At 37.4% G+C, this 127,138-nt stretch overlaps 12 protein-coding genes across 14 annotated transcripts; 6 read left to right on the top strand and 6 right to left on the bottom strand.

The window, feature by feature from the left end:
- The first annotated feature begins 11,020 nt into the window (after positions 1–11,020).
- LOC109007243 (oleosin 5-like) lies at positions 11,021–11,913 on the top strand. Its single transcript, XM_018986840.2, has one exon. It carries the CDS (start codon positions 11,132–11,134, stop codon positions 11,594–11,596), a length of 465 nt encoding a protein of 154 aa, XP_018842385.1. The 5' UTR covers positions 11,021–11,131; the 3' UTR covers positions 11,597–11,913.
- Positions 11,914–12,063: 150 nt separating this feature from the next.
- On the bottom strand, positions 12,064–21,626 carry LOC109007241 (protein ANTHESIS POMOTING FACTOR 1). The gene is made up of 10 exons (XM_018986839.2): positions 21,476–21,626; positions 21,194–21,294; positions 16,766–16,875; positions 16,609–16,675; positions 16,036–16,135; positions 15,672–15,788; positions 15,457–15,594; positions 15,132–15,213; positions 13,536–13,585; positions 12,064–12,531 (listed from the first exon to the last, which is right to left on the bottom strand). Exons 1-10 carry the CDS (start codon positions 21,542–21,544, stop codon positions 12,349–12,351), a joined length of 1,017 nt encoding a protein of 338 aa, XP_018842384.1. The 5' UTR covers positions 21,545–21,626; the 3' UTR covers positions 12,064–12,348.
- A 34-nt stretch (positions 21,627–21,660) lies between these two features.
- On the top strand, positions 21,661–54,488 carry LOC109007238 (protein RST1). 3 transcript variants are annotated; one of them, XM_018986834.2, is made up of 25 exons: positions 21,661–22,267; positions 22,686–22,970; positions 23,111–23,194; positions 23,366–23,642; positions 24,248–24,498; positions 24,852–25,035; positions 25,154–25,341; positions 25,474–25,574; positions 26,639–26,714; positions 27,193–27,324; positions 27,407–27,488; positions 30,599–30,671; positions 31,026–31,194; positions 31,382–31,512; positions 31,602–31,693; positions 32,478–32,569; positions 32,634–32,849; positions 32,971–33,048; positions 33,556–33,738; positions 50,388–51,287; positions 51,391–51,687; positions 51,964–52,593; positions 52,888–53,047; positions 53,259–53,377; positions 53,862–54,488. In XM_018986834.2, the coding sequence occupies exons 1-25, from the start codon at positions 21,683–21,685 to the stop codon at positions 54,237–54,239; spliced, it is 5,763 nt and encodes a 1,920-aa protein (XP_018842379.1). In that variant the 5' UTR covers positions 21,661–21,682; the 3' UTR covers positions 54,240–54,488. The 3 variants fall into 3 exon arrangements, with proteins under 3 accessions (XP_018842379.1, XP_018842378.1, XP_035549496.1); XM_018986833.2 differs by having other exon boundaries at positions 23,363–23,642; XM_035693603.1 differs by lacking the exons at positions 21,661–22,267; positions 22,686–22,970 and adding an exon at positions 22,980–23,031 and having other exon boundaries at positions 23,363–23,642.
- A 3,139-nt stretch (positions 54,489–57,627) lies between these two features.
- Positions 57,628–60,777, top strand: LOC109007240 (pentatricopeptide repeat-containing protein At5g40400). Its single transcript, XM_018986838.2, has one exon. It carries the CDS (start codon positions 57,744–57,746, stop codon positions 59,679–59,681), a length of 1,938 nt encoding a protein of 645 aa, XP_018842383.1. The 5' UTR covers positions 57,628–57,743; the 3' UTR covers positions 59,682–60,777.
- A 257-nt stretch (positions 60,778–61,034) lies between these two features.
- LOC109007239 (zinc finger CCCH domain-containing protein 41) lies at positions 61,035–70,646 on the bottom strand. The gene is made up of 5 exons (XM_018986835.2): positions 70,255–70,646; positions 65,583–66,442; positions 62,709–63,950; positions 62,099–62,452; positions 61,035–61,779 (listed from the first exon to the last, which is right to left on the bottom strand). Exons 2-5 carry the CDS (start codon positions 66,324–66,326, stop codon positions 61,333–61,335), a joined length of 2,787 nt encoding a protein of 928 aa, XP_018842380.2. The 5' UTR covers positions 66,327–66,442; positions 70,255–70,646; the 3' UTR covers positions 61,035–61,332.
- Positions 70,647–72,216: 1,570 nt separating this feature from the next.
- Positions 72,217–76,629, bottom strand: LOC109007244 (proline-rich protein 2). The gene is given in 4 exon segments (XM_035693578.1): positions 72,217–72,576; positions 72,578–73,443; positions 74,922–75,197; positions 76,264–76,629. Coding segments are annotated over 4 exon segments (1,545 nt in total). The 5' UTR covers positions 76,459–76,629; the 3' UTR covers positions 72,217–72,368.
- Positions 76,630–78,410: 1,781 nt separating this feature from the next.
- LOC109007245 (probable galactinol--sucrose galactosyltransferase 5) lies at positions 78,411–82,910 on the bottom strand. Its single transcript, XM_018986843.2, has 4 exons — positions 81,100–82,910; positions 80,470–80,647; positions 79,243–79,610; positions 78,411–79,140 (listed from the first exon to the last, which is right to left on the bottom strand). The coding sequence occupies exons 1-4, from the start codon at positions 82,327–82,329 to the stop codon at positions 78,577–78,579; spliced, it is 2,340 nt and encodes a 779-aa protein (XP_018842388.1). The 5' UTR covers positions 82,330–82,910; the 3' UTR covers positions 78,411–78,576.
- Positions 82,911–95,155: 12,245 nt separating this feature from the next.
- Positions 95,156–99,497, top strand: LOC109007249 (sirohydrochlorin ferrochelatase, chloroplastic). The gene is made up of 6 exons (XM_018986847.2): positions 95,156–95,287; positions 95,401–95,627; positions 95,836–95,897; positions 98,187–98,297; positions 98,429–98,521; positions 98,841–99,497. The coding sequence occupies exons 1-6, from the start codon at positions 95,247–95,249 to the stop codon at positions 98,940–98,942; spliced, it is 636 nt and encodes a 211-aa protein (XP_018842392.1). The 5' UTR covers positions 95,156–95,246; the 3' UTR covers positions 98,943–99,497.
- On the bottom strand, positions 99,409–101,295 carry LOC109007247 (chaperone protein dnaJ C76, chloroplastic-like). The gene is made up of 6 exons (XM_018986845.2): positions 101,104–101,295; positions 100,735–100,915; positions 100,451–100,643; positions 100,249–100,355; positions 99,973–100,174; positions 99,409–99,852 (listed from the first exon to the last, which is right to left on the bottom strand). The coding sequence occupies exons 1-6, from the start codon at positions 101,193–101,195 to the stop codon at positions 99,731–99,733; spliced, it is 897 nt and encodes a 298-aa protein (XP_018842390.1). The 5' UTR covers positions 101,196–101,295; the 3' UTR covers positions 99,409–99,730.
- Positions 101,296–101,710: 415 nt separating this feature from the next.
- Positions 101,711–105,079, top strand: LOC109007248. Its single transcript, XM_018986846.2, has 6 exons — positions 101,711–101,904; positions 102,011–102,130; positions 102,857–102,946; positions 103,056–103,282; positions 103,903–103,950; positions 104,612–105,079. Exons 1-6 carry the CDS (start codon positions 101,811–101,813, stop codon positions 104,801–104,803), a joined length of 771 nt encoding a protein of 256 aa, XP_018842391.1. The 5' UTR covers positions 101,711–101,810; the 3' UTR covers positions 104,804–105,079.
- A 3,256-nt stretch (positions 105,080–108,335) lies between these two features.
- On the top strand, positions 108,336–118,373 carry LOC109007250 (DExH-box ATP-dependent RNA helicase DExH17). Its single transcript, XM_035693544.1, has 27 exons — positions 108,336–108,373; positions 109,639–109,729; positions 110,124–110,307; positions 110,565–110,726; positions 110,983–111,220; positions 111,329–111,365; positions 111,442–111,488; positions 111,756–111,793; positions 111,946–111,967; positions 112,097–112,309; positions 112,420–112,576; positions 112,664–112,715; positions 113,397–113,468; positions 113,622–113,671; positions 113,774–113,891; positions 113,981–114,044; positions 114,118–114,201; positions 114,319–114,444; positions 114,535–114,731; positions 114,817–115,005; positions 115,112–115,363; positions 115,455–115,504; positions 115,771–115,788; positions 116,459–116,538; positions 116,615–116,813; positions 116,903–116,940; positions 117,044–118,373. Exons 2-27 carry the CDS (start codon positions 109,662–109,664, stop codon positions 118,033–118,035), a joined length of 3,747 nt encoding a protein of 1,248 aa, XP_035549437.1. The 5' UTR covers positions 108,336–108,373; positions 109,639–109,661; the 3' UTR covers positions 118,036–118,373.
- Positions 118,374–119,587: 1,214 nt separating this feature from the next.
- On the bottom strand, positions 119,588–123,910 carry LOC109007246 (cysteine-rich receptor-like protein kinase 42). Its single transcript, XM_018986844.2, has 6 exons — positions 122,906–123,910; positions 122,099–122,212; positions 121,629–121,979; positions 121,148–121,382; positions 120,530–120,674; positions 119,588–120,409 (listed from the first exon to the last, which is right to left on the bottom strand). Exons 1-6 carry the CDS (start codon positions 123,699–123,701, stop codon positions 120,026–120,028), a joined length of 2,025 nt encoding a protein of 674 aa, XP_018842389.1. The 5' UTR covers positions 123,702–123,910; the 3' UTR covers positions 119,588–120,025.
- Between the last annotated feature and the right edge of the window lie 3,228 nt (positions 123,911–127,138).

The following is a 127,138-nucleotide window of genomic DNA, read 5'->3' as shown; positions in this document are numbered from 1 at the left end:
CCATTCAGCAGAGATTATGATACTCAAGACAAAGAAAAAGTGAAACTGCAAATTTATTGACTTTTCTTTGAAGTAGTCCATTTAGAGCATTCTCATTAGATTAGCTAAAAGCTAAATCTAATGAGAATTTAGCTATTAGGTGGATAAATTGCTCACATTGAATTAGCTATATTCTAAATATTTGGAATATAGCTACAGTAATATCCAAACTAATTTCTAAATTTGGAAGACACTATTCATTCATCAAATCCTTTTTATATTATTTCTTTCTCTTTCTTTTTAATATTAATTATTTCTCTCTCCATTTTAAATGACAATTGAAAAAATATAATTAGAATACAATTACAAATTAATATATAATATTATAAATAGTAAAATATGAAAAAATAAAATAAATTCATAATTAAAAAAATTAAAAAATTTTCAAAATTATTAATTACTCATTACTATATAATGAATAAATAGATAATTCAATTTGGAGATTTGATGTGAATAGTCAAAATTAAATTTATCTTATATTATTTTATTGTCATATAATGAAAAAATAGCTATTCCAATGCAGAGATTTATATAAATGGAATAGTTAAAAGTTAAATTCATCTTACATTCATAAAAAATATACTTTAATTTAGCTATTCCAATGAGAGTGCTCTTACAGGAACTGCATTATCATACACACATATATATATATATATACACTATAAGAAAAACGGCTTTTTGTGATCAATTTATTACAACTAAAAGATTTTTTACAATTAATTTTAATTGTAAATAGTCATTTCGTTAGAATTAATTAGTCGCAAATAAATAATTTTCTTGTAATGATATATATATATATATATATATATGTATGGGCGCGTGTGTGCTTGTGTGTTGTCATGTGCAGCTTTTATTTGTGAAATTCAATTGCCGCCATATGGTAACATATATATATTGTCTTTATCTGAAGCAGTGAGTTCCAGAGATGCCTATCCTTGTAGACCCATCCAAGGGATTGTTCTCCCATGTGCTGAAAAAAACATTTAACCAGCCCCCACTAAAAAAAAAAAAAAAAAAAAAGGAGAAAAATTACAAAAATCCCTTCTACCCTTCACTTGTTATTTATCATCGAAAAAAATTATATTCATTATCCTTGCACAATTCACAATCTCCGTGCTTTTATTTTTTTATTATTTTCAAATATATATGTAATGTAAGGATGATGATCAGTAAAAAACTCATTTATCAATATCTGATCTGATATTTGATCTCTAACCTATAGGAAAAATGCAGTAACCGGCTAGTGGCCGATCTATCCCCCATCAGGGTCAATATGATCTAGCTAGCCGCGTTCTTTACAACCAAGTAAAATGATTATAATATATATGATCCCAAATCCAATTAGCTAGCTGGTCGATCAATTACATCTCTAGAGTTTCATGTAATTAACAGAGATCAGTCATCCGGGCGGGGATGATAAAGATTTCATGCCTATCCAATCTGAACTTTTTCTCTAACCCAGTCATGAGAAGAAGAATGCCTTTTCCGTTCCATCAAATTACTTTTTTTTATTCAAAAGTAACCACAAAACTGAGGGGGAAATGCATGCTATCTAGTATCTAGCACGCACCGTCCTCCCCTCATTCTTCTCTTTATAGATGCACTTAATTAGCTAGGATTGGTACTTGAAATAAATTTTAAATTCATAAAGAAGTTCACAAAGTTAAATAAACTTTAATTTGATTTGATTGAGGTTCACCTCTTATTGGCTGTAAAGTTGCTGTATATATAATCCCAAATTAACTATATACATATTGTCCTAATTAATTCTGTTACATATAAGTTTAATTGAAGCATGTACGTCTTAATACACATGAAAGATATAGATTTAATTAATTGTATTATATTCTGTCTCATGTGTGAGTCGAACTCACCTTAAATGTGGTAGAGTACTGTAGATAGTTAGGTTTCGAATTTAAAATCTCTGCTATATATAATATAATGTAAAATTGTTGCTTGTCTTAAAAATTTAAATTGATGAAAATATATAAATTTAATTAATTATATTATATTCTTAATAAATATATACTTGAGTTTTTTTGTTTTTTTCTTTTTATCATCATACATGATCATCGCATGAATTAATTAGTACGTAGCCGATCGAGAGAATATGAAGCTGTATATAAGTGGAGAAGAAATGGATCACGAAATATATGAAATAATGATAAGGAAAGATATTCGATGTCTCTCTTTGTCATGCAAAAATGAGCACGCGTACTGCAGGGGAAACAGGATGGGTGCATTCAGAATGTCTTAATCTAGGACATGCATGGGTCCTAGGTCACGTCTATATACATCACGTACACTCCAAAGGCATGGGCCACCCACAACCGCCCAAAGGATCAAACTCATGACCCTAAAGGTCCAAGACCAAGACATGCTTCCTCTTCATTGCAAAACGTTGCAATCTGTGGCCGATTGATTGATTCGACGTGCCCCAAGCCGTGTGTGAGGCTGTGAGCTTTAATTTTGTGTTTGCGTTTGTGTTTGTGTGTGCACATGCCGACGTGATGGGGCCGGGGGTCTTAATCAGGAGCCATTCTCTCTCATTCATCCAAACATGTACATGAACTTCTTCGAGGAAAGCCAGAGTGAAGCATGACTATTCACCTGCATGGAAAAGGATCACGGTCCTCCTTTGTGGTCGACAACGGCCGGATTTAAAGGGGCTCACATGAGCTTTGTCTCGCTCATAGAATAAAACTTCAAACGTGAAAAAAAAAAAAAAAAAACATGTAAATATGAAAATGGTCTGACAAAAAAATTAAGATCAAGTTTTAAACGAGAAAAAGAGGTTAATCATGAATGACATGAGAATGTATTATAGTAAAGGTCACCAAATTAGGAACGAGAAATTGGTCATAGCTAGGTGGGAGAACTTCTTGCTATTCATATAATGATTTAAAAAAATTCCATTTATAATATATAAAAAAAAAAGATAATTGCAGTAGTGACTATATAAATACCGCGCAATCATTTTAAAAAAAATAAATAAATACAGAATTTATATGAAAAAAAAAATTAAATTTTTAATAGTAGACTATACTTTTTTTCAAAACGATTGCACGATATTTACACATTTCACGACTGTATGAAACATTACTCAAATAGTCCTATGCATATATCATGGTTTAAGAGGGAGAATTTGTTGTGATTTACAATAATTTTAAAGGTCTCCAATTATAATATCAAATAATCATTTTGAATTTCAAGTTCAAATGTAATATAAATTTTATTTAGAAGTCATTTATCATATATAATTTTTTTAAAAGATTTAGCAATTTATTAATTAATTAAATTACTCGACTCAAATGTAATTAAGCTGATCAAAAGATTTTCCAATATACATGTTGACTTTAATTTAGTACTTTAATTTACTTCCAATAGACCGTTGGATAACTAATTAGCCTTAATAATTATATAGTTGAGATGAGACACACGTAAGAGGCTACAAGAACTAAGCCTTGATGTAGTATGTATTCTACATTTCAAGTATATCTCTCGCCTTCTCCTTTTCTTTTTTGGTCGGAATTGTCCAATCAAACGATCATTTTCATATCTTTTTGAATCTAACTAATTTGGTTTTAGTTCAAACGTACGTACAAGCAAATAATCCCAAGTGATTGCTAGAAATATGGAGTACTGTACAAAGGAAGGTCTGATCATGATCATCATGGTGTGTGTACTGAACTACTGGTGATCATCAACGGTCAAAAATTAACATGACTATGTAGAGATCGATTGTTTTCTGGCTTGGCGTATTAGATTGTCCCAAATGATCATCAACCAAGTCTCCAGATGGATCAAGATTTTCGAGATTAAAAATTTTATCAGATATATATAATATATATCGTTGGAACTGTTGATATTTTGTTTCGCGGTCTGAACAACTCCACGCAGTTGAGCTCGAACTTGGTTCCTGTTGAGCTGGAGAATTGGGGGCTTGGAGGCTGTGGTACCTCCTATGCTTAAGTTAGTTTCAGTATAGGAGAGAGAGAGAGAGAGAGAGAGAATGATCAATCAAATAAAATGAGAGTTAAAGTATTGAAGAGTGTGAACCCCTTCCTTGGCCGTGGGAGGGGGGTATTTGTACTTGGTTGGGTTAGTCCCCGAGGTGGAGGTAGTGGGTGTGCCTTTCCATATGGGGTCGGATGTCCTTGCCACTTACTTGATGTGCTGCAGACTAGTCAGACCAGATTGCAACTGTTTCTGACACGCTAGGAGGCATGTCGTAGCGTGCCGAGCCCCGTGATGCATTAAATGCGGTATGACTCCCCTTCCTGGCATGCCCGCCTTCGTCCCATTAATGTGGTGTGATCCTGGTCAGGCACATCCACCTCTCTTACCCTTCCAAAAGCCAGGATTCGGGGTTAGGGGATGTCCCGGGTTGTCGGCTAGTAATGATGTCAAATTGTCTTGCCTCTCATCCTTTTGTCAGTGTACCTTGCCCGATTACTTCTCTTTTTGGGTCGACTCGGCCCAGCCCGGGCCTTATCATTGGACCTAGGCATGGCCCAAGGTGCCGAGCCACGCATTGGCGCGTGTTCGTCATGCGCCCAAGATGACCCCCATGTCTGCACAGCCTTGCGCCCTTTGGGCTTCCCGAGGCCACCTGCCCACATCAGTCAATGTTGGTGTCATCTCGATTTCCGCAGCCCCTACATCTCCCGACGATTGAACTAGGCAGAGTGCATCTGCCCACATGTGTGTGTTCCCCCCAGTTTGACTTCCCGAGGATGCAATGGTTCGAAATGCTCAGAACGACCCTGCGACAACTCGGCTTACCCATGAGTCGTGCTGACCACGCGCCCATTTGGCAACTGTTGGCGTCATCCTGTCAACCCGTTGTCTTCCCCAAGACTGTCATGTCCCTTCGGTTTTTGAGCCATGGTTGCTTCGCTGTCCGTTGAACACCAACTGTCATCTACCCTCCTATTTAAACCTTTCTTCCCCCTTCGATCCTCCCATTTTTGCTTCCAAGCTCTCGAAACTTTTCGTTCTCTCTTTTTCGAGCTTTCCCTTGAGTTCCCAAAATCTTTGATTCTTCCACATTTCATTGGCAAGTCTTGTCATGGTTACTCCTAGTGAAAACGAAGGTTGGCTCCTTTATTTCGCCAGGAGGAACTGGGAGTCGATCGTCACTGCCGACGATTTGAGTGCAAGGTGAAGGTTCGACAACATTCCTTCAAGGTGGTTATAGAGATTTCGGCCGCCGTATTTCTGTTGTGGATGCAGACAGGGTGGAAATGCGAGTGTCCCTATTCCCGTTGATGTTCTCCAACGGGTTACGACTGCCGTTTTGCCGTCCCATCCGGGACATCCTCGAGTTTTTGAAGTTGGCTCCCGCGCAACTCCACCCCAACGCTTGGCGAATCATTGTGGCGAGCTGTATAGTTTTCCGACAAGCGCTGAGTGAGGGCTCCGAAGACTATCCTAACTTGATTGTTCAAGAATTCTTGTTGGTCTACAGAATCCTCCGGCTTGATGGGAGCTTGTGCAGTTTCCAAGCTTGGGCTGCTGAGAAGTGCTTCGTCACGCTGGAGAGGCTTTTCTCTTCCATCAAGGAATGACAACGACGCTTCTTCTTCGTCTCTGGCTATGGTTGGGAGTAACCCCAGGGAGAGGAAGTTCATCAAGAATTTCTTGTTTAGGCCGTCTGGGCCAATGTGCCGAGGAGTCAAGCTCTCTCAATCAAGTTGTCCGAGAGAGAAGAGTCCCGAGTGGCCACTGTTTTTTCTTGGGTGGCCACCCATACCTCTACGTTTGAGACAGATGCAATTTGACGGAGGTAAACATCAGGCGACATCTGCTCCCGCAAGACCGATCTTTCATACTTGGTTGGAAGTTTTTGTTTGTTCCCCCTTCTTCTCCCATAAGGAAGCGCTGGTCTTCTCCTCCCATAAGAGTTGATCGGGGCAAACGACGTCCATCTGATGATAGCGATGCTAGGGTCGCCTCTAGGCCAGGGGCTCGAGGCCTTCATTCCCATCCCAGTTCTTCCCCTTTTGTTCCACCGTCCTCCTTTCAAGGGGCCCCTGCGAGTTCATCACTTCGGCCTCCGCCGCGGTCTCCCTTCAGTGAGTTCAGTACTACTTCTTGACCGGCTTCATTGGGCCCTCCTTGAGGTGCATCTCGCAACCTGTTTCGTCGAGGGCTGTTTGGGCCTGCCCAGGGTACCTTTGGCAGCACCTCTTCCCCAACTTTGGCGAGCTCCCCCCACCAAGACCGGCCCAGCTCTTCTCGTCAGGTCCCGGCCACTGGCGCTGCTCGCCCTTCGCCCCTGCTGCCTGTGGTCCCGCCGTCGGTAGTTGCTTTTGGTGTCAGTGAGGATGAGGAGTATGACATCGCCCTAAATGTCGTGTTCCTTAATGGCTTTTTCAATCTTGCCCCTGCGGGGCCAGCCCACCGGTCGAGCCTCAGCTTTCCTTCGAAGGCGCTCTCGCCAAGGAGGAAGTTGCTCGGCCCGTGCCGTGCCTCTGGCCTAGGAGATGGATTCCTCTCTCCCTCGATGCTTCCGACTCCCCCTCACCACGGGGTGCCTGAGCCAAGCTCCCCCTAAGTACAAGAGCTTGTCGACGACCGGGTTTCCAGTCCCTTGCCCATGTTGGGGCATTTTCTCGAGATCGACGTCGAGTCTTTCTTGGTCTTGGACGACCAAATGCAACAACCCTCCTCCCCAGGTCCGATGTCCCCTAGGTTGGAGCGGTCGCTTCTGCAGTTGAGGAAACACCCGTGGTGGTGGAGTTGTCATTTTCCTCGACCTTTGTCGTTCGCGAGGAGGCTGCGACGCTGGACGATGTCTTGGCAGGGATGTCCGCCCGAGCCGAGCAAGAGTCTCGGGAGTCAGGTCACCAACCAGGGGAGCATTCTTCTTCTCGTGGGGCCTTAAATTCGAAGGGACCCGCTCTCGCTAGTGGGGCTCAACCAAGCCCGAGCTTGGCTTCTCCCGAGGTCATTCCTCGGGTGCTTGCATCTCTCTCGATGCTGGCTAGTGCCGGGCCGTCCTCTCATTTGGCGGGTGGGAGTACTCAAGAGACTGGCCCGGGCTTTGAGAGGGCCGAGGCAGTCGAGCACGAGGCTCAGAAGCTCAGGCCCCACTTTGCTCAGGTATCTACGATTCCCGCATTTTAGCTTTTCCTCTTTGCAGTTTTTCCTCTAACTCATTTTTGTTCCAGGCTGCTGATTGGCTCGCGGATATGTTCATGGAAGAATGGGAGCCCTCGATGAGGAGAACTAGAAACTCCGCTTCTTGTGCCTTCTGGCTCGTATGGAGGTCCGCAAGGCGAACCAGGAGGTAACTAAACTGTCCTTGGAGCACGACGACTTGGTCGAAGATCTGGACATGTTGGCGAAGTCTAATCAAATCTTGTGCTCATAGAACAAGCCACTGGCCTTTCGCGATGCTCCTCCTCCGTCTTGATATTTAGGGCTGTAAATGAACCAGTATGTTCGATAGCTTGCTCAGCACTTGCTCGGTTAAACTCAAATCGAACTTGACGCATAAAAAAATGCTCGTTCGTGAAAGCAGATACTCACTCGATTTGTAAATGACACATACCTGACAAAATTCGACTCAACTCGACTAAGGCTAGTTAAGGCCCGCTTGTTTATGCTCGAGACGACTCATTAGCTCGACTCGATTAAAACTTTTTCATATATTGATAAATATATACATACACTTATTTATATATATGTATATATGTATTAGCTAATAATATAAGCACGTCACTTTTATAATTAAGTATATAATATGTAATCTAATTACTTATGTCTATATAGTGAATATACTTCATATGTATATTTTATAATTTGTATAATAATTAGTCGATAAAATTTAATAATTTCATATATTAGTATGTGGGAACCATATATGAAATAGATATATCCTATCATATTAAGTATATGTATTAATAATATATATAGCCATATAATATATTGTTATTTTGGATAAATATCAACTAGTTAGATATTAATTATTTATAAAATTTATAAAATTTTATAATTCAATAAATGTTTTACTTGTTAGTTGTATAAATTCAATATTAGATCTTTTATTTTTATTTTTTATTTTATTTGTTAATTATTTAATCTTATTCAAAAAATAAACAATCCGAGCTTGAGCTCGGCTCGACTCAAACTCGTTTGTGAGACGAGCTCGAGCTCGAGTTAAAAGTTTAGCTTATCGAGTCGAGCTCGAATAAAGAATATAAAAAAATCTCGAGTTCAGACTCGAGCTCGAGTATTTTGAGTCGAGTCGTGCTCGATAAGCCAAAGACCGGCTCGGCTCGGCTCAATTACAACCCTATTCATATTGTTGCTTTACTTTGTTTTGCACTCTTTATGCCCGCCTAGGCTATCAATGTAAAAGGACAATGACATATATATACATTTCAAGTTTTTGCCGCGATCGTGTTTTCTTTATTCTTGTTGCCTTATTCTTTATTCTCCTTGCCTTACTCTTTTACTCTTGTGCAGCCAATGCATCATGGCGAGTTAAGGAATTCGGCTTGCAGCATGAAGGTCGGAAAGTCAAGAGACTTGTGTCCGACTGGCTGTGGACGGGGCAGAGCTTAGTAGGCTTTGGCCCTTAGCTAATGCATCACGGCCAGTCTTGAGACTGGGCTTGTATCATGAAGGTTGGCAAAACAATGAACTTGTACCCGACTAGTTATTGATTTGGCAGAGCTCAGTTTCTCGCCTGAGCGAGAAAAGATTTACTCGCCCGTTTTTCGCAACAACATTTTTTGTAAATGTAAAAGTAAAAAAACTAAGAATACTTATCTGGGAGGATGTTATCTGCTCGTCTGGTAATTATTTGCCAAAAAATCGTCATTCTCCCACCTCTGGTGAAGAGAGGAAATCAGATCTCACAGAAAGTGCCACTATTGATGTCGTGTTTCACAGCCTGGGCAACTCCACGTAGTTGAGCTCGAACTTGGTTCCTGTTGAGATGGAGAATGGGGGGCTCGGGGGCCGTGGTACCTCCGATACTTAAGATAGTTTCAGTGTAGGAGAGAAAAAAGAAAAAATGACCAATCAAGGAAGATGAGAGTTGAAGAATTGAAGAGTGTGAACCCCTTCCCCGGTCGTGGGAGGGGGTATTTATACCTGGCTAGATTGGTCTTCGAGGTGGAGGTAGTGGGTGGGCCGTTCCGTACAGGGTTGGATGTCCCTGCCACTTACATGCTGTGCTGCAGACTAGTCAAACCTGTTCGCGAATGTCCTTGACAAGCTAGGAGGCACGTCGTGGCGTGCCGAGCCCAGGGATGCAGTAAATGCGGCATAACTTTCATTCCTTGCGTGCCTGCCTTTATCCCATTAATGCAGCGTGGTCTTAGTCAGGCACATCCACCTCTCTGACCTGTCCGAAAGCCAGGATTTGGGGTAAAGGGATGTCCTGGGTTGTCGGCCAGTAATGGTGTCAGACTATCTTGCCTCTCGTCCTTTTGTCAGTGTACCTTGTCCCGATTACTTCTCTTCTTGGGCTTCTTGGGCCGACTCGACCCAGCCCAGATCTTATGCTTGGACCCGACCCTGGGGATTACTCCCCTCACATGAACAATTCATGTAGTCTACAATAAATATATTAAAATTTACTTTTGTTTATATTTTTCACTTAAGAAGTTGTACGTTTTCATTCATTCAAGTTATATTTGATCATGAAAGATTGGTCGTTTAAAACGAGATAGACAAGGCATGCACTGGGATCAATTTGATAAAAGTGGCAGACCCGTAACCACGCAAGAGGTCGTGTGTATAGGCAATAACTCAGTCGAGTAATTCTACGTTTATAAAAGAATTATATAATTTTTTTTTTATAAATTGACGTAATTTTATTTAATTTATTAGATTTATTTTATAATAAAAATAATTTTATAATTTAACGAATCACATCAAACTATATTAGTATAAAATTATTTTTTATGTAATCTCTTTTTAGGGAGAGTATTTTCCACTCATCTATATTCGGGTTGAGTTCCCACACCCAACAACTGGATTAATGTCGGGAAAATGTTAGTTTGTCATCTCACTTTGTCTACTTATTTTGATCGTTTGTGTATTTAATTTTTGTTTACTTAATGATTAAGAATATAATTATTAATGTATTGATGTATTTTTCTTATTTTTTAAAAATATTTAAAAATATTTAAAAAAAAAAAAATATCAAAATGGCCTAGCAGTCAAATGGAGCGGTGCTACTCAGGCGTTAGAGTAGCACCGCTCTTAATGTCGACTTGATCTCAGTGTCCTCGCCAGTCCAATAGTCCAAAGAGTAGTGCTATTCTGCTACATGAGTAGCACTGCTCATTCATACCGCTAGTTACTTTTGTAACTCTTTATTTTTTTTATTATTTACATTTTATAATATATTTAAAATATATATATATACCAATCCACTTAATTTTTTTTTTTAATTATTAGATAAAAAAAATTTAACTTAATTTTTTTTTACCAAACGATCAAGTAGAGCAGTTAAGTTTGGTGGGCATAGCCGCTTTTTCCATAGTCCAAAATACAACCACTTCTCGATGAATCAAATAAGTACAGATGCAAACCACGAAACCATGCATTGTAAGCAACAAGAAAGAGCTCGAAAGCCCATGAAAGGAAGATTGCCATTTCGGCTTTTGTCGCAAGCACACAGCGGCCTTTAACCCGAACATGCAAAAATCTTGAACCCAGCAACACATCCAGCGGTGTGCGCACGAGTCCCGCCCCAGGAACCAAAACCCACTTGTTGAGTTTGCATGTACTACATTAGGCACAGCACATCGATCTTGCCGAACAGAAACAAAAATGTGGCAACATACTCCTGCCAAAGAGCCAACTCCTTTTAACATCCTTTTTAATTTTTGGGTAATGCTCCTAAAAAGTCACCCCTGAAACTTGTTCCTCATGCAAAGCCCCAACTCACCATCTAACATGTACGTGTCAACGCCTTGCACCCTCCACCCCTCTATATAATACCATCAAGCCCACCTTTCTCACATGTCTCTCTCTTGTATATTTTGTCTCTGATCACTCTGAACAAAATCGTATATATTTTATTTAATTTCCTTGCTCGCTCACAGAGCTCAACTACATATCAGCCATGACTGACCGTCCACACCAGCTCCTAGTTCACCCGCAACGCCATTATAACGGTGGTCCAAAGTCCCAGAGAGGCCCATCGGCGACCAAAATCCTAGCAGTCCTCGGCGGCCTCCCTGTAGGCGGCACTTTGCTTGCACTTGCTGGTTTGACGCTCGTTGGAAGCCTGATTGGGCTTGCTATCACCACCCCACTCTTTATCATCTGCAGCCCTGTTCTTGTCCCGGCCGCCATTGCTATCGGCCTCGCTATCATTGGATTTTTGTGCTCGGGAGCTTTAGGGTTGACGGGGCTGGTATCGCTGTCTTGGGTACTTAATTACCTCCGACAGGCCAGCCGGTCCCTGCCGCAGGAGATGGATCAGGCAAAGAGGCGCATGCAGGACATGGCGGCTTACGTGGGCCAGAAGACCAAGGAGGTGGGCCAAGAGATCCAGAGTAAGGCCCAAGAGGGAAGGAGGACATGAAAAACAGGCTAGAGGCTGGTTTCTGCTTTTAACAACCATCCCTCTGGGTGGATAAAATAAAATAAGAGAGAGAGAGAGAGAGAGAGAGAGAGAGAGAGAGGAGGAGCATATGAGGAATGGAAGTAATGTACCTTTGAAGGGTTTCTTATAAATGCTAATGTCGGTTTGTAAGTGCACGTGTTTTTGTTCGTGTAATTGTAAGCGTGTTTAGAAGTAGATTAAGTTTGGCATTGGGTTCTGGGGAACTCTTGGAAATTTAGCGTTTTGTGTTCTTTCTATGGTTGCATGGTTGAATTAAAACGTGTTTATTTATGTCCTTGATTTGCTTCACTTGTTTTTAGTGTCATACCCTTTGCAGGACTTGGAAAGACCACGCGAGGGCAATTCACGAATCTAGTGTCCTTTCGAGGTACTCAATTCGTTGTCACCATTCAAATCAGTCATGTAGTTCAGAAATTAACTAGAACTTGAATAATCAACGCTAAAAGGGCATCTATCAGTATAAGCAGAAGCATGGGCACCAGGAAGTATAAACAGAGCTTATACAGCAGTTTCGATCGCAACCAAATTTTTGGCCCTTGGCCAAGCATATAATCGCTTACAAAAACTAATTTCGATCCTTGCCTGATCGAAAATTCCAGCAAACATGATACAAATATTTTTACTCGTAACCATTTTCTTCGACGTAAAGAGTTTTGGAAATTGAAATGGTTGAGAACGAAAAGTTTCCTGAATATAGAACAGAGGCTGGCTCATTGGGAAATATGTTGGGATTGAGTCGCAGGCTCGGTGTCCATAGAACCGGGCTCAGCATTGAGCTTTGAATTGTCGGGTATCCAAAACGTGAGCACAGTTGATGCAGCAACAAACATGGCCCTACGGGGTGCCCACTTCAAGCACGATGCCACCCCAATGTTACTGTTCCAGGATGCCACCTACACAAATCATATTGTTCACCAAATCAAATCATAAATCATAACCTCGACTGAGGATACCAGTGTACAGAATTTTTCACGACCAAGTGATATAATGAACTACGATCAATAGAAAGGTGATCGATAATATAACGTCCCAATAGAAGGTCTAAAACACATGACGTATACTCTAAAAAGACTAGTCAATGATATAATTAGAACTCCATTGAAACCTAATAAAGAACAATAACTTTTCCTTCCCAAGCAATGTGAGAATTCATTCACCACCTACTCTTATCTTTATCATATGGGGGTATCACATATATGTTTAGATTTTTCATATAGATTTCCTCGAGAGTACTCTCAGAAAAACCGTTTATATCCAATGGCAATGAACTCCCACTTCGCTCCAAAAGTAGAGGTTCAGTAATTAGTATCAACTATCAATAGTAGTGAAGCGTCCTTCTTTAGGAACTAAAAAGGTCATCAAGGTTAAGTTCCTACTGATAAAATGTCCAACTAAATTAAGTTTTAGGCTGCGTTTGATTGTAAGATTCAGTTGAACTTAGTCTAATTTTAAACTGAGTTTAACATCCAAACACCCAACTCTCAAATTATTAAACTCATCTCAACTCAAAACATCCTTACACATAAGACCCATAACCTTTTTGAACTTAACACATCTTTATACGTGGGATCCACAACCTTTTTTAACTTTTCATAAAAAGTACTAAACTCATCTTAATATCCAAACACACTTTAAACTCAGTTTAGATGGACCTCACATAACTCTCTCCACTACTCAACTCACTACTATTTATAAAAAATTGAGCTCAACTCAACATCCAAACACAGCCTTAATAGTTACAGTTTTCTGCCATTGTAGCCTATTTTTGACATAAGGGAGAAGAGGATGGAGAGAAAGGGAGAGAGACAACAAAATAATATTTAGCCATGTCCATGCCTTGCCACGAACAGGTTTCTTCAAAAACCTTGTCAGGCAGGAAATTACAATAGATTGATACCTCATTTCGCATGTTGATGCTCCAGGCATGTATGGTTCCATCTCCTGAGCCTTGACCAAAAAGAAAAAGAAAAAGAAAAAAATAGTTCCGATGTCCCAAACAAAGGGCGGAGGAAGAACAAAATTAAATGTGCATTTGATTAGCATTGATAAATCACAAAAAGATCTTAGATGTCAAACTTTAATCTGACATATAGTAGTCTGTGCAAAAGTTATAAAGGATTGGGAGAAGCTTTAAGTTTGTGCAGTTATTGGAAATGTACAGAGAACTTTTGAAGGCACGACATTAACGTGTTTCCGTACGAAGGAGTCGTGAGGGATCGGGAAAGTATAATGCGGGACGCAGAGAATAATAACTTTAACCAAATTAATCAAAATACAAAACACAAAATACAAAACGAAACTATGCTGGTTGTTGAAGAGACATGGTTCTTGAAGTATAACTTATAGAAAAGTGAACAAAACATAAAAAAAATAAGGGCTTGTTTGGACACTTAAAATATATCAGAATATGTGTTAATAATAGTGAAATGATTTGCGAATAGTAATGAAACTATTTGAGTTAAGATATTTTATTCATTTTAAGAAATGAGAGAAAAAGTTGAATAAAAATATTATAAAGTTAAAATATTGTTTGAATAAATTTTTTTAATATAAATTTTGTTTTAAAATTTGAAAAAGTTGTATTATTTTTTGTGTTTTGTTTGAAAGTTTAGAAAAATTATAATGATCAGTTAATGATTAGATGAAAAAGTTGAAAATTTAAAATTGAACTAAGTTTTATGTTTAAGTGATGTTTGGGAAAGAAATATCTGAGAATACTTGAGAATACCTGTGTACAAAAATAAAGTCTTATAATATTTTAGAATATCTGTAAATAGTAGCGAAATAGTCTGTGAATAGTAGTGAAATGATTTGAGTTCAGATGTTTTATTGAATTTTGAAAAATATGAGAGAAAAAGTTAAACAAAAATATTATAAAGTTAAAAAATTGTTTGAATATTATTTTTGTTTTAAAATTTGAAAAAATTGTATTGTTTTTTGTGTTTTGTTTGGAAATGAAGAAAGTTGTATTGGGTCTTGTGTTTGGATAATGATTAAATGAAAAAGTTGAATATTTAAAATTGAAAAGTGTTTTGAATTTGAGTGATGTTTGAGAAATAAATATATAAGAATATCTGAGAATACCTTAGTGCCCAAACTAGCCTTGTAGGCTAGTGAAAACTCCAACATTAACAATTGACATTGGATATCTCTCTAATATTTGTGGAAGATAAGTGAATTTATAGCTTGAAAAGAAAAATAAATGAAAGGTATTCTCTGGTGTCTAAATTATGTATAATTCATTTACAAGTTTTACTAGACTGAAAACTTATGTTAAATATTCAATACCACACTCAGGAAAGGTTTATGATCCATATATACGGTATACTGGATTTGTAGTTTGAGTAAGGTACATGAATTTATGAAAGATATTTCAAATTCTATATCTGCATTGGATATGTAGTGTGACTAAGATACATAAATTTTTAATTTGAATGAAAGCTAATTCAAACTCAAATTCTATATCTACATCGAAAACAGAACAACTAAATACCTGAGACCACGTACTGGCCATCTGGGGTAAAAGTTGCCTCTATATTTGTTGTTTGAGATGGTTCCAAACTGAACCCACAGCGCTGCGGAAAGGAAAGATTGATAAGTTACTGTAGACATTTCATATTTATATCAAGAACCTAGCTAGACCAAGGAGCCAACAGAGTCTATAGGCCCGCTTCCAAAATTTCAATCACCCCATTGGACAGCAGACAAGATTTAGAAGTTCATACACACAGAAACCCACTCACCACCCACAGGCACATGCACACAAAACTCCAAGAATTCATGAGAAATATAAAAAAAAGTCACGAATAGGAGCCAACCTTTTCTCCTCCATAAGCATCAAGAACGTAAATATTATTATCTGTGGTTGTCAATAGCATTGATTTTCCATCATTGCTAAATTTGATATCGCAAACCTCTGCTGTATCTCCGCCAACTAAAAAGGTGTCGAAGGGACCCTACAAGTGGAAGATAAATGAAGAATGTGACATATGGATTGGGAGGTTTTTAAGTTAAGAGCATTATGTGTAAGAACCTTGTCATAGGAACGTGAATCAAACAATTTAATTGCACCCCCTTCCATCGCTACAGCAAAGACAAGGCCTTGTTGGTCATACGCAACTGTAGGTCTACCACGCAAGCGTAGAATTCCCTGAAAACTATGAAAGTAAGAATAAATCATAATCACATATTTCTTTAAGACTTGAAAATGCAGATGAATTCTCCACTGCCCATGTCAAATTAATTTGGTCCGATATTGATTTTATTTTTTAGGGGGGTGGGGGGGGTGTTCAGTCTCTATTTTGCAAGGTATGTTATTTATAAGTATACTTCAGCTTCGCTTGATTACTCATTCACCCAACAATATTCATACCAATCATAAGACAACAGAAACAAACCTGGCAGGCATTTACACGAAGATCCCATATTCTGACACTATGATCGAGAGAACCGGACATGAAGCTGTCATTAATTGGAGACATGCAGAGCGAAACAACTCTACAGCAACATATTTACAGTGTAATCAGCATCACAGCCTCGTAGAAGATATGTAAGGAAAATAAATAAACAGTATTGATGGATCCATTTTATGTACCATGCACATAAATATACGTTCTATCAGCAATTAAAAGATGCAAAAAATTACGAACTCTTTCATTATCTTTTGGTTAAACCAAAACAAAAAATGGGCAATTCTATAAGGTTGGTAGAGAGCCAAAATTACTTTAGCCGAAGAGTGGCATGATTTTCATGAGAAGGTAAAGATTTTTTTTTTTTAATAGGTAATCATTGAAATATTATTAATAGAAATAGGCCAAGCCCAAGTACACAGGAATGAGAAGGTAAAGATTCTACTACTATGTACATACCATATAAGGTAAGGAACATATTCTAATTACAAAGAGATGACAGATTACAAAATTACTTTCCTGCTTTTTTAGCAGAAGTGACAATCGTCATGAGATCCAAACCTTTCTTTATGGCCTTTGAAGTAACGAAGGCACCGATTATCATACATTGATAAATACCGCAGGGATTCTGGCAAGATAAACCCAAGAAGAAATTATTTCTCAAATACAAACACTGGAGCTGATTCTCAAACCAATTAGTTTATGCCAAGAAGCTCACCTCCTGTGGACTCCAAATTGTGCCTTGAAGAGCATATAACAGAGCTAGGGTGGTGGGTAAAGCATATACGATCAGCACCATGCTTCTTATGATATGTGGTCTTGAGCAACCTGAAGCTCATAACAAATTGCAATAGAAAAAAAAGGACAAAAACAAAAGAAAAATGAAAATGAAATGAAAGAAAGAAAGGAAGGAAGGAAATAAAACCATTTCATTGGGCCTGGTTACGTATTGTATAATTCGTTTTCACAATTTATTCTACTATGTATGATGTGCCTTCCTATCTGCCTGTCTTTAAAGGGAGGGGATCTTTGTCATCAAACGAAGCCTAAAATCCTCTCTTGGAATGTAAGGGGGATTAATGATGTCAACAAGTGTCTCCGTATTAGATCCCTCATCCGTAGCTGAAAAATTGATATTGTATGTCTTTAAGAAACTAAGTTGAGTTTTATTGATAAAAGCACCATTCGTAGTTTTTAGGGCTGTTCTTTTGTGGGTTGGAGTTATCTTGCTTCGTTGGGTGCTTCAGGAGGTGTGTTGTTGATGTGTGATAAGAGGGTAGTAGAGTTAGTAGAGGAATGCATTGGAAATTATTTTGTGGTTGGTTCTTTTAAAAATATTGAGGATGGGTGGTGATGGGCTTTTGTAGGGGTGTATGGGCCTAATGTGGATAGGGAGAGAAGGTTTTTGTGGGAGGAGTTGGCGGGTTTGTTTTACTTGTGGGATGTGCCTTGGTGTTTGTGCGGGGACTTTTAATATTGTTCGGTTTCCTAGTGAGAGGGCGGGTGCATCTACTTTATCTGTGGCTATGGAAGAGTTTTCGGAGCTGATTTTTTATCTGAATCTTGTGGATCTTCCATTGGCAGAGGGGTTTATACTTAGTCTAACAGTAGATGGGGATCAATGCTAGATAGATTTCTAATTTCTCCTTCTTGGGAGACTCACTATCCAGATTTATGTCAGAAGAGGTTGCTCCGTATTTGTTCTTATCATTAGAGCACTAGCATTGGTTTCTCTATATACATCTTCAAAATCACATCTTTTGAAAATTGATTTTGCATATCAAGAAAAACCCCCACATTGGATTATGCATATTTGAACCAAATAATAATAAAATATTATTATTTTTAATTTTTTTTCTTAAAATTATTATTTTTTATATTTTTTACAATTAGTATCATATGCTCAAAAATACAAATTTCATATATCAAAATAACTAATTTTATCAATAAATATTAATATGTACTAAAAAACACTTTGTATCATCAACTTAATATAAATTTCATATATCAAAATCATCTTAATATAAATTCCACAAAGTTGATTTTAATGGATAGGAGAGAGAAAAAACATTAAAAATAATGTCTGGAGAGTGAATAATGCTTCTTCAAACTTGAAGAAGCATTATTCATAGCTATGTAAAAATTTAGAGATGCACGAGTCATTGTAGATGAATTTAAAGACATTATGTAAATATGAAGATGAAGATAAAGATAAATAAGCCATTGCTAGTGCTCTTATCCCATTTTGCTTGATTGCGGTGGCTTACTTGGGGGTAGGCGTTATTTTAAATTCAAGAATATTTTGGCAGGTAAACTCAAAACTCTAAAGTTTGATCTAAATAAGTGGAATAATGAAGTCTTTAGGCATTTTGAAGTGCAGAAAAATCTGCTTTGGGATGAGTTGCATGCTTTGGAGGAGGGGGAGGTAAATGAGGAGTCATTGTCAAGGAAAAATGAGGTGGTGACTGAAATTGAGAAGGTTTTGTTGATGAAATAAATTTCTTAGAGGAAAAAATCAAGGGTGCTTAGGTTGAAAGAGGGGGATAGTTGCACTAAATTTTTTCACAAGATGACTAATTCACATAGGCACAATAATGCTATTGAGGTACTTCATTCCGGTACCAATGTGCTTCATTCCCCTGATGAGATTCAAGATCACATTGTGCAATATTATGAAGATCTTCTAACTGAGATAGAGGAATGGCGTCCTAAGTTGGATGGGTTAGACATTGTGTTTTGACAGCTTGGTTCTATGTATTAGTTAATGGCAACTCTTGTGGTTTTTTTCAAGAGTTCGAGGGATTTGAGACAAGGGGATCCGTTATCCCCTTTCCTTTTTGTCTTAGTGATGGAATCATTGAGTCGCATGGTGGAGGTTGCTGTAGGGGGGAGGGTTTTATCTCTGGTTTTTCGATGGGTAATATTAACAATGATATTATTTCAATCTCCTATTTATTATTTGCGGATGATAGTCTCTTTTTTGGTGATGCTGACAGTGGACATATTTTATTGTGCTTTGAAGCTGTCTCGGACTCTCGGGCCTCAGGGTGAATTTGGGCAAGTCAAAATTGGTACCGGTGGGAGATGCGAGGAATATTAACCTTTCAGCGGATTTGTTGGGTTGCAAAGTTGCTTCTCTTCCAATGAAATATCTTGGGCTTCCGTTGGGGGCGTCTTTCAAAGTAAAGAATATATGGGATGGTGTTGTAGAAAAGGTTGAGAAAAGACTGTCAGGTAGGAAGCGTCTATATTTATCAAAAGGGGGAAGACTAACCCTCATTAAAAGCACCCTTTCCATCCTTCCCACTTATTATCTTTCCTTATTTCCATTACCGGTTGGTGTGGCAAACCGGATTGAGAAGTTGTTTAGAGCATTCTTATGGGGTGGCATGGGAGAGGAAAATAAATTCCACCTTGTGAGTTGGCATAGGGTGTGCTACCTGATTGTGAATGGAGGCCAGGGGTGCGAAACTTGAGTAATTTTAATAAGGCATTGTTAGGGAAGTGGCTATGGAGGTATCAAATGGAAGGGAGACTCATTGTGGAGAGACGTTATTGATCGAAAGTATGGAGGTGATTGGGGGGGATAGTGCTCTAAGGAGGGTAGGGGATCTTATGGTGTGTGTTTATGGAAATATATTAGAAAGGGGTGGGATAGTTTTGTAAAACATACTAAGTTTGAGGTTGGAGAGGGTGCAGGAATTCGTTTTTGGTTCGATGAATGGTGTGGTGAGAGAGCCCTTCATTCTATTTTCCCGGTTGTTTTCAGCTTGGCTGGAAATCAGCAGGCTGCTGTTTCAGAGATGTTGCGTCGTGCTAATGGGATTGTGCATTGGAATTTTTTCATCAGAAATGTATAGGACTATGAACTTAATGAGATTGCAGATTTTTTCAGGTTCTTGCATTCTCTAAATATAGGGGGAAATGAGAGGGATCGAATGTTGTGGAAACACATGGGGAGCAAAACATTTTTTGTTAAATCTTATTATAAGGTGTTGTTTGGTCAGCAACAATTCTCTTTTCCGTGGAAGAATATTTGGAGGGCGTTTGTGCCATCTAAAGTTGTTTTTTTCACTCGGATAGCTGCACTTGGAAAGATTTTGATAATTGACAATTTGAGAAAACGTGACATGGTTGTTATAGAATGGTGCTTCATGTGTAAGAAAAATGGTGAATCGATTGATCATTTATTCTTACATTGTGAGGTGGCTAGGGAGTTATAGGTTGGGTTACTTAGTAGAGCTGGGTTATGCCAATAAGAGTGGTGGATCTACTAGCATGTTGGAATAGGCGGCATAGAAGCTCTCAGTTGGCAGCGGCGTGGAGGATGATTCCTTTGTGTATTATGTGGTGTTTATGGATAGAAAGGAATGAGCGGTGCTTCAACGACAAGGAGCGAACTGTTGAGGATATTTGGAAATTGTTTGTGTCTTCTTTGCAACAGTGGTTCTCGGCTATTGTCCTTAAGGGAGGAAATGCTCATGAGTTTGTGTTTTCTTTTCAATTTTCTAGAATGTAATTAGTTGCTTCTTTTGTATACTTCCTGTGTATATGGGTTTTGCCTAGTTTCATTAAATAAAGTTTTTCTTACTTATAAAAAAAAAAAAAGTATCCATCCATTTAACTTCCCATTTTTCCATTCAATTTGAAATAAGATTGGTAATTCGTGTTGTGATTTTTGGGAGATTGCCAAATAAGGCATTCTACCCCAAATTGACCCATTTAAATAAACAAATAAGATCCTCCAACCCTAACCTATTGATTTTGTGTTGAGTTCATGCTAGGTTTGTGGATTGTGATAAAATGGCAGCTCTGAATGTCATGTGTCGGTCCATTCATATAAAAAAAAGTTCAGGGCATATATATGAGTCAATCCTAACTTAATATGCTTAATCAAACGGGTGAGACCTCTCAACCCCCTCCCGCTAATTTGTGTTGAACTCGCAGATGGTGGCAAAAATTACTGGTGCTAATGTGAACCCATATTTTTTACTAGCCACATAAGCTTTGGTGCATTTTCAACTTGAAGAATAAGCACTAATGTGCCAAAAACTTTCTTAAGGTTTCACTGAAATAACACAAAAAACTATGTGCTACATGCTGTTATCACCATCTTGCTCAAACATGGTAAAAGAGAAGAACTCACTTAGCATTTGCAATGTCGTAGAATCGCACCGAATCATCCTCACTGGCTGTAACCAGTAAATCTTCCTTCCGATGGAAATCTATCGAATTTATCTTTCCGACCTGAAATTTTAACAGCAACTTAGATACCGTGGCTTATAAAACATTTAGACTTTACTTCATATATACTTCCAGTTTCAGTGTCGTATGGTGTTGGAGAATAAAAATACAATCCTTGTATACGATTTAACAAACAAATAAAGACTTAAGAAGTTGAAAGAGGAAGCGGAAGCGGAAGCTTTACGAAGTCAGAGAAAACTGCTCCAATTGACATGCTGCGAACCATATCATCGTCGAGCACCGTAAGCGACATCGTTCTCGTTGATTGATTCTCGGAGAGAGAGGGAGAGAGACAGACAGACAGAGCTGACAGACACACCGAGTACTCTTCTTTCTTCTCTGATGACCTGAGTCCTGACCTCTTGAAAAGGTGCGCAAGCGCAATACGTCAATGCGCACCGTTTTGCTAAAAGTTATGTTGTTGAGGCTGGACGGGCCCGTAAATGAACCCATTACGAATTGTACGGATGTTTGCCACACTACACGGCGTCGTTTGCTTGCCGCCGTCGTCGTCTTCAATTTTCGATCCCTGATACTGAACACTGTAAGTTCCCCCCCCCTCCCCCTCTCTCCCTCTCTCTCCATGGACTCTTACGCTCCATTACTCGAAAAGACCAGAGTGCCACAGCCTTCGCTCCAGAAGTTCGCAGTTATTTCGATCTTCTCGAAGCTGCGGTCCGCACCGAAGTACCTGGACTCCGAATCCGAACCCGGAAGAGAGGCCATCTCTCAGTGTCTCCACTCAACCTCCACGGCCGTTGTGGATCAATCCGTTCGAGAGCTATGCCGCCTCGTAACGGACTCGCAAATGGATATCCCTCGCGGGTTGCTGGAGCTCCAGTCCGCCCTCGAAGGATCTGATCCGAAATACATCGACCTTTTTGTTAAAGGGCTGGGGTTTCTGGTTCGGTTTGGGTTTGAGAAGAATAATGGATCGTGGAGATTTAGTTCGACGGAGACTCACCCTTTTGTCAAGGTGCGAGAAATGAATGACTTACTGAGTTGGGCTGTGTAGTATAGAGTTTTAAGTAGATTGGAAGGAATTCATAGGAATGTTTTAAATTTCAAATGGAGTTCGCTTGAGAAATAACTCCAGGGGGTCGGCGACCCATATCATCACTTGCTGTCCTAACTTTCATCGTGTGTCGTTGGGTCTCAGGACTGTAATTTTCAGCGTAGAACTTAAATTCGTATTTTATGATTTATATATGTGAATACAGTCCAAATTATTGTTGCTAAAGCAATCTACGATAGAATTTCAAGTAAGACTTCTGTTATAAATTCGATATAACTAAACAATCATCGTTATTGGAAAATTTGGATGCTGGTGACCCTATTTTTGCCAAGTCATTGTAGATTTTTAGCCTTGAAGCAGTGTTTGTAATGGGTGGCAGGTTCTCTCGTGCCGACCAGAGGTTCAGTCTGAGCTCGTGCAGCAAGTATTATTGTTTATGGCACAAAATAAGCGGCTGGGAATGGTGGAAGTTTGCGAATTTTTAAGACCCTTTTTGAATTATTCGATTTTAAGGATACCCTTTTCGGATTCTTCATCCTCTCTGTTTGCAAGGCATTTAGTATCATCAATGGCATCTCTTTCTTGCTCATTCCCTCTTGAGGCAATGCCAATTTTGAAGTTGCTAATGAAATGCACCAAGTATCTTCCTCGGAAAAACTCAGAAGTAAGTACTTCTTTGGCAAAGTGTTGTCTAAGAAGTATAGGCTTCATTTCCTCCTGTCAAGGTGATAATTTTAAGTATAGGATTGATTGTTTCAATGCAGCTTCATGCTAATTGGGTTCTCATGTCTTGATAATTGTCAGGGATGTACGAATTATACGTACTTTGTGGAATGTATGGTGGATACATATACAGTGGTATTGAGAAATTTGGCTGGAAGGGGATTGGTATGCTCTTATGACTTGACTTCAGCACGTGAAATAATTTTTCTTTATTGTTGTGTCTTCAATCGGCTGTCACGATGTACATTGACTGTACTACCTTGTTTCTCTTGCATTGGTTCATTTGTAGTGACTACTTTTTTGTTCCTTTCTTGTTGTCTTTCTCAATGTTAGCAGCTGATTACTGAAGCTCAACTATGCGGTGTGGAAATGTTGGAGATTGTTCTTTCTTTATGTACATGTCATCACGGGTTCTCAGGTGTAAATGAGCCCATAGTTGAACTGGGGAAGCGAATATTGTTTGTCCAAAGAGATCATGGTTTGCAATATGTACCTGAATTATCATCATCTGTGCTATCATTATTTGTTATCCTCATTCAGTCAGAGCTTGAACATGAACAACTTTCGATACTGAAAATTTTCCACTTCCTCCTAAAGTGGAAATGTGAAAATGGTAAGTTAAACCAGCAAGTTCATTTTTTTATAGGTTAAAAAAATGGCAAGTTCATAAACATTCTGTTAATTAATTACATTAGTTTTATGTTCAGAGGTTTCTGTCAATGTGAATCCATGTTATTACTGATAAAAAAAAAGTGAATCCATGTTATTGATCAAGAATCTCCATGCAGTTATGCAGGGAATTACATCCACTCAATCTTTTTATACGCCCCGGGAACTTAATTTTCATTTGATTCCCATTCTTGTTCTTACCACATGCTTGTGATAATAAACTGTTTCCTTATAGGGTCCCACAAATTATGTCCGCTATATGTCTTGATAGCCATACTCACCAATCGACTGTTTTGATTATATAATATATACGTAGCTTCTTTAATGAATGTGTAGTTACTGAAACGACACTTTGATCTTTATTTTCCAGCAACAGCTGATCTTTGTTCATCTGGCTTAGTTCGGTTCTGACTTGCTCTGTTTATTCAGAAGTGCTAATGATTATTTTATATAATATTTTTCTTCTTTCTCCTGCCACTTTGCTTATGTAATATATCTTTTTTCTTTGAGAAGTTAAATACTTTGCTTATATAACATTTGCTAGTGCAGGATATGATATCGGCAGAACTGTATCTGTTTTGAGCGAAGAGCTTTTATTTGTGTTTCCTGTCATCAGCCTCATGTCATCACCTTCTAAGTGTGTCAAAGGAGCAGCAACTGAGTTGCTTGTCACATTAGAAAAGCTCCTAGTAAAAACATTGGTGGCAACGAAGAATGAACTTGCAATGGAAAGGAGATTTCCATCTGTCAGCACACCTGGATTTATTGTTTTTCGGCTCCTGCAACATTTATGGTTTCAGGTTTCTTTTTGTTATCTCATATCTGGACCATTTATGTTTGAAATTATATTTTGTTGATCTTGGATCCTATGACTACTTATTAGAGTGCGCTAAGCACAATGTTGAGCGGAATACTGTATGTGCTTAAAGTGGACTAGTGTTATGTTTCAACTTCTTGACATTCATTCTATATTCAAGTTTTATATGACTCCTACTCTTAAAATAAGGTTGAATCTAATAATAATCACAATATTGTTCACCAGTCGCTAATTTAGGGTTCAAAGTGAGAGGATGGTCCAATTTTAGGAATATAGTCTTATAGCTATGGAACTCTTGCCAGCAATATAAAATTCCTTTTTGTTCTGTCTTTTCAGGATCAGTATTCATCATCCAGTTTCTTCTTTTTAAATTTTTCTTCTAGTTGTAAAGCTGATGGCAAAGAAATGCTTAATTTACCAAGATCTTGGGCTTCTCTGCTAAGACAATATTCTTTATGGATCGTTGACAGACGAAAATCCTCCCCACATCTCTATATGCCTCAAGAATTGTTTTTAAATGGTAATTGGTTGGTGTTACATAGCTTGCAATGTTAAAAAGTTGTTTGATTTGGCCTAATTGTTTTAGAAGATAAGTTTCATTTGTATCATGTCACATGTTCGCCTTATATGCGTTGTAGAAATGCCCCTGTTACTCAGTGCTGTTGCTGGTGTTTTGGTGATCCATCAGTCACTGGGAAGTGCTGCTCTAGATTCTTTGGCCTCTATTGGTGTTATGGACGCTAAACTGGGAGTTCCGTTGTTGCTAGCAATTTTATTTTACAATGACATATTCACCAGGAATGATATCTTAAACCAGAATATGTTGGTAGGCTTTCCTTTCCCATGCTGGTTTTGTTTCTTTTATCATTAATGCAGGGCATAGTATCCTTGTCTTTTGGCTCTGCCATTTACCATACCATCTGGGTATTTTTTTTTCTTCCTCCAACTGTTCTTGCAGCTAAAGAGTTTGGGAATGCTTCCATCACTTGGTTCACATTCTGTGATGATTCCACTCATAGTTCAAACTATCATGCCAATGCTTCACAAGGATGCAAAACCGTATGTACTCCGAAGAAAGCATCCTTTGTGTTTTTCATTTTATATTTTTGTGATCATTTTGGTGGCCTTAACTTTTGACTGCATGTTTTGTGGCAATTTTGCTCTGTCATGGAGTGTAGTCATCAAGCACATACTGGATGCTGATGCTTAAATTGTTCTATGCGGCATTTGTTTTGTTAGAGTGAAAATTCACTTTTAATTATCACATGTAGCTGGCGAAGGGCCATAACTTGAGAGTGAAATGTGATAAATCTTCATGTTTATTTGTATTTATTTTGTAGCTCAGTCCTTTCCTGGACATATATACTCTTTAGCTTTGTTGCATGAATGATTATTTAATTTGGCAAATAATAAGAGCTCATATGTATGCCCGGTGCTATTGCTCTACGCCACGCACACAGATCTAATTATCCTAAGATATGGCAGTCAAAGTAATGTGACATTATTCCTTCACAAATGCTTGTACCAGAAGGAACATCTCATAAATCCTATGTGATAGGACCACAAGTTTTATCTTCTGGGAGGATCGTGGCTTGCTTTGCCTTTCCCATTCTAAATAAATGCAGGTGCCATAATTGAACTCCATATACCATCATTTTGGATTTGTTTATATATATATATATATTCATCAATATCTCTTACCATATTATATAGGCCTTTGGGGCCTGACTTGTTGGTTTCTTAGGAGACAAGGGTTCTCTTAAAATTTATCGTTCCATTGGCTCGCTGTCCCTAGCAGTGTATCTCACACTATCCCCAAGCTAACAATATGTATCGAGTCTGTTTAATGTCCAAACATGGTCTTGAACCATCCCATGACTCTGAATCTATTAAAAACCTCCCACTTTTGCTTATCTGGTCTCAACTGATGACTTGTTGGCACTGCATAGTGGTGCTCTCCATCCTTAACTAGGTCTCATATGAAATTCACGTGGCTCTTACGATAGGATTTAGTTGCCTCTTATGTTTGTTGTCTTTGTGAATTTAACATGTACAATTAGGTGGTCTTCTTATGACTTATGTTGCTTTTGGCCTGCATTAATAGCTTTTTATTTTATATGCAGAACATTATATGCTACAGCGACTCGTTTGCTCTGTCAAACCTGGGAGACCAATGACCGTACCTTTGGGAGTTTGCAGGTAAGATTTTTCTTGTGCTTCTTTCTCTATTGTCTGATTGCATCTATCCTATTTTAATTGAATGTGGATAAGACAAGTTTTTGGCCTTTTTTGCTACAATTTACTCACCATGACTGTAGCAGTGCCTGAGCAGGCTGGACACACTCGGAGCATACTTGGGTGAGGCTTGGCCCTATATTTAGGGCTATATCAAAGGACAGTTCTTGTTAGTAATGTAGATATTAGTTTCTGTTCCTAATCAATGCGTCAAAGCTGCATGTTGGTTAAGGAAAAAAGATGAAATAAAAAGTTTATTTTCTTCTTGGTTTATAAGATGATACAGATGACCTTTCCCCCCTGAAATACTGACTTAAGAACCATCAGAATTCATAGCAGATACACCAAACCCCAGCAAAATATGTCATATGATGTGCACTTGCCATTTTTTCTGTTATTATTGCCAAGTTGTTCTTATAATTCTCTTATTCTCATCATTTAGGGTGCCCTACTCCCAAAACGGTTCAATGAATTCGTGTCTCAGAGAAATATATGTATCAGTATTGCTGCTTCCATTCGGGATGTTTGCAGAAAAAACCCTGATAGGGGTGTGGACCTCATCTTGTCTGTTTCGGTATGAGTTTTGAAAGCTGTTTCTTTTCTTCTTCCTATGTGTGCCATTCTAAGATCAACTTTTTTTGCCTTCAAATTAATAGGCTTGCATTGAGAATCGAGATCCTGTTGTTCAAGCTCTTGGCTTTCAAAGTCTTGCCCACCTCTGTGAAGCTGATGTAATCGGTAACTCTAGTTTGCTGTGAACTTAAAATCTTTTTCCATTTCCCATATACTCCTCAAGTAAAGCTTAAAATTGAAAATACTTATAAAAAAGCTTAAACATGGAGACTTGGCTTCTTGATTTTTCTGAACATATCTGATTTGTCTAAAAACCTCATGATATCTTTAGCAACCATTAGTAATGAGGATTCGGAATATCACTCATTGATCAACCAACGAGAGATTTCAACATCATTAATTATGCTGCTCCTTTCCCCGTTATAAAAGCTTGGTTGGTGGTTGAGGTTAAGGATTATCGCCCTATTAGCTTGGTGAGTGGGATGTATAAAATCATCTCAAAAGTCTTGGCAAACAAGTTAAGCATGGTGGTAGAGAAAGTAATATCAAGGCCCCAAGATGCCTTTTTGAAGGGGAGGCAAAAACTCGATGCAGTGTTTATTGCCAACGAATGTCTGGATAATAGACTCAAGTCGGGAGAGCCAGGGCTTCTTGGCAAACTACACATGAAAAAGGCCAATGATCGAGTCAATTGGAGCTTCTTACTCTATATGCTAGAAAGATGTGGTTTCGGGGTGAAGTGGTTCTCATGGATCAAACATTGCATCTCTAGGGTACATTTCTCTATCTTGATTAATGGTACAACAAACGCTTTCTTTCATAGCTCACAAGAATTGAGACAGAGGATCCCTCATCTCCATTACTATTTGTTTTCATAATAGAAGCATTTAGCAAAATGATCGATGGGGCTGTGGCGGGTGGTTTTATATATGGCTTTACGGTGGGGGAGGCAAATACTGGCTCACTCAATATTTCTCATCTCTTATTTGCCGATGATTCCATGTTATTTTGTGAGGCCAGCCAAGATCATATCCATTCATTGAGGTCTCTCCTTCTATGCTTCAAAGTCATTTCCGGTTTGAAGGTGAACTTGGGCAAATCAGAGGTAGTTCTGGTGGGCATGTGCATAATGCGGATAGTATGACTACTATTTTGGGATGTAAGATTTCTCATCTACCTATGAAATATCTTGGCCTCCTGTTGGGTGCTCATTACAAATCAATATCCATTTGGAATGATGTACTAGAAAAGATGGAGCGGAAACTTGCTAGTTGGAAGCGGATGTACTTATCCAAAGGTAGCAGAGTAACACTTATCAAAGTACCCTATCCAACCTACTGACTTATTGCCTCTCTTTATTTCCGCTTCCATCAAAGGTGGCTCACTGAATGGAGAAAATGCAGCGGGATTTTCTACAAGGAGGGATGAATGATGCGTTCAAATTTCATCTGGTAGAATGGGCCACCGTTTGTTCCCCAATTTTTGAAGGAGATTTGGGTATCCGCGATTTGCAGCTTTTTAATAAGGCGTTGTTGGGCAAATGGCTATGGAGGTATCTCATAGAACATGGAGCTTTGTGGAGAACAGTTTTAGACTTAAAGTATGGTAGAACATGTGGAGGTTGGTGCTCGACCGAGGTGAGTGGATCCTATGGGGTGGGACTCTGGAAGCACATTCAACGTGGATGGACTGAATTTTCTAGATTTACTTGTTTTGAGGCGGGTGACGGGTCCCGAATCAAATTCTGGCATGACATGTGGTGTGGTGACAGGGCACTTAAGGAAGCTTATTTCGACTTCTTTGGTATAGCAAGAATGAAGGAAGCCTCGATTGTGGACCTCCTTGACGAATCTAACGGTAATCCCCAATGGAATATCACATTTCTTAGAGCTGTCCATGATCGGGAAGTTGAAGCAATTTCTGAATTTTACAATTTAATATATTATGTACTTATGAGGGGGGGAGGTGAAGACAAGCTTTTTTGGCGACCCTCGGCGAAAGTGAAGTTCAAAGTATGCTCCTTCTACCAATCCATCTCTAAGCGTAATGTAAATCCATTCTTGTGGAAGAGCATTTGGAAGACAAAAGCTCTCTTAAAGGCATCTCTCTTTGTATGGACAGCTTTTTTGGGGAAGATTCTCACTACCGGCAACCTAAGGAAATGGCAAATCATGGAGAGGTCTCCAAGGCACTTCTTAGATTGCCGCAATTTGGAAGACGGTTCCAATCTGCCTATGGTGGTGTCTTTGTAGGGAGAGGAACGAGTAAAGCTTCGAAGATCAAGAACGGTCATTAGATGCACTTAGAACCTTCTTTTTTAACACATTGTTCCGATGGTTGATTGTTGTAGATTTTAATGGCATGAACATCTATGAGTTTCTTGTATCACTAGAACATCACTCCTAGGCGTTGCTCTTGTATATGACCCGTGTACTTGGGCTTTTGCCTATTTCTATGATCAATAAATTCTTATCCGATCAAAAAATGAAAGCTTGGTTGGACTTAAAATAACGGCTTGATTTTTATTTAGCCAAACTTAATGTGAAATATTAACTTTTCTTTCAATAAAAAAAAAAATAGCATCCTTGTGGCAACAAATACCTTAAAGTTGTCTTAAGGGTGCCCTCAAGGTCCTATGATACCTGATTGGCAGATTGACTTGGCATCAATCATCGCACTCTTCTGAGTTAACTAAGGAAACAAGTACATTATTCACCTACTAGTTGGTTGTGGTGCTGTTTTTACTGCACATAATGCTTGATTGGAATCCTGAAGAGCATACACAGTTTGAAGAAATAGTCATTGCAGTGCTTCCATAATCATGATTATTGGCTTATTATTTTCTTCAAAGTTTTAACAATTGGTTTGGAACCTTTGGCGATAACTCTTGCAGTATATGGATATGCTGTTAAGCCTTGTCCAACATTTTAGTGAATAATAAGCCCAGGCTGGGCTTACATAAGCATTTTTCTTTGGTTTCAGTTGAGAACCTTTTAATGAGGATGAGGGTGGATAACCGAAGTTATCTGAGGAAACTCTTTTTGTTCCAAGCAACCCAAATCGTTTCTCTATCTATTTCTTTTTTCTTTTTAAAAAAAAAAAAATATTTGGGAAAGACAGTATCAAAGTTCAGGATCCATTTGTACTTTGCAAATGCTTCAATATTGTTGTTTTTCCGAAGAAATTGTTAATTTCAAGTGTTATTTGTTATTGAATTATAGGTATTTCACTAAAATAAAGTATCCTGAAAGTATTCAATGTTTGCATATGTCCAGATTTTTATACAGCTTGGGATGTTATTGCGAAGCATTTGCTAGATTACTCCACTGACCCAGCTCTTGCACATAGGTAAGTATGCCTGGGTATGATATTTTTGGATTATGGGGAGGGAGGGAGCTCCTAGCAAGTTGGAAAGGGCAGTTTAGTAGCCTTCAATGCGCATTACTGTAGATAATTATTCCGTCTTGCTTGTTGTCAGGAAAGAAATGCACGTAGTGTGGTTACTGGTATTCAAGGCATCATTTCTTACCACCTTTTTGAGAGTAGTACAATTTTTTGTATCTCTTCTTTTTGAGAATTTTAGAGCTCTTTCATTTTGCTTGTTAGGTGGATCTCCCATATACTTCCTCTGTACAAGGCAGCACCCTTTTATCGTATTAATAAAATTTTATTCTTACCTACAAAAAATTGTTTTATTGGCAGCATTTGCCTTCTGCTGAGATGGGGTGCAATGGATGCTGAAGCATACCCAGAAGCTTCAAAGAATGTTTTGCATATTTTATGGGGCATTGGTACCTCTGCCCATCCTGGTCATGACTTAAAATGGGCAAAGGCAAGGACCTCTGCTTTTGTGGCCTTGATCCAATATGAGGTAATATTATGAATAGTTGCAGTAAATTTCCCCCAATCTTAATTACTTTATGCCTTCGATGTGTAGACTATATTAAATCCTGCATCCAATTTGGTGGTTATATTATCGCATTTTTCTGCTTTGAATTTACTTTTTTTTCAATGCAATCTTCTTAAATAATTTTTTTTTTCTATATAATGTTCTTCAGGTATCACATGCTGATAAAAGTATTCCAGAATTCAAGAATAGGAGCTTGGAGCTGCTTTTTTCTGAGACCAACTCCAATGTACTCAGGGCCATGGAAGAATTTCATGTCAAGATCATAACATATGAGCACGTGTAAGCTTTAAATTTCCTTCCAATTTTTTACTGCTCCATATGTTCGAGATATATTGGAGAAGGATGAACTTTTTGTTAACATGCTTCAGCACTCGCCGAAGATTGATCAAGGAGAAAAGAGTTGCAGGAAGTAAGATTGAGAAGCTGCTGGATGTATTTCCTCAGGTTATCCTCTCTTCAGGTATCGTGAGTTACTGGTCCATATAGCATCCACAAAAGAAATGCTAATTTGCTCGTGCCATCAAAATTAATGCTAGTTACTTTGACTTTGTTGACTGAAAAAAAAATGCATGGATGATAGTGCTTTGTAACTCTCTTATCCCACAATATGAATGATCCACAGCGTGGGGTAGGTCATAAAAGTAGTCATGGGTGCTAAGTCTCACATTTGATTATTGCTAAGTGAAATTGGGCTTTATAAGTGATTCTAAGGAAACTTCAAATCGACTAGTCTTGAATCATCGCTTCGGTGCTTCAAAACAAATTTTTCTTATTTCAAAAAGTTGTTTAACTACTTTTGCCTGCACAATGCACAAAGTTCATAGGTAAAATAAGAGAAAGATGAAAGTATAAAGCAATAGGTTTCAAAAGATAATTATTTTTGGACAATGATACACGTACAACTATCTTACAACTATTTTAAAATTCATTTAAAATCAACCAATATAATTGTGACACTTCATTAAAAAATCATTTCTATTTTACGTAGCTACCCTTCATCTTAAGTAGAGTGGTAAAATAGTTGTAGACTAATTGTAGGTTTATTATTTTCCATTATTTTTTCATTGACAAGACTAGGCATATTGCAAAGTGATGACGGTGGCTTTTGATGATTGCAATTAATCAAATAATTTATGGTGGTGAATTTTTCTGTGATGGTAATTAATCAAATCTTAACAGCATAGTCCCCTCCACCCTTCCCCATGGCTATTTCTGTTCTGATCTTTTAAGCATTGCATTTGCAGAGGAAAGAAGTAATGCCAAAAAATTACCTGGTGCAGCTCTGTTATCTCTTTCCTTCACTCCTAAAGATGTGAGCAATCAGGGGCCATCAAGGGTAAGATACATAATTGATGATTTGTGTTTCTTGAGGATTTACTCTAAGACTGTATTTTGTTCAGGGATTACGAGATCCTCATGCTGGATATGAGAATGCAATGGTGGAAATAGCAGCATCTCTTCAGCTCTCAAGAAATATTTTCTTTGCACTTCTTTCACTGCAGTCATGGGATCCCTTTGTGCGACGTTGGATGAGAGCTGATATATTGTATTTTGATGCTAAATCACCTCCCACTGTCTTGGATAAATCTTCCAAAGCGGCTAATGATATCCTTAAGGTTGACTATCGCCTTGAACTTTCAAAATCCTGCTTCTACAACCTTGAATTTATTGCATTAATATCAAAGAGATTCTGTGTAGTAGGTGGTCTAATTCTTTTTATATTTTTTTATCATGCAGAGTATGATACGAATAGCAGAAGAAGCCATCCCTAGATCTTCTGAAAATGTTGCATTAGCCATTGGTGCACTTTGTTCAGTATGAATTTTACAGGATTGTAAATTGTTTTTCTAGATTTATAATCTACTGCTGTGCGTATTATCAGTCAACTGCCTATTTCTCATCAATAAAATTCTTATTTACTGATATATAAAAAAAAAAAAATTGCATATTGTCAGTCAACTGTCAAAGGAAATGTATGAGATCAAAGGAATCATTGTGAAAAGACTCTAAAATTATTCCTGTGTACTCCAAGATGGAATATCTAGATTGTGGGAACAAACCCTATCTCATATGCCTCAGTTATGGATAATTTTGCATTATAAATGTGCCAGATGGCAAGTCGTCCATTTTTCAGAGTAACTTATTCTGTCTTCTTCATTAAAAATTGAAATTTTAGAATCAAATGGTAGGCTCAGAAAGGACCCTGGCCCCATGTGGTCCTCTCAAGTGTCTTCCATGCATTCTACATTTTTTAATAAATTGTAGCACTCAGTAATGTATTCTTTTAGGAATTTGACTTCACGATTGACATTCTTTTGTCAGGTCTTGCCTCCATCTGCCCATACTGTTAAATCAACTGCTTCAGAGTTCCTGTTTAATTGGTTGTTCCAGCATGAACATGAACACCGCCAATGGTCAGCTGCTATTTCTCTTGGATTGATCTCAAGTTGCCTTCATGTAACCGATCATGAGCAGAAATTTCAGATCATCACTGGACTTGTTGAGGTGTTCGCTGCTCTGGATTTTTTAGAAAACTCATTAAGTAGTGTACTGTATTTCAAAAAATAAAAATATCTGTTTTGACTTGGTGGGAACGATCTCTTTGCTCTGAAATTGTGATGTTTTAAGCTTTGATATCTTGGATTGTATTATAAAAAAGGGCCTTTGTTAGATTCAAAATCTCGGGTTGAAGTCTTGCTTATTGTAGGCATTGACTTTTTTGGATGGGTTGCTTGAAGGTAGTCCTCATCGAGACAAAGACTTTTGAGCTTTCATACGCAGGAAGTCATGCTGTTCGTATTATAGAGAGAGGAAGGAAGGTGACTAAAGAGTTAGTACTAAGTAGTTTAACAATGCTCTGGGTTGTTCAGTCCCTGGAAGATTGCGTTCAATCGGATGGCAAGAAAGAATTTATTAGAACATTCAGCTTTGGTGGCAGTGCCTATATTGCACAAAGGTCCTCGAATGCTTATGGTCGTTATCTGACCATAGTAGAGTACAAAGGTGGTGGAAGGAGAAGTTTACTCATCTTCCCTAAGGAAGTGGAAGGCAAAGGTTGGAGAAAGATGGCTTTGGAACTTAGTGAGCTGTGTGGCAATGTGGGTAAAGCTGGAGGGAAGAAATATGGGGGTGCTGAGATCATACAACAACCTTGCAAAATAGTCACATGCAGCGGTACAACCTCCAAGACCTACACCGAGGTAGTCTCATGCTCTACTCCAGCCATCAAAGGAAGCGTCGGAAGAATAGAGGAGTATCTGATAAGAGTAGGGTTGTCATACTGAGATGTGGAGGGCTGTAATGGTATTTTGAAGGAGATAGAAGTTACCGTTGTGGAGCAAGGCGAAGAGAAAAGGCCTAATGTACCACCAGCCAGAAGGCCTTACGCAAGAAGGGATGGGGGCTCTCTATTCAAGGGGCGTTGTGCAGAGAAGATGTTTATACAAAGCATAAAAGAGGAGCTGATTGACTTAAGGGAGTGGTAATGGGTTTAATCCTCAAGTTAAATCAGGACATGGGGTTCGGCTTAGAGGCCCGATACATGCCTAAGTTTATGGACTCATAGAGGGGCTCAGAAGCGAATAGAGAACCACGTAGAACAAGGGCGCGAGAAAGGAAAGCAGAAAGCCCATGATCCAACAGGGCACCCAGCTAGGCCATGGCGGGTCAAACACTCGGGCTTCTCCACATACGAAACTAGGTCATCTTCCAGAGCTACAACATTACCATCGACGTTGACGATACACCGAATGGTGACACCACATAACCGACCAATGGAGGCATTCGACTCAGTTGCCAGCATCTCGGCCGATGTGGGGGCGGCGCTGGCGCTAAGGATAATGGATGTTGGGCTGGTTTCTGATGCAAAAATCATCGCCCGAAGTGTCCAAATCGACGGGAATACGTACATATCAACCCAGAACGTGATGTTTGTGGAAAAAGAAGGCCTTTCATTCCTAGGAAATGCTCAAACAGATTTAGGGGTTTGTGAAGGTAGTATCACAAAGGAAATGAGATTTTTAGACAATACATTGGTTGTGTATGACGCAGTTGGGGTTGAGGGCATTGACAGGTGCTGGATCATGTCTCAGACAAGATGGATGCAGTACGAACAAACCCCTTGGTCAGTGAAGAGGATCATTGGGATGAACCAATCTCACTGTCTTCCCTACATCCAAGCCACGGTTTCCAGGTCTTATAATGGGTTATACACAAGGCAAAATAGATTCAAACTTGTGTGGGGATCGTGACGGTTTCGAGGACCAATTCATAGCTCTCCTTGTAGCTATAGAGGTCGGACAAACCCGCTCTAGCTCACTTGGGGAGCTCACTTACGCTAAGAAGAGAGCTAGAGAATTAAATAGGCTTGACTGGACAGTAACTGATGGAGCAAGAGAGAGGAGCTCTAATCGCAGGAGATCGAAGGGAAGGGCAATGGCGGTTGTTTTATGAAACCCAAGATTGTTTTATGGAATGTAAAGGGATTAATTGAGAAGGAAAAATGCCTTAAAGTTAGAAATCAATTTCGCAAAAGGAGAGTAGGCATTGTATGTTTGCAAGAAATGAAATTGGCATTTATCCCCCTTCACACTATAAAGAGTTTATGGGGTTGTAACCAAGTGGGGTGGCATTACTTACCTTCCAATGGAGCATTGGGAGGTATCTTAATGATGTGGGACAAAAGAGTGGTGGAAAAGATAGATGATTGTTTGGGAGACTTTATGGTGGCTTGCTTGTTTAAGAATGTCGTGGATGGATACCAGTAGGTTTTCGTAGGATTTTTGACAGCAAGACCTTCCTTATTTAGCTTTCCTAATCTGTATATATATACTTCCTTACTTAGACAGATCATGTTCCTTACTTAGACAGATTAGGTAAATAGTCGTAGTTTCCTTTTGTAGACAGATTTGATTGCTGTAAATTTGGCTTGATTCTAGCCTTGTATCATGCACACTTGTGCCTATATAATGAAAGAAAATCCTCACAAAGGAGGCATTCAATCCAATTTGACATGGTTTCAGAGCCAAACCTTAGAAATATTTCTAGTTCTTCCTCATGGGAATTTTTTTTTGTTGGTGGACACTAGTGCTACCATTGTCGGCACTGTCTGTGCGAATTGTGGCCTTCGATTTTGCTGGGTTGTGTTATTTCTTGGCTTTCAACAGGCTCTGTGAAGGATTTGAGGTTTATGGAAATTTCTGTGGTGGATTTGTGGCTTTCGGCAGTCTCTGTGAAGGATTTGGGCTTCTTGGCAGTTTCTGTGAATTGTTTTTGGTTCCCGAGGCTTTTTGTTCTTTTGGTTCGCGGCAGTTCTCTATTTTGGTTCTCGGCTTTTTCAATTTCTGATGCTTCGTAGATACGTGAGGTATTCTTCTTGGCTGTTTTTTTTATGAGCATCATGTCTTCAGACTCTTTTGCTGTGAAATTCACGAGTAAGAATTATTCTGCCTGGGAATTTCAATTTCGCTTATTTGTCTTGGGGAAAGAATTATGGGGTCATATAGATGGTAGTGATCCTGCTCCTACTGAGCTTTCTAAATTGGCTAAGTGGAAAATCAAAGATACTAGGGTGATGACATGGATTTTAGGCTCTGTTGATCCTCTTATTATTCTTAATCTGAGGCCATATAAGACTAATAAAACTATGTGGGAATACTTAAGGAAAATGTATAATCAGGACAATTCTACTCGGCGTTTTCAGTTGGAGTACGAGATTGCCAATTACACTCAGGGCGATCTCTCCATTCAAGATTATTTTTCTGGGTTTAATAATCTCTGGGGAGAATTTATTGACATGATTTATGCTAAGGTACCGGAAGAATCTCTCTTTGTTGTGCAGAAAGTTCATGAACAAAGCAAGCGAGATCAATTTTTAATGAAGTTACGACTTGAATTTGAGGCCACTTGCTCCAACTTGATGAACCGTGCTCCATTGCCTTCTTTGGACGTTGTTTTGGGGAGTTATTTTGTGAGGAGTAGCATCTTGCCACACAAGCCACTTGTCAGCAAGACAAAATGTTACCGAATGCAGTGACTTATGCGGCTCATGGGAAGGCAAGGGACGCGACATGAGGAAAGTTCAATGTTTCAGCTGCAAGGAATACGACCATATTGCTGCTCACTGTGCGAGGAAATCTTGCAATTACTGTAAGAAGCCAGGGCATATTATCAAAGAATGTCCTATACGTCCCCAGAATCGTCAGGCTAATGCTTATCAGGCCACTGTGAGTCCATCTACTTCCACTAACTCTACTATTGTTAGTGATTCATCTGCTCTTACTCCTAAGATGGTGCAACAGATGATTATTTCAGCATTTTCAGCCTTAGGGCTGCAAGGTAACGGATCACTTCCATCTTTATCATGGCTTGTTGATTCGGGTGAGTCTAATTACATGACTAGTTCTTCTGATACACTTAGCAATGTTCGGACTTATAATGGCTCATTGCACATTCAGATTGCTAACAGTAGTCAGTTACCTATTCATGCTATTGGGGATGTTAATCCCACAGTTAGAGATGTTTTTGTATCTCCTGAGCTTTCCACTAGTCTTATATTAGTAGGTCAGTTGGTTGATAACAACTGTGATGTTCGTTTTTCTCGTGATGGTTGTCTTGTGCAGGATCAGATGTCGCGTAAGATACTCGCGAAGGGGCCTAAAATTGGACGTTTATTTCCTCTACATTTTTCCATTCCTGTTGTTCTTTCATTTTCTTGTAATACTGTAAACAATAAGGGTGAAGTATGGCACAAACGGTTGGGTCATCCTAACTCTGTTGTTTTATCTCATTTAATAAACTCTGGTTAAAAAAGTTCAAACTATGGCATTTTAGTTTTTTTTTTTAGCTATGAATTTTAGTCTATCAGTGGTGCTATTGCTTATAGCTTAGACTTTTCTCTCCGTACGCTTTAGACTTTTCTTGTTGTCAATGGTGCTTGGAGGTTGTTGACGGGGTTTATCTGTTAGTAAAATGAACTCTTTTAGTTGTTTAGCTATAGAGTCTAAGGTTTTTGAGGTGAGAAGACTTGGGGGTAGGGTATCCATTACTGAGAAAGGATGGAAAGGAGTGAGCTGCATATGGTTGGGTTTAGAGACTATCAGTTGGGTGGCTAACTCACTGGAGGCTTGTTTAAAGGCTGAGAACAAAGGCTACTACTCAGCTCGGAGGGAAGGTGACAGAGGCCTTACAGCCCAGCGTTGCTCTAACTCTCGTGGCTCATATATGGCTTTGGCTGTGTATGGGGGGGGAGGGCGCAGGAGCTACATCCTTATACCTGAAGACAAGGCAGGAATGGGGTGGAGGAAGATGGTGGCAGTGTTGAAGGATATGGGCAGAGGAGCTGTCCAGGGGAGGAACCCATCGTCTGAGATGGTGGAAACTTGGCCATCCAAGTCGTACAAGGAGGCTCTGGAGGTGCCTCGAGCTGTGCAGCGCACTGTGATAGGAGGCTTGCAAAAGGGATTACCTCCTCTTTCGGCAGATACTCAGTGTGGAGTTGGTATTGGCAGAGGGATGATGGGACCGAAAGAAGAAATAATTCTGATGGAGTTACGTGAAGTGCAGGAATCGTTGGGGGAGCTAACTAATAGAGTAGGGGAGTTAATACGGTGCGTTGAGAGTTATAATAATCTGGAAGGAATGGGCTCGGGTTGCCAAGTGGGCCTTGGGGACACGGATGGTGGGCTTAAGGGCCAAGGGAAGGGCTTAAGGGCCTTGGGGATACGGGATGCCATCTGGAGGAAGAAGAAGCAGGCCGAAGGTGGCCCGTCGACGAGTGGGCCTGAGCCACCGTCGCCGGAAACGACACAATCGACTCCGACGAAGGTCGCAGAGGCAACGATGGACGTTGCATCGCCGGTGGGTACGGAACCAGAGCAAGTAGAAGAGAGTTACGACGGCCTCTGTACTCACGATGGACCGAAAGCTGCACAGACTGTCACGATGAAGGGTATCGGCGCACAGACTTCGTCGCCGATGTCAGAGGAGCCGTCGGCGAGCAGCGACAAGGTTATAGAAGGTTCGGGACTTATACGTGAAGTTGCTCTGGCTACTGTAGTCGAGCCTATGCCTTCGAATCAGACACAGACAGCCCCGAAGATGTGTTTGGAGCATGCTGAACCAGACACAGTGAGCCCCGATGATGTGGTTGCACCAGACTCAGTTATGGGTGGGTCAAGACCCACTATCTTGGTGGGAGCAGATTCTGTCGGTGGAAAGGAGATGGGTACCAGTCAGCTGAGCATTTATGGGGACTCTGGGGGCAGAGAAGAGGAGGAGATGAGTAGCCCGATACCCTTACAGATGCTTCCACCTCATATTGCACATCGAGCATCAGATTGGGTACTAAAAAAAGTAGAGGAGCTTCATGGTTGGGTGGGGATTTCCTGTGAAGGTTACGAAGACCAATTCATGGCTCTCCTAGTAGCCATGGAAGCTGGTCGCTCCTCGGTACTGAAGTCGGCAGCTAAAAAGGAGAGAGAATTGAAAAGATTACAATGCTCCATAAACTATGATAATAAGGAAGGAACCTCGGGGAGAGATAGAGCTAAAGGGAGGGAAGTCTCTCTTGTTAATGAAGCCTAAAATCTTATCTTGGAACGTGAGAGGGATCAATGACGTGAATAAACGACTACTTATTAGGTCCCTTCTCCGTAGTTGGAAAGTAGACATTGTTTGCCTACAAGAAACTAAACTGGCATTTATTTCTCTTCGTACTATTAGGAGTTTGTGGGGCGGTTTGCATGTGGGATGGCTGTATTTACCGTCAAATGGAGCTTCCGGGGGCATACTAGTTATGTGGGACAAAAGGGTGGTGGAAAAAATGGAAGATTGCATGGGGGATTATGTGGTGGCATGCTCTTTTAAGAACATAAGGGATGGTTATCAGTGGGCTTTTGCAGGCGTCTATGGGCCTAATTTTGACCGGTCTCGAAGGCTACTATGGGATGAGTTGGCCGGTATTTACAGTTTATGGGACTTACCTTGGTGTATTGGAGGTGATTTTAACGTCACCCGTTTCCCGAGCGAGAGATCAGGTGGATCGGGTTTCAACTCACCAATGGTAGATTTTTCTAACTTCATTTCCGAACAGAATTTACTAGATATTCCTCTTGCAGGTGGTTCATTCACTTGGTCTAACAACCGAGAACTCCCATCTTGGTCGAGGATAGATAGATTTTTAATCTCTCCGGAATGGGAGGCACAACATCCGAATCTCATTCAGAAGAGACTTCCCAGGTTGTATTCAGATCATTTCCCCATTCTTGTGAACTGTGGGGGCATCAGAAGAGGCCCAAGGTATTTCAAATTTGAGAACATGTGGTTGAAGTCAGAGGGTTTTCTGGACAGAATAAGACAATGGTGGTCCTCTTACCATTTTAATGGTAATGCTAGCCATAAGATGGCTTGCAAGTTAAAAGTCTTTGAAAAAGGACCTGAAGGAGTGGAATATACAAGAGTTTGGTAATGTGGACAGTCAGAAATCTGTTCTAATGGAGGAGCTTAAGAATATGGAGGGTGTGGAAGAGGAGAGGGTTTGCACTGAAACCGAACGGGCCCGCAAATCCCAAGTGGTTGCGGACATTGAACGGTTGTCTCTTTTGGAAGAAATATCGTGGCGTCAGAAATCTCGAGCTTTATGGTTAAAGGAAGGGGATAGATGTACCAAGTTTTTTCACCAAGTGGCCAACTCACATAGGCGGTACAATACTATAGATACTTTGTTGATAGATGGGGCGGTCTCTTCTAACCATACCGAGATCTCAGACCACATTGTCAACTACTATGATAAGTTGTTTTCGGAACAATTTGAGTGGAGACCGAGACTTGACGGGTTGGTGTTTGATGTTCTTGACCCGCAGGTTGCGGATCGGCTCGAGAGGCCATTTGATGAGGTAGAGGTCAGGGCGGTGATTAAGGGTATGGCGGGTGATAAAGCCCCAGGGCCCGATGGCTTCTCCATGGCTTTCTTCCAGACATGTTGGGATGTGCTTAAAGATGACATTATGGAGGTTTTTCATGAATTTCACAGAAGCGGGCGGTTTGAGAGAAGCCTTAATAGTACATTCTTAACACTCATTCCTAAAAAGCCCGGTGCTGTAGAAGTGAAAGATTTTCGTCCCATTAGTTTGGTGGGTGGGCTATACAAAATTTTATCCAAAGTATTGGCGAACAGACTGAGTAAGGTGATGGAAGGCTTGATTTCGAAGCCTCAAAATGCATTTGTTCAAGGTAGGCAAATCCTTGACTCGGTGCTTATAGCCAACGAATGTCTGGAGAGTCGTATTAAATCGGGTGAGCCGGGACTCCTTTGTAAGTTAGACATGGAGAAAGCTTACGATCACGTCAACTGGAGGTTCTTAATTTATATGCTGGAAAGATGCGGTTTTGGCTCTAAATGGTGTTCTTGGATCCTGCATTGTATTTCCACGCCTTGTTTCTCTGTTTTGGTGAATGGCACATCCAAAGGTTTTTTTAAGAGCTCCCGAGGTTTGCGACAAGGAGACCCTCTTTCTCCTCTTCTCTTTGTTTTTGTAATGGAAGCTTTCAGCAAGATGATTTCAGGGGCGGTAGAGGGAGGATTCACATCAGGATTCTCAGTGGGAGAGGCAAGGTCAGGGTTGCTTAACATCACTCACCTTTTGTTTGCTGATGATACACTAATCTTTTGTGAGGCCAGACGGGAGCAAATCCGAGCTTTGAGAGCTCTTTTATTATGCTTTGAAGCCGTGTCAGGTTTGAAGGTGAACTTGGCTAAATCAGAGGTAGTGCCAGTGGGACATGTACCCAATGTGGAGAGTCTGGCATCCGTCTTGGAAGGTAAGATAACTCAGCTGCCCATGATATATCTTGGCCTTCCATTAGGTGCGGCGTTCAAATCGAAATCTATTTGGGATGTTGTTATAGAAAAAATGGAGAGGAAACTAGCTGGTTGGAAGAGGATGTACTTATCTAAAGGGGGCCGGGTGACTCTCATAAAAAGTACTCTGTCTAACTTACCAACTTATTTCCTTTCCTTATTTCCACTCCATGTTAAGGTGGCTCATCGCCTGGAGAAAATTCAACGGGATTTCCTATGGGGAGGGATCAAAGATGAGTTTAAATTTCACTTGGTGAAATGGGCCACAATTTGTTCCCCTATCAAAGAAGGAGGTTTAGGTATACGGAATTTGAGAACTTTCAATCAAGCCTTGCTTGGCAAATGGTTATGGAGATATCACCAAGAACGGGAGGCTTTGTGGCGAACCGTTATTGCTTTGAAGCACGGGGAATCTTGGGGAGGGTGGTGTTCTAATGAGGTGAGTGGACCTCATGGAGTTGGGCTTTGGAAACACATTAGAAGAGGGTGAGACACATATGCAGCACTTACTTGCTTCAAAGTTGGCAACGGATCTAAGGTAAAGTTTTGGCATGACTTATGGTGTGGTGATCGGACGCTCAAGGATGTTTATCCACAAGTTTATAGCCTAGCAAGAAGGAAAGAAGCTTCTATCGCAGATCTGATTATCTCTTCCAATGGCTCTTCCCAATGGAACCTCACTTTTCATAGAGATGCACAAGATTGGGAGATGGACGACCTTTCGGCCTTTTTTGATTTTGTGTATGCCACTAGTGTGTTGGGGGAAGGAGAAGACAAGATATGTTGGCGTCCATCTAAGAAGGGAGTGTTCACAGCTCGCTCTTTCTACCACTCCTTAAACTTGCACAACTCAGTCCCATTCCCATGGAAAAGCATTTGGAAGACAAAGGCACCTCTAAAGGCAGCTTTTTTTGTATGGACAGCATCTTTGGGGAAGATTCTTACCATAGATAACCTAAGGAAACGTGGCATTATCGCTATAAATTGGTGTTACATGTGTAAGAAGAGTGGTGAGTCCGTTGACCATCTATTACTACATTGTGAGGTTGCCATGACTTTATGGACAGATGTCTTAGCACGGGTGGGATTAGCGTGGGTGATGCCGGAAAGGGTGTGTGATTTTTTAGCCTCTTGGAGAGGTATTAGGGGAAACACTCAAATTGCATCCATATGGAAGATGTTACCTATTTGTCTATGGTGGTGCATTTGGAGGGAGCGGAATGCAAGATGCTTTGAAGATCAAGAAAGATCAATGGAGGAGCTTAGAATTTTGTTTTTCAATACTTTACTCCATTGGTCGATTGTAATTGATTTTCATGGCAGGTCTTTTCATGAGTTTCTTGTATCTCTAAGCTAGACATTGTGATCGTGTTCATGTATATGTCCCGTGTACTTGGACACTCTTTGTCTCCCTTTTGATCAATAAAAATTTGTTTACCGATCAAAAAGAATAAACTCTGGTTTGTTGGGCAATAAAGATCAATTTTCTTCTCATTTCTCTTTTGATTGCTCCACATGCAAATTAGGGAAAAGAAAGGTAAAAGTAAGTCTCTTTCTTTTCCCTCTCATGGTAGTCATGCTGAAAGTTGTTTCGATTTGATTCATCGTGATGTGTGGGGAATTTCTCATGTTATCTCACATGCGAATTATAAATACTTTGTTACTTTCATTGATGATTTACCAAGTATACTTGGATTTTTTTTCTTCATTCTAAATCTGAGGTCTTTTATGTTTTCCAACAATCCATCGCCTATGTTGAGACTCAATTTTCTTCCAGAATCAAAATTCTAAGGTCTGATTCCTGTGGTGAATATATGTCTCATGAGTTTCACGATTTTCTCCAACAAAAAGACATTGTTTCTCAGCGGTCTTGTCCTTAAACACCTCAGCAAAATGGTGTTGCTAAACATAAAAGTAGACATTTGTTGGATGTTGTTTGTACTTTATTGCTCCACTCATCTGTTCCACCTAAATTTTGGGTTGAAGCATTATCTACAGCAGTTTATTTAATTAATAGATTGCCGTCAAGTGTCTTGAATTTTGAAACTTCTTACTTTTGTCTTTATCATCAACATCCTCGTTATCTTGATATGCATACTTTTGGTTGTGTTTGTTTTGTTCATTTGCCATCCCATGAACGTCATAAGTTATCTGCTCAATCTGTTAAGTGCGCTTTTATGGGTTATAGTGTTTCACACAAAGGCTATGTTTGCTATGATCCATGCACTAACAAATTTCACATTTCCCGTCATGTTGTCTTCTTTGAAAATCAGTCGTTCTTTTCTTCTCATGTTGAGTCTTTGCCTAAGATGCATGTTTTGCCGCATTTTGATGACTTGACTCTTTCTCCTGACCGATTCAAACCTGAACTTGTATATGAACGACAACGACCCACTTTGCCCCTTCCTGAGCCTGATCCGCCATCTGAGCCTACTTAGACTATATCTTCTACGGATGATCCAGACAACCCCACAGTTCCTCGACGTTCGACTAGAGTGTCTCGTCCACCGGATCAGTATGGTTTCTCGCATACCTCTCTTCCCCACAGTTCCTCGACGTTCGACTAGAGTGTCTCGTCCACCGGATCAGTATGGTTTCTCGCATACCTCTCTTCATGTTACTTTGTCTTCTATTCCCATTCCGTCAGGTTATTTCAAGGCCGCTAAACATGACTGTTGGCGTGAGGCGATGGCCGAAGAGCTTCGGGCTCTTCAGGATAATCATACACGGGATGTTATCCCTTGTCCTGCTAAGATTAAAGCCATTGGTTGCAAATGAGTTTATTCTATCAAGCTGCGTTCTGACAGGACTCTGGATTGGTATAAGGCACGGTTGGTTGCACTTGGCAATAGGCAAGAGTATGGGGTGGACTATGAGGAGACTTTTGCTCCGGTTGCCAAGATGACTATGGTGCGGATTGTCCTTTCTGTTGTTGCATCCCAAGGTTGGCCTCTTCATCAAATGGATGTCAAAAATGTCTTTCTTCATATTGATTGCAAAGAAGAGATATACATGACCATTCCACCTGGTTTTTCATCATCTTCTTCCTTGGATGTCTGTAAGTTGAGATGCTCGTTATATGAGCTGAAACAAGCTCCCCGAGCATAGTTTGATAAATTTTGATCCACCTTGCTTCAGTTTTCTTTTAAGCAGAGTCAATATGACTCTTCTCTATTTCTCTACAAGACATCGACTGGCATTGTTCTTCTTCTGGTTTATGTTAATGATATTGTTATTACTAGGACGAATTCCGCCTTAATCACCCGACTGCAGCTGCATCTTCAAGCCTCATTTCATATGAAGGATCTTGGTCCTCTTACGTACTTCTTGGGATTGGAAGTTCATACTGATCCATCCGGAATTTTTTTGAATTAGCATAAATACACTCAGGATTTGATTACTTTGGCTAGCCTTCAAGATACTTCTTCTGTGGATACTCCTCTGGAAGTAAACACAAAGTATCATCGGGAGGAGGGTGATCTCCTTTCTGACCATACCATGTATCGACAGTTAGTGGGTAGCCTGAGCTAGTTGACTATTACTCAACCTAATATTTCATTTGCTATCCAACAGGTTAGTCAGTTTATGCAGGCTCCATGTCATTTACATTTAGCTGTTGTTCATCGTATTATTCGATATCTTCAAGGATCTCCTAGTCGTGGCCTGTTCTTCCCTACTAGAACTTCTCTTCGCCTTGTGGCTTATAGTGATGTTGATTGGGCAGGATGTCCTGATACGAGACGATCTGTTACGGGTTGGTGCATGTTTCTTGGTGACTCTTTGATATCTTGGAAGAGTAAGAAACAAGATCGTGTTTCCAAATCTTCCACCAAATCCGAATATCATGCGATGTCCACTACTTGTTTTGAGATTCTATGGCTTCGTGGTCTTCTTGCTGAGCTTGGTTGTGTTCAGTCTGATCCTACTCCTCACCATGCTCACAACACTAGTGTCATTAAGATTGCCGCAAATCCTGTTTTTCATGAACGTACAAAACACATCGAGGTGGACTGTCATTTCATTCAGCAAGTTTTGGACACTCGTATCATTTCTCTTCCTCATGTTTCTACTAACCTCCAAATCACTGATGTGTTTACAAAGGCCATGACACGACAACGTCATCAGTTTCTTGTGGGCAAATTGATGCTTCTTGACCGACCAGCATCAATTTGAGGGGGGATGACAGCAAGACTTTCCTTATTTAGCTTTCCTAATATGTATATATATACTTCCTTACTTAGACAGATCATATTCCTTACTTAGACAGATTACGTAAATAGTCCTAGTTTCTTTTTGTTGACAGATTTGAATGCTGTAAATTTGGCTTGATTCTAGCCTTGTATCACGCACACTTGTGCCTATATAATGAAAGGAAATCCTCACAAAGGAGGCATTCAATCCAATTTGACAAGTTTATGGTCCTAACCTAGATTGCACGCGAAATTTATTATGGGATGAGCTGGCTGGACTATACAGCACATGGGACCTGCCTTGTTGTATTGGTGGTGATTTCAATGTCATTGGTTCCCGAGTGAAAGATTTGGTGGTTCTAGCTTCAACCCAACTATGGTAGATTTCTCTAACTTCACCTTTGAACAAGATTTACTGGATATTCCTCTTGCAGGTGGCTCCTTCACTTGGTCGAGCAACCAAGAACGCCCCTCTTGGTCAAGGATTGATAGATTTCTTATCTCACCAGAATGGGAAGCACAATATCCGAACCTTATTCAAAAGAGACTCCTCAGGTTGTGTTTTGATCACTTTCCTATCCTCCTTGATTGTGGTGGCCTTCATAGAGGTCCAAGGTATTTCAAGTTTGAGAACATGTGGTCGATCAAAGGGATTTCACAGATTCTGACAATGGTGGTCTTCTTACCAACTTCATGTCAACCCAAGCTATATCCTGGCATGCAAATTGAAGTCCCTGAAGAAAGATTTGAAGGTGTGGAATGATCAAGTATTTGGTGATGTGGAAAGCCACAAAAATATTCTCTTGGAAGAACTCAAGGGATTGGAGGGAATGGAAGAGGAGAAGGAACTATCTGAAGTAAAGAGGGCTCGTAAAACCTAAGTGACTGTCGACATTGAAAGGGTTTCTTTATTGGAAGAAATATCCAAGAGACAAAAATCGCGAGCATTATGGTGGAAGGAAGGGGATAGATGCAACAAGTTCTTCCATCGGGTGGTTAATTCGCATAAGAGAAATAACGCTATAGAGATGTTGATGATTGATGGGGTGGCTTCCTCCAACCAAACCGAGATCATAGATCACATTGTCAACTACTAGGAGAATGTGCTCACAGAACAATTTTCTTGGAGAGTGAGATTAGATGGGCTTGCTTTTGATGTCCTTGATCCATAGGAAATGGAACAACTCGAAAGGCCATTTGATGAGTTAGAGGTTAGACAAGTATTGAAACGCATGACGGGGTGACAAAGCTCCAGGTCCAGACGGTTTCTCTATGGCTTTTTTTCAAACATGTTGGGAAGTGCTTAAAGAAGACATCATGGGGTCTTCCATGAATTTCATGAAAATGGAAGGTTTGAAAAAAGCCTAAATGCAACTTTTATAGCTCTCATACCAAAAAGGTGTGGAGTGCTAGAGGTAAAAGATTACCGTCCCATTAGCTTGGTGGGTGGGTTGTACAAAATTATTTCCAAAGTACTGGCGGATAGGTTGTGCAAGGTGTTGGAGAAGTTAATATCGAAGCCTCAGAATGCCTTTGTCAAAGGTAGTCAAATCCTTGACTCAGTGCTTATTTCCAATGAATGTTTGGATAGTAGACTCAAGTTGAGAGAGCCGGGGCTCTTGTGCATGCTCGAGAGACGTGGCTTTTTACGAAATGGTGTACATGGATCCATCATTGTGTCTCTACAGCATATTTGTCTATATTGGTGAATGGCACGCCAAAAGGCTTCTTTAAAAGCTCATAAGGATTGAGACAAGGTGACCCTCTATCTCCGCTACTTTAGTAAGATGATTTTAGGTGTTGTGGAGGGTGGGTTCATATCTGGATTCTTGGTGGGAGAGGCAACTACTGGCTCGCTTAACATATCTCATTTATGATTCACCAATGATACCTTAATCTTTTGTGGGCCAACCTTGATCAAATTCGAGCTTTGAGGGCTTTACTATTATTATGCTTTGAAGTTCTATCTGGGTTGAAGGTGAACTTGGCAAAATCATAAGTAGTGTCAATGGGGATGTTCCTAATGTGGAGAGTAGGCATCCATTTTGGGATGCAAGATATCTCAACTGCCCATGGAATATCTTGGCCTCCCGTTGGGTGCTACATTCAAATCGAAATCTATTTGGGATTATGTGCTTGAAAAATGGAGAGGAAATTAGATATTGGGGAAGAGGATGTATTTATCCAAAGGTGGTAGGGTCACTTTAATTAAAAGTACTCTTTCCAATTTGCCAACTTATTTCCTCTCATTATTCCCGTTCGCCACTAAGGTGGCTCATCGCCTTATAGAGTGGGGTTATGGAAGCACATAAGAAGAGGTTGGGGTACATATGCACGTAATACCCACTTTATTGTGGGCAATGGAGCCAAGGTCAAATTTTGACATGATGCATGGTGCGGCGAAAGGGCACTCAAGGAAACCTATCCACAAGTTTATGGTTTAGCAAAGAATGAAAGAAGCCTCGATTGCAGATCTATTAAATCATCTCCAATGGTATTCCCCAATGGAATGTTATATTCCTTAGAGATGCTCAAGATTGGGAAATTGATGTTTTTTAGGCATTCTTTGACCTTGTGTATTCCACCCGTTTGTTGGGGGGAGTTGAAGACGAGATTTTTTGGTGCCCCTCTGAGAGAGGGATATTTCGCAATCCGATCGTTCTACTAGGCCATGACTACGCACAACACGAATCCATTCCTATGGAAGAGCATTTGGAAGACAAAGGCACCTATAAAGGCAGCTTTTTTTGTATGGACAGCTTCATTAGGGAAGATCCTCACTCTATAAAACTTGACGAAAGTCGAATCATAGTCATGGATTGGTATTGTATGTGCAAGAAGAGCACAGAGTCCGTTGACTGCCTATTACTTCATTGTGAGATTGCCATGACTTTGTGGAATGAAGTCTTTGCTCAGTTGAGACTAGCTTGGGAGATGCTGAGAAGGGTAAGAGATCTTCTAGCTTCTTGGAGAGGCATTTGGGGCAACTCTCAAATTGCATCAATATGGAAGATGGTCCCAACATGTCTATGGTGGTGCATTTGGAGGAAGGGGAATGCAATAAGTTTTGAAGATCAAGAACGATCAATGGATGAGTTTAGAAACTTATTTTTCAACACTTTACTACATTGATCGATTGTAATTGATTTTCATGGCATGACTTTCCATGGATTCCTAGTATCTCTAAACTAGCACCCTTAGGTGTTGCTCTTGTATATCCCATATATTTGGGCTCTTGCCTACACTTTTGATCAATATATATTTGTTTACCGATAAAAAATAAATAAAAAGATTTACATTTCTAGATTTTTTTTGGCTTGATCATTCCAGTCGAAGGAAAGCAGCAATTTCATTTGGTCCCTTGAGTAGAGTGAAATACTTTGTCATTAATTGCTTATATGAACAATTACTCGTAAACTCAAAACATTGTTATATGTCTTGGACTTTTGAATTAATTGTTTGGTTTCATTATCTATTCTTCTCACCATATGATTCCAATTGAATGCCAACTTGTTAAAGATTAGAGTAGATATTTGAATTCCCAGATTGTGCAATTTACTTCGTGGTCACTCTTCTCATACAATATTTTTAGATTTTGGTTCTCATTGGTTAAGAATCTAAGATTATTGACCATTTAGGATAAATTATGCAAATGCACCTTGAGGTTTGGTAAAATAGCCAGCAGTGCAGCACTTGCCTCCTATTTTTAAAAATGAAGACTCACCCTTTGAAGTAGTCATGTTTTTGTTTTCTAATTTTCCTTATCTATCCAGAGGGAAGGGCATCCTCACTTGGGTTTACTTTTGCATGAAAAATTAGTATGAAATAAGAATATTCTGCCACAGTTAATAATGACAAGTGACGGAGGGTTTCATGAGGGTTTACCTGTTATTTGGATCACAAGTCTTAGGGGTTAGAATGTTTTTGAAAATAGGGTACAATTACTTGGCATTTAGTTGTTACTCCTGTGTTATCTTCTTGTCCAGCTTAGCCATCTAATTCTTATTGCTTGTAAAGCATCGAGAGTTTTATATATACTCGGTGTGCATTTAAGAAGGTTAAATGAATTACCTGGTGGTGTATTTACCAATAGTGCTTCGCTTCAGGTTTTAGGTAGTAGCAAAAGCATCCTTGTCAAAGGAGCTTGTGGTGTTGGCTTGGGTTTTTCATGCCAAGATCTTCTAACCAGGGTTGAAGCTACTGATAACTCTAATTTGGACAAAGACACCAGAAAGATGCAGGAAGAGGACTTGGTAAGAAAGATTGTAAAGGTCTTATCGCTAATGATATGTAAGCTCACTCAGTCTTCATCTGATATAGTGGAAAGTCTCTCTGCATATATCATGCCAGATGCATCTGATCTTGATGCTGTTAAAACTGCTGATCTACTGTGCGAGAACTGTGATGACTTGGAGGAAGATATCTGGGGTGTTGGTGGACTTGTCCTTGGTTTGGCGAGCTCTGTTGGTGCAATATACAGAGCTGGGGCACATGATGCTGTGCTCAAGATAAAGGACTTAATCATATCGTGGATTCCACATGTGAACTCTCTTGTTCAAAATTTTGATTCTTGCAGTGAAGATTCTGAGATTGTATTGTCAGTAGGTTCCTGTCTTGCACTTCCCATTGTCGTGACTTTCTGCCAGAGAGTAGAATTGATGAATGATAGTGAACTAGATCATCTTGTGAATGGCTATAGGGAGCTCATTTCTGATTTAGTTTCTGTTAAAGCGTCTAGTATTTCTCGTCAGTGTTTGTTAATGGCATCATGCATTGGAGCTGGAGGCCTCCTTGCCTGCATTTTGAATGAAGGGGTGCATCCTATTGAAGTTGAGTGTGTCAAAGGTTTACTAGAGTTGTTTAGAGAGTGTTATTCCAATCCTTCCCCTCCTCTTATCCAAGTGGGTGGGGTGTTCGGAGTTGTCAATGCCATGGGAGCAGGTGCTGGGATTTTGGTTCACGTGCATCCTCTAACCTCCTCAATGCAGACCGGTTTTGAGCGAAAGGTAATTTTTTTGCTGTTCTTACCATAACATCTTTCTTTTATTAACCAATATCCACTTCTTGTTCAGTTATGCATTCAAATTACTATTCGTGTTTGTTGAACAGGAATCTCGCTATCTCAGGGGTCCTTTACTTTCAAGTCCAGTTTGTGAGCCGAATTTGACATCATTGATGCAGGAGATATTTCTTGTTGCCCAAAATTCTGATGGGCATCAGCTGCAACAATATGCAGCATGGGCAGTTTCATTTCTTCGGCATCATTTGTGGTACAAGGAACCTCTCAACATTGACAGTGGTATCAAGACTAGTGAAGCTGGTTCAAAATCTGTGTCTCAATTTTTTTCTGAAGACAGTGTGGTTATGAGGCTCTGTTTGTGGTTAATGCATCTGGATGTTTCTGAGGTAAGTCTGTTGTTTCAAGTTCTGTGGGTTCACTATGTCCAAAGCTTTTTTATTTTCTCAGGCTGTCTGGCAGTTCCTTTAAACTAAGATATGTGTGTCTATATCCAATATGCTTGTCAATTACTACGATTTCTTCTCACTGTTGATATGGTTATGGTTAGTACATTTACTCTCATTTATCTTGATTGGCTGACATAATCTTAATACTGGAAAGTATGTCCTGTAAAAGGATTCTGTCGATGAATCTATTTAATTTCTTAATTTTCATTCATTCAGACAGGCCCCATTGCACATGTTGGAACTGTAGCTACTGTGTTCAGGTGCCTTTCACGTGCTCCTAGGTTGCCAGTCTTGGATTGGGGTGCAATCATAAGACGCTGCATGAGATACGAGGCTAAAGTTGCTGAGTTGTTACCACCTGATTCATCTCTTGAAGAAGGAATCCTCAGGAAGCAATGTTTGCAGTTTTCATTAGCTCATGCAAACCAGTTTGATCCACTAGCAACTTTCCTCGATGAGATGTCTGACCTGTCCAGATTTAAGACACTTGAACTGAATCTGCAATCATGTCTGCTCATTCACCTGGCCGACCTGATAAAAGTATTTTCAGGTTCCAGGATTGAGAAACTATTTAATGATTTAACTTACTACTTGCCTTCAGTTACTTCAATGTTGCGGAGTTCGTGCTGGAAGGGTCTATATCAGTGCCTAGATGAAGCTTCTCTTGACTCTGTAGACTACATATCCCACATTGAAAGGTGCATGGAGGTGCTGTTTGCCCAGTTGCCAGTATTGGGAGCAGCAGCCATCATAGAAGTGGATCAGCTTAGTTCTGTAGAGGAGTGGTCTGAGGCCATTAGATGTTTAGGGAAGGCTCGACGGGTTTGGTTATTGACTTTTCTGCAGGTATGCCTGTCACTTGAGAAAATTCTTGTTCTAGTTTGCTGCTTCATAGAAATGCTGACATTGAGATAACATTTTTTTTAGAAGAGGACCGAACCCCAATGACACTGAGATAATATGAGCCTTCTTTACTGGTTACACTTTTTTAAGGAATATCATGCTTTCCATTGTTTTTCTGATACAAATTAATTGAACTTTTTTAAATAGGTACAAATTAATTGAACTTTTTCCCTCGTAATTCACTACATTAACTTGTGAATACTGATCGACTTACTTGAATTCATAACTATATCACAGGTTGCAGAGGAGGACCCAGTTCGAAGAGATGGTCAGTTGACTCAGTCTGTAGAATTAATTAAAAAGATGCAAGCCAAAGCCAAGCTAGTTAGGATGGGTTCCCTCCCATTGACTGAGCTGGGAAGACTAAAAGCTTATATATTAAACTCTGAATCACATGGTTAGTTTCTCTATGCCAATGTAACCCACATAAAATTTGGGAAGATAAGAAAACCCAATAAAAAATAAATAAATAATTGTTGAACAATTGCATGTTACCAGCCACAATGCTGAAGAGAATGAGAATACCTGAAAGCATCTAAAGCTTTATGGTACTCTTACATACCTGAAAGCATCTAAAGCTTCTGACATATGAAATATATTATCTGCAGGTATCTGGGATGTGCTCATTGAAGTTGTAGCAGCTTTGCAACGTGCAGAGGAAAGTGTCAAAAGACAGTGGGTTGCCGATGCAGTAGAAGTTAGCTGCATATCAAGTTATCCTTCCACGGTAGGCACTAAGCATCAAATCCCTTCAATGTGGAATGATTAAAATTAAAAGAACATAGGGGACCATTATAAATACGGGCATGGTCACTCTCACATCTGTCAGGATTGGAAGACAAAAATCTCTTGTTAATGGTGACTTGAATGGGGAGAAATGAGGTACAATGAAAAACAGCAAATCAGTATTGATGACATGTCAAGGATTCGTTACAGTTCTTTAATGAAAGCCTAAAACCGTTTTGTTTGACATGCGGGGTAGTGCTGATGGCACAGTTTACATATATTTTGTTAAGTGCTGCTAACAGTAAAATCATTTAGGTGAAGAGTTTCAAGTGTTTTTATTTTTTTTATGGTATTCCCCCTTGCCTTGTTTTTGGTGAATTGATCCGTATGGACAGTGTAATGACTTGCGGTAGCTGTGGATTTAATGAAATCTAAATTTTACTTTTGACTTGCCCATGCTTTTTACTAAAATTCTTTCTCCACAGGCACTTCAGTTTCTCGGTCTGCTATGTGGTAGCTGTTGCAAATACATGCCTCTTCTGATTGTGGATCAACATGCTGTGTTGAGTGATCTACCAGTTACCCTCACTTCTCTCATGTCAGACTCCAGCTGGGATGTTGTTGCAGAATCAGTTGTTTCTAATCTCTGGGCATCAACAGAGCGCATTTACAAATGGGCTACACAAAAAGTATGCAGTGATGATACAGCTAACACACAACCTATAGATGAAAGTGAGAGTTATATGGCTGTTTTTCTATTGCGTGTAATGCATAGGACTTGTGGATATTTGAAAGACCACTTGCCTCTAGACAAACAGCTGAAGCTTGCGAACATGGTTATCCTTGAAAACGTGGGCTTTTGAATGAGGTTAAAACCAGAATGTGCGCGGGCAACTTGTGTCTCTTTACTTGGCCAAATTGTGGTCTTCTAAATTTGCATGTAAATTTTCAGATGACTTCCGTTTGCATTCTAGAAATAATGATAGTTATCTTCTTCTTCTTCCTTTTCTTCTTTTCATTTAATTTTGATATCTGGAGTTTGGATATTGACCCCACTACAGATTATCATGGAACAAAGAGAGTTATTAAGTTCAGAAATCATTTCAGATTCATAAGTTTGGACATGGGTTCATTGGCTGGGAAGTTTTTTTGAGGGGAATATCATTTACTCGCTTGATGGATTGATTTCTAAGCATTGGTTTTGAGTTCTATGCTGTCTCCACTCATTCTTTCCACTGCCATGTCGAGAATCTTTTGGAAAATCAAACATAAATTTTAATTTAACAGTGCCCCTGATTATGAATTTCCTTTTTCGGAACCCTTCTACCATTATTCTGTAAAGTAGCATCTCAGAAAATAAAATAGGACCAAAGTTTTGGAGCAGAATCTGCAACTCAAGTTTTACGTACAGATTATCTTTTTTGCTTCTCTTTCTTAGAAAGAGAGTCCTCTTCTCTCAGTGAAAATTAAAGTTTTGAATATTGTTTCAGTCGAAGTACTGGAATGAAATATTTTGATACAAGTATCGTTATGAAATAATCTATATATGAATAAATTAATTATATATATAAATTATATTTCAAAATTAATTATAAAAACTATAAATTATTATTATATATTATTAAAATTAAAAGAAAAGTCCCTGAGGGCCTCATCCCCTGTGGATGCAATACTATCTACTTTATTAAAATTTATTAAAAAAAATCGGTTAATTTTAAAAAATAATGATATATAAAATATTTTGTGCATGTTTTTAGTGTGAAAAGACTCAATACAGGCTTTTTATCATGTCTGATGACGGTCTAAGCTATCTAAAAGGTCTGACGGTCTCACGTATGGTTATGAAAAAAACCGAAAAACTCTTCATTTTGAGTCCAACTTTATAGAAAATCCCTTGTTAGTAACCTTAATTATAAAATCGCCATGCCACTGGGTTTTACATACCAGATTGAAATTTGCATACAAAGTGAAACATTGGAAACCTATTGGTATTGACCAAAATGCCCAATATTTGATCCGGTATGAAACATTGACCTATCATGTGCTGGTTACTGTTCCGGCACAGTAAATTCCCGCCATTCTAGTTGGTACAGTATGATATTTAAAACTTTGGAAAAAAGTCTCTCATCTTGGCCATTTTGCTACTTTGCCAAAGAGGAGGATGGAGCCTCTCTCCCTTCCTTTTCCTTTTTTTGCATTGCCTTATAGATTTTTTTGCAAGTTTTTGTAACTTCTCTCTCCACCGGTTTAGTCTAGGCCCAATCTATTACTTTCTAGTTACCAAATGTCTCCAAATGCCCTTCCACACAATTCCGCAGTTGCCAATCTATTGGTATGAAACAAAACCGCAACTAAAATCTATGGGCCAGATCCTTACATGCATCTCACTACCATGTTGGAAAGCATTTGATGGTTACATGTGTCTTACCGACAGCTTTGCCACTCCAAGATCTTTTAGATTTGACCCACTTCATATCGCTATCACCAGTGCATGAAATCCAAACGCTGCCACAGGCAAGCATGAAGAAACCCAGCAAGCCAATTGATGTTGGTCACTCTATTGTGTTCTCGCTTTTCCTAACTAAAGGTCTTTTTTTTATATATAAAATGAGACACCTAATTACATTCTAGTGAGCTGAAAAGAAGATAAAAACTCATGGACACTCCCACTCTTCAGTACAATAGTATAAAACTACTGTAAAAGAGAGAATACAAAAAAATTCCAGATTTCCCCCTGCACGCTCCTTGTTGTTAAAGCACCTATCATTCCTTTTTGACCATAAACATCACATTAAGCTCAGGTATCATATGCCACACTGCTGCTAATTGTGCACTGTTATGTCTATTGTTCCAGCACACTAGTAGTTCCGCCACACTCTTAGGCATCACCCAACTCAGTCCGATTCTATCAAGGATACCAGCCCATAATTCTCCCGCCATCTCACAATGTAAAATCAAATAATCTATCAATTCTTCATTCTTTTTGCACATGTAGCACCACTCCATGACTATCATATCCCGCTTCCTTAAGTTATCAATCGTCAATATCTTTCTTAGCATAGTTGTCCAAGATGTTAGGACTGGGAATACTAGTATCTTCTGTAAACCTCTCAAGACAGACAAACTGTAGTATATCACCAACATCCATTGCCTCCGACGGTGGCAACACAATTCGCACATCTATGCAAATTATAAAAAATCATCATTTAGACGACGACCTCCTTGCAAGAAATGGATGGAAACCAAGTTTTTAGTCTCAAGATCCAATTTTTCCTTTTTCCATTTTTGTATTGTGTTTGTTGTAACGGGATGTTTATTGAAAAGATCCATCCTCTCATGTATCTTGATTTAGTTATGTTAATGAAATTGTATCGTGATTTAGGTATGTTAATGAAATCTTTGCTTGATTAGAAAAAGTTTTATGTACAGATTTGACTGACGCTCATTACAATTTGCGACTCCGATCTTTGTGACTTTTCAAGGCTACTTGCTACCGGAAATATTTGAAGCTATACCCAACTCGAACCCCTAGAGCATTGGTAGTGGCTTCTCTATCTTCATCTTCATCTTCAAATTTAAAGAATATGTCTTTAAATTCATCTACATTGGCTTATGCATCTCTAAATTTTTGCATAGCTATAAATAGTGCTTCTTCAAATTTGAAGAAGCACTGTTCATTCTTCAAACATTAGTTTACTATTTTTTTCTCTCTCCTACCCTTAAAATCAATTTTGTAGAATTTATATTAAGATGATTTTGATACATAAAATTTGTATTAAGTTGATAATACAAAGTGGATGTTAATTGTAAAATATATATAAAAAAATAATTTTAGAAAACAAATAAAAAATTAAAAAAAAAATAATATTTTATTATTATTTGGTTCAAAGATGCATAAACCAATGTGAGAGTTTTTTTTCATATGCAAAATCATTCTTCAAAAATGATGATTTTGCATATGAAGATGCATAAACCACTACCAATGCTCTAAGTCGTTATCAAATCAGTGTTCAAACTGGTTTTTGAAGAAAAATCATGAACACTGATTTGAAGAAAAAATTGTTTTTCCTCTTAGCATCAACTAAATAAGATTTTTTTAGATATAAATAATATTTACAGTTCTAAACTGTCATTCTTTTAAAAAAAAAAAAAAAAAAATTGGATAAATTTGAAATTTAAATAAAAATGACTAGATCTGAGTTTTATTTTTAATAAATGATTTTTTCAAGACGGTATCTAACGTTATTTTTTTTTAGTTTTCCCAGAGCCTGCCCTTTTCGTTCCAAATCCAACGCCTGGTACGCCTCTCTCTCTCTCACTCTCTCTCTCTCTCTCTCTCTCTCTGTTTTCAGCCTTCATAGCAACTAATGCATCGAACTTCAGTTTATTCCTTTAATCAAATCCTCATCGTATTAACCGATTCTGGATCTCTTACGAGATCTCCGTCAAGACCATTCGCGACCATCAATTTCGTTTTCCAATCAACTTGCTCTTTCTCTTCCTCTTGTTCTTCTTCGTTTCTGCAAACATTACCAGACTCAGAATCCAAGTCAATCTCGAAGCCGCTCTACCAGTTTCTACCCCAAACCCGGAACCCCAACAACTTAGTGAATCTCATTTGCTTAAACCTTAAACAAGAAAATACTCACCTAGCTCTTCTTCAAAATGACATTAAAGGGCTTCTTCCCCATCTGGGTGCCCATGAAATTTCTCGAGTTTTGTTGAGGTGCCAATCTGATTTATCTTCTGCTCTCACTTTCTTCAATTGGGTTAAAAGTGATTTGGGTCTGAAACCCACTACCCAGAATTACTGTATTATTGTTCATATATTGGTCTGGTCTCGACAACTTCCGCAAGCCATGAAATTTTTGTCTGAATTGATAGAAATTGCTAGGGATGTGTCACCAAAGGATGATGTTTTTGAAAGTTTGATTTTGTACAGTGAAGATTGTAATTGGGATCCGCTTGTCTTTGATATGCTTATCAAGGCTTATGTGAAAGGCAACATGATTCAGGAAGGCTTTCGGACTTTTAGCAGGACTGTGGAGGTTGGTTTTGTCCCCAGCGTGATTGCCTGTAATAGGCTTTTGAATGGGTTGGTGAAGCTGAGTTGGGTTGATCAATGTTGGGAAGTATATGAAGAAATGGGGAGAATTGGGATACACCCAAATGCTCATACATTTAATATATTGACTCATAGTTTGTGCAAGGATCTAGATGTGGATAAGGTGAATGGGTTCTTGGAGAAGATGGAAGAAGAAGGGTTTATTCCCGATGTGGTGACATATAATACGTTGATTAACAGCTATTGTAGAAAAGAAAGGCTCGAGGATGCGTTTTATTTGTATAAGATTATGTATCGGAGGGGCGTGTTGCCAGATTTGTTTTCTTATACTGCCTTGATGAATGGTCTTCGTAAAGAAGGGAAGGTTAGGGAGGCTCATCAGCTTTTTCATCGGATGGTTCATAGAGGGATAACTCCAGATACTATGTCTTATAACACTCTTATTTGTGGGTATTGCAAGGAGGGAAAGATGCAAGAATCTAGGTCATTATTGTACGAGATGATAGGAAATGGGGTTTGCCCAGATAGTTTCACTTGTCAGATTATCATGGAGGGATATGTAAAAGAAGGTAGATTACTTTCAGCTTTGAATTTGATTGTGGAGCTTCAGAGATTTGGAGTCCCAATTTCTCATGACATTTATGGTCATCTAATGGTCAGATTGTGTCAGGAAAATCGGCCATTTGCAGCTAGAAGTCTTCTGGAGAGAATCTCTACATACGGTTATGTGCCTGATATTGTTGTCTACAATGATTTGATTGAGTCGCTTTGCAAATGCAATCATGTGGCAGAGGCATTGGATTTGAAATCTGAGATGGTAACTAATAATATAAAGCCCAATCTTAGTACATACCTAGCTCTGATAAGCTGCTTGAGTAAAATAAGCAGAAGCATGGATGGTGAATCTTTAGTGGAAGAGATGGTTAGATTTGGTGTGCCACCTGATCCAGCAATATGCAGGGCCTTAGTTACTGGATACTGCAAGGAGAGAGATGTTTTAAAGGCAGAATCATTATTGGGCTTCTTTGCCAAGGAATTTCAAATTTTTGATACTGAAAGTTACAATGCACTAGTCAAAGTCCTCTCTGAGAATGCTGATGTGGCTTCTTTAATGCAAATCCAGGATAGGATGCAAAAAGTGGGATATGCCCCGAATAGCCTAACATGCAAGTTTGTGATCGATGGATTATGGAAAGCTACAATGCTGGTGAAACTCAAGCTCAACATAGAATGCGTGTAGGGACAGAGATTTCAGGGCAGAGTGCCTTGTTTTCCCAGATAGATGAGCTAGGGTTATGTATCAAGTGGCAAGTATCCACAGTCGGGAGCAATTTGCCTCAAGTATACTGCATTCTGCATCAGCTTAAATTGCGCTTACAGTGGTGGTTCTGTGGTGGTCCTTGAGCTGCTTGGTTGGTGATGTGGATTATAAACTTTAAGGGCTTAATCATGGGTATATAAGGGCAGACTGCAGTAGGCAACCTGGCCGGTGAACGCCCATCTGATGGAACGGCTATATATTTTGAGTGGATCTTTTTGTCATGGTGACTCATGGCAATTCGAGAATTTGGGGGGGAGGAGCATTTGTAGTAGGGTACAAGTACAGCGGCTGTCATTAGTCGAGGATGTTGTGTCAAGTATCAAATACAGGACTTAACAATCTACCACCGGAGAAGTAGCATGGGACTGTTGGACATGGTTTTTGTGGGTAAGTAGAATCCTCTATTTCACCACATGCAAATAGAAGCTTTTGAGTTTCGGGGTATAATTATTTGTGAAAAACTTGTCAATGTCCTCGAATTGATCTAAACCTCAAGTATCACAGTAGAAGTTTGAGTTCCAATCCATGGTATAAGTAGAACCCTCGTGAATAGTTTTGCAAATGAATATGAAAGAATGAAAACTTAATGGGAACATGTTCTGTACAGTGCCCACTTTGGTGGTTGAATTCATGCAAATTTTATGCAAAAAATTATATCAACCACATGAGATTGCGTACTAACGGAAGATTACTTAGCTTCTGTGTTCTACACATAGATGCTGAACACGTCTGATATTGAAGTTTCTAAAGTGCTCTGGTATCTTCAAGAATCGAAGTGTCAGGTAATGCTGGAATGGATAGCAGAGCCAAACCGATAGACTGCAAGCTCTCGGTCGTGGACCGTGGTAGAGTTACAATAGTCGGTAGGAAAAGGGATTGGATTCCATCTTTACACATTAGGTGTACCGTTTAAAATCAGTTACAGTGCATAAAGTATGTATAGTTACAAATTATCACCTAAAATTTTGCGAAGTAGATGTCGATTAATTTGACATTCTTTTGGGGAAAAAATCAATTTGATCAAATGGGTCTGATTGAATTAAAGGGAAACTATACCTAGCATCTGGTGATTTGGTCTAGTCCAATAAATTGTACAGCCCAAATTACATCTTTTTTATTTTTATTTATTATTTATTAACTTCGTACATTCAGAATTATGGGGATAAAATAATCTTAAAGAGTGCCATACTTTTCAAAATCTGTGGAGATGAAACAAGACTACAGCACAGACATATCAATTCAATTATATATTAAACAGAACAAAATTCAAATCAGATCCCAAATCTCTGTAGTGAAAATATCGATTAATTTGCAGAAGAGTTATAAAAAATTAATCCTTTGTTCCTAAACATATATATCCAAGCTGAAAGGCAACATTGTTCACCTCTCAACTATACCAACAAATATCTCATGTGGCGGTCAAAAATCAAGAAATTCCCTTTCTACATATCCCATGCATGACATAGAAAGCATTGGAAAATCAATCTTCAGCAATTGCTAAAGCAACGTCCTGAAAATTACAGATTAATGATTTATCTTACCTCACTGTACAAATCTTTTTAACCCATCCTCAACAGACATTGGCTTTAGTCGACTCTTTCTCACCGGACCTTGGGCTTGCACTAGGCTGGGAATCTTCATCCATCTCCGTATGCTCAATACCACTTTTTCTTACTGGATTTTCAGATTCTCCATTTTCTGAAGTAGAAACTTCCTCAGGTATTATACCTGATATTTGTTCTTGAGACTGATCATCAGGTTCTGAATGCCCCTTATGAATGGATGGAGAATTTTCTCTGCCCCCAGAAGAATTACTAGATGTCAGCCACATAAATTTTAAATTGTGGCCTTGCCAGCATTTACCATTAACAAATGCATTCTCAGCTGATCGACGTGTGGTGAAAGTTATACAAGCTGAGCAATTTTTAGATGCCTCTGACTCACTGGCATCCAGATCTTCTAGCTCCACGTTAGAAATATCACCATATGATGAAAAGTGTTCCTTCAAAACAGCATCCTAGAAGATAAAATAAAGAGATCAGGTGATCATTCATTGATTACACCAATAAACACAATCACAAATTGATCCGAACCATTCAACCAACACCAAAAAAAAGGTAAGGAGAGCATGCAAAATAAATAGCATAGTACTCCGTAAATGTAATATTTGAAGCCCTACATAAGTGGTAAAGGAAATTTAAAAAAAAAAAAAACAATAATAAACAAATGCATGGTGAGATTATATCCTTGTCACAGTTGCACGCCTGTCGGCTGCATTGTTTGTGTGTGTGTGGATTTTGGGGGGTGGGGGGTGGGGGGGAGAGAGAGAGACTTACACTCACAAGTCCAGCTGGCAAAGGTGGAAGAATTCTAAATGCAGTAGGACGGTTGTCCAATTTGTATCTGTTCGTTAGAAAAGGGGCCCCTACAGGTGCTAATGGACGAATTGGCTGCTTTAAGCTCATAGATTCCTGCAGCATCAGGCTTGTGCTTATTTTGGGACTATGGGACATGACATTATCGAATGATTTGTTCTTATCCCCCACCATCTCGGCATGTGGTGACGCCACAGCAGAACCAGGATCAGAGGAGGACCTTGGAGTAGCGGCTTTAGCAGTATCAGCCACTATTTCCAGTTTAGGTCTCTTTGCAACTTGTTCAGAAACTACCTCGCCCTTCGGACCTGTAGCCTGCAAAAGGTCAATTAAAGACTGTCTTAAGTAGCAAAGTACTGTAATATGGTTCTTATTGTGAAGGTAAAACAATGCATTTGCATGTTTGGCTTTGACGCCTGATACCGATACTTATAAAAATATAAGTTAAGCATATCACCAGATATATACTCGTAAAATATAAGAGGCTACAGACCCCACAATAAGAGCTTGTAGCATAAATAAAATGTGTAGCAAGAAACGAAATTCTAAAGGTAAGGACATTTGATTTTACTTGTTCCTCGAGTTTTTGTAACTGGCGCCGAAAGTCATTCCGCTTCTGGTCCAGCAATTCTTGTTTCTTGCGGAGCTCCTCTTTCAAATACTCTAAACTCTCCAGCTTCTTTTGCAAAGGTGGAGCCTTAGGGCCATCCGGGATGACAGGCTTAGGGTGATCAGAGACAGGTCCGGAGGCATCAGAAGCATGGAGAACACTACTCTTTGAAGCGGCAGACTGATTAATGTCTTTCTCTTTGCTAAGAAAAGGGAGATATGGAACTGAAGCAGCTGTTGCACCACAAGGAGTTACAAATACACCACCACCACTGTTTATGCCATCATCAGGAATGCTATCACGTTTAGCCCACCACAGCTTGATAAAGCGATTACCCATTACAGCATCAGGTGCCTTGAGAGCAGCTTCTGCCTCTTCCCTTTTTGAGAATTGGACAAATGCTCTTTCACCATTTACTGGAATATAAATATCAATTACCTCTCCAAACTTTTGAAAATGAGAAAGAAGACCTTCCCTTTTATTGTTTTTCTGGGGAATGCCATTGACAAATAGAGTACGCAAAGCCTTTTGAGAAGGTTTCCGGATGTTACGCGCAGTATCACTCGGTCTCTTGGGAGATGAAGCTGTAGCTTTTGGACCAACATCATCAGCAACGATCCGCTTTCCTTGGCGGGAAGTGCCTTGAACACTGGCTAAGGCCCCTTTATCTTCCTTAGCTTCATTCTCAAAACAAGCCGAGGAAACAATCGAAGAATCAATTTTTGCCTTCATGTCTAATCTATTTTTTGAACCACCAATTCTACCCCAAACAGACGAACCAGTACCCTGTAAGCCAACAGCAGTTCCGGTGCTTCTAACAAGGCACTCATTATCAGCACTGTCATATGACCTGCCATTGTGCCTATCAGAGAGATCATCATCCAACATGGTTTCAGTTTCATCATTCTTGGGTGATTGTAGAGTGAGTAGGCCATTTGACGTTTCAGGGCAGTTGTTATTCCACAGGGGTTGATCAGGATCATACAAATCAGCTCCACCCACACAACCTGAACCAGAAAATGCACCATTCGGCCCCAAACCATCATCGACTATTCCAGGCTTGCTAATTTTGTTAAGCAATCCCTTGCTGTTCATCAAAGTGGTTGAAGAAGCACTAACTGATTGCAAAGGTCTTGTTCCAGCAGGTGTTCCCAGAAGGTGAACACTTGGAAGTGAAACAGGAAGGTTAAACTGTGAAAGACTCTGCAGATTGCAAAGATTAATTACAACACAAGCAGTAAAAGACATGGTCTGCAACGTAAAAAGGGACCATTGCCCATGGAAAAAACAAGTACGGCAATTGAAAGCACAAGTCAACATATGCACTGCCTATTTGAGTTACTGGTTAAAGATGACTCGAATAAATACAATAATCCTAATTACAAAAAACCAGCCCCTGTGATAACTTGAGGCTCATGTTCTGTCAAGGGTGGCTTTTTTTGTATGGACAGCAGCAATAGGGAATATTCAGACTATTGATAACTTGAGGAAGCGCGGAATGATTGTTTTGGATTGGTGCTTTATGTGCAGGAAAGAAGCGGAATCAATGAACCATCTACTCCTTCATTGTGAAATGGCCAAAGTGCTGAGGGATGGAGTGTTTGGAAGGTTGGGGCTGAGCTGGGTTATGCCAAAAGCAGTGATCGATTTTCTAGCAAGCTGGACCAACTTTCAAATGCATACTTGTTCCCAAGTGGCAGCCGCATGGAAAATGATGCCTATGTGTATTATGTGGTGTATTTAGTTGGAAAGAAACAAGAGGTGCTTTAATGATAGGGAACGCAATATAGATGCATTTTGGAAGTTTTTTATAAGCACCCTGCTTAGCTGGTTCTCTGCTATTGTACTCAAGGGAGGGGCTGTAAACAAGTTCTTGTCTTCGCTTTTCTAGTATTAGAATGTAACTAGGTGTTTCTTTTGTATACTTCCCGTGTACTCAGGCTTCGCCTATTACATTGTGTTTAATAAAATTTTTAACTTATAAAAAAAAAAACCAGCCCCTGTGAATCATTTCACTGATGGCATGGGATTGCCCAAAAAATGGTCAGGAAGTTGGAATCACATATTTGGAAAGACCTCTGTTCCTTTAGTTCATCTCATGGATCTCCAAGTGACCCATTAGAATCAATGATCTACAGGAGTCGCCCACAATTAAGGGTCTTCTCCAGCAGGTTAGGTAACCAAATACTAATAATCCTGGAATACTGAGATTACAGAAACCAGGGCCAACAAGAGGTATGTTTGTGTGTGTCATACTAATAACCATTGAATACTGAGATTACGCAGATCAGGAACAAGAAGAATGTTTGTTTGTCTGTGTTGTCTCTGGCAAGGTAGGTCCAACAAGCCAATATAAAGTTCAATTGGAATTGGCATAAAAAGCTAGAAATGAAATCAGAAATTGGCAATTTTTTTGAAAAAAGAAAAAGGAAATGACGGTGCCCTCCAAGAAACTTCACAGCTGGTCTAACCAAGAAACTTGAAGGTTCCTAGAGAGGAAAAACCCAAAAATCAAAAAGCATCATTAGGACATTTTAAATCCTATTATAATTAAGTTTATTTATTTATAGCAGAAATTCTCATGTATACTTCCTATGTACTTGGGCTTTGCCTCCTTTTATGAATAAAACTTCTTGTTTACCTATAAAAAAAAAAATATTTCTAGCAGAAATTGAAGATTTTGGACCCATTAAGTGTTTGGTCCTGAGTCTTGATTACAATGAAATGCCATTGACATTTTTCTATTATGTAGAGCATTAGGCATTGCCAAATAAGCCATTGATATCTAATAAATAAGCCTCAGTAAAAAAAAACATATATCACAAATATGCATACCTGAACATCTTCAATGACAATCCTATTGACACCATGCTCCATGGGGCACATGTCCCCTCTTAGACAAAATCCACGCTCCTCAAAGTCTCTGCAGCGTTGACGAGGAATGCCCATATTCATTGAAGAATTGATGGATGGTCTGAGTGTTCCTTGCAAACCAATGGAATGAAGTGTTTCTAGGCCACCAGTTGGTAGTCCTGTAATTAGTCCAAATGCATTCCAGGATGCACCCTGGGCATTTGAAACATTTGGCAACCCTCTTCCATTATACAGGTTTGAAGGAATGGAACCCTGCTGAACCATTTGAGATGCAATGTCAACTGAACTGAACCTTGAATCACGTTGGTTCCAAGTGCCAGAGTCCCAGCCTCGTCCCCTACCAGGACCAGCTCCAGAAAATGTTTGGTTTCCCCAAAATCTGTGATTTAAATCCAAAGGTGCTCGTGATGTTAAGCCTTGGCGTCTTCTTTCAAACTTTGAAGATAGGTCTTTCTCACTTGTTTGAGATTCATTTTCCCTAAAAGGATGCCCATTTTCGTAAGGTTTGTTGCGTTTTCTATACGGCCTTGTTATCACATGCTCCAAAGCATCTCTTTCCGAAGATTGGGAGCGCGTCTCCCGCCTACGATGCTTATGGTTTCGATCATCATCATCATCATCGCTGACTTCCTTCTCCTCAGGATCACTGACACAATCAGAGGGAGAAAGACCCACCGGCTTTGGAGATGAAACTTTCAGCTCCATAGGACTCTCCTGTAATATCCAGTAGTATTTTATAGAATTCAAAGTTCCAAACTCCCACTAGATGCAACAATCAAATGGCTTCAATTGCCTAGAACAATTCCAGCAATTAAGAGAACCTGCAGAGAGAGAGAGAGAGTGAGAGAGTGAAGGGGAGATCAACATAGATAATGGCAAAGATCAAAATAGGAAATCATCACAACCGGTATAATCCAAAGTAATCATAACAAAGCAATATTTAAGTGATCATGTCAATTCAAATCACATAGCTGGAAAATCAAAACTAAAACTTCCCTATTCGATATGTATAGTGTTTTAGTTTTGTAATCTTTGACGTTTTAGTTTACAATAAAACTTCAATATGTACCAAGTGTTACATTCAATATGTTATATGCAAATCATCATTTGGATCTACTGCATGCAAAGATGGCTTCTGGCAATCATCTTTTTATTATAACTCTTCTGGCAATCAACTGTTCTTGCATTTATTTTCATTCGTTGAGTGGAGTTTTTTAATGCTTGTCCGAAGTGTTTGGCTCTGCTCACTAATAATTTATTGATACTCTTTTAAAAATCTATTTATTAAACACGCAAAGGGGCACTACCCAAGTACACGGTGTACACAAAAGGAGCAGCTAACTAGGAAGATGAAGGAAAACAAAAGAACATAAAATCTAGATTGCTAGAAAGACTAGAACTATTCTTAGCTTACATCCAGACATAAATTGTTTTTAGCATTTACTGATAAATGAGTTTTATTTTTACAAGATAATTTTATTAGTGAGGAAAAGGCGCTACCAAATACATGGGAAGTATGCATTAGAAACACCTATTAAAGGTTTTCAACTGATTAGCCTCATGTGTGGAATCTACAAAGTTATGGTCAAGGTTTTTTTTTATGAATAAGAAATTTTATTGAGACAAGTAGCAAGGCAAAGCCAAGTATACAGGAAGTATATAAAAACTGAAACTAGTTACAAGTCAGGAACTAGAAAAAGAAAAGGAAATCATGGACAATAGTTCCATGAAATACAATTACCGAAGCCCATAGAAATAAGGTATTAAAAAAAAAAGTCTAAGTTTGTCCACCGAGCGTTCCTTATCTTCAAAGCATCGACCATTCCTCTCATCCCAAATACACCACATAAGGCATAAAGGGATCATATTCCAAACAGAAGCAATTTGCAAATTACCCCTTAAACAGCTCCAGCAAGCACAAAGATCTGCCACCCTCCTAGGCATCACCCAAGCCATTCCACTTCTTTTTTTATTTATTTATAAGAATCTCGTTAAAACACTCCTATTAAAACACTTCATACCACAACACCCTAGTCACCTCACGATGTAATAATAAATGATCCACCAATTCACCAGCTTTCTTACATAAGAAGCACCAATTCAAAAGTCAAAACAATTCATCTGCGCTTCTTGAAATTGTCCAATGTCAAAATCTTCCCTAAAGAAGCAGACCAGCCAAAGAACGCAACCTTTGAAGGCACCTTACTCTTCCAAACACTCTTCCAAGGAAAGGAGCATACCCCATTCGGCCTAGACAGCAACTTGTACAAAGAACGAACTGAAAACTTATTATTACCAGTGTGCCTCCAAACCATCTTATCACTTTCATCCTGCCCAAGCTGTGTAGCAAACAAGCCAAACAATTCAGAAACAGCCTCTATTTCCCAGTTATTAACTCTAGAAAATTGAACATTCTAATGGGATGAACCACTAGAAGAGTCCAAAATCTCAGCCACCAAAGCATCTGGATATTGAGCGATACAAGAGAGATCTCTAAGAACCCTACCACCACACCATTGATCATGCCAAAAAGGAAGCCTGGATCCATCACCAACCACAAAAAAACCTATTTTACAAAATCATCTGAACCACTACTAATACTTTTCCACACCCCCACACCGTGAGTACTTCTTACCTCATTAGAACTTCACCCAAGAAAAAAGCACTCCCATATTTTGAATCAATAACAGCCCTCCACAAAGATTCACAATCCTGATGATACCTCCATAACCAATTCCCAAGTAATGCTTTATTAAAAATCTTAGCTTCCTCCCCAGCCCACCACATGACAAAGGAGTACAAATCTTATCCCAGCTAACCAAATAAAACTTAGCTTCCTCCCCTAAATCTCTCTACAAGAAGTCTCGAAATAACTTCTCCAACCAATTTGCCACACCAATAGGAATAGGAATTAAAGATAAAAAATTAGTAGGAAGATTAGACAAAATGGCCTTGAATGTAGCCCCCAAAGGAACTCCAAGGTATCTAATTGGCAAAGAGGAAGTCCAAGCCATTCCACTTCTATTATGGTCAAGGTTCTCGCCAATAGGCTAAAAAAGGATAGAAAAGATCATCTCCAAATCCCAAAATCCATTCATCAGGTCTAGGCAAATATTAGCTTCTGTTCATATTGCCAATGAATTACCAGACACTGGATTAAGATCAAGAGAGCCAGGAGATAAGTTTTTTGATAAATATCATATTATCATCGAAGAGGAAAGCATGTCAAATATTTTTAAGCATTCCTAAAAAAAAAAAAAAAATGGCAAGCCAATATGGACATCAGCTAAAAGAGAAACCTAAGATAATCATCCACTCAAACATCTGCCTAAAGGTTCCCCATAAAGTAAGGAAAAACAAAACTCCATTTTCAATTACCTAACACTTGGCAAATCAGCTTCTCCAACAATTCCTAGTAACGAATACAAGCAATGCCAAAATAGACTATTACAAACTATCTAGCGATGTTACATGATGAAGCTGGCAGTGGGACAATAGATGATGTACAGCCTCACCATGTGTGAAATCACCAATTGTCCTAAAAGCTTAAGCTAATGGGAAGAGGTAGATTTTATTATTTTATATCTTAACACTCTCCCTCACTTGTGGGCCAGACTTTCCCTCAATGAGTAAGCCCAACAAGTGAAATATTTAATTAAATGGGATAGAGTGTAAAGTCAGGGTTCGAACTCAAAACCTCTGCTTTGATACCATGTGAAATCACCAATTGTCCCAAAAGCTTAAACTAATGGGAAGATGTAGATTTTATTATTTTATATCTTAACATCATGCAACATCAACCAACCAAAAATTCTCATTTAAGAAGAGTATCCAAGGAAAGAGCCCGCCTCATATTAAAGACTCGAATCTTCTTTTTTCCATTCTTTATCTGTATTTTAGTGACACAATGACAGGATCCCAAAAAAACTGCATTTCATTACAGTGAAGCTGCATCGCAGATGCTAACCCAAATGGCCATGAACAAACAACTAAAGAACCAGAAAGATCACCATGGATATGGTATCTACACTAATTCACTTTCAAATGCCAAAGCCCTACGAATTAACAATATGAATTTCCACTAATTACTGAATGACACTCGTTATTCCTACCATCATGGTTTATTCCTACCATCATGGTTTGGTTTACTTTAGTTCAAACATTTGACACAAATTCAAGATCAAACTGACGATAGTATTGAGAGGACCTTTTCAAATAGGGGTGTTCCCCATTTCTCACGTTGAAATAAACAGAAAGATAATTTTATAGAGATGCGAGCAAAAGATCGGATGACATGAAAGCTGTTCTTATGCCAATATCCCAATTGACCTCATCTCAAGAGAAACAACATCGTGACAATCTGCAGAAGATAAAACTAAACATGAAAACCTAAATAGGAGCACTAGATGGAACACTAGTTTTGTATTTACACACTACCAAATTAAGCTCCTGACGGACCTAGACCATTAGATGTTCGCAGCTACATAATAAAAAAGCTGTGTAAACAAATGAACCTACAAATTTGGACGAGTCGAATACAATAAAGATTACAATAAACAAGGGTAGTCTAGGTTTAGAACAAAATTAAAAAGAACAATGAAATAATAAAATAACGCAAGCATAGAATTCTTACAGAATCTTCTAGAAAAAATGCGAACCCAATGCGACATCCAGCTTCGCCCGATTACAAATTGATTCTACTTAATTCAATATCACAGGGGAAGCCGACGAGGCGGCCATGAGAGGCATTGCTGGGAGATGTGGTAGTTGCAGAGGGTAGGGGGCAGGATCGTAATAACAAGATAATCGAGGGGTTTAGGGAAATTCGCAGCGTCAAAGATTCGGAGGACGGTAAAATATGCAAGAGGTTTTGTGAGTGAAGAATGAAGATTGGGGGGGGGGAGGGGTTGGGGTTTGGAGCCGTGAAGAGCAAAGGCCGAAGGGGACTTTTTGGAGAGAGAGAGAGAGAACGGAGACGGAATACCGGAAAGAGAACAAATAAAATCAAGTGAGGACGAAAACTATAATCTAAAATTTTTATTTGTGTCCCCATGGCCATGGGTTTTTATTTATTTATTTGGGCAGCCTTGGGGTTTCTTAAAGTGCAAATGATTTTTCTATTTTTTTATATTTTATAATAGAGTCCGATAATCGAAATTATATTCATGCCCCCATAGTCGAAACACACAATACCATGATTAATTTTCAACCATTAAATACATGCAAAGATGATACCAAATCCAACTTTAATGTTACACCTAAGGAGATTTGAAAATATCATGAGCTAGGGTTGAGAATACTCAATTTCCCCAATTAAGTAAACATACTTTCACATCATTTTAATCATGTTTGCTTTCATAGCCTTTTGTGTGTGTTAGATCGTATGCTACAAATTCATGAAATAAGAAGATAAGAACTAACAAGTGTAAATGAATAAGTTTGAAGCAAGGATTAATTACTTTTTGTCTATAAATTAGCACTATTTTTCCCGTGTTGTATATCGAATTATCGGAAGTTTAGTAAATTATCGTCATTTTCTAATTATATTTCGGATTAGATCTAATGGTTATTCTGATTCATTGCAAAACTTTCATTAACTTTAGTTGCTAGATCTTAATAGGCGATACAAATTAAAAATATAGATAGTTTATGGCATGAATTAAAGTTGAGAATCAAGTAAAAGTTATGAATGAAAAAAGGGAAATGCTTTTTCCACATAAGGTGGTTATCGATTGAATTTTTTTTATTTTTTACTTAAGAGTTAAGTAAGGATTTTAAAATGAATTTTTTATTTTTATTTTTTTTTTAAAATATTTAATGAATTAAAAAAAATTAAAAAATACAATTTTTCTTTTGCCTATTCGGTGGCCTCCCTATGTGGGAGTAAAAATGTAATTATTTCAATAAATACACATATTTATTGAAAATAACAAGTCAAAGAAAGTTTATTAAAGAGAAAAGTTACATTTGGAATTACATGTGGGATATTATTTTACATTTTTATTTAGATTCATTATTTTCTATTTGTTGTTATTGGGATGAAACAAATGTAATTAAATACTGTCTTCAGAAAATGGAGTAACTTAATGAAATATTGAATCTCCAAATTATTGTATATTTTTCGATATTATAATGTCATGAAAAATGTTATAAACGTAAAAAAATCTCACAAAAGTAAATCTATAAATTGATATAATTTAATGTAGTATATTAAATTGTAAAATCATTTTTATTATAAAATATATCTAAAGTATTATATAAAATCATGTCACTGTATAAATTTTACTTTTACTAAATTTTTTGCAAATGTAGCACTTTTTATCTCTTGAGTTGAATAAATAAACAAACATGCTGACCAATTCATAATGCTCTATAGTTTAATCTTTAATGGGGATTCCAAATATTATAAACAGAGAAGAACCTCCGAATGAAAAAACTACAAACTCAAAACTAGATGTCAATATTTATTTTCTGGATTTCAAATCTTGAACCCAAACGTCACCATTGAATGACAAAACTCTCAAAACTTTTGTAAATACAATAATCCACTTTCGTAAAGAAATCTCAAAACTTTTGTAAATAAATACACCGTAAAGAAATCTCAAAACTTTTGTAAATACAATAATCCACTTTCGTTTATTGTCAGTATACACAAATGAAATTTACGATAAGCGCTCACACACCAGAGCTCGCAAGAAAACAGAGAAGAAAAAAAAAAAGGAAGAAAACAAAACACCTATCCTACTACTATCGACCAAACCAACCTCTTGGGGGCTGAACTTCCCCTTCATTCATAAGCTTATCCAGCACTACATTCAGGTCAACTGACTGGCCATTTTCCGTAAGCTTTTGAACGGTTGCCCTCACGTGGTCTCTTGGGAATCCCATACTTATCACTTTGTCAACCACATCATCGACAGGAGTCCTGTTCCCCGTTCCCGCAGAACCAGACCCCAGATGCGGTAGGCAAGGCTTGTGGTAGTACCCGAGCAGTTGGAAGCTGTGGGTAACCAGTTCCACCACTCTGGGCAACAGCAGAAGAGAGTGGTGGTTTCACTGCAGAAGTGCCACCATACTGAGGAGATCCACCATAATGGTATGATTCAGTGGGCCCAGAAGGTGGGCCATATCCAGAAGAAAAACCTGAACTGGATCTGCTAGATGGTGATTCATACATGTGAGAAGGTGCCCCAAAAAATTGTTGCGAGGGAGGGGGTCCGCTGGGTGGCTGGCGAAGGCTAGGTGGGTAGTTCTGTGGAGCATAAGGTACCTCCTCAGCATGGTGGCTTAATGAAGGTTGGAGTTGAGGGGGATTAGCAGGTGCAAGAGATGGGCGCTGCTGAGGCAGCTGGGGTGGTGGTTGAGAGAACTGCTGTTGAGGGCCCGATTGAAACTGCTGATGTGGTGGTGCTGCAGGAGGAGGATACGACTGCTGAGTTAGGGATGATTGATATTGCTGATTTGGGGCTTCAGGAGTTTGTCCAGGTGGAGAGAAGTAAGGCTCATGCTGAGGAATAGAGGGGATCTGGTTCTGAAGGAATTGAGGAGGAAATTGAAATGAAGGTGGAAGATTTGGAGGGAGAGAAGGTTGAGGAGGAGCGTTAGGGGGAGGAAGTGCAGGGACAGCCTGTTGATTATTAGCAGAAGGAAGATGTTGCTGGCATTGCTGAGGAACAGATGCAGCCTGCTGCACAGAATCTACTTGCACAGTGTTCTGGGTTTCTGGTTGTTGCTCTGCCTCGGATGTTTGTAGCTTTGCAAGCCCCGGCTCACCACCAAGTACTAATTGCTTATCCTTCAGCACCTGTACCCCCAATTGCACCTGTATGTCAATGAACAAACACCAATTGGAGACACTACAATGACCAATAAACCAGTACAAACGTCGCTAGCATGCATAATATATTAAAGTTTCAGATCCAAGTGATTTAGCCCTCACGCCGTTGCCCGAGTCTTGGTTTGAGACATATCTGGATTCTTGCTAGCCTCGATGTAAATGAGAAAGTGAATATACTAATCACATTGATTTGGTAAATATCTATGGGAAGCCCATCTTTGCTTTAAAAAAATTGAGTTTCACTTTCTGCACCAAGTTTTGGCCACGTTTGGATAGTAAGATAAGATGAGATAGTTTTAGATGAAAGTTGAAAATTGAATTAAATATTGTTAGAATATTATTTTTTACTATTATTATTGTTTTGGGATTTGAAAAAGTTGAATTGTTTATTATATTTTGTGTGGGAATTTGGAAAAATTGTAATGATGAGATGAGATGAAACCGTTTCTGTATCCAAACAGGGCCATAGTTTTTTTTCTTTTTTTGTAACTAATGGTTCATAAAAAAAGAGTAAATATTCTCAGAGGTAATAATTTAACTCTAACATATTCTAAAATATCAAGGAAATCTGAAGGAAGATTCTGGCGGCAGTTTTCATGAAGGAAAATGATACTTGGCCCCATCATTTTGCCCCCTCAAAGTTACCGTTAGGGTATTTTAATTTTTTTCTTAATGGTTAACGATGTTTTAAAAATGTTTGAAAGAAAATGAGAAAAAAAAAAAAAAAGTGCAACTGCACTAGTGGTAACTTTGAGGGGGCAAAACCATGGGCCAAGTAGCAGCACCCTTTCATGAATTCAAAGCAAGCAAGAACCTAAACTGAATTTGTGAAAGCTTTTGCACCAAGTTTTGGGATATTAAGGGAACCAACTGACATTGGGGTAAAATATTTTTGTTGCCTGTCGATTTCAACCCAAAGATTCTTAAGATCGTGAACAGCTCAAAGGAATGGTTGGCCACATAACATTAATACAGTAATGGATCAACATAAATATGCAGTATGCATGGATATATCAATCCTGCATGCATCTATGACATATGCAGCACGCATGGATATATCCATCCAGCATACTACACCACTTGTTTGGTGCATGTCATGTTGGATAGGCTTATTAGCAGGTACTAAAATTTTGACAGAGATCAAAGCAAATCCACTAATTTGAACCTGCAGGGATTGTAATGAGCAAACTATTGATCACCCTTCCACAACATCATCCACTTAACTCAAAAAATTCTGTCAACAATGTGACAAAGCATTTGTAATCATCTTATGTTGGGAACACACTAACAACATGAGTTTACCGTGGTCCATAGGGCCTATTTGAGAAACTTTTGGCGGCCAGTAGCATCAAAGCCCCCAAGCAAGCCTTTAGCCACCAAATGCAGTAAAGTTTCACCCATATACCAGATGCATTAAAGAGCAACCATCACAATAAAAGGAAGTGTCAGAAAAGAAGGGGTACCTCTCTAAGAATATTCTCCAACTGCCTCAGCCTTCCATCAGTGCTTCCATGATTGTTTCCAACAGACACCTTCAAATTATCAATGGAACTCTCAAGGTTGCGGGTCCTGCTTTCCAGCTGTGTTATTCGTGCACTAACACCTTCCAATACATGTAGCAAATTATCTGCATGTTTCTTCATTGTTCTATCAATTTCAGACACAATTGGAGAACCAAAGGCATCGTGATCCTTCTCTAGCATGACTTTTGCAGGTTCACTGTACAAAGAACCATAATTCTGCATAACACATGGAACACCAATTAAATGTATCCAGAGAATAACAAGAAATAAATAATATAGTCTAGCGTCAATAACTTTCAAGCAACAGAACAGACCCACTCACCAAAAATGACCCATAACACAAGAGAAAGTAGTCCAACAAAGCCACTATTCTGGCTGATCCAAAGGAAATGAGAAAACTACCAACATAAAGGATAAATAAAACAGAAAAAGGAGAGAGGAGAAAATAAAGATAAGAATAAGAACCATTTCAATGTCTCAAGACCAAGTTTCAAGCCCCATCAGAGAAAGCAAAAGGTAAAAACTCAAGCAGAGAGCTATAACAAACTTTTAGTGCTAGCAAAATAATTCTCAGAATGAGGGCATTAGTGCTTTTATATCGGATAAATAACAATGCTCTAGACTCTCGACTTAGCACCTATCAAAGACTTTTTTTCCCATTTATGTGAGGATTGGATGGTGGGAAAATGTTTACGGCTGTAAGAACTCATCTGCCCTAAATCTTCACTTTCTTTCTCAGGCTACCCTTTCCTGAACCAAAACAAGAGAAACTCCTTGGATTCCTTCACCATGTCAAATCATGCTCAGGATCAGCTATTCAAAATTTTAAATCCTTTTTATCATCCTTTTCCCTATCAGAATTCGTGTTCCATACATCATAGAACATCTAATATAGATACAGAGGGACTATTCTGTATGAAAACTTGCGTGAACCCATACCATTAAAAATTGAATACAATTTCTGGTTTGCTTGTATGTCTGCATTTCACTTACATTCCACTTCAATTAATGCATGCGAATAAAATATGCTGGTACGCCAATATGGGAGCTAGCTTAAATAACCTATATATCCTCAATTCTTATTCCAAAGCAATTAATAAGTCTAATTCTGTGACACATCGACCATTGCCAAAAGAAGTCTCGCCAGCACAACGCATTTACTCTTCAAGAAATATAGATAAAATCAACAAAATGCACACGGCAATCATCCTTGGGGACCTAAACAAATCAACATTAGACCCTAAATTACCAGGTCACTTGAGATAGAGTGAGAGAGGGTTACTCTAGTAGCAGTGGCGGCGGCGACGGTGGTGGTGTTGAGCTTGGGATCGGAAGCGGAGCTCCAAGCCCTACCGGCGAGAGCAGGGGTGGCATCGAAATTGGGGGACTGGGATGGAGGAGCTACGACGCGGACGGGGCGAATGGGTTGGAAATCGTAGCTGACAACGATCTCCTCCTTCTTATCAATCCCATCCATACGAGCTCCAGCAATTTGGAGCGTGTGGTAGGTGTTATGATCAACCTATTCTTCCTCCTCCGCCGGATGCTTCATGTACGGCGTCGTATTCATCGGCTCCCACCGCCTTAAGATATCGGGAACTTTCGGTGCATTTTTTCTCTTCCTTTTTTAGTTTTCGACGATTGAAGATTGAAGATTGAGATTGTGTTTGGATGTTAAAGTGAGGAAAAATTCTAAACATAAGCTCCACATCTTACACACCCACTTAAAAATATGTGATTTTATTTTTTTATCCTCATATTTCATGTGATTCAATATGAAATATGAGGATAAAAAAATAAAATCACATGTTTTTAAGTGGGTGTGTAGAGTGTGAGGCTTCTCTATAGCACAACTCTAAAGTGAGTTGAGTTGAGATGATAAAATATTGTTAAAATATTATTTTTTAATATTATTATTATTTTGGGATTTGAAAAAGTTGAATTGTTTATTATATTTTATATTGAGATTTAAAAAAGTTGTAATAATGAGTTGAGATGAGTTTGAAATCCAAACAAAGCCTGAGTTTATGTTTGGACGCTGAGATATAAAATATTATTATTATTATTATTTAAAAATTTAAAAAAATAAATTATTTATTATATTTTATATTAAAATTTAAAAAAATTATAATAATAAATCGAGATGATTTTAGGATCGAAGCATGAAATTCGCGTGTTGGCGTGGATGACTATACTACAAGACAACCTTTTTTTTACACTCGCGTTCTCTCTCTTCCCGTTCTTTCGTCGCAACGGAAAATAGAAATTTGTATGATGAATAAATATAGATAGAAGTCATTATTATGAGCATTAATTTTATACACATGATGTGGCATCATCTAAACTATATATCTCTCTAAGTGAGTATTAAAAACAATCAATTAGAAGTAGCTACGCAGTGAATATAAAATATACATTACAATAATAACTTCTCTATAATATTTCTCTTATATGATACATTACATACAATGGCAACACATTTTAAATAATTATCTACCAAAATAATATAGATGTGAAATTATTAAAATATATGTTGTTTCTAATTTTTTTACTTCCTGATTAGTCGTTTGGTGAGTTATTTTGAATATTTTATTAAAATCGAATTATTTATTATATTTTATTTAAAAATTTTAAAAAATTATAATTATTAGATAAGATCATATACTTTCTGAATCTAAATAAAATCTTAATAATTTTTGCCTTCACACCTAAAGAAAGTTTAGGTAATGGGTTGAGATCAAGTTAAAAGTTAAATAAAATATTGTTAGAATATTATTTTTAATATTATTATTATTTTAAGATTTTAAAAAATTAAATTATTTATTATATTTTAAAATAATTATAATTATTAGATGAGATAAATTAGGATGATTTTTGTATTCAAATCGGACCGTGAAATTTTAAGTTGTTTAGTTCATTTTAAAAAATTATAGAACTTTTGGGTGAAAGCACGTAGTTGAAGGGTGCATGAGGCAATGCAGAGTCTCAAGGCAGTTTCGAATAGTTCGGGAAAGCCCATTTAGACATTTGTTTGTCCTCTCCCAAAAAAAAAATCTAAAAATAGTTATTTATTATTATTATTATTATATAATTTTAAAAAATTTAATTATTTATTATATTTTATGTAAAAATTTTAAAAAATTATAATGATTAAATAAGATTAATTAAAATATTTTTTTTTATTCAAACCTCTCCTTAAACTAATCCGGTTGGGTCCAAGACCAACCGATGTAGCCGATGGTTCCGAATCCAATTCCCTTTACTGGGCTATTGCAAACCGCGGATTATTCCGAGCCCAACTCTTGAAAAACTTCATTTTACCAAGACATGATCTGTCAGAGGGTAGAGCGGCTTTGTCATCCTTTGCCACCAAAAGACTGGCAAAACTGATGGGTTCAAGACAGTACAGTACATTTGAAAAGGAAATTCTCGAAGCACAAGCAACAGATGCAAAACTAATATTGATATATCACTTTAATATCGTTTAATTCACTTGGTTACTTTCCCCAAGTCATCAAACTTTTAAAAGAGGAAAAACAAAAAACTTGTAATCATCAAAATCCTAAAGGACATTAACAATATTCAACCCCCAACTTTAGAAGATGTACTCAATCAAAGACGAGTTTGAAGAACCAGGCCATGGCACTTGAATAACAACCATGAAGTCCTCGTATTCAAACGGTACAACCTCGCCATCAATCTTGCAAGCTATTGGCTTCTCTGACGCAAACACTCTCATTTCTCCAGTGCCCTTCACTCCGATTCGGATCGACTTAGCCTCATCATTGAAAGCCAATGATTGGATGGCACCACCGGTGTTAAGCATGTTCACCAAGCCTATAGGAGCAAACTGAACAGATGTTCCGGTCAAAACGACCACCGGGGAAACGGTGATTAGCTCGAAATTGAACGGCTCCAAGGATATCTCCAGGTTCTGTGATGGCTTGGAGAGGACTAGCTTCTTGGCCTGGGAATAGTAAAGGGCAAAAACTTGTACCCCTTCAATGGAGATTGGGTTCTTGCCACTCTTCCACTCGATGTCATTTGGGTTGGCTTGAGAGGTCACGACATGGGAACATTGGGAGGCACATTGGTTGCGCCTAGTTTCACGGCACCATCCACCTCCTTGGCAGTTGAATGCCCCAAGAACTCCAGTATACTGTTGGAAAAGTTAAAACAAAAAACGTAAGAATATTGGCGGATCAGACATCAAACAGCTTGCAGATTGATATGTACGAATTAGCAAGAAATAATTAACCACCTTGTTGAGGTTCCAGATTTTGAGCATGGTCTTTCCATCATGCAAAGGATCCTCAAAGAGACAGTCTCGGGTAGGAAGTGCATAGTACTCGCAGCGCAGAATAGACCCATCAGGTAAAACCAGGGTCTTGAGCAGATCGAAGTTGTGCTTGCCAACAGTGTCACTAACATAAATAGGACCACCAGAAATTGCGCGAGATGCAGCATGGAAAGCAGCACATGGGTGAGTAGACTGGAACATGTCCCAATCTGGGTGTATGAAGTTGCCCATCCACAAGCTGTTGTAGGCACAGTGCACCATGTGACAACCTTGGAGCCAAAATGTGCCATTTGGATCACCAGATGGATCGGTGCACCAGAAATCGTCCCCTGTTTTATATATGTAACATGTTATCCTTAGTCTAGAACATGTCTGAAAATCGAGCAATCATGAACATCGCCGAAAAATTGGCATTACTTCTAGTTGCAATCTTGCAAACTAAAAGTAATACTTGATATCAGGCAGAAAATTATCAGTCATTTTCTATCTATTTCATTTAATCCAAAATATTTTGTGTTCTGTTGATTTTCAAATCAAATACAGAGATCTAGTCCATATTTATTTTTTTATCACGTTAACTTGGTTTGGTGGTAGGGGCTGTAACAATTTTAAGAAGAAAAAGTTCGACCAATTCTAGATTGACAATGTTTGAAGTTTGAACCAGTCTAGTTCTATACATGTGTGAATTAATCGAATAATTACACTTGGGTTTAAGAAAACTCGAAATGAAAGGGACAGATGCGTGGATCTTAAAATGAAATAATTATGACCAAGAAAAGAAAAAACAATACTTCTAGAATGTATAAATATTCAAAATTCTAATTTTCAATTTATTAATTAGAACGATATCAACTACGACAGTTGCGTGGACCATAGGTTAAATTTATGAGCACAAAAAGTATTTTATTAATTTATTTATTTAGCAAAGGAGTAGTCTAGTGATCAAAAGATTGATTAATTTGGAGATGGTACTTAATTTGAAATTCTAAATGGAATTCTTACACTACGCACTTTTATTTGAACAATATGTAATTTATTATTTTTATTTTTATATTTTAATATTTAAATATATGAATTTAAATAAAATGATAAAAATGAAAAATATATTTGCTAGATTGGACTTGATTATAAAATTTCCTATTTGAAATGTTATCGTTAACTACGAGTACAGGTACGAAAGAGACGCACCAACACGGCCAAGAGAAATGGCCTCGGTTCCGAGGAACATGAAGTCGTTGCAGTGCTCCATGCTTGCAATAACACCATTCCCATTGAAATGCTTCTTCACCGAAGCGGTGAGAGCCTTGTAATATGCCTTTGCCAGCTCCACTCTTCCACCGTAATTCTCGCACAGCATCTCCAGCAACTACATACAAACTCAGCAAAATTACACGCCTAATTAGATGAGAATATCATGATTCTGTCTAAGAAAATTCAACGCAATTTGAAAAACAAAAATTATTTTGGAAGAAAATAGTTAAGAAATCATTCTCGTATTAATATGAAAAGATATCGTGCCAACAGTGTGCCGACAAAATATGTGGTGAAGATCAAGATAACTCATACATCTCAATCTCTTTAAAAAATGAATTTTCACCATACAAACCATGCTTAATTTTATTTTTTAAAAAGATTTTAAAATTTTTTATTTTTAATAAATTGATGAGTATAATTTTTCTTAATAAATTGTCAAATTAATTAACTGAATCCGCCCCCTAAGATAAGAAAGCAATATGTCCCCTGATAACGTTGTTTGACTTTGGCCCTACAAAACAAAAAATACTTAAAAGAAACAGCAAGAAGGTAGTTAGAACTTACATGGATAACGTCGACCTTGACCCCATCAATGCCAACCGCCTCCAAGTGTGAGTGCAGCCCTTCGTACATCTGATCAACGAACTCCGGTGGGACCAGCCCGACCCCGGTGGCAACTATCTTATCCACCGCCAGATCTTCCATGGTCAACTCCAATCCAGGAGAGAGATTGGGCTTCACCACCACCGATTCCGGCATTCCGGGCACATCGGGCCTCAGCCCACCCCAGTAACCGCATAGTGCGTGCCACACGTACACGTAGTCGACACTCTTGAACTCCTCCTTTAGGTCCCTGATAAAGGCACCCATGCCCTTGTTGGGGGCACCGGTGGGGGTGTTTTTGGGACTGCTATAATCCCTGAATTTGTAGTTCTCTTGGAATTTCAAGAGCCTGCAAGGCATTTGCTCTCCCGCTATGGTTTGGTTTATGCCCTCTTGCGTGATTGGGTCCGCATCGTGGCCGATGGACTGCCACCCATCGTCGAGCAGAACGAGGCCCGGTGGGCATCCACCTTCGACGAGCCCTCTCACACCTTCTAACACACCATGAGGGTGCACCGTAAGATAAAATGCGTCCCACGTGCACCAACCAAATTTGTCCACGATACCCGGTGGGGTTTTCTCCTCCAAAAGCTTAAACGTGCCCAGGTGAGCTCTGACGACTTTCATGGCCTCCTTGACCAGGGTGAAAGGATTATCTCCGGCGTGCATGTACACGATGCTCCGGAATGCAGCTCCGGTGGCCTTGGTCGACCCGCTCTCGACGCAGAGATCGACGTTGTCGTCGTTTCCGGGCTGGATCGAGGCCCGGAATGTACCCTCGATAAGAGGAAGAAGGAGAACATAAGGACGACCGGAGTCTGATTTTTCGAGAACCACCATCTGGGTCTCGTTCTCCAGGTCTCGGCCATTGGAGCCAACCCAGTGGGTGGTCCACCAGACCTTGAACCTGAATATACTCATAAACCTAATGTCCCGCAGTTTTCCGATGGGGACGATGTGCCGGCTTTTTGAATGCGTGGCGTTGAAGCCGACAAAGCATCCAATGGAGGTGATGGATTTGTCAATGGAGGTGTAAGGTGAAGGAGTGGCTGTGATATTCTCAGGGACGTCGGAAAGTAAGACGTGGCCATTGGCCAAGAAGTTTGAACCCTCCAACGTGATTGGAGACTGTTTAACATCATTGACGAGAGTGGTGGCATCGGAACCAGCTTTGCTCAAACTTGGAGCCATTGATGAACGCGGAAGAAAATGGCTGTAAATTAACACAGAGAAAGAACGTCAAAAATACGGACGAGGGGAAGGGTTTTGTGGTGTAGAGGCAGAAAGCCAAATGGTGGTATATATAATAGAAGAAAAAAAGGTAATTCGGAAATGATTGGAAGAAATGGGATGAAGATTCTCTGTGATCCTCAAAGTAAATCTCCTTCTCGATTCTGTGTGGTGTGTTGTATGAAATCTTTAGCTTGCGTTTTCGATGGTTAAAGGAATATGGAAAGTGTCGATTTTATAGGCGAGCGGAGCAAAGGTTTGGACTTTGGAGGAAGATGGCGTGAAAGTTCGTTTGAAATATAATACGATAAAGTCTTAAAATTACTCATTTTTATTATTTATTATATTTATTTTCTCGATGGGGTAAGGATCAACTATCAAGTGGGGCAGTGGGGTTTATCATGACTTTGAGGAAATATTTCTATGGGCCACTACTCTTCCAAAAAGTAGGATTATTTTAGATTATCCATGAATCGATGCTCCTATGTTTCTCGATTCCTCACGGTTATTGTAATAGTCAAATCTCAGTCAATTTTTAATTTTAATTAGATCTTTTTAAAATTAACTTCAACTAATCAAATCACTTCAAATCAAATTATAAATTATAATAAATAAAAAATTAAAATCATATTTAAAGAATTACTATTCACTATTCGAAAGAATATTTTATTAAAAAATATTTATCATTTTCTCTTCGTTTCTCTTCCTTTCTTTTGCCTTTCTTCTAGTAATAATGCAGTACGAAAACTGTTTGAAAAGAGTAGAAAAAAATCCAATTCTTCCATGGACCCTCGCCAGCAGAACAAAACAAATAAAATATCATCAACGAAGGAAATAAAACAATACATGAGAGAGCGAGATAGTTATCGTGTTAAATAATTTGTTAAGATAATAAAAATTAAATTATTAATTAATATATAAAATAAAATAAAAAATTATTAAAATATATAATATTATATTATTATTTTAATTTTAAAATGTTAGTCTAATATAGATTAACAAATTTTAACTTTAGTCAAAATCTCAAATTTTAAGGCTATATAGTTTGTATAGTTAGTGAGATGAGATGCTTTTAAATGAGTTGAATAAAATATTATTATAATTTTATATTTTAATTTTATATTATTTTAAGATTTAAAAATTTTTAATTATTTATTATATTTTATGTGATAATTTAAAAAAATTATAATAATAAAAAAAGATAAAAATATTTTTAAATCTAAACAGGCCTTAGTCAAAATTTGAACTTAACAAACTAGAATATTGCCAATACTATTAGGCATGTTATCGTGATTTAAGAGGGGATCGACAAGTCTAACGTCAAGCCCCTTAAAGATAGTTTTGACCGATTGAGAGAAAATACGGAATTTGAGAAAAATATACCTAAACGGTAAAAAGTCCCATAAATTAGTCTAATACTTTGTGAAAACAATTTTTTTTAGTTTAATTTATTGGGAACGCATGCATTGAATTGGCAAGATTCAAGAATATATAGTGGTGGGTCGATCAAATCCATTTCATGCGTTTTTCATTTTTTTTTTTTTTTTGAGAAATAGTATATATTTTAGGTGTCAATCTTTTTATATATGTTATAACCATGGAATTTTCTGGAAAAGATCTTATAAATCTTTTTTTTTTCACAGATTTTCAGGGTGATCGACAACGACGACTAAATAATGAAACATTTTAGGGAAAGTGAATATTTTTTTATATGTTTCTAATTTCGGATGTACGTTCTCCTTATTTTTCTTTAATTAGTTAGTACGTTTCATAGAGGAATCTTTCACGAATCTATTAAAGAATGCCACTTTTTCCCCCCCTCGGCTAGCTGTACGTATCGTATATCTGTGAATTGTGATTCTGATTTTCCAATGGGCTACGTACTGGTCGGGTAAAGGTGTTGCCGAAGGAGATTGGTCGTGTTTTCAAGCTTATTGACCCAAAAAAATGGAGAACAATTAAAATACTCAAACTTGTAAGTCTAGATAATTAAGTTCGTGATTGGATTTTTCAGAAGAGCAATATATTGGTGATGATGGGCGTGACGATATCACTTTGGAATTTTGGTTATATATCTCATTATAAGTACGAGTACAACTCTTAATGAGGTCATATTTTAGAAATAAAAACACACACATATATATATATATAAAATATTTATAATCGTAAACTATATAACCATCACATAATCATTTTGAAAAAATTGAATAAAATATAAAATCTACATAAATAAAATTAATTTCTTAATAACATATCAAATTTTTTTAAAAGTAATTACACGATATTTGTGTAAAATTACTCATATATATATATATTTATATATATACACACACGTATACAGCTTTAGCAAAGCTAGCTTCTAGAGAACGTAACATGCATAGATCATGTCCATTCGAGCAGACGTGTTACTTATCAAGCATATTACTTTATAAAGATCGATCGTATATAGCTTTTAACTCAAGGGCTAATTTGGAAAGTGAATTATTTTCAGACTATTCAATTATTATTTATTATTTATTTTTATTTAATATTTTACTATTATTTACAGAATATTCGAAATCACGTTCCTACACAAACACAACCTAGGTGATACACGTACGTGTTTAAACAGATGATCTTTCGAATCTTCCCACTTGTACACGTACGTGTTTGCACCTCAGCTTATCTAAGACCGTTTTACTTTGTTTTTTCTGAGCATAATGAACGGTGTCCCAAAATCTGAGGAAGCTACATGAATAAAAAGATTCGACGATAAGAGAATAAATAATTTTATCTTTTGCTTTTAAAAAAGAAAAATTATAGATTCTGTCGTATAAATATCATACAATTAATTTGAAAATAGTAAATAAATATAAAATTCACATAAAAAAATAATTTTTTAATAATAAATTTTATTTTTTTTAAAATAACTCTATGACACTCATACATTTCACGATTATATATATTATTATTTTTTTAAAAAAAAAGGAATAATATTCTACCATAAGCTCGTAGTGTTCTCCTAGCTGCTTGTGTCTGGCTATCAAAAGTTTGCATCGTAAACCAATTTGCAAAATGCAAACTGAAAGCTGTCAGTCGTCCGCGGTGGTTAAGAAGTAAGAACTGAAGAGCTAGTGCTAGTTATGAGTGTTTTAACAAAGTTTTGAAATTTATACAATAAGAGCAGTGCTAGCTCCCCGCCCAGCAATGATTGCTGGCCGGCTAGTAAAAATCTATTTTTTTTATTTTTATTTATTTTTGTTTATTTTTTATATATTTTTAACATATTTAAATATTTTTAAAAAATACATTAATATATTAAAAATCATTTTTTAATTATTAAATAAAAAAATAAAATATATAAACAATCAAAATTAAAAAAACAAACTCAAGTAACATACTATCATTTTTCTATACTATAATATTATTGTTACCCATGCAGTTACATTATATAAAAAATAATAAGATTACTATCTATTTATTATTATTTTTGTATTTAATTTTTTTTAATTTTTAATTTTATTTAATGGTTAAAAAATTGATTATTAATAAAATTATATATTTTTTTAATTTATTTTAATAATTAAAGATGCTAAAAAAGTATTTAAAAAAATGATAAAAAATAAATATAATATAAATAGTAAATATGTAGTAAAACTATATTATATATATATATATTTGTTTCGATGAATTTGTCCACTTTCCAGCGGTGGCGTGCCGAGCTTAATTTTCCACGTGTACCTCATCCACCGACCCCATAAATATCCTACTATTTAAAATAATAATAATAATAAATAAATAAATAAACTAAGATAAGGTGGCACGCGGCAAAGTGTAATATTGCCATGTGGATACTTCCTAGGCAAGAAATTTATTGTTTAGGTCCTTGATCGACTCGATGTTTGTACCAAAAATTTGGAAGAATCTAGACAAACTTGACCCATTAAAAAACAAAAAAAACACAACCACCACCGTTTGCTCCAACTACCCAAACTGCCTCAAACTACTACTATCCTAAGGTGGGTTTACGAAGTGTGTACACGTGTGGCTGCTAAGTGGGCTCCTAAATTTATCAGATTGATAATTAATTCTAAAATAATTTATTGGATAGATTAAATATTTACCTTTAATTAATGCATTCAGCTCAATTGAAAGAAACCAGGATGGGGTCAAAGACTGTAACCGTTGCATGTGCCGCAACCGACCTTTTGGGTCGGAGGTAGGGGAGCACATGTCCGTCCCTTGTTTTGCCACTCATGCATTGGATCAATGGACACCACGTTTGTACTGACGGTCACGGTGAGTAAAAGAAAGCTCTTGGTCAATTAAGATGTTAGATTAGATTATATTTCGTGTCGGTTTCCGCGTTCCTATAGTGTCCAGTCTTGGCCTGATCTTTCGATTATTTTATCTTGAAGACTTTTGGTTCATGCACAGTTACAAACTGAAGAATTGGTTTTAGTGCGTGTTACCTTCTGCTACTTCATTGGTCAATCAAATCGAGACAAATCAAGAAGAGCGGTGCTATTCTACCGTTTTAGAGTGTCGCTCCATCTTATTGTTAAGATTTTATTTTTATTTTATTTTTATCATTTTAAGTTTTGAGTGATGCTAGAGCCCCTGCTGAAGCCACCGTTGGTTCTAACATAGTGTTTTTCTATATATTTTTTTTATAATTATTTTTATATAGATGTTTTTAACAATTTTAAATATTTTAAAAAAATAAAAAAATTATAATATTATTAAAAAACACTTCCTTAATCATTAAGTAAAAAAAAATTATTAAAAAAAACTTCCTTAATCTTTTTTATTTTACTTCGTGATTAAGGAAATATTTTTTAATAATATTATAATATTATTTATTTATTTTTTAATATTTAAAATTATTAAAAATATCTATATAAAAATAATTATAAAAAAAATACATAAAAAAATACATAATAGAGCTAACGGTGACTCCCAGCGGGAGCCACCAGCGGTGGGTCTATCATTTTTCTTAAAGTTTTTAACCAAGAAACTACTCTCATCCCGTGATATACGCAAACCGACCAACCTTTATCTTACGTTTACTCTCATATGTTTTGGACGGTGTCTTCGGATCTTTAATCGTGAAACCCCCGCATTCAAAAAGTTCCTTTTGAAAGGAAAAAGGGGGCATTTCCAACTCCCTGTTAATGTTAATGTTGTTGTTGGCTTAACAATTTATAAAGAAAGAAATAACAAAAAAAAGGGTTGTCATTGTTCTTGTCGGGTGACTGAAATCAAACTCGAAGAAGGGGGAAAACAAAAGAAAATACATCGAAGGGAGCAGACTTCGGTCCTCAAGCAAGTAGGTTGGTTTGGATATAGAAATTATTTCATCTCGTTTCATCATATCATATCATTATAATTTTTTCAAATTATCACATAAAATATAATGAATAATTTAATTTTGTTAAATTTAAAAATAATAATAATATTAAAAAATAATATTCTAATAATATTTTATTAAACTTATCTAAAATCATCTTATCTCATTTCATCTCGTTATCCAAACGAACTAATTGAGAGGTTTGAATGCAGAGATGAGTTGAGATGGGTTGAGATGGTTTGTGAATAGTAGAATAAAAGTTGAATTATTTATTATATTTGGTGTGTGAATTTGTAAAAATTGTTTTGAGATTTGAAAAAATTGAATTATTTATTACATTTTATGTAGAAATTTAAAAAAATTATAATGATGAAATGAGATGAAATGAGTTTTGAAGGGCCTTGTTTGTTTTCCAAAAACATCTCATCTCATCTCATCTCACCTCATCATTACAACTTTCCCAAATCTCCACACAAAATAAAATAAACAATTCAACTTTTTCAAATCCCAAAATAACAATAATATTAAAAAATATATTCTAATAATATTTTATTAAACTTTTTAACTTTAATCTCAACTCATCTCATCTCGTCTCTGAAAACAAACGAGCCCTTACCTCTAAAGACGGGCCTAGCCTAGCTTAGCACAAAGACTCTCGACAAACCACTAAACTGGGATCTGTGTTTGGGATTTGGGCATAGCTCTGTAAAAAGCTCATCTTGGATCTCTGAATCGTATTTTTGCTTGGCCCACTCCACACCAACAACATAGGATTGAGCCTTGAGGCCACCGAGATCCAGCTTTTAAGTTGGCTTCGGTCCAACCAATCGGCAATTGCGAATTTCGACCTTCTGTACAAGTCGAGGTCATCCCTCCGTAGTCCGTATAGCCATGTGCTTAGCGCTGTTGCTGGGTCAAGAAAAAAGAATGTACACCAACCTTGATTCGGAAAAAAATTACAAAAAAACTATTTTACAATTTGACAGGAATTGATCTAATATATTAGATTAGTCTTTTTAATTTATGAAAAATGATTAACTTATAACGCTTTTATAAATTTTTGTAATTTCATAATAAATTGAAGATAATTTTGTAAGGTTTGATGGTAAAAATATGTATTTATATATATAAATGATATTTTTAATTTTAGAATATGTAGATCTTACATATTCTCTTTGAAAAAATGAATAATTTAGAATTTATATAAAAAAAATTAATTTTTTAATAATAAATTCACTTTTTATTAAATGAAATGCTTGAAACTTGCACATCCTAAACATATATATATAGATAGCATTACCCATTTATATAAAATGATAGTGATTATGAAAGGTGATCACTGAGCCTTTAATGCGTTTGTTGGAAAGGAGGATAGTAGGGGGAAATTAAAAGATGTTCAAGAAAAAGAATAACGGAATAATGTGCGAGACTTGCCAACATCTGCTGCATATTTACAGTGGTCGGCAAAATTTCGAATGTGATAATGATTGGGAGGGAGTAATACAATGTTTGCCTGTTAGCGACACACTTCATTACATTTTGTTCTACTATCATTGACTAGTTGAGACCTAGACAAAGGACTCTGCTACTCGTCCCGCTCTTAGATACCGTTAATTCATCCCGCTTTACGTGGAAATGAATATATTCATTTTAAAACAAAACAGACGTTAGCAATGGTAACGCATCATTTTAAAATTTCTCCTTTTAGGTTCCTCTGCACACCATCGCCCAGCGCCCATCGACCATCGCCCATCGACCCCGTGACCCCAGGTTCATCTCCGACGGAATCTCCGGACCACAGCTCCATCTCCGACCTCATATCCGAGCTCATCTCCGTCCTCTGCATCAACTTTTTTTTTCCCTCCCAGACCAACCATTTCGCCCGCCCAGCCCCACCATTTCGCCGTGTCCCCAGCCCCACCAGTTCGAGCCCCACCATCTCGACCATCTCTCTGACGGAATCTCCAAGGTAATTTTTTTCCCTGCCAATACATTAGTTTCTTTCCCCTGCACTAGATGCCGAATGTAAAGTATGTAAAAAAAATTTTTGGTTTGTTTTGTCTAGATTTTTTTTTTTTTTTTTTTTGCTTTTGAGCTATGTTGTTATGATTCTTGCTTATTGTACTAAGGGAGGGAATGTAAATTGAATGTTGGAGACATTTGTAAAAATAGGAATTGTAGTTAACATGCTTGTGAAAATGCTTGTGACGGGAAACAAGAGCCACAAATCCACTTATTTTGAGACAAGAAACATATATTGTACAGATATGGAATTTGGCAATTCTTAAACAAATCTACTTATAATTGTAGTAGTTATCATAGGGAACCAACATACTCAGAAAATGAGCGCCTATACCATATCCAATTATAAAGAAATTAAATGGAGAAATGGGCTTGGTTAATGCTAGCTCTTTTGTCTTATAAGGATGTTAAATGGAATCTTATTTAGTATGGAGGAGTGATCTAGAGTTTTATTTAAATGGAATCTTCCAGTGCACATCAACTTGTAAATTGCAGTCATGGAAGATTTTATGACATGTGTCACCATAAAGTCCCACACATAGGTTGATGTTATTGAAGTCCAAGGTCTTGCATATTTGGGATTATATCATATTTCTTGTGTGCTCAGCTTTAAGTTTATAGCATATATGGATTGAATTTTGGTAGTCATGGAAAACAAATATGGTAGGTTGCTTTGATTTGATCTTCCCTCTTTCTGAAGTTCATCGAATGCTCAAAATTAGCAGCATGGATTTGAAAGTTGGCTTCTCCTTTCTCCTTTCTTATTGCTGCATAATTAGGAAGAATCTAGGGAACTTTCGAAGAGGTTTGGCATAATTATTGTGGATGACCAACTCAAACAGAATTTTTTTTCTGAGACATTAAACCTCACCAATGTAGCCTTTCAAATACACAAACCTACCTATATGGTAATCCAAGGAAAATCCAAGTGTAGAATTGAATCCAATTGACTTCTTGAAGGACAAAAGCTGTTAAAGAAGTGTGGTAATCCTACAATGTCAGAAGCACGTAGTAGCACTAGTAATATCTCACGCTCAAAGAACTCTTGGCAAAATGAATACCCAATATGCTTTTGTGGTATTAAAGCATGTAGACGAACTGCGCATACGGAAGATAATGAAGGGCGTCGATTTTTCAGTTGCCAAAACTTTGAGGTATGTTATTTCAATCTTGTTTGCTAAGAAGTGTGGTAATCCTTGTTTGCTAATGTGTTGGTTGATTTTGCAGGCTGGACATTCTTGCAGATATTTTTATTGGTATGACCCGAAAATACCACCATATGGCGAGAATAGAATCAACCGTTTAAAGACCGAAATTCAAAAGATACAACTAGCAAAGGATGTCCAAACAACTCGACATCGACTAGAAATAGAGATTGAGAGGCGCAAGAGAAATGCTGAGAGAGTCATTATAGTTTTAGTAATTTCAATGTCATGGATCCTTTGTTTAGACATGTTTTTTGAAAAATTCTAAGATAATATATAATCTTTGAAGTTAATGTAATTTCATGTAATCTTGTAATCTTGTGTGGTTGTGTAGTACTAGGTAATCTAAATCCAATTATACTCATGATTACGATTATGATTACGATTATGATCTAAACACGTCAATACAAAAACAGGTTCAATAAAATCTCAATATTACAAAATAAAATCCTAAGATTAGAATATAAAATATTGAAGTCCCAATGGAAAGCGTCCGCAATAAAAAAGCACTGAAATCCTGATCGAAAGCCTCTGCAATCAATAAGCACTGAAGTCTTGATGGAAAGCCTCCGTAGTGTTGTCCTATAGGGGCATAAAAAAAAAATGTGAGCCATTGCAACGCAATTCATGAAACCCATTACCAAAATATTTTAGTTTTACATTACCTGTGAGTGATGAGCAGTTGAAGGAGTTAAAAAAAGTTCCGGCGCATGTGCCAAAACTTGGCTTTGTTGATCCTAGTATAATTTAAAAATAAAGTAAATAAAAAACAACAAAACATTCAAACCAAGTGAATCGTAAATTTAGTATACAACATTAATAAAAATGAACCTCAGCTTCGTTGCTGTGCAATCGCCTTTTCATACTGGATTTCTTAATACTCTTTTCGGCAGAGTGCACTTTTCTCTTAGACAGTAGTCTTCCCTTACTCCGAACTACCAATGGATTAAGAACTCAAGGGGTTGAAGCCTCCGTCGAAAGAGTTGTATCAACTGTGTTGCTAGTATCATGATCAGCGATACCAGGGTAATGTGTCTTCAACTGTTCTATCTGACTAACCATTTTAACACAACTGCCCTCAGTCTTTGAAGCATTGGAACACAGTTCATAGAAGCTGTTTTGGATCTTATCGTACCTTCGTGCATCGTCGATACCAGGGTAATGTGTCTTCAACTGTTCTATCTGATTAATCAATTTAACACAACTGTTCTTAGTCTTTGAAGCATTGGAACACAGTTCATAGAAGCTGTTTTGGATCCTATCGTACCTTCGTGCATCGTCGATGCTAGTAGTATTATAACTACTTTTCACGAAGGTATATTTTCGCTTAACATATTTCCTCCAACGATCCAAAATGTATTTTGATGGTATTGTATGTTGATCCATCTGAGTTAAGACACGGAGAGCGTGTCTGCATAGAATACCTCTAAACTCAAATAACTTACAACTGCATTTCACATTAAGAGGATCTCGATCAACTTCCACATTAAAGGTTACACATTTTAATAAGTCATTACCAACTTGAACCTCATCCACAACAACAAACGTATATCTACCATCCCCTAGACATTGGCTCTTGGGATATTTCATCGCTTTGTTCATAAACAAAGTCTTCTACTTGAAGATAAGTATGCCGTTCATCTTCTACGATCATATTATGCAAGATTATGCATGCCATCATAATCTCCTTTAGCGTTTGTCGATCATAAAATCGTGCAAGTCTACGTACAATTGCAAATCGAGCTTGAGGCACTCCAAAAGCCCGTTCTACATCTTTTCTTGCTAATTCTTGAGCTGCAGCAAAATGTTTTTTTTTTTATGGTCATGTGGAGCATGAATTGTTTTGACAAATGTCGACCATGAAGGATATATACCATCAGCAAGATAATATCCCATTGAGTAGTCATTTCCATTTAGTAGTTGACATTCGGAGCACGTCCTTCAACGAGCTCTCTAAAAATAGAAGAGTGTTTCAGGATATTAATATCATTATGAGAGCCTAGTAATCAAAAAAATGTATGTCATATCCAGAGGTTGCATGACGCTACGGCTTCTAAAATTATCGTTGGTTCATGAATGTGACCATAATACATTCATTTCCATGCACTTGGACAATTTTTCTATTTTCAATGCATGCAATCAATACTTCCTAATATCCCAATAAACCCACAACTTTCTCTAACTGCGAGCAATCTAGCAATATCGTTGTCGTTTGGTGATCTTAAGTATTCGTTGGAGAATATGCTAATGACAACCTTAACAAATTTCTTTAAACACTCGGTTGCTGTATTTTCTTCAATCCTTAAGTATTCGTCCACAAAATACTAGATACTCCATAAGCTAATATTCTCATCGCATCATTTATTTTTTAAAGGGAGGAATGCCCAAGTCTTCTAGCAGCATCTTTTATTTAGACGAAGTATGGATCGTATGCTTCGACTTCAGCTTGAATAAGCAAGAAAAGATGATGTTGCATTTGGAACCTCCTAAGGAATAGATTCGGAGGATATATGGGTGATTCAGCAAAATAATATTGGAAAAGACGTTGGTGGCCTTCAAGCGAATTTCTTCGAATAAATATATGGCGCATAATAGAATTATGAAGAGATGTCGAGCCTCTTTCATTACCCAAACGTTCTGCTTCCATAGCAAGAGCTAAATTTAATTCGAACTTCTCATCAGATGACGAAGAGTCAAATACCTCAAAAACAAGATCCATAAGAACTATAAAGAAAGAAAAACAAGAAGAATTTTATAAAGAAATGGAAATGAAGATATTGGTAAAACTTTATGAAGAAATTGTGTTATTTATAGTTGAAGTTTTGAGAAAATCAAAAGAATATTCTTAGTATATACTATAGAATATACTAAGAATATTCTTTCACAATTATCGAAAATGAATATTTACAGAATATTTCAAATAATATTTTAGGAATATTCTTTCACAATTATCGAAAATGAATATTTTGCGGAATATACTGAAAAATATCTTAAGAATATTTTTTTACAATTATCGAGAACGGATATTCTCATAATATACTTTGAAAATTATATAATATCTTATTTTTATTTTTTGAATTAATTTATATTTTGATTTAGCTTATAAATTTAGATTAATTTAAAATAAAATATAATTATATTATATTGTATATGAAGAGATATTGTAAATATCAAAAGATATAAGAACATTATTGATAGTTAGAGAAAATATTTGAAATAAAAAAAATTTAAAAATATAATATTTAAATGATATGAAGAAAAAATAGATAAATTGATATATAATATATTGTAAAAATATATAAAATAGAAAAAATAAATTTTGATGATATAGTTTAAAGTGCTGTTATAACTCCTTCCTGTATTGCCGATTGGAATATGCCCAAGTCCAAATTCTTATGTTTGGCAAGTGAGAGTACCTCAAGTACTCTCATTATTATTCTTTATTTTATTATTATTTTTATCTATTTTTTATTATTCATTAATTATTATTTATTATTTATTACTATTTAATATTTTTTTTATTTTTTTATTATTATTTATAAATATTCTTAACACTTTTCACTATCCAAACGTACCAGTACAGTGAGGAGGAGAAAGTAGGGGAATTGGATTTTTTGCCGGTAGTTAAGTAGGGGAAAGTAGGGGAATGGGGCTTATTTCTAGAATTTTTTACTTGTATATTTAGAGCACTCTCATTGGAATAGCTAAATTAAAGTATATTTTTGATGAATGTAAGATGAATTTAACTTTTAGCTATTCCATTTATATAAATCTCCACATTGGAATAGCTATTTTTTCATTATATGACAATAAAATAATATAAGATAAATTTAATTTTGACTATTCACATCAAATCTCCAAATTGAATTATCTATTTATTCATTATATAGTAATGAGTAATTAATAATTTTTTAATTTTTTAATTTTTTTAATTATGAATTTATTTTATTTTATCATATTTTACTATTCATAATATTATATATTAATTTGTAATTGTATTATAATTATATTTTTTTAATTGTCATTTAAAATGGAGAGATAAATAATTAATATTAAAAGAAGAGAGAAAGAAATAATATAAAAAGGATTTGATGAATGAATAGTGTATTCTAAATTTAGAAATTAATTTGGATATTACTGTAGCAATTTATTGACCTAATAGTTAAATTATCATTAGATTTAACTTTTAGCTAATCCAATGTGAATGCTCTTAGAGCTCGCATAAACCATTTCTCATTTTCGCTGCCCATCACAACAGACTCGAGCCAAGCAGAGGGACCAAAAAAGCACAAAATCTGCTAGTAGGTTTTGAGATTTCTCCCATGGAGTCCTTGCCCATCCATCCTCATTTTATAGTTACGAGGTATTGAGAAACTTGCTTTTATTAATATTTGTTGTAAAATTTCTATTCCCATTCTTTCCTTCCTGCTAATCTCTCTGTTGAAAGTTACGAACTTATCTTTCGTCTTGATGCAGTCATAGGCCCTCATTAAGCGAAACAACTAGAACGCACCTATCCTGGAGACCACCCAAGTTCCTAGAATATACAAGGGGCCCCGCGAAAATCAAATACTTGTCGAGAAGGATGTGTTTGAGCAATACAAATGGTGGGATTAAACGAAAGCCACACGAGGTTGGTGAGAGAGACGGCGTGATCATTGTTGACCATGGTTCACGGCGCCAGGAATCGAATCTCATGCTAAGTAAGTTCTAAACTTAGTTCCTCCTGTCTACAAGTCTTGATTTTTGCCCATCACTGTCATAGTTTTGGTACTTGCTTTTTCAAGTTTATAATTGGGAACAAGTCTAATTGTTGACTTAACTTATTGATCTAGAGAACAGTGAATCTGGGTTTGGCTTTTAGTTTTTTGGTATTGAGCTCATTATTTACTCTTATATATGTATTTTCAGATGAGTTCGTGACCATGTTCAGAGACAAAACTGGTTACCCAATTGTAGAGCCAGCTCATATGGTATTATCTATTTATTTATTCGCTCTCTCTCTCTCTCTCTCTCTCTTTTGTGGAGAAGGAAATGAATTTAAGACATCGGGTGTTGTTTTCTTTTAGGAAGAAATACAAATTTTATTAAAAGGGAGAAGTTGCAGAGGCAGGCTGTTTTATTTCATTAGCCTTTCACGTGTGGTTTATGAAGCTTATATGAAAGTTTAGTCGTTTATTGTGTTGTTTTGACACGGTTAGATTTCTTCTTTTTTTTTTTTGATAAGTGAAAATATTATATATATAAATCAATAGGAGTAACAAAGTACACTGAACGTATACAAGAAAACACCTAGCTTATACAAGAGAGCCCCTAATGACCCAAATCTCCCATGAAACCTATCCAAAATACACCAAGCCCGAATTGGACACACCTCCCCAACCCCAACCCCAACCCCTTGTTTCCAAAAAACTAATTCTTTATCCGAACATCCCACAACGAGATCGTCTTCACAATGCCCTCCCTTTATTCTTCCCTCGACTTGATCTACCTCCCTTAGCATCATAGTTGATTGAACATAGAAGACGCTTTAACTCCCTGCAAATTTCAAAGTTATAGGTTCATTTGGTGCTACTCGATGCATAACTTTTTATGAGTTTTATGAAGTTGCATTAATTTTTTGCGGGCCTTTCTTACTTCGAGACTATCCTTCAGTATTTCGTGTTTTTGTTAGTGCATTTTTCAATAATCCCTCACTCCAATTACCACAGCGTTCTACTGCTTGAATTTATCAATTCAAGCGATATACTTATGTAACACCCCAATAGAAGGCCTAAACCACATGACCTATACTTCAAAATGACTAATCAATGATGCAATTTGAGCCTCATTGGAATATTATAAAGAGCAAGAATTTCTCATTCCCAATCAATGCGTGATTTCATACACCACCTACCCGTACCCTTATCATATGGGGTATCACAATCTACCCTCCTAACGTCCTCGTTGGGCCAGTTCGTCGTGGGTGGCATGGTTTAAGTCCTACATTTCTGGTTGTGATAGACTCTGATACCATTTGTAACGCCTCAATAGAAGGCCCAAACCACATGATCTCTACTCCAAAATGACTAGTCAATGATATAATTGGAGCCCTATTGGAATCTTATAAAGAACAAGAATTTCGTCTTCCCAAGCAATGTGAGATCTCATACGCCGCCTACTCTTATGCTTATCATATGGGATATCACAACTCATTTATCAAATTTTATGTTGGTACAATATAGAAGGCTTTAACTTTTTTGGTGCATTTAGTGCACATCTATTTCCATGGAAAAGGAAATGGTAGCCCTTTACCTTCCTTTTTTTAGTGCCTCTATAATCAAATGGGAATTATGAGGAGTTTGCTCATAAATCCATTGTTCTTTATACCTTTTTTTTTTAATAAGTATCTTTATACCTGTTTCAATCAGGCAGCATTATTTCCATATTCAATGTGCAGGTTGCTTAAAAATGCCATGCAACCTTGGCGGGAACTTATGTTGTCTGCAATACAGTTAAAGGATCATATAGCAGCACAAACTAGTATTTTCGTATCTCTTTTGACAATGTAATGCTTTAAGAGTCCATTTCTTGTTATAGAACATAAGATTCTGTGCACATCCCTTGTTTGCTGATAGTGGTAATTTTGCAAAGGTGGCTATTATCATTGCAGTGAAGCTCACTGCTAGATGAATTGCATTACGACCAGCTTAAAAGAAGTCATCCTGTACTATTTGGAGATTTACAGAACTTTTCTTTTGGGTTTCTAACATGAGATTTCTGGGAGATTTCTAGGCTCTCTCATCGTCTCTTTCCAAATATGGAGCAACTGTTTCTCTTATGTTCATTCTTGTTTCTACTTGATAAAGATTGAGGAAAACAGAAATATTTCAGTTTCAGCTATGCTTCTGTGCCCAAAGATTTGCCCATTATGAGTTCAATTTGGGTTTGCCAGAACTTTCATTGATTGCCCTTAGGTCTTTGTGAGCTCGACATACAGATTGTTTAGTGTATGCTTGTGATGTAAATGGATTCTAAGTGAACCGTTTTGCTTTATTTTGAAAACCATAATAAAACTTCATATTAGTTTCCCTTTTATTGTCTCTAAGCTGGTTGATGAGAGCTGTATTCGTTATTGTTGTTAGGTTTTGGTGTATGTAGCAACATTTCTTGGTACTCTGACTTTTGAGGCAAACACAGTGCTTTCTTGCTTTGCGTGGTTCTTTTTTTTTCAGTCTTCAAACCTGGTTCCTCATTTGTTCAGCTATTTCCAATATGACTAGGAGTTGGCAGAACCATCTATAAGGGATGCCTTTGGTTCTTGTGTTCAACAAGGTGCAAATCGAGTGATTGTAAGCCCATTTTTTCTCTTCCCTGGACGACATTGGCACCAGGTACTTCAGCTTACCTCGTGGATAACTTGATTGTGGATTTCATTTAGGATTGATTTCTAGAATGTTCAATATCATACAAGATAGATTAAGGAGCCCTGATTAATTGCCTTCTGCTTTGTGTAATTTTGCAGGATATTCCTTCCTTGACTGCTGAAGCTGCCAAAGAACACCCCAGTGTGTCATATATTATAACTGCACCTCTTGGTCTTCATGATCTTCTTGTGGTATTAACTCTCCTCCTGCACCTTGGGTGATGTCAGAAAAAAAAATCTCTTAAGCTCTGCCAAATGTTCAAACTTCAAACCGGCTCAACTTTATGATTGGGCCATGTGCTCTAGTTTTATAGCTGTTGATGGTCTTTTTAGATCGGTCACACAGAAAGTATATTATGCAAATGTTCATCGACTTTTCCCCCCCTTTGATGAGAACTAGCACCCTTGTGTGGGCACTCTAGAGGAATTTCTGCTTGTACTGTTCTTGCTGGTTATGTTTATGTATGGGCAGCAAATATTTCATTCTAAATTTAAGAGTTTGTGATTGCAGGATGTCGTGGATGACAGGATTCAACACTGTTTAAGCCATGTAGCAGGAGATGCAGACGAGTGTGCTGTTTGTGCTGGTACAAGCAAATGCAGGCTCTATTAAATGTATAAATTACAAAACCGTATTGTACGGGGCTCTCTTGGTGGGGGGCCATTTCAGCATGAAATATGATAGAAGCATCTGGTAATTACATACACGGAGGAGTCAAGCAATTGTGTTGTGGCTGTGATTAGGAGGTGTGCTATTATCTGGAGGAAATCAGGTGAAATGGAAGCTCTTGTCAAGCCTCATATGGAGGGATGTTTCTGTTGAATGTTGTTAAAGTGAGAGTTAGGATGTTGCTACCAGTCTTTGCCGATCTGAAGTTCTTCAAAATAAATGTCATCTGATTGCTTCGTAACACGAGTTTGCTATGTTGCTGTGAGACTGACTGGAGAAAAATGCTCTAATGGAGTTGCAGCGACTGCGAATTTCTTGATGTGGTTGATGCAATAGTGAAATAACATTGAATGCGTTTGATTCGTTATTGTACCTGATACTTTCATCATGTTATTAAGGCTTGGTCTTCTAGTCATTATTAAGTAGCAATGGCACAGCCATGGTACTTGTTATTGAAGATTTGTCATTGGAATAAAATCAGAGTTCTATTTTCACATATACGAAGTTGTAATGAGCCACTTCTTCATATACTTGGTTATGTTTTCATATATACATGATCTGTAACCAGCGCACCTCTTCCTCTTTTCTTCTGGCGCATCTGACGTGAATTAAGTCGGTACACATTATCGAAGAGTTGTCTGTAAATGCCACCTCTATGCTTCTCCAGGATAATATCTAATCAAATGACGTTTTGCTTTGCATTGCATGGTTTACTCTCTGTTCAACATGTCTTATCCAAGAATTTCGTTCACCCAATTCCAAAGTCTTGAAATTCTCTCCATCTTTATTTTCATGCTGGCGTTTGCTCGGGCCTCAGCTTGAGCGGGCGTTTCTTCATCAACAGTCGCCCGTGCTGAAATTAGAGCTCAATTACTTGAGAACACAGTACAATGCTGCATGTTATAAGCATCTGTACCCTGTTGCATGAGTTACAGTGTATCTAATAAGATCGTATTGAGATTAGAGTTCTTACCATTTCTTGGAGTGCCAGCCTGCTGTTTCAGCTGCTTGCTTAAGGAGTTGGCTGCCATGAAAACATTTGCAGGTCTTTCCCAACCTCCTCCAAATACCCCATACCCTTCTTTCGGCTGAGGCTGAATCAGGAACTCCAATACTGCCAATTCTTCTCTATCTACCCAATGGATGCAGTTGACAGGGCATGAATCAACAGATACCTGCAAGTTTTGGAGTCATCCCCAGGTGCAGAACCTTTATAGCAGGATTCAGACCATGATATGACTTGATTTACCTCTATATTTTGGTCATCATCGCCATATTGTACTTTGACTCTGGCACACCCAAGAGCTTCATCCATTTCGAATGTGTTACTTGCATGGTGTGTGCATTCTCTGCACCCTGCCAACAGTTCAATTGCACGTTTAGAGAAAAAAAGGTCCATGATTGGACAATAATGACAGACAAAATATCCGAATTTTGAGTAGGGAAATTACCTATGCAAGCATTTTCATCGACAAATAGAGCGTGGGGTCTCAAGGGTCCTTTCCATGAACTATAACTTAAGCCAGAGTAGTTTGTTTCATATCTTACTCTCTGGTGACCAACAGAAGCATCGTAATCCCTCCTCAGATCATCTCTCATTAGCACCTTATAGGCTTCATTGAGCAGTAGAGTATGCTCGTGACCCTAAACAAAGATAGAACACCCTTCAAATTAGCAGTCAGAAAGAATATATCAATTAAGTAGCCTTGCATGAAACCAATTGAAAGGTTATGACCTTTTGGCCTACAATATCTGGGTGATACTTCTTTTGCAACTTTCTGTAAGCTTCTTTGATTTCCTGGGCGTTTGAATCAACAGAAACTCCAAGCAGTTCATAGTAGTTCTTCCCCGCTCTTGCTCTTTCCTCTGCTCTTCTGTTATAGCAACATCTGGTTACAGAGCATCTCTGCCTCCATCTTTGAAAACCATAGGACAGGACAGGACAGGACAGGAGAAGCATTAGTGCAATCACATACAGAAAACCAAGATCCATACAGCTGAGGTATTACTTCTAAGAGAGAGATGGTACCCAATTTAAAATCAAACAGCTCTTTGCCAAATTCAGGCTCAAAATTCCAAGCTTTTACTAAGAGTGTTAGATTACCTCGACATGGGCTTGTTTGTATCAAAACGGCCATGCACTTGGGGAGCTATTGGCAGCGAGATTTGGCAAATTGAGACAACAGAGAGCGGCATACTTCTTTACTGATCTTTTGTGTCCTGTCAGTTGCCAAACGTGTAGTCCTCGGAAGCTTTTTTCAAGGAGCCCTTGCGAAGAATGAACCTCTTCCTGGATATTTCCATTTCATCTTTGAAAAGCAAGATATTTTCTAGACGCCTTTTTCCACTTTAAGGTCCAGTAACCAATTACATCTTCCCATGTCAGCAGAAGACAAAGCGTCCGGGACCCACTTTCAGATTTTTTTTTTTATGTACACTTTCGTTTATGTCGCTATAACAACTAGAGTATCGCCTACTCTTTCTTTCCCCCTTTTTTCAGAAGCAGCTAGAGTACCGCCTTAATAGGCATTTACACATTATCGTTGTCCCAAAACTTTGTAACGTCGATGGCATCCCCCTAACGACCTTAAAATCTCCGTGACAATATCCACGAGAAATCACGCGACTACATGGAAAGCAAAACGACGACGCTTACACCGTTTTCCTTTCAAAATGAACGTCATAGGTGTCTCAAAAACATCGTAAAAACATACGCTGTCTCATAGGGAGTAGATTCGCTTCGTTGGTCCGGGAGATCCGTTCGGGTCTTAGAAGGAAAAGTTTTTCAGAACCTGAAATGGTACTGTGAAAATGGCGCACGCAGCCAAGTTTCTCCGTCCAATTAGACAATCTCTCACTCTTATGACCTCGTCTTGTCCACCAATCTCTCAGTGGAGAAAACTCTGTGAGTCACTCTTTCTCTCTCTGTATTTCACTGGCAAAATTTGTCTCTCCAAACCATCATTGACCGCTTTTCTTGATTTTCTTTGCATTCCATTACTTTCGCGTAGACTATGCCAGGTTTGAACCTTTAAAGACGTTGATAAAGGGCCTTGAACCTGTTCTACGCAACCGTGCCTCAGCATTTCAGCATAAATTAATTACACAGAGAAGATATTTTTGGTTTTCAGGTGATTCGATCTAATTCTAATATATAGTCTAAATCAGGTTTTTGCATCACTTTAATACAATCTCAGTGTTACAGCGTGAACGTCAGGAGTTTGTTGCTTATAGGGTTATATCTATTTTTTCACTTTTATTTAAGCTTAGAAATTGCTATATAAATGCAAAATCCGGTGGTATAATCTTGGGTTCAATTGTGAAGGTTGCATTAATTTCTCACGTTTTGTATCTTTTTAAATCCAAACTTGAAAGTGGCGTGTCGCCGTGTCCCCAATCCAAGTTTCACATTTTGAACTTAATATGTTTAGATTTTAGAATCTGTTTATGTAAGTGGCGTGAATGATATCGTTTCTATATTGTGTAGCTTTCATTTTTTGGGGTGTTCTGATGATGTTCGTGCTGGCACCGTGATGATAGAACTCATATCTTAGGCAAGAATATCCTGTTTCAATCTAGTGGGCTAAGCATCACTATTTGGGAAGGGAGTGCCTTTTACCTCAAACGATTTACATCATGAGATGGGTCACGTGGTGTAATTTTATTTTTTACTTTTATTCCGAGTTTAATAGCAGTTACCCAACTTCTACTTTTCTTATTGACTTTTTTCTTTTTCTGGTGAATGGACCGAGGTCCTCACTAATGCAGTAAACAGTATATGCCTCATTATGTTATTTTTTTTTATATATGTAACCTGTTCTATCAGTAATAGGGTTGTTGCGATGACATTCTTGTAGGATGTAAACCAAGTGTTGGAAGCCTATTTGGTGCATCAGTTGTGCTAGGGTCAAAAATCTGTTGGCCTCATGTTGCTTATGCTATGGATGGTGAGCAGAACACCTCGGCTAGTATTATGGGTTTCAAGTATTAATACTCATTTCTTGTTGTATCATAGTTAACTTTCATGCTTTGAATTTCATATTTTCATTAATATAGGTCTTGATATCTTGATGGATGATCACCGCTTGCTGGATACTTCAGATGAGGAAGAAGATCCGCTGGCCTTCTGGATGTTTGCCCGGAAATTCTGGCTACCTGTTTTTTTCTTTCTTTTTGTGTTGACAAACTTGGATCACCCTATTGCATTAATTGCAATTAAAATCATTTTATTACTCCTCAGCACAAAGCCCAGTCCTCTTTCAGTCTACGTTTCTGTTGATCAGGTAAGGATGCATTCCATTTTCACCTTGTTTTATTTATGCATTAAGAGAGAGTCTAATAAGGAACTTTCTAAACTCTAATCGATTATGGAATGCACAAAGGGGTTTATTGGGTGGCAACCCATCCCTTGGTGTTTGCTTGGTGAGTTGAAGAACTAGGGGAATTTTTGAAAGAAGAACATCTATTGAATTGTGTTGAACATAATGTGAAAACTTAACTTTCAATTAGTATGTGGTTATCTAATAGGATATATATTTTCATTGTTGTTGATAAATTCTTATGCATAATCCTTGCTATTATGAGTATTATCATCATCACCAGTACTATTATGACAATTTAGTGGTTGATATAGTAATACATACTCAGGAGTAGACTGATGGTCTATTAAATTTGGGCAGCTGCTTTGAATTTAACTGAGAATTAAGGCTTTGCTGGGTGAGGGAGCTACAGATTACAATATGGTCCTATTTGAGCTATGAGGTTCAAATCTCAGGAGTGGACTCTTTGTTCATGTGGGCCTATATGCATATAAAACAAAGATAAAAATTGCTGTTAAAAAGAGACACAATTATGCACAACCATTCCTTGACGACCTTTTGACTTCAAACTTTACGTGCTGCAGTTATGTCATCAATCTATGCGCCAAACACCTCACTTTTACAAAGCAAAGGTGTGTGCCTATCTGCCTTCATATATATATATATATATATATAAATACATATATTTTCTTATACCTGTTGCAATGCAAATCTCAAAAATGTCTACTCCAGTTTTTATGGTATCCAAAAATGCTATATATATGTTCAGTATACAACTCCTAGTTTCAGTTTTTTTGGACACGTGGGATGTTTTACTTGGGGTTTCAAGTACTTTTCTCATTGAGGCAAGTTGGTTCCACCAATAGATATTAAAAATGTCCATCAAGACCACCGATTTGTAAGCCCATGTAGTGATAGCATATTGTCTTGTGGCCATAGAGATTACCACGTGATACGTACAAGGAAAGAAAGGAAAAGAGAACAGAAAAGAGACCAGTTCATTATTTGTTTCCCAATTTTGTATTTTGCATGCTTATCATGCAGCAGTTTCTCACAGCCACTTGTGTATTCATTTCTGAATTTGGATACCTATATACCTCAGCCGAGACAATTTGCACAATATCTGATCATGTGCCAGTTTAGAATTGATAGTTGAGGAGAGGAGGATTGGTTGTGGGGAGGGGTGCGTTGTTCAACTTGAAGCCTTCTCCAAGGTTCCAAGGTGTTTTGAATTATTCATTAATTTAGGTTGCATTTACCCACTTGTAACCACTAGTATCTTTTGCTTTGCAGTCATTGTATGCAAAAAAAGTTGAAGTCCAAGACTACAAGTTCCTCTGCATTGCTAGAGTTGAACTGAAAGAAGAAAAGTTCACTTTGGTTGGAATTCTAGGTGGTTGGTGGACTTTGCCGAGACTATTTTCTCTGGAGGCTTTTTCCGTGGTTAGGAATGGAGCTTTTAACCATTATTGGAAAAACAACTGAAGAGGCTAATCAACTGTAGTTAACTTTAGCTGCTTCTCGACTGAAATGCTAATGCTTGCATAGTCCCATCCAATGAAGGCCGGCAGGTATCTTCTAGGCAACTTTTGATGAAAGAAACAAAACTGCGATCGCTCTATACATGAATGGAAACATTCATTTAGGTCCTTCGTTTTTAAAATTTTAATATGAGTAAGGTCCTTGGCTTTGGATCAACGATATCCTTTGCACCTTTTATGAACGACTGTTTGTGGATCATCATCATCATTATAATTGTTATTCTTTTGTTTTGTTCTTTCATCCTTTGCAGTAGGCATTTATTACTTCCCGATTCATTACAAAAAAGAACCAAAAGTTTGAATTCCACAATGATAAGTCAGTTCTTCTTCTTCGGGCGAGCTCTCTTCAGGCTATTTGGCAGAGAAACGTACCATAAATGAAATAAAGTCGCTCTATACATACTCTTCTAAAACTCATTTATGCAGCATGGGTCATTGGCAGTTTAATCCAGTACCATATGAACTCTCTTCTGATTTTGTTTTTGAGCATCTAAGATTTTTCTTTATTCCTGATAGAACCAATTTGAGTGCCTTCGTTACCTTCTAGTAAATACAGTCATTAGCTTGAAACACACTGTCGATTTCAAGGAACTTACGGCTTGAACAAATGAAACCCATAATTCCTCCATCTTCTGAAAAACCTCATTCGGCAGGTGAGAATCTACATCGGCTTTGTTGGGAAAATCAGAGACAGGGCCACAGAGCATGCCTCCCCATTGAGGGAAGTTGATGAGGGTGATTGGGAGGGTACATATGATCATCATAACACCCATGAGGGAGATCGATGCTTGTTTGCTTCGAGAATCTAGATTCTGAAAACAACAACTCAGTCACGACTGCCCCCACAGTCCCTCCACTCCCCGTTGAAACTACTCCCAATGACTTGCAAAACCCACATGGATCTATCATCTTACCAAACTCTAGTGTGTAATAATACTAGCAGTGTTGAAGCTGAAAGTAATTTTTACAGACAAAGACACAGACGCTTGAAATAATTAATACAAAAACGTCAAAGCTCCTCAATCGTACCAAACGCACGTAAACAAACAGAAATGATTTGTCATCGTTTAACGCATCACATTTAGCCACCTAATTTATACACTGACGATGCTACATTTCAGAATCCAAGCATTTTTCTTTAATTGTCGTTGGAACATAACAATTATGGAACCCCACAGAGACTCGACTCTTCCGAGTGACACGCACAGCAACCCAGCCAATGTCTGCACCACCCACAACCCCCAATGCCTACCTCTCATTCCAAATCTCTTTCCCATCTTATCAAGAGCACCCCCTTCTAACTATAACGTGGGTCCACCACTGCTAGCTGGGCAAATGATGCTTAAAATGTTGTCGTGCGTTAATATTCTTAGAGAGTATTCACGATACAGAGTACTAATTTCATGTAAAAATCAATCTAGTACATTTTTGGTGAAGACCTTTCATCCAAGAAACTCAGCCAAATATGAATCAAGTCTGCTTCTTGCATTATTTGGAAAATTGTGAAATGGCTGCATTAATTAAATCTGATGATTAAACCATCAAGGGGCATAAAAATGTTGGACGATGTTTCTATTTAAGTTTCTTGAGAATTCCACCCTGAAGACTAATTGAAAAAGTTTAGTTTAATTCGCTGGTTGAATCTCCCTACTGATAAAATGAAACTTAATATCGATGGGGCCTAAAAGGGCAATCCTGGGCTTGCTGGCTGTGGTGGTATTATTCGAGATTACTATGGGTAGTTTATATATATGGATTCTCCATTTATTTGGGGGTTGGCACAAATATTTTTATAGAAATTTTTGCAGTTAAAACTGGTCTTTCTTTGTGTTACTAGCTTGGTTTTTATGATGTCATTATTGAGTCTAATTGGTACAGAAATAGAAAAAAACCCCTAAAGGTATGTGAATATTTGGGAGGATATACTTGACTTTAACAAGTTTATAAGTTTTCATATGCAGCATAACAAAGAAAGTAATGGTGTGGTAGACAGATTAGTTAATCTTGGAGCTTTAGGTATTATTTTGTCTTTCTCTTCTATTTTACAATTACCTAAAAATTTGTATGGAATATTTGTTATTGATAAATCTGGTTTATCAAATTTTAGATGGAAATAGTTTCTTTTGGACATTTACTTTATTTTTGTTATTGATACTTTGGAACAATTAATGCAAGGAGTTTTTTTTCCCTCCCTTAGAATGAGAGGTTTTTACTAGAGTTTTGATTTTGGGATTTATGTAACCCCCAAAGCTCTTACACCGATTGTAAGAGATATTTCTACGTCATAAGAGATGGTTATTAATAAAATTGAGGTACCGTCCATCTTCTTAAAAAAAAAAAGGACCTTTCATTCATACAATTGGCAGTTTGTGATGTGGCTTTAAGCAATGGCAAAAGCCTGTGCTTGTCGTCCTATACTTGGGGATAGAATTGACCATCTATTGATTGGCTCCATTTGGATAATGAAAGTGTTTTATCATTACAATTTTCTCAAAATTTCATAAAAAATATAATAAATAATTCAATTTTTTCAAATCTCAAAACAATAATAGTATTAAAAAATAATATTCTAATAATATTTTATTCAACTTTTAATTTTCATCTCAACTCAATTTATCTAAACTCACTATCCAAACGTCACCTGAGAATTGTTACAGCTAGAGTTAGGCCCCGTTTGGATTCGAAAAATATTTCATCTCATCTCATCTCATCAACTTTTTCAAATTACCACATAAAATATAATAAACAATTCAACTTTTTCAAATCTCAATTCAATTTTTTTAAATCTCAATTTAACTTTTTCAAATTCTAAAACAATAATAATATTAAAAAATAATATTCTCATAATATTTTTTTTTTATTTTTATCTTTCATTTAAAACATCTCATCTCAACTCTAAATTCAAACCGACCCTTAGTTTTCATGGTCTTTTGGATCGATAGCGGGTTAAGTTTGACATCCATTTATTCTCTTGTAGAAGTAACTGTTGTTCTCCCTCACCATCATATTTGCATTTGGCAACTGACTTTTGTCTCAAAAAAAAAAAAACTGACTTTTGTCAATAATTGTTAATTATCATTTTTATTGATAAAATATATCATACATCTTTCCAAAATTCAAATCGGGCCGGAAGTAGAAAATCTAGTTTGGGGGAAGATTTATAAAAATAAATAAATTTAGGGGAGGACAAAATTAATTTTTATGTAATTTACCTTATAAAAAACTCTCCGAAAAATAATTTTTAAGCAATTTGGAAGTAAATCCAAACAAGTTCAAGGTCTCAAAACTAAAAGCAGAATATAGGTTTGTTTTGCTCGGGGCCCCGCGGCACCTGTTTCCACAAACCGTAACCAAGGTTCACACGGCTCATCGTACGTGTAGATACCGGTCCAATTCTCCCGCCAAAAAATAGCCTCTACACGACTATATAAGTGGCTCCGTTTCAACCTTCTTCTGTTTCTGTGCCAAACCCTCTCTACTGCGAGCCTGTGGCTTCAACCTCTCGGTCTCCAAGGTCTCCTCTCATCCCCCTATCTCTCTCTCTCTTTCTCTCTCTCTCTCTCTCTCTCTCTCTCTCTCTCGCTCGCACACTAACAGGCGCGCGTGAACGAGGAAGCGAAATCAATTCTATTTGATGGTTTTGGAATTGAAGAACCGACAATTTCGATTCCTTTTTCTCTTACAAAAGATTCAATTATTATGACTGTATATTATAATCTGAGCTAGTCTTTCTTTTGGCTTCAGAAATTGAGCACGGATCGTTCTGTTGCTGCAATTGTTTCATGCGGATCATTTCAAAATTTAAAAATTATATGACTTCGCCACAATAATAAGAATAATAATAATAATAAACAGCGAGATTTGAGAAGCAGGGGAAAAGTCTCAATCAAATTAGGAAGAAGTTTCAGTCGTTCTATGAGACTTCTGTTTCTGATTGTCATTTTAATTTTCTGGACCATAGCTTAAATGATATCTTGTGTAGATGACTAAGTCAAAGTGGGACATGTCCCTGAGAACTGGTTCCCGTTCTCAGCGATAATTTAGCATGTGTATTTTGAATGATGAAAGCATAATTCTGTTCTCTGGTCATCAACTAAAATCCCACAGAGAACTGGCTTCCATTTTCCAACACCGCTAAAAAACAATCAAAATGGCGACCAGCTTTTGATTGAGTGCTGAAAAGATGTGCCTTTGACACACAAAATCTTGCTCAGATATTTGAAATAAGTATATCTTTAATGATATTTTTGTTAAAGGAGAAATGATTTGAATGATAGTTGGTTCCAGAGTTTGGCTTGTTGAATGGATGAATGAGTTTTCTTCAACTCTTAGCTTCAGCAGAATGGGAAGAGATCTGATATGTTCGTTTTCTGCTTAAGTTGAAATATTGTTTTCCATTGGATCTAAGAGCTAAAAGCACCTTGCTACAGAAATAAGTTGCTCTTTTGTGGGAGATAAAAATTTGAAAAAAAAACTCTGTTTGATTGTTTGATAGTAAAAGGTATTAGCAGGACTAGTTGTTTGATAGGATTCAGTTTTTTATGTTGTTGAAAAGTCTGGAAATGATCTGTTTTATGAAAAATACGCTTCTTTCAAACATGCTTTTCATTGACACTCAGGTATAGCACTATAATGATGGAAATCCCTCCATCTGGATAAGTGCCTGAACAGTTGGATCCTCATTGTGTTTCATAAATATATTAACTTTGTTATCTTTATTATATATTAATTGATGACATATATCCTGTTTTTAGTTTTCAGGTTATTTGTTTTTCTCAGCTTCTCTAGAAACAAGCAGGATTATGGATTCATATACACTGAAGTCTGTGTTAGATTTGCCTGCACATTTTCGTTCAGCTTTTAATTTCAGGTACATTCTAAGTTTTCTGAAGTTGATCTATAGATTTGAAATTTGGATATTTTTCCTACTTGTATTTCATTAAATTATATTATCCTGTATATAAACCACTGACCATTAGTCATCACCAGGCCAAAATTACTGAAAACAAATTTATCCTTTTCACTTGTAAAAGCTACACATAAATGTAAATCTCCAGCATAAAAAATTCTCTCTCTCTCTCTCTCTCTCTCTCTCCTCTCCAGTCCCCACATATATGTAGACACGTGTGTGTTTTACACATTATTTTGAAGGTGGAATGATCTCAAATGGTTGCTTTCATGGTCTTCATAAGTTTGTTATCTTCCTGCACTTCACATTTTAACCCACGTAGTAGTGACTATAGTTTTGTTTTGTACACATGCAGGTACTTCAATTCACTGCAGAGTGAATGCTTTCCTGTTTGCTTCCACTCCAATGCAAACATGGTTATTTCAGCACCAACTGGAAGTGGTAAAACGGTGCTTTTTGAGCTTTGCATTTTGAGGCTTCTCTCAAAGTTCATCTCTAAAGAGGGAAGGTTCGTCCATTTAAAGGGAACCCTCAAAACAGTAAGTCTCCGGTGCAAGGACACTGTGGAATACATTATTTTAGATCTTCAATGGATGCAGAAAAGTGTAACAATTTTATGACTTTGGCACTTATACCTAACTAGTAATATTATGACTGCAATTAAAAAAGATAAACTCTTCTATTTGACGTTGTTCATGTTATTAAGCTTGGAGTTCAGTATATCTCCACTCAGTTGCAATTTGTTTATTTTACCTAGATTTTTTATGTTTTTTATTTTTTTTGTTGTGCTATGAAGGTCTATATAGCCCCATCTAAGGCCTTAGTTCAAGAGAAGCTCCGTGATTGGAATGAGAAGTTTGGGCCATGGGGGATAACTTGCCTGGAGTTGACAGGTGATAATGAATTCTACAGCGCAAGGAATATACATGAAGCTGATATCATTCTAACCACTCCTGAGGTGAGCATGCATTCCCATTTTGCATGGACATACAAGCTTCAATGCACACAGAGTGCTTGTCTACTTAAAAAAAAATTATGTACAAGTGCTGTCTTGACCCGGCAGAGTTGTATGCATTTGTACATATTAACTATAAAACGAAAATAGATAGATTTACATATTTAAAGTTTCTGATCATACAGCTTGCATTCTTGTATCTTTCTTTTACTGATACTGTAGGAGGATGGCTAAATTAAGTTCTTTTACTTTTGAATAGAAATTTGATGCTGTGACTCGGTATCGTATAAAAGATGGTGGCTTGAGCTTTTTCGGGGATATAGCACTACTACTTATTGATGAAGTTCATCTGTTGAATGATCCACGTGGAGCTACTTTGGAGGCAATAGTTAGTAGAATAAAAATGCTTGCTTGCAAACCTGAGATGAGATCAAGTCCTCTTGCTGATGTCCGATTCCTTGCTGTGTCTGCCACAATTCCAAACATCGAGGACCTTGGTAAATTCTGCAGTTGATATCGATCTTTAAGAGTCAAATATGTTATCATCTTCAAACAACTACAAGTTTAAAAGAATTTAACAATACTATGGATACAACCTGCTGCAGCTGAATGGCTTCAGGTTCCTGCTCAAGGAATCAAAAGGTACCCCAGCCGTTTCTGATGAGTATACTTTAATGCTTCAGCAGTTTATCTCATTTAGCCTTCCATGTTTTGACAGGTTTGGAGAAGAAATGAGGCCTGTAAAGTTGACCACTAAAGTTTTTGGTACATATATATAACTTGAACTTTATATCTAAAATTCATCTTACGGTTTCTTTTATTTTTCTGGCCACTAAGTTTTCCACCCAGTTTATTACTGTTCTTGTAATTCACTCTAAACCAAATCTAGGGCACAGTAAGGATTTGCCTAAATTCGCATCGCATGATATGCTGTGTATGACCATGATACGAATGAAGGTGCTGGAGCATCTTGTGTAAAATATGTCAAAGTCCTCATTGTTTTGATATGTTTTGGCAACTATCTTTTTTCAGGATATACACCAGCCAAAAATGACTTTCTATTTGAAAGGGTAAGGGTTTTGTTGACTGAGGGTATAATTAATATGAAACCATTTTTTTATTCTGTTCTAAGACATATCTTGATTTGGAAATATGAAAGTCCAAAGTCATAATCTAAATTGCTTCTCCTACCTCTGATGATTGTATTTGTTTCGTTATCCAGCGCCTTCAAAACTATGTTTTTGGTAAGTAGATACCATTGCACTAACTTTCTGATAGATTATTCTTTTAATATATTCCCGTATTGTCTTTGATTTTAACACTATTGAACAAAGAATCAAAGAACTGCAAAGATGGTTAAAAATGATTTGCAGATATTCTCATGCAATATTCAAGAGGACATTCGGCACTAGTTTTTTGTTCAACTAGAAAGGGGGCACAAGAAGCAGCACAGCGCCTGTCTCAAACAGTAATGACCTTTGGTCATTCAAATCCATTCATTAAAAGCAAAGAGCAGCAGGAAAGGCTTAGGGAAGCATCTCTATCATGCAGTGACAAACAAATGCAATCTTATATAATTTATGGTGGTATAGAGCAAACTTACTCTGCTATAGAGTACTCTGAAGCTTCGAATTATCACTATGTTCCTGAAGTTGTTCTTAAGTAAACTCCGAAGTACTAAATTGCATGTTTGCAGTTGGTTATCACAATGGTGGGCTTTGCCTGAAGGATCGCAGTCTCATTGAAAGTCTTTTTCTTAAGGGAGACATTCAAGTTATATGCACTACCAATACTCTTGCCCATGGGATCAACCTACCAGCACATACAGTGGTGATAAAATCAACACAACACTTGTATGTCCAACTATTTAGTCATAAGCTTCGTTGTAAATTCCTAATGAATTTTTCATGTTTAATTCGTCAAATCTTGTATTTTTTCAGCAACAAGGAAAAAGGTCTTTACATGGAATATGACCGGTCCACAGTCCTACAGGTGTGGCACTTGTCATAAGCACCTTCCAATGAATGAATGCATTAATACCAGTCTCCTTGTGGGGGAAAAACGGCATGTATATGTTTCATGATAAATTTGTATAACTGCTAATCTCTTGTGCACATTTAAGTGGTTTTATTACTTGTTTATACAATAATGTCATATCTGAATAGAAATTAGCCTAGGAGATGGCATCTGAAAAGATATAGCTTCAGGATCTGCTTCATCAAGACTAATTGACCTTGATTTTTTAATTGCATTGCATAAAAAATCCTCAAACTATTGTGCCAATGTGGTAGTCATGATTTCAATGTTGAATTCAATTTCTTCGGTCAACTTGACCAGAAAAATTTCAGTGGCTGAGCTGAAAATCACAAGTCAGTACATTGTCATCCTTCTTGGAGGACTTTCTATGCTAGTAAGAAGTACTATCTCTGGAAGAAGGATTATTTTCAACTCTAACATGAGAGAAGGTGCAATATCCTCAACAAGTGGACCACGCTGTATACAAGCAAACACTTTGCTTTCATCCTCATATTAACCATATTTAGCCTAAAAGGAAGAAGAGGAGATCTTTAAAAAGTGACAAATTTAATCCTGCCAACATGCATATCTGCATTCATTGTGTTATTGCTAAATGTGAAAAACAATTTGAAGCTAGTCACTTGTCTTGGTGTGCAGATGTGCGGGAGGGCAGGCCGGCCACCTTTTGATGATACAGGAATGGTCATAATAATGACAAGAAGAGAAACTGTGAGACAAACCTTTCTCTGACGTGTCTATGAGTATATTGCTTTATGAATCCCCGGCTATATATTTCTTCGTAGTTATTGAGTCACTCCTGTTTTAGATCAAAGTGTCTTTCTGTTCTGAACTACAGTTTTATGAATTTTTACATGATATCAGGTCCATTTGTATGAGAATCTTTTGAATGGATGTGAAATGGTGGAATCACAGTATGTGGAATTTAATAATTGATTTTGTGCCCTGGGCTGCAGTGAATATTCTGAAAAATTGCGTCCTCTAATCAGGTGGCTCTTGTTGTCTTCTTACTTCAGATTGCTTCCATGTGTGACGGAGCACTTAACTGCCGAGATAGTTCAACTGACTGTCTCTGATATTACAAGGGCAATTGAATGGATGAAGTGCTCATATTTGTATGTTAGAATGAAAAAGGCATGTGCCTCTGCAGATCTCTTTCAAAACATCATCTGGATACTCCTTTTCATCGAAATAATTTTTTGGAACTTTTAATGCAAAAGCAGAATCCTAAGAATTATTTACTTAAACAAGGGACTTCAAGTGAACAGAAAGAAAGGCACATGCAAGGTACTGATAGCATGCACCAGTCTAATATTTGATTTTTCCTCTCTTCTTTGCTTATAAATGTTCTTTTAATCAGAGATATGTGTTCAGAAAGTTAATGAGTTATCGCAACATCAAATGATCTGGACTGATGAAGATGGTTTTCTCTTGAAGCCACTAGGTATCAGTATCATATACCATAAACAATATTTTATAATTTTTATGAATGAAAGTTTAAAACACAATATGCAGACCCCTACAAACTGCAGTTTGTAACCTTTTCTTATTTTTTCTTTAGAGCCTGGAAAGCTGATGACAAAGTACTATTTGAAATTTGAAACAATGAAGCACATTATGCAGGCCCCTGTGAACTGCAGTTTAGAAGATGTACTTCATATCATATGCCGTGCTGAGGAGATTGCTTGTACGTATATATCATGTAAATGATCACCTATCCTTTGGTACATGAGAAATCCATTGAAGTAGTGATATTTTTATTTGCTGGAATGTGAAGGGATACAGCTCAGACGCAATGAGAAGAAACTTCTAAATGACATCAACACTGATAAAGATGGCAGGCTTCGCTTTCACATCCTTGGCGATAAAGGAAAACGGAAAAAGCGTATTCAAACTAGAGAAGAAAAAATATTTGTTTTGGCAAATGATTGCTTGACTGGCGATCCTTCAGTCCATGATTTATCCTTGACCCAGGTTTCATTTCCTCATAAATAATGTTGTATTCAGATGTTCTAGATACTTTATATATGAGATTACAGATTTGGTCTCTGTGCCATAGGATACAAATTCTATATGTTCAAATGGGTGTAGAATTGCTAAGTGCATGAAAGAGTATTTCATACACAAGAAGAATTATAAAGGAGCCTTGAATTCAACAGTTTCAGCAAAATCATTTAATCAAAAACTTTGGGATGATAGTCCATACTTGCTGAAACAATTGCCAGGCATTGGAATGGTGACTGCGAAGGTTTTCTCTATTAACTTCTTTTATTATATCTGGTTACATATTGCTTTCAAAATCTGGGCTAGTAAAATATCTCCTTTATGCACTTCCCTCCTAATGCTATTTTCAGGCTCTACATTCAATGGGAATTAAATCATTTGAGACACTAGCTACAGCAGATCCGAGAAGGATAGAGATAGTCACTGGTCGAAAATTCCCATTTGGGAACCATATTAAGGATTCTTTACTTTCACTACCTCCAAAAGTCGATATGAAGATTGAAGATATCAAGTGCCCCAGACAGGGAAAGTCCAAGCTGGTAGTAACATTGACTAGGCCATCACAATCAGTGCAATCAACAAAACGGCATTATGCTGACATGGTATGATATCTGGAATCTTATAAGGCATGATATTCACGAATGTTGGTTGTAATGCAACACAAATGTGCTATTTATGGACTCATTTCTGCAGATTATAGGTTCAGAAGAGGACAACTTAATTCTCTTTCATGAGAAAATAAGGTGGTAGTCTTTTTTTTTTTCTCTACATTCAATCACTAGAAAAATTTGGATGGTAGTGCAAACATAGTACCAAGGGGTGTCTACTAAAGCAAATTCTGACATCACACATACATCCATTTCCTTTGGCTGGAAAACTTTTTGATTGCCTACACAGATTTGGCTGTTCTACATAGTGACCTCTTGGTATTATGGTTAGCTCTCTATTCTACCCCTTGTTCCTCAGCCATCCACCTATTATTAACTCTTTATCTTTATTGTTGCAACAGAGTGGATGAGTTCCCCAGGTATGGAAACGTAAACTTGTGGTTCACTTATTTGTTTAATAACTCAGTAACATGTTGAAGCATTCCTATAAGGTATCAGTTCTACGTAAAATGATTGTATTAATGAAATATTCTACATGGACCCAAGGTTTGAGATATGGAGACCTGGGAAAGCAATTATTGACATGAATTTTTAGATTTCTTTTAATTTTCATCAGGATATTGAACGTTTTAAACTGGTAAAACTGCAATTGTTATAATGTTAACAGCAACTATTACTATTTAAACTTACAAAGTCTCGATACTGTTGCTTAATAATGAAGAAGGATAAAGCCATTAAAAGTGGAATATACCTTTCTCCCTCCAACTAACAACATTTTGCACTTTGCACCCCAAATATCAGAATATATTGCATCTTTAAACTGTCAAAACTAACAGTAACATCTTGTCCAATTCTAGTCGTTAAGATAAACGAGAAATAGGTAACATGACACAGACTTGACGATTAGATCTTTGCATATTGCAACCTTTTGATGGTTTGAAGGTGAATGGTCATTTTTATTGTTTGAGGGTGCACATTGTAGCTTGAGTTACAGTTCAATGGAAGAATTACCTTTCCGATTTCTGTCAGGGAGAATGTTTAGTCAAATACCCATGTTATGCACTGCCATATTCTGATATTTAATTGCAGCCCATATAGTGCGACAATTCTGCTGTCAAACCCCCAGGGAAAGCTGACTATTAAGGCTGATCTTATTTTTGAAGAATACAGTAAGGCTCCTGCGATGATATGTGCAACATTTTTTCATGACTGTGTCTATATTCATTTTGTACAATATTCATGCAGTTGGCATTGATCTCCGCCAAAAACTTCTATTGATGAAAGAGAGCAATATAAGCCTGAATCGCAAACAGAGAAATAAGCAGACTTCAACTTTTCTTCCAACGGAGGATGTGTGTGTCATAGATGACGATGAAACTACATCTGGAGTTTCAGCCAAAGAGCTTCATAATTCCGCCAACTCTAAAAGGGAAAATGATTCCATGTAAGTATCCTGTCTACTGTTTTTTGAATCTCATTGCCGGGTCATGCAGATTTGGCTTTTAATAGTTACACTGGTATTTTTTGTTCCAGGCCCAGTTTCAACCTCATAGATGAAGAGATGGGAGAAGGTATACCACAAAAAGGAAAAGAAAAATCCTAGACGTTTGTTAAGGTGTACCATCTTTCTTCCCTTTCAGTTACCACGTCTACCAATCATATATATCACTGCAGGTGAGACTGATGTTGAACTTCAAGAAGACGAATGCAAAATCATCACTGAACAAACAGTATTTGACCATATTCGCGAAAAGGCCAAAAAGTTTCCTGTCTTGGCTGCATCAAGTAATAATGCCTGTTCTCCATCATCAGAGGCCCTGCCTCTTACAAGAAAACGCACGCTCGGGCAGCTGCTTGAACTCCACAGAGAAGTAGAAGTTCTGGAGGAGACAGGCAGAAACAAGATTCCAATACAGGGCGTGGCCAATCCATCTTCAGAATCCAGAGAGGTAGAACATAATGGAATTAATACTAACAAATGTATAACTCCAAAGCCCCAAGTTACTGCCAGAAGCTTGGGTGCCGCGATCGAAGGTTGGCTTCCTCCAGAACCGGAACAGGGGACATTCAAGACTTTAACTGAGCAGTCGATATTTGATCACATATCGAAAAAATCTAAGAATTTTCCAGTGATCAATAAATCAAAGACCATAATTTCTGAACCGTCACTCTGGACGCAGGAACACTCCGAGGATCGAGATGAGTTCGGTAGTGCTGCTTCTGAAACATTGAAGGATATGAATTCAGATAAAGTCTTGAAAGATACAATAGTCATTTCAGATTTTGAACCCAGGGAGGTGAAAAAAGATGCATACGTTTCCAAGGAAAGCACAAAAGTCAAACACAATTTATTTACTGGAAGCTCATCTGGCACATTTGGGTTACTGAATATTCCTCCCAGAGCTTCAAGCAGCAATGGTGATCTATCATCTATTAAAATGCTATCTTTTGATATTTCCATGTTGAAGAACAATGAGCAGATGGCAGACCCAGTGAGCTCCACGAAAAGTAGCAGGAAGCAGCAACACTCTCCAAGAGAGTCTAAAAAACAGCAGTGTTCTCCAAGTGAACCCAGAAGGCAGTTCTGCTCGTCGGAAACAGCTAGCGAAACCAGAGAAGCAGATTCATATCTTGGGTTTAAGAGTGTCTTTTCATTTCTCCACTGATACTTCTTTCGCCAGCGAATTAAAGGATCGTGCGATCAGAGTCTTTTAAATTTGATTCAATCGCATCAGTTTCTAACTAGAGATGGTACGTATATTTTCCAGAACCCGATCCGATAATTCATCTAATCAATGATCAACATTTGAAATATGATCTAGTGTCAAGTTTTGTGAATCAGAAATCTTGTTCGAACGGACGCCACGCCCTCTAGGTTCGAGATACTATTATAGCAATTAGCAACCTCACTCTGGAAGTAGTACTACTAGAATTTGGATTTGATCACTTTCGCTTGCATGAGTCTATTCCAACGCGAGTTAAGAAGATAATTTCAGACGGTACACATCCCAAACACATTTAGATGGGAAGTCTTCGAACAAAACATAGCCGAATAATTATTTGAGTAGAACTGTACGTGCCACGTATGCACAAATATTATATATATTGAAAAGTAGTCTCATTTTATCAGTATTTTGTTTCAATTTAGATTTTAAATTTCAAGTTTTAAAATTTTTACAATTTTCTGTAACTGACACATAAACACGTAAAGTTATGTAAATAAAATTGTAAGTATTGATAATATTTTTTATTATTTATTTAAAAATCCAATAAAAGAAGTAAAAACAATGAATAGATTTTGGTTATGAAAGGAAAACTTATAAAATCCTGGATGCTTAGCCAACTCATATAAAATCCATTGTTACTATATAATAATTTTTACATTAACAAAGGGAATCGGGAAAATTAATCTTGCTTTGCTCTGACTTCACGAAGCACCTTGTGGTCCTTGTTTGATTGAAGAGATCTTGTAAGGGAAAAGCCGGTGGCCTCGTGGCTGGCTTCCTTTGGAAAACGCAGCATCGGGAATATCCGATGAAGATCAACGAAGAAATCAGCATTGTGGTGGAAGCTGAGTTGTCTATTACATACTTTGTCACTCGAGTTTTGCATAAAATGAAGGGAAGGAAGGGCGTCATGACATGTAAAAGAGCAACAGAACATGAAATGGGTGGATTTCAATTTGTTTCGGATCGTAAAGGACAAAAGGGTCTCTCTCAATTCTCCATTATGTACTTTTCTCGACCCCTCCTTCCCCCCTATCATTAGAAGAAGCTATGCATATGCTGTTTATGTGTTTGTTATAACTCATTAATGTGAGGTTGGAGTCATTTGCTTTCTTCGTTTTCCTTGTCTTCTTGCAGTTCAATATCATATAAATGCTTGGGCCCGAGTAAAGCAAGTTTTAGCCACGTCCACTAACTGATGGTCCCGATAACATGAACGACAGGGACAACATTTACGGCAGATATTTAAGCCCCCCTATCAAATCAGCACCACCTGTACGTCCCATGTCCACATGAATGAATCGCATTGCTAACTGATACTGGCATGTCCCTGCCCGGTTCCATGAATGATTTGTCCCTACCTACCTAACTACCGTATGCTGCACTATTTAATTCTGGATGGGCTCTTAACATAACATCAAATACGTTTTAGATTCGGAAAGTAGAGAGTGATATATTTCACCACAATGAAAAAAGTGACCAATACAGGACAAACAAAAGCAATATATTTAGGTTTTTATGCATTGAAACAAACCGACATGTCAACTTGTGTATGCATTGAGCAAGTGGGGTACAAGAAACTACCCTGCTTGTTCAACTTTTGAGGCTTGTGAATCAAGCATTCAAGTGTTGGAAGAAGGCCAGAGAGCAAAAATATGTTAGCAAACTCCCTGAACTTGTTCCACCCTGAATACAAAAATAACCACAAAAAATAAATGACCTGAACTTGCTTGGCTCTTTACTATTGAAGTTCCAAATTAGCAAACAACTATACCATCTGTAGCATCTCCTTACTCAATGTAAGTGCCAGGTGATCGATCATAGCCTTGTTGCTTAAAGGGTGCTTTGCTGTATAGAATCAAGCAAGACTTCAAACTTACAGATGTGAGTTTGATAATTTCGCATTGCTATACTTACATTAGCATTTTCATTAGAAATTTCGCTCGGATTTACTTCTGCAGGACTTCGATAGCCCATCTGAACTGTCGTTACTAGAGGACTCTGAAGTGTAGGATGCCTCAATCTTTGTTGCCGAATGTGACTCTAAGCTGTTCATGTTATAGGACTTCATGGAGCTGGTTGACTCTAGCACATTGGTACTCAGGAAAGGAGGTTGGTTTGGTATAGGAATCTCACATTGTCCATTAGTTAGTAGCTGAATTACCTCTTCCATTGATGGTCTCAAAGCAACTGAAGCTTGTGCGCACAAAAGCCCAATTTGAAGCACATCCAATGCCTCTTTTACAGGAAATTTATCTCTCAGGCGAGGGTCAACAGCTTCAGCCAATTTATTTGCTCTGTAGAGTTTCCATACCTGAGATAAAAATGGAATATACCAACACAAGCAAACAGCTTAAGAGATAGAATGGACCTCATCTTCTTTAGCTCTATGTGGAGAATGAATATATAACGTTGACACGGATGCAAGTCTTACTGTTTGTAGAAGAGAACTAGAGTCCTCAATGAAGGCATTGTTCCTCCTACCGCTTACAATCTCAAGGACCAGCACTCCAAAACTAAAAACATCTGCTTTCTCTGTGAGTTGTCCTCGAACAAGATACTCAGGAGCCATGTAACCTCTGTTCCACCAAAAGATAAGCAAGTTTAGAAAGGAGAAGACAATTGAGGCAAGGAATGTTGTTCAGGGACAGTAAGGTGGGAAACCATTGACAAGTAACAGTTGTAACAGGTTGAAACAATGCTGTATTTCTTTCCTCTCTCTCTCTCTCTCTCTCTCTCTCTCTATATATATATATATATATATGTATGTATGTATGAATGAATGTATGTGTACAAGAATTAACCTCGACTGCAATGGAAAAGACATTTGAATCAGGGAATGCATGCCTTCATGGTGTAAAGAAAAACGTGTGAGAGATATACTGATGATGATGATAATAATAATACACTAGCATATTATGTTCAATAAATAAATCTCATATTATAAATTACAAAATCGTGTAATGCTTGAACATTAATAAATTTCAGCATAAAAGCATGATCCTAGACGAAGGAACTGAAACACCAAACTTAAATAACCTTTTATACTTACAGTGTCCCAGCAACGCCAGTACTGAGATGAGTTTGATCAGGGGCAAAACATCGAGCAAGGCCAAAGTCGGCGATTTTTGGAGTGAGATTTTCATCCAGTAGAACATTGCTGCTTTTTATATCCCTGTGAATTATCCTTACTTTAGTACCTCCATGAAGATATGCAAGCCCTTCAGCTGTTCCAACAATGATATCAAAACGCTGCTTCCAATTTAGAATCTGGGCTTTATTCTTATCTGCAAAGGAGGAAGAGTCATAGAGATGATCACCACTGTGAAATCGCGGTCCTACTCCCCCCACCCCCATTTCTCAGCTTCTATGTTTTCAATTGCAAAATATATGTTACAAATTCAGGAATGACTTAAATCCAGCTGTGTAACAAGCATATTCATGTCCAAACATTGTTTTCCCCCAAGGTCAGGGTAATACCAATTTAACAGTATGGAACGCCAATTTCAGGACTATAAAGAGGGGAAAATTACCAAAAATGAACTGATCGAGACCCCTGTTTGGCACATACTCATAAACCAGGAGGCTCTCAGGGCCTTCAATGCTGCAACCCAAAAGTTTCACAAGATTCTTGTGATGAACTCCAGTGATTAAATTTACTTCATTGAAAAATTCATCCACCCATTGCCTGGTATTGAATATCAATCTCTTAACAGCAACGGTTTTCCCATTTGGAAGAGTCCCCTTGTATACAGAACCAGCTCCTCCTTGGCCTATTTTCTTCGAGGGATTAAAGTAGTCTGTTGCCTTCTCAAGAGTTTCATATTTGAAGTTCAAATCACACTTGTTAATACTAGTCGAGATTTTTCCCAGACTGCTGCGCTCTGAAACACAAGAAAAGAGTAACGATTTAGAAAACTAGTGCATTATAAGTCCCTATAGAAGCTATTGTAATGCATGAGAAACCACCATGATTCTTGTTTCAATCATAACAACATCTCACCTTCATTGATCCGTAATAATCTTGCATAGCTTGCATATGTGACAAACAGAAAAAGCATTAAGAAGGCTGCTGCCGATAAAACAATGGCTACGATGACTCCTGTTCGAGAAGACCCTGGATAACATCAAACACAGAGAGGAAGCAATTAGTCAACATTATCAACTTTTCAGAGAATATCAAATAGCACCATACATCGGAGAAAATGACATAAATTGAGGAAGTTTTGGAAATAAAAAAAGAAGGCAATGAAACTGCCGGAGTAGGGAGTAGGGAGTAGACAGTAAAGAAACGAAACCCCAACTTTCAATTTGGCTGCTGAGAAATTGATGGAAAAGAATAGAAACCTTTCAGTCTGAACCCCTTCTCGGCGTAACCATTTGAGACCCGAGAAATTAAAATATGTACACAAATGAGACTAATCAAGCACTTTCCACGCTGGGTTGCTTAGATAATCACATTCAAAAACTTCGGTCTTGACGAAAGGTTAATCACTTTCAGTTCCCAGAAGGGGTTAGATAATCACTTTGGAAGTTGCTAGATAATCGCTTTCAGTTCCCAGAAAGGTTAAAGTGAAAAGCACTACAAATTGGGGAGGGGACGTAATCAAATACCCCGGATTATTACCCAGAAGAACTGGTCTCGATTGGGACTCCCATAATAGCTTATATAACTCAGATCCCCCGTACCTATTACGGGTGTCTAGATATACTCTCGCGCAACACAAACAAAAACTCAATCTTTATTCACAATTTTATTCCACAAACTCTAATAAATCACAACTTCCAAAAAGAACGAAAAGGAAATTACCGTGAGCACCATTCTCTGCTTCTCCCTTATCATTGTAAAACTTCTCAGTCGAATACCTCAAATAACACCCAGCATTCAGCCCTCTCCCTTCCCTCCTAGGCGCGCACCTTCTCACCGCCTTCCCCGCCTTCTCCAAGCACTCTCTGCATCCCTCGCTCCCAACACTCTTCCAACACTGCGCCAACGCAAACACTCCATCCACTTCCGCCAAGCCAAACCCTTTGTTTGCCACGGCAGCCCTCGTAACGTTCCCAATCACAAACCCAACAGTCCTAACAAACTCGAACCTAGCGACTCCATCCCCCACCATACCATTTTTTGCGCTACAGTTCACGTTGTCGATTAAAGGGTTGGTAGCTTCATGGTAGAAGCTGTAGTTATCGTAGCGCAGGAAGCAGCCATCGAGGTAAATGCGAGCTGAGATGGAGGGAAGGCAGCGAGGAAGATTGGTGCGGCTTGCCGCATAGCAAAGGAGGCAGTCAGTGTGGGAAAGGTCTTGGAAGCATTGAGCTAGGCCGTACATGGGCGGAGTGAAGTTGACAAAGTGGGTGCCCCAGTGTTTGGTGGTGATGAGCTGGGATAGGCTCTCCATTTCTTTGACAAAGGTAGGGATGAAGTTGGTGACTGGTGGGGACTTGAAGGCGCCACAGTAGAGTCCGGACTGAGATATCCGGGGATCGGAGAGGGAGAGAGAGAACAGCAAGAAGAAGGTGAAGAAGAAGAAGACCCACGTTAGATTTTTGCAGCTTGGGAGCAAACAATGCTCGAAATTCATTGTGTTTATCGTCAAGATCATGCGGCTTCGTAATCCGCAGATCAGCAACAATAAGCTTACTGGCTATGGAAGCGAAATTATGAAGTCGAAATGAACAGCTCACATGGGGTAGGCTTCTACTTCTTTTCTCGTTAAGTTCTATGATGTTTTCCCCTTTTCCTTGTACATCATTACTCTTAAGCGTTTTGTGCTTCTTTTATGGAGGAGGTGCAGAGGTCTACATCGTAGATAATTTATCATCATTAATTCCTCTTTACGAAATTTGTTTATATTCACTCTTGATTTTACTTTGAATTATATTATATGAATAATATTATTAGATAAACTAATAAAAAATAGCTTCAGCGAGCACTGATTTTTCCTTTTCTAATCGAGAAACCTTTAAAGGAGAAAGCGTAATCCGAATCTTGAACCCAAGGAAAAAGGAAAATGTTTAGGAAAAGGCTAAAAGCGTACGTAATTGGTACCCGCCTACGAGTTGACAAACGGAAAGTAATTTAAAATTAAAAAAATCTACATAATTTTTTACTATTCATATAATTTTCATATATTATATTTTTTATTTTTTATTTTTTATTTTATCAAATATTTAATATATAAATAATGAATAGAATAATTGAATTAATTTAAAAAAATAATAATAAAATTTTAAAAATATAATATATAAAAATTGAAGACATGGTGTAACAACATTACCCCTTTAAAATTATAGCGCATAACACGTGTTCAAAAGTTACTTATATTGAATTCTCTCTCTCTTTTGGGTAATCATTTATCTTGAGTTCTGAGTTGTATAGAAAAGTACTTTTTGTCGGTTTGGATTACTGTCTATTAATATATATTTATCTTATTTTATTTAATTATTATAATTTTTATATAAAAATAATAAAAAATTTTAATTTTTTAAAATTTTAAAATATTATTATTATAATTTTATTATTTTATTTTATTTTTATTTTTATTTTAATTCATTTTATTTTAATTTACTATTCAAACCTAATTTTAAAGCACTGACAATGATATATGCAAACACCGATACAAACTAATATTTAGCTAACAATCCAATTAAATCTACTATTTAAGATTAGCTAAAAGGAAATTTTTTGCTACAGTATGTTTACATATTTAGAAATCTATTGTTCACCCTCCGTACTTTATTTTATTATTTTTTTTTCTCTCTCTTCTTGCTTTCTCTCTCTTAAACGAAGGCAAAATAATAATTTAATTTTTAATTAAATTATTAATTAATATATAATTAACATAATTATAAATTATGACAAATAAAAATAAAAATATTATTATTATTTTGACTAATAAATAGATAATCTAACATAAAATCTAAGGGTGGGCAATGGGGCCTACCCTTGTCCGCCCCGACTCTCACTCCGCACTCCTCATCTTTTTTACATAAAAAATTATAATTTTTAATATTTATATAAATATATATATGAGTGTAAATTTAAATCGAAAAATCGGTCCGGACCGGTTGGTTCGGTTTTGAACCGGTCCAATCTGAAACCGGTTCCTGTTTTAAGAAAACCGGCCGGATCCAATCCGGTTTTGATTCCGTAGTTTCCAGGACCGGATCGGACCAAACCAGACCGGTTAGAAAAAAATATATATATAAATTAATTTTATATATTATACAAAATTTATATATATAATATATAATTATATATTAAATTTATATATATAATTATATATAATATATGAAATAATTTCATATTATAATTTATAAATTATAACATAAAATGTTAATTTTAAATATGAATATTTGTAATTTGTTTGATCATATGTTATTAATATAATTATATATAAAATAATGTTGTTATAATTTATAAAATAAAAGTTTAATCTTAAAGATAAAAATTTAATTGATCATATGCTTTAAACATAATATATATATATATTAAATTATTAATAAAATTTTATCATAAGAAGTAACACTTTATTATATATTTTTTACATTTAAAAAAACTGAAAAAATCGGACTTAATCAGAAACTGGTAAAATCGGAGGTACCGGTTTAGGAGGGTAATCGGGGGCGTAATCGGTAAGGGTAATCGGGGCATAATTGGTTTTGAAAAATGTAAAATCTATACATACCAGTTCGGTCCTATATTTTGTCCAAAATCGGATCGAACTAGACCGGTTACACTCCTAAATATATTGTATATATATATTGTATATAAATATATACAATTTATTAAAAACTTGAATTCAATTTCAAATTAATGAATTACTTTTATCTCCTAAATAATGGTTGGCATAGGAGGTCAAGACAATCTAAAATATAACTCTAATGAATTTATATTTTTTTTAATATATAAATTTCAATTTATACTTTAAATTATATTATAATTTAAATCTAAAAAAAAAAATTAGACAATAAATTGAGCGGAATGGGATTTCAACCCCTCTGGTAGCGGGGTGGGGGGTGGAGTATGAAACCCTTCCTGCCTCCCGCCCCTCACCATGCGAGTAATACTCCTAATAAAATATCTCTTAATTGACAAATATAAAAGACAAAATATATAATTTTAGCCAAATTTTATTTTTACATTTGCCTGCACCGTTGCAGATGCTATTCAAATACAAAAAATCTACTCAATCTCTTACTATTCACACAACATCCATACTCCATATTATTTTTAATTTTTATTATTTTTTTCTTTTATTAAATATTTATTATATGAATAATGAATAAAAAATTTAAAATAATTCAAAAAGAATAAACTCAAAAAAAAATAAAAAAAATATTAAAAATTTAAAAAATTTAAAAAAATATAAAATGTAGAATGTGATAGAAATTATGTAGCAAAGCTCATTCGAATATTAGCATTGGAATATTTTTAGGGGGCTTTTCAGTGTTGGAATATTTAAAAGTTTTTACTTTTTACAACCCACCGTCTCGTTGGGACCTCTTCTTTGACTTTACTTCCCAACTTAAAGGTCTGACTAGTATCTGTGGCACCTCTCCGACCACTTCTCTCTCTCTCTCTCTCTCTCTGTGTTTTTGCTTTCAAGCATGCAGGTGTAAATGCACCCACCAGGCCACCGCCCAATGTTTGACAAATCTGTTAGCAATTCACGACTCAATGTGGATGGCGTCTTTTTAAGATCCTTTATTCTTTCCTCATTTTCCCATCTACAACCTGTTTGCTAGCTTGTGATGAAACAATACCCATCTCGTCGAAAAAGAAGATTTATAATTCAAAGTGGGTGGTAGATCTATACTTTTAGGACTCGTTTGATTATACAGATAAAGATAAAAATTAAAAATTAAATAAAATATTATTATAATATTATTTTTTAATATTATTTTTATTTTTAAATTTTAAAATATTATATTATTTATTATGTTTTATATAAAAATTTAAAAAAATTATAATAACTATATAAGATGAGATAATTTAAACCTTTTAACCAAACCAAACCTTAGCATCTCATGCTCATGG

This window comes from Juglans regia, chromosome 1 (assembly GCF_001411555.2).
Source record: "Juglans regia cultivar Chandler chromosome 1, Walnut 2.0, whole genome shotgun sequence".
In the NCBI taxonomy this organism is placed as follows: domain Eukaryota; kingdom Viridiplantae; phylum Streptophyta; class Magnoliopsida; order Fagales; family Juglandaceae; genus Juglans; species Juglans regia.
The sequence above is the reverse complement of the archived record's forward strand: the minus strand, read 5'-3'. Positions and strand labels throughout refer to the sequence as shown.

What these genes read in the sequence shown, in the direction of transcription:
- LOC109007249 (XM_018986847.2), top strand. Translation starts at nt 95,247, where the DNA reads ATGGAGTCCTTGCCCATCCATCCTCATTTTATAGTTACGAG. An exon ending in CTGGACGACATTGGCACCAG is followed by an intron (nt 98,298 to 98,428) that starts GTACTTCAGCTT and finishes GTAATTTTGCAG; the next exon opens with GATATTCCTTCCTTGACTGC. An exon ending in GTCTTCATGATCTTCTTGTG is followed by an intron (nt 98,522 to 98,840) that starts GTATTAACTCTC and finishes TTGTGATTGCAG; the next exon opens with GATGTCGTGGATGACAGGAT.
- LOC109007243 (XM_018986840.2), top strand. Translation starts at nt 11,132, where the DNA reads ATGACTGACCGTCCACACCAGCTCCTAGTTCACCCGCAACGCCATTAT.
- LOC109007250 (XM_035693544.1), top strand. Translation starts at nt 109,662, where the DNA reads ATGGATTCATATACACTGAAGTCTGTGTTAGATTTGCCTGCACATTTT. An exon ending in TCATTCTAACCACTCCTGAG is followed by an intron (nt 110,727 to 110,982) that starts GTGAGCATGCAT and finishes ACTTTTGAATAG; the next exon opens with AAATTTGATGCTGTGACTCG. An exon ending in AAAAGGGAAAATGATTCCAT is followed by an intron (nt 116,814 to 116,902) that starts GTAAGTATCCTG and finishes TTTTTGTTCCAG; the next exon opens with GCCCAGTTTCAACCTCATAG.
- LOC109007245 (XM_018986843.2), bottom strand. Translation starts at nt 82,329, where the DNA reads ATGGCTCCAAGTTTGAGCAAAGCTGGTTCCGATGCCACCACTCTCGTC. An exon ending in CATTTCTCTTGGCCGTGTTG is followed by an intron (nt 79,611 to 80,469) that starts GTGCGTCTCTTT and finishes TATATAAAACAG; the next exon opens with GGGACGATTTCTGGTGCACC. An exon ending in AAATCTGGAACCTCAACAAG is followed by an intron (nt 79,141 to 79,242) that starts GTGGTTAATTAT and finishes CTTTTCCAACAG; the next exon opens with TATACTGGAGTTCTTGGGGC.
- LOC109007247 (XM_018986845.2), bottom strand. Translation starts at nt 101,195, where the DNA reads ATGCCGCTCTCTGTTGTCTCAATTTGCCAAATCTCGCTGCCAATAGCT. An exon ending in CGATGAAAATGCTTGCATAG is followed by an intron (nt 100,356 to 100,450) that starts GTAATTTCCCTA and finishes AACTGTTGGCAG; the next exon opens with GGTGCAGAGAATGCACACAC. An exon ending in GGCTGGCACTCCAAGAAATG is followed by an intron (nt 99,853 to 99,972) that starts GTAAGAACTCTA and finishes CTCTAATTTCAG; the next exon opens with CACGGGCGACTGTTGATGAA.
- LOC109007239 (XM_018986835.2), bottom strand. Translation starts at nt 66,326, where the DNA reads ATGGAGCTGAAAGTTTCATCTCCAAAGCCGGTGGGTCTTTCTCCCTCT. An exon ending in TACAAAAACTCGAGGAACAA is followed by an intron (nt 62,453 to 62,708) that starts GTAAAATCAAAT and finishes GACCTTTTGCAG; the next exon opens with GCTACAGGTCCGAAGGGCGA. An exon ending in TGCCAGCTGGACTTGTGAGT is followed by an intron (nt 61,780 to 62,098) that starts GTAAGTCTCTCT and finishes TTTATCTTCTAG; the next exon opens with GATGCTGTTTTGAAGGAACA.
- LOC109007248 (XM_018986846.2), top strand. Translation starts at nt 101,811, where the DNA reads ATGGCGCACGCAGCCAAGTTTCTCCGTCCAATTAGACAATCTCTCACT. An exon ending in CTCTCAGTGGAGAAAACTCT is followed by an intron (nt 101,905 to 102,010) that starts GTGAGTCACTCT and finishes ACTTTCGCGTAG; the next exon opens with ACTATGCCAGGTTTGAACCT. An exon ending in TCTACGTTTCTGTTGATCAG is followed by an intron (nt 103,283 to 103,902) that starts GTAAGGATGCAT and finishes TACGTGCTGCAG; the next exon opens with TTATGTCATCAATCTATGCG.
- LOC109007238 (XM_018986833.2), top strand. Translation starts at nt 21,683, where the DNA reads ATGCGCACCGTTTTGCTAAAAGTTATGTTGTTGAGGCTGGACGGGCCC. An exon ending in ACCTCATCTTGTCTGTTTCG is followed by an intron (nt 27,325 to 27,406) that starts GTATGAGTTTTG and finishes TCAAATTAATAG; the next exon opens with GCTTGCATTGAGAATCGAGA. An exon ending in TCAGGTTATCCTCTCTTCAG is followed by an intron (nt 31,694 to 32,477) that starts GTATCGTGAGTT and finishes TTGCATTTGCAG; the next exon opens with AGGAAAGAAGTAATGCCAAA.
- LOC109007246 (XM_018986844.2), bottom strand. Translation starts at nt 123,701, where the DNA reads ATGATCTTGACGATAAACACAATGAATTTCGAGCATTGTTTGCTCCCA. An exon ending in AGCAGAGAATGGTGCTCACG is followed by an intron (nt 122,213 to 122,905) that starts GTAATTTCCTTT and finishes GATGTTATCCAG; the next exon opens with GGTCTTCTCGAACAGGAGTC. An exon ending in CTAGTTCTCTTCTACAAACA is followed by an intron (nt 120,410 to 120,529) that starts GTAAGACTTGCA and finishes TTTTTATCTCAG; the next exon opens with GTATGGAAACTCTACAGAGC.
- LOC109007240 (XM_018986838.2), top strand. Translation starts at nt 57,744, where the DNA reads ATGCATCGAACTTCAGTTTATTCCTTTAATCAAATCCTCATCGTATTA.
- LOC109007241 (XM_018986839.2), bottom strand. Translation starts at nt 21,544, where the DNA reads ATGTCGCTTACGGTGCTCGACGATGATATGGTTCGCAGCATGTCAATT. An exon ending in TGGCCAGTACGTGGTCTCAG is followed by an intron (nt 13,586 to 15,131) that starts GTATTTAGTTGT and finishes TTTTTGGTCAAG; the next exon opens with GCTCAGGAGATGGAACCATA. An exon ending in GCATCAACATGCGAAATGAG is followed by an intron (nt 12,532 to 13,535) that starts GTATCAATCTAT and finishes TGATTTGTGTAG; the next exon opens with GTGGCATCCTGGAACAGTAA.